The 107,797-nt window shown below is 45.1% G+C and overlaps 9 protein-coding genes, 6 non-coding genes and 3 pseudogenes across 17 annotated transcripts in view; 10 read left to right on the top strand and 8 right to left on the bottom strand.

The window, feature by feature from the left end:
* The window catches only part of LOC134082617 (death-associated protein kinase 2-like), a 15,857-nt gene extending 10,330 nt beyond the window's left edge, over positions 1 to 5,527 (bottom strand). The window contains exons 1-2 of one of the 3 annotated variants that reach the window (XM_062538452.1): positions 5,510 to 5,527; positions 1,077 to 1,198 (exon numbers count right to left, since the gene is read on the bottom strand). The gene's annotated coding sequence lies outside the window, so the exon portion shown is untranslated. Of the gene's footprint in view, positions 1 to 1,072; positions 1,280 to 1,869; positions 1,981 to 5,509 lie in introns of those variants that run through there. The other 2 variants (XM_062538451.1, XM_062538453.1) reach the window with 2 other exon arrangements.
* Positions 5,528 to 6,196: 669 nt separating this feature from the next.
* On the top strand, positions 6,197 to 10,722 carry tmem79b (transmembrane protein 79b). Its single transcript, XM_062538450.1, has 5 exons — positions 6,197 to 6,346; positions 7,122 to 7,934; positions 8,202 to 8,396; positions 8,707 to 8,923; positions 9,845 to 10,722. Exons 2-5 carry the CDS (start codon positions 7,265 to 7,267, stop codon positions 10,044 to 10,046), a joined length of 1,284 nt encoding a protein of 427 aa, XP_062394434.1. The 5' UTR covers positions 6,197 to 6,346; positions 7,122 to 7,264; the 3' UTR covers positions 10,047 to 10,722.
* Positions 10,723 to 16,960: 6,238 nt separating this feature from the next.
* LOC134082615 (T-complex protein 1 subunit gamma) lies at positions 16,961 to 27,822 on the bottom strand. The gene is made up of 14 exons (XM_062538449.1): positions 27,699 to 27,822; positions 26,736 to 26,797; positions 26,569 to 26,619; positions 26,400 to 26,462; positions 26,069 to 26,165; positions 24,173 to 24,290; positions 23,414 to 23,600; positions 22,910 to 23,059; positions 22,243 to 22,375; positions 21,889 to 21,970; positions 21,311 to 21,491; positions 19,258 to 19,503; positions 18,592 to 18,723; positions 16,961 to 17,429 (listed from the first exon to the last, which is right to left on the bottom strand). Exons 1-14 carry the CDS (start codon positions 27,724 to 27,726, stop codon positions 17,343 to 17,345), a joined length of 1,617 nt encoding a protein of 538 aa, XP_062394433.1. The 5' UTR covers positions 27,727 to 27,822; the 3' UTR covers positions 16,961 to 17,342.
* An 11,305-nt stretch (positions 27,823 to 39,127) lies between these two features.
* On the top strand, positions 39,128 to 39,279 carry LOC134083486 (U1 spliceosomal RNA; annotated as a pseudogene).
* Positions 39,280 to 40,336: 1,057 nt separating this feature from the next.
* Positions 40,337 to 44,553, bottom strand: LOC134082321 (uncharacterized). The gene is made up of 6 exons (XM_062537969.1): positions 44,502 to 44,553; positions 44,180 to 44,254; positions 43,526 to 44,082; positions 43,269 to 43,438; positions 42,962 to 43,128; positions 40,337 to 42,850 (listed from the first exon to the last, which is right to left on the bottom strand). The coding sequence occupies exons 2-6, from the start codon at positions 44,237 to 44,239 to the stop codon at positions 40,337 to 40,339; spliced, it is 3,468 nt and encodes a 1,155-aa protein (XP_062393953.1). The 5' UTR covers positions 44,240 to 44,254; positions 44,502 to 44,553.
* A 236-nt stretch (positions 44,554 to 44,789) lies between these two features.
* Positions 44,790 to 52,800, bottom strand: LOC134082320 (uncharacterized). Its single transcript, XM_062537968.1, has 10 exons — positions 52,749 to 52,800; positions 52,427 to 52,501; positions 51,773 to 52,329; positions 51,516 to 51,685; positions 51,209 to 51,375; positions 48,661 to 51,097; positions 46,191 to 46,355; positions 45,964 to 46,099; positions 45,520 to 45,883; positions 44,790 to 45,428 (listed from the first exon to the last, which is right to left on the bottom strand). Exons 2-10 carry the CDS (start codon positions 52,484 to 52,486, stop codon positions 44,790 to 44,792), a joined length of 4,695 nt encoding a protein of 1,564 aa, XP_062393952.1. The 5' UTR covers positions 52,487 to 52,501; positions 52,749 to 52,800.
* Positions 52,801 to 53,036: 236 nt separating this feature from the next.
* Positions 53,037 to 62,158, bottom strand: LOC134082319 (uncharacterized). The gene is made up of 5 exons (XM_062537967.1): positions 62,140 to 62,158; positions 54,438 to 54,602; positions 54,211 to 54,346; positions 53,767 to 54,130; positions 53,037 to 53,675 (listed from the first exon to the last, which is right to left on the bottom strand). The coding sequence occupies exons 1-5, from the start codon at positions 62,156 to 62,158 to the stop codon at positions 53,037 to 53,039; spliced, it is 1,323 nt and encodes a 440-aa protein (XP_062393951.1).
* Positions 60,344 to 60,534, top strand: LOC134083490 (U2 spliceosomal RNA). The gene has a single exon (XR_009939734.1). It is a non-coding gene; the product is annotated as a U2 spliceosomal RNA (small nuclear RNA).
* LOC134083488 (U1 spliceosomal RNA) lies at positions 62,132 to 62,284 on the top strand (annotated as a pseudogene).
* A 1,057-nt stretch (positions 62,285 to 63,341) lies between these two features.
* On the bottom strand, positions 63,342 to 67,558 carry LOC134082318 (uncharacterized). The gene is made up of 6 exons (XM_062537965.1): positions 67,507 to 67,558; positions 67,185 to 67,259; positions 66,531 to 67,087; positions 66,274 to 66,443; positions 65,967 to 66,133; positions 63,342 to 65,855 (listed from the first exon to the last, which is right to left on the bottom strand). The coding sequence occupies exons 2-6, from the start codon at positions 67,242 to 67,244 to the stop codon at positions 63,342 to 63,344; spliced, it is 3,468 nt and encodes a 1,155-aa protein (XP_062393949.1). The 5' UTR covers positions 67,245 to 67,259; positions 67,507 to 67,558.
* A 236-nt stretch (positions 67,559 to 67,794) lies between these two features.
* Positions 67,795 to 75,805, bottom strand: LOC134082317 (uncharacterized). The gene is made up of 10 exons (XM_062537964.1): positions 75,754 to 75,805; positions 75,432 to 75,506; positions 74,778 to 75,334; positions 74,521 to 74,690; positions 74,214 to 74,380; positions 71,666 to 74,102; positions 69,196 to 69,360; positions 68,969 to 69,104; positions 68,525 to 68,888; positions 67,795 to 68,433 (listed from the first exon to the last, which is right to left on the bottom strand). Exons 2-10 carry the CDS (start codon positions 75,489 to 75,491, stop codon positions 67,795 to 67,797), a joined length of 4,695 nt encoding a protein of 1,564 aa, XP_062393948.1. The 5' UTR covers positions 75,492 to 75,506; positions 75,754 to 75,805.
* Positions 75,806 to 83,126: 7,321 nt separating this feature from the next.
* LOC134083493 (U2 spliceosomal RNA) lies at positions 83,127 to 83,317 on the top strand. Its single transcript, XR_009939737.1, has one exon. It is a non-coding gene; the product is annotated as a U2 spliceosomal RNA (small nuclear RNA).
* Positions 83,318 to 85,126: 1,809 nt separating this feature from the next.
* On the top strand, positions 85,127 to 85,291 carry LOC134083503 (U1 spliceosomal RNA). The gene has a single exon (XR_009939746.1). It is a non-coding gene; the product is annotated as a U1 spliceosomal RNA (small nuclear RNA).
* Positions 85,292 to 87,245: 1,954 nt separating this feature from the next.
* On the top strand, positions 87,246 to 87,408 carry LOC134083504 (U1 spliceosomal RNA). Its single transcript, XR_009939747.1, has one exon. It is a non-coding gene; the product is annotated as a U1 spliceosomal RNA (small nuclear RNA).
* Positions 87,409 to 93,020: 5,612 nt separating this feature from the next.
* On the top strand, positions 93,021 to 93,211 carry LOC134083492 (U2 spliceosomal RNA). The gene has a single exon (XR_009939736.1). It is a non-coding gene; the product is annotated as a U2 spliceosomal RNA (small nuclear RNA).
* Positions 93,212 to 94,984: 1,773 nt separating this feature from the next.
* Positions 94,985 to 95,137, top strand: LOC134083487 (U1 spliceosomal RNA; annotated as a pseudogene).
* Positions 95,138 to 96,194: 1,057 nt separating this feature from the next.
* On the bottom strand, positions 96,195 to 100,411 carry LOC134082316 (uncharacterized). The gene is made up of 6 exons (XM_062537963.1): positions 100,360 to 100,411; positions 100,038 to 100,112; positions 99,384 to 99,940; positions 99,127 to 99,296; positions 98,820 to 98,986; positions 96,195 to 98,708 (listed from the first exon to the last, which is right to left on the bottom strand). The coding sequence occupies exons 2-6, from the start codon at positions 100,095 to 100,097 to the stop codon at positions 96,195 to 96,197; spliced, it is 3,468 nt and encodes a 1,155-aa protein (XP_062393947.1). The 5' UTR covers positions 100,098 to 100,112; positions 100,360 to 100,411.
* A 4,952-nt stretch (positions 100,412 to 105,363) lies between these two features.
* Positions 105,364 to 105,526, top strand: LOC134083505 (U1 spliceosomal RNA). The gene has a single exon (XR_009939748.1). It is a non-coding gene; the product is annotated as a U1 spliceosomal RNA (small nuclear RNA).
* The last annotated feature ends 2,271 nt before the right edge of the window (positions 105,527 to 107,797 follow it).

The raw sequence follows: 107,797 nt of genomic DNA, 5'->3' as shown, positions 1-107,797 counted from the left end.
GAGCAGGAAGAATCCCCGTTTATCAGCAAACACCCCAACATGGCTGTCAGCTGAGCAGGGAAGCACACCACTCGCACACTCACACACACACACACACACACACACAAAAGATGCCAAACACTAGCACCACAGACAGCTGAATGTCCCAGAACAAAAACAGTTGCAGGAGAGAGAGACAGAGAGAGAGAGGGAGGAGAAGAATAAGAAGGGCTTATTAGCAGGCAGTGGTGAGCATCCGTACTCTGTAGAATGTCTAGAAAAAATATATTCATAACTTGAAACGAGGGGAGGGGGTCAAGTATAAATAGGGGTGGGGGGGGGGGCAAATTCAAGAATTCTTGTCTTGTGATTCAGACTTTCATCAAAACTACAATCAGTAAACTGTACAGACACATGCTACATCACTGGGCTGCGTACAATTCTCATTGTCTTGTCAATCATAACCACACTGAATGGATGTCGGGCTCTGTCTCTTTCTCTCCCACTCCCACTCCCTCTCTCTTTCTCTCTCTCGCTCGCTCTCTCTCTGTGTGTGTGTGTGTGTGTGTGTGTATGTGTGTGTGTGTGTGTGTGTGTACAAGATTTTTGCATGCAAAGTGGCAGAGTAGTGGCAGAGTATAGTGGCAAAGTTTGCCTTGTGGTGAAGTAGCCCGGCTTAAGATGCCATTTGTGTCAAGGACATGAAGACAAATGGGATAGGATGTCATGCAACAGATTAGCAGTGGAGAATTGCTGATGATGATCGACTACGGTGGCAATGTAGAGGCCCAGAGAGACAGAATGAGAAAGAAAAAGAGAGAGAGAGAGAGAAAGAGAGAGAGAGAGAGAGAGAGAGAGAGAGAAAGAAAGAGAGAGAGAGAGCAGTGACCACCTGCGATTTCTGCAAAATATAAGTTCCGTAAAGGGGTTGTGCGAAGAGAAAATATCAAATTAGGCTACACAGGCTACATTGACTTTATGACTAACCAGTGGTCTGATCTACAGATTCTGCTATTTCTGAGAGTGAAAATTGACGGAACAAAACAGATAGAAACTGTAGCATAGGGTTTGACATATAGCCTAAACAACTCACCCACCGTAATTCACTTGTAACTGGTGATTGCTGAAATGCAGTAAATGTATCCGATGTTGTTTGTAACAGCTTCTTCATGGATCGGATTCCATAATCTATCACTTTCCTGTTAATCCTTGGTGAAATCTAAACGCAAGAAGAAATCATGTTCGTTTACAAACACCCATTTCCCGGTCTCTTTACGGTTACAGGACCGGTCTAACCTCTCCCTTCACAGACTGCGCAGGCAAAGCATCTACAGGGGGCTTGTAGCCTACAAATTCCACAGCAGAGAACACACACCCTTTGCACGCCAGAACTTCGCGTCATAGGAATGCATGAGGCGATGTCCTTTTAGAAATCGTTTGTTACTAATCCCAAGAGGTAGTGGCTCATACAATGTCAATGGAGTTAATGTGTTAGATGTATTCAAGTCACTTGAGTGGTATAATAGTAATTAGCCTATTCCACGTGCGTGCGCGCGCGCGTCTGTGTATGTGTGGGCGGTGTAGAGGGACCGTGCACTCATAACAGGGGAGACATTTCCACTTGTATTTAATGCATCTCAGACACCACTACCAAAACCACGATTAATGTCACTATACATTTAAACGTTAAAGGTGTGAAAGGAACTTTTGCTGTTTCTTCATAGCAACCATGGAGCGCCTTATTTCAGCACCACGCAGTTCCATTACAAATCTGAAAAATAGTGAGGTTTGACTCAATCTGTGAAATATTCGATAAAGGCACTGCCACTGGCAACCAAATATGTGCCCAATTTGAAAACTATGCTGCAGTTAGTGTAGGTATACGCCTACCTGTGAGGTTACTGTGCTGAGAGATCTCCATGGCAGCTGATCCGAGAACGGTAAAATGTATGACGCGCAGACCTATGGCGTTTGTCATCAATCCGGTGGCACTGTTATCGCATGTAAGCCGGTGCTGCTTTGGACTTGAGAATAGGTGTTGTCTGATTTAAAAAGTTTGTCACTGCTGGTAACTATTATGGAAGCATATGAGTTCCATAATTCAAATGAGAATGCATTCTGCAATATGCAATTCTAAAAGACATTACATTAGGCAATTGCTAATTCATTATGCAATTTAATATTACAATTTGCAATACTTTCTTTCAAAATGCATTTTAATATACAAAGTGACAATGCAATCATCAAATCAATTTGATTTATTTTGGTTAAAAATTTGAATAAACATGGATTGAATTGCATTCCATTTTGCCATGGTACTTTAGTCTCAAAATTCAAATGGCAATTCATTTTGCATTTCAATTTTCAATATTCAGTTTCATCTTTTAATTGTCAATTACTTTTGCAATGTAATGTTCAAAATTCAATGTAGAATTGAATTATTTTTTAATTTTTTAATGTATTTAATTTTTTTTTGAAAATGTTTTTAAAACAAATATTGAAAACATTTTTTATATTTTTTGGCAAAAAGTTTTGCCCGGTTTGCAGAAATAGCGCCCCGTTATTGCATAGCACTTTGTCACGCTCTTTGTGTCTCAAAATTCAAATGGCAATGGCAAACGCGATTCCAAAACACATTGCAATCTGTCAGTCTTCCATCACCCATGGCGGGAACTACGTCACGTCCGTGTTTATCTCGCATTGGTCAGTTTTCTCTTTAAGGCGGGTCTTAGGCAGGGCGGCTGACGGCCTCCAGCCTCCAGGTAGAGAAGACAACGTAAGAGAAATTGTCGCTGACACAGTAGCCTACTGTTGAAGGTGATGGGCAAAAACAGTCGCTCAGCTACTGAGGGAGGCAGGCGTGTGTGTGTGTGTGCGTGCGGAGACCTTGATCCGACCGTACGCCACCCCCTCCAGGAGCGTGTATCAGGGTGAAGCGTTAAAAACAGCACACAGGTAGCCAGGGGAGCTGAGGGAGCTGGCAGCCCAGGGCCCGGAGCTCATATCTGGGTGGAGCGTTTGCCCCTCTCAGCCCGGAGGACTGCTCCAGATTAACGACCATAGACAGTAAGATAGGCTACTGACAGGGCTAACACAGGGCTACTAACAGGGCAGGGCTGTTAATTACAGGGCTACATCGTTTCATTCACACTCAGGCACTCCTGGTCTGACCACGACCGCCGGTCCAGCTGCAGCCTGCACTGTCAGGAAGTCAAGGAAGCGTATAGCCACGTCCTGAGATATCGGTGGCTTTGCCCCAAACGAGGAACGTGCATCGTTCTTTTCACAAATACACCATATTTTTAAGCAAATAAAGTTGTTTACTTAAGATTACAGCGTTTTATCAACGTTTGGTCCGCGAAAATATTCTCGCTGCACCGGTAGGGAAACCGCCGTCATGTCATCCGGCACAAGCTTCCATGGTACACTGCTATCATAAGCATTACGGTTCCCCATTGACTCCCATTGATTCTGACTGACCATTTCGAAGGAAAACCTACATTTTTGTCCGACATAATACAGCAAGAATTTCGAAATTTTATCGACGAAATGGTTACTATCATATGTCAGCGGCGTTTGTTTCAGTACATAATTGACGTTTTCCTTCGAAATGGTCAGTCAGAATCAATGGGAGTCAATGGGGAACCGTAATGCTTATGACAGCAGTGTACCAAGGAAGCTTGTGCCGGATGACATGACGGCGGTGGTAGGGAATCGGTTGCGAGACTCGGTGAGACGTGATCCCATCCCACTGGATTGTTGTTTGTACAAACATTCAACATCCAAAACTATAACTGAAAAACGTCGACATTGACGAATGTAATACATTTGTGCTACGTTATAAAAATAAAACGTAGACACTGATTAAAAGATGCACTTGCTAATTTGTGCTACATTCTTATCAACGATCAGTGAAAAACTACTTCCTCGTTTAGGGCAAAGCCATCGATATCTCAGCAAGTGACTACGCTTGCTTTCCGGTCCTGACCAAACGTTGATAGAACGCTGAGTAATCTTAAGTAAACAACTTTATTTGCTTAAAAATATGGTGTATTTGAGAAAAGAACGATGCACGTTCCTCGTTTGGGGCAAAGCCATCGATATCTCAGGACGTGGCTATAAGCTTCCTTGACTTCCTGACAGTGCAGGCTGCAGCTGGACCGGCGGTCGTGGTCAGACCAGGAGTGCCTGAGTGTGAATGAAACGATGTAGCCCTGTAATTAACAGCCCTGCCCTGTTAGTAGCCCTGTGTTAGCCCTGTCAGTAGCCTATCTTACTGTCTATGGTCGTTAATCTGGAGCAGTCCTCCGGGCTGAGAGGGGCAAACGCTCCACCCAGATATGAGCTCCAGGGCCCTGGGCTGCCAGCTCCCTCAGCTCCCCTGGCTACCTGTGTGCTGTTTTTAACGCTTCACCCTGATACACGCTCCTGGAGGGGGTGGCGTACGGTCGGATCAAGGTCTCCGCACGCACACACACACACGCCTGCCTCCCTCAGTAGCTGAGCGACTGTTTTTGCCCATCACCTTCAACAGTAGGCTACTGTGTCAGCGACAATTTCTCTTTTACGTTCTCTTCTCTACCTGGAGGCCGTCAGCCGCCCTGCCTAAGACCCGCCTTAAAGAGAAAACTGACCAATGTGAGATAAACACGGACGTGACGTAGTTCCCGCCATGGGTGATGGAAGACTGACAGATTGCAATGTGTTTTGGAATCGCGTTTGCCATTGCCATTTGAATTTTGGGACACAAAGAGCGTGACAAAGTGCTATGCAATAACGGGGGCGCTATTTCTGCAAACCGGGCAAAACTTTTTGCCAAAAAATATAAAAAATGTTTTCAATATTTGTTTTAAAAACATTTTCAAAAAAAAATTAAATACATTAAAAAATTAAAAAATAATTCAATTCTACATTGAATTTTGAACATTACATTGCAAAAGTAATTGACAATTAAAAGATGAAACTGAATATTGAAAATTGAAATGCAAAATGAATTGCCATTTGAATTTTGAGACTAAAGTACCATGGCAAAATGGAATGCAATTCAATCCATGTTTATTCCAATTTTTAACCAAAATAAATCAAATTGATTTGATGATTGCATTGTCACTTTGTATATTAAAATGCATTTTGAAAGAAAGTATTGCAAATTGTAATATTAAATTGCATAATGAATTAGCAATTGCCTAATGTAATGTCTTTTAGAATTGCATATTGCAGAATGCATTCTCATTTGAATTATGGAACTCATATGCTTCCATAGGTAACTTTAAACGCAACTTTGCGAACCCCAGTGGTCGTACAGGGTCACTGCAGGCCGAATCAAAATCAAGGAATTTGGCATTTGCGCAATTTCTTACAATGGCCATTAGTTAATTTTTAAAAATAACTTTGTTAATAACAGTTCCTTAAGTAAGCTAGTATGCCCCTTGCAGCCTATATTGTAGGCCTACTTCACCTGCTTGCCTGAGAAGGGGAACTTATATAAATTGATTTGTGACTGTGGGAGAACAGCGATGGAATACCTTACCTTACGAGCGCAGTAGCCGAGGCTTCCCAGATAACACGCTTCAGCCAACATGTTGCCTTGTATAGTATTCTTTCCCCACAGCATAAGAGGTGGGCGGCAGGCTGAATTTGCAGTATAGTCTTGACCAAAAGATGTTTGCCGTTTGTCCAAAAACTTAGCTCGCCGAAGACTTATTTACAAAGCATTTTACAGCGCAAAGTAGCCTCAACATTTGTAATGTAGAGCTAAAAAGGATCAATTTCCTGAAGACCGTACAAAGTGCTCCAGCAATCAAAAAGCTGAAATGTTCCTGTTTAAAGGGTGTCTCTGTCATACCATAGCATGGAAATCAGATAAAGCAACACTAACGCAACAAATATTTAAAGATTACATTTAAAGATTTAAAGATTACATTTTGAGAATGAGTGTTTGTGAGCTACAAAGCCACCTTTGGTATAGGCCTAATTAATCTTCCTCCAATGATGGAGTGGCCTATGTCGTCAACAGGAAAATCACGAGGAAATGAAGAAAGAAAAAAAAACAGACCAAACCTCCATAATGCCTCTTATTGACAGTGGGAAATTAAACGCTGAACGTAGGGGAAAGCTATGAAGTAATCCAGTGTAAATTTGCTGAAGTAGTTCAATTAGGATAGCCTGTCCCTGGCCTTTTCAAGTAGTGCGTACTGTAATAATGGCACAATGGATGCCCCTAGTGTGCGGCTGATGGCATTGCACAGAAACCATCCCCTTTAAGAACCACAGCCCTTTAACAATGATTTACCTGGCCACACCTGTCTTGTCCACCCACAGGTTCCGATAACAACAGCGTCAAACTCGGCGTTGTAAGGACAATTTGGTAAGAAACTTTTACAATGTCTACGTTCTTATTAAGTTCTATCTAAATGATCTATTTCGGATGATATCCAGCAGATCATTTTTACACTTAGTCAAAATGGCTGATATTTCACTTCCGTGCTACCAAAGTTTGGAACAGCGGCCAGGGAGAGGCCGAAGGCTAAGTTCAGGAATTCCGTAAAAACATAGTTAGACTACATAGGCTACCAACACGAAATGGCAGAATTTCAAGGCTTTATTTGCCATTGTCTATGGTTATTTGTTATGATTATGGTATTTAGGAGACGATTTTGTCCAAAGCAACATACAAACAATTCAAAAGTTAGTGGATAGCCTAATACATTAAGGAGAATATCAATTATAAGCAACAATGTCAATTCAATCAATAGCCTAATGAAATAACTAAATAGGCTACCAAATACAACTATTGAATTGTTTTATTTGTAAGTCACTTTGGACATGAGCTTATACCAAATCACATAACCATAACATAGCCTGTCTAACAAGTCGTTTTGATTTGACGGGGATCATCAAGTTCTAGGGTAGGCCTATTAATTGCAGGAAATGTTCAGTTTAGGACAGGCTAAACTATGTGATCTGGGTGGACTGTGGAGACGGATAATGTACATTCCAAAAAACATGGGTGGCAGACTTGGATTATAGGGGAGTATAATGAATAATTTGAGAGGATGTTGGACTTTAATGTTTAATCCACATTAATATAAATCTCTCTCTCTCTCTCTACCATACCTCTATCAATCATTCTATATTTCCAGGAACGCAAAGATTCTCATCTACTAATAACAACAAAAAGCAGTCACAATCAAGGAGATCTAAATGTGATCAGAAATGCAAAGTGTGCAACTGAGGTTTCAATTAATTCATTTGTGTTATACTTCAACTGCCTGAATTACTGGATATGACAGATGTCCTACAAACAAATCTGGGGCTTGTTGAGAAAGAGTCCCCAGAAGCAACAGCAGTACCCCAAACGCCAGGAGTCCAAGCAGAAGGAAATGAGAAGCTGAAGGAGGCCGAGAAAGGCCCGGATACGTCTCCCGAAGGCGAGGTCATGAGTTTTGCAAGCATGGAGCCCAGCACCTTACAGTGGCCTGCTGGGAAGGATGCCCTCAACAAGGCTGGGAGGCCACTGTCCCAGGAGAGCCAGCGGGTGGGCGGAGAAGGGAAGGAGATGGATGGAGAGCGAGCGAGCATGCAGTCCGATTGCCTGTCGCTCAGGGGAGCGGAGAGCACGACGGAGAGCGAGCGGGAGCTCAGGATGCGAGAGAAGATGAAGTCCGAGGACGGGTGGCTGGAGAAGGAGAAGGAGAAGGAGAAAGAGAGGGAGGTGGAATTGGAGTTGAGGGCACGACCGAAAGGATCTCACATGGAGATCGAGATGGACGAGGTGAACTCCATGCCAGAGGAGGCAGCGCGGGTTTTCAGGCCAAACATGCACCACTCTTCTATTGTACCTGATTCCCCCAGAGACTGGGATGATGAGGATAGGAGACCTTTCCTAGGATCTCATGGCGCTCCAGTGAATGGATATTACCATGACTGGGAACAACAAGAGACTCCACCAAAATGTAAAGAATAACATATAAAACCTTACGTATTTTTGTAAAGATGCATTTAGTGTCACATCTTGACATATTAATTCATTAATTTGGCACTACAATGGTCCATAGACTTATAACTCTGATTTAGTATTTGACATGCAAACAGTCTTCCTAAATAATGATTTACTTAAAACTTAATATGTCAACGATTCAGAGGCTTGAAATTGTTTACTGCAGCTAACCCTATTTCAGTGTAAAGGCCCACTGTAAGTGAAATGTTGGTGTCTTCCACAGCGGGATGTGCTGGCAGTGGTCGTGATTTACTGAAAGCCGGCATCTCCTTGTTCGCGGGCGCTGTGATCTTCCCTTTCCTGATTTGGGGGGGATACGTCTTCCTTCCATTCGATGCCCCTTACCTGGAAACGGCACCCTTAAGGCTGGTCTACACACTGCGATGCTCTGTTTTTGGTGTGGTGCCCATTGTGCTGGGTGAGCAGCTTTAGATTACTGGTTCAACCAGCTCATTCACTAGAGTGGTTTCCTTTTCCTGGATTTCTGGGATAGTCTGGGATGGATGTGACCACGGTTCTTTCTGATTAAGAGATAATGTCTTAATTTAAGATTACTTCTTGGACAATGTTTTGGATTCTTTTATGTTTGTGAATTCAGCTTAGCTGCCATACTCACAAAGGACATCATTGCATTTTGGTTAATGACACTTTTCCCCCCCTGCTCTCTCTCTCTTCCCATCTCCCTCATTCCCTCTGTGTCTCTCTCTCTCACTCTCTGACTCTTTCAGGACTGTTGGTGTTAGGGATATCCCGTATACGTTTTGGTGCTTTACGTCCCCAGTTTGAGACAGAAGTGAAGGAAGTGGCCGTTCACCGCCGTTTTGTGGATGAATCTGTCTCCTTGTTTGTGCTGTACTTTGTCCAGCTGGCTGTGTTGGCTGCTTATCTAAACCATGACTTACTCAAGCTAGTGCCTCTGTTGACCATCGTTTTTGCCATTGGCAGGTAATCTCACTTGTTTCATGACTACACCCACAACTATTTGCCAAAGACTAAGAGTGTGTATGGCAACAGACATATTTTACTGGTTGAAACATGCACTGTGTTGACATAGTCACGAGCCAAATTACACAAATGAGGGCTAATTGTGAAGAACTGCTCTTGAATGAAACCGTAATATTAGTATTCATAGTATTAATGCGTAATTATTCTGTAATAATGGGGCAGTGGTAGCGGTTAAGGAGCTGGGCTAGCGTGCAGTGGCCTGAAAGTCAGTTCAATTTCCGGCAAGGTGCCCCCGGGGACAATGTAATCCCTTGTAATATATATAGTTGACATATGTAAGGCACTTTGAACAAAAAAGTGTCTGCTAAATGTAATGTAATAGTATTACGATTGGGTGCTTTGCTGGTTGGGATAGTCTATTCTATTACTCTCTCCCAGTCGCTGCAGTTACTCTCTGAATTTTCATCAACAAAATATCTGGATATGACTGAGGAAGGATACCAGAACAACACAGAAGTTTTTAATTATTAAGCTCTTGAAAGTTTAGAAGATTTTATGTAGAATCTCTTCCTTTACAGAGTGTATTTTACATTACTACTGTATGTGTCTGATTAATGCTATTTACAGGGCTTGAAGTTCTCAGGCACTGCGCCTGAATTTAGGCGTGGGCCATTCCACTGAAGATTACAGTAGAGATAATGTTATATCGACATAGTAGTGTCGAAACGTCAGTCTAGTTCGTTTGCACCAATAAAAGACTGCAAGTGAGATCAGTGTGCTCCAGTCTCCTTCCTACTTGAGATAATGTTATATAACAGATTAACCTGATAAACTCAGGCTCAGTTAGTTGTCCTACTTTATGTGCCTGTGTTAATCCCACAAGTTTGCTCACTTTTCTCTTTTCTTTCCCCCATTTGACAGGCTTTGCTACTGGGTTGCTGCCACCATGGGCAGTAGCCTCAGAGGATTTGGCTTCGCCCTGTCTTTCCTGCCCATGATGACTATGCTGGTGGCCAACATGTATTTCATCTTTGTGCTTGACGCTGAAGGGAATCTGTTTGCCCAAGAGGCCCGCTCCTCCCATGACTCTCCTTCCACCTATCGGCAGAGATTCTGGGGTTGATCTTTTACTCCAGGCTTTCGGTCGCCAAATTAGGGTCCTTTTCATTTAGATTACAATGATCAAGGTTTTTCTGTGCGAGCCATTGAGAGTATGTTTAATAAATGAGCGATTGAATGCCTCGCTGACTTACTGGCCGATCACTGTCAGTGAAGTATGGCACTGAAAATGTACATTACATGATAAACAAGGCAAAATAAATAAACATGATTTACATGATGTTTTAATGACTTGTTAGATGGACTTTTAGGGAAGAGTGCGCTTGTCTTCCAGATTATTTGATAGTCAGGGGTTATTAGCATTCTTATGGAGGTAACGGTTAGGCTAGTATTTAAGTTGCTTTTTATGTGAAAACTGAAGTAGTCCCTGTAGTCCAAGTCCAGTTTCTGCAGTAACTTGTAGATTTGTTTACTTTCCTCCTCTGCAGGACACTAAGAGATGTTGATTTTTGTCTAACATTGATAATGTTTACATTTACATTAAATGCACAATCATAGCTCTTCATTTTCTTAGTTTTATTTCTGTGGTAGACATAGGCTACATACAAATTCACAAAAAAACCTAACAATCTCTACCAGTTATGTATTATTTTGATCATTAATGTAAAATTCTGCTATGTCCCTGTGCAATGTAAAGTTCATCTTTTTAAAATAAATGTCTTTTCATACACTATAACAAATGTAGTGTTGTGTCATACTCTTATTATTCTTAGGCAGGGATGTCAAAGATAGCCTACAGCCCAAGGGCCACATATACAGTAGCCTGCCAGCCGATTCCACGTGGCCCTCCAGATGTTTTGGGTAGAAAGGGAAATAATAAAAAAAAAAAAAAGTGGGATTAGTTATAGAGTAAACGACCAAACAACAATCTGATACTCATGCGGAAAAAGTAAAATGACCATGAGAATGATTGGGAATGTACGTCCCCGTAACGGCCCACTGCTTAATGACACCCGTGCATTCTGCCATGAACAATGTCGTCCCCCAAATGATCCCTGAAAGCCCCACAATAACGATTCGATTAAACACGCTCGGCAACATGAATCCTCACTTCACCATAGCGTTGAATAAATGAAGAAGTAGGAGTGGAACCTGACACCTCAATTCAGACGAGATAAACCTGTTCTCTCATTCTGTCGGAGGGGACAAAATAGCACGAGCCACCTGCGTGACGCAAAACATCAGCAGGCCTTGCGTTCCTGCTGCAAGACGACCGTGTGCGCACAGTGGCCAACTGACAACGGTGGCCACCCAGGAATTACACATTTTTTGGACTATTTTGACTACAGAATGGCGACTAGTACACAGGGTAGACGGAAGCACAATGCGTGTTTGTTTCGATTACGCGAAAACTGCCCCCTTCGAAAATTCAGGAAGAATAAAACTGACGGTGAGTTGAGTTAACTAGCTGATTGTAGACGTAGACGTAACTTGGTCCGTGGATAGCCTAGTCATTAATTGCAAACCGTTTAATAAGAGCCTGTATGACTTCAAATTTACTTGACTTGACTTGGATATCGCATAGGCTATTAAAGGGTCAGTTGTTTTGATTAATTTGTTGAAATATCGCTGGAATAAGTTCGACAGTATTTCCTGTGCGCTCTGTAACCGATACCTTGTTGTGCCATCAGTGTTATGCATTTGAAGAAAACGTTTGTGAGCCTTGACGCCTATATATAAGCTCAGACAGAGAAAATGTATTTAGTGTAAACAATGCAGTTGTGTGACACTGTTTATTTAGTCTGCTTTTTTCTTAAAATGCCTTGCATTGTGGTTTAAAATCGAAAAGTACATTTATAATGGTGTCTGATTTAGTGAAAAAGGCAAGAGCGCGTATCTTCATTTTATGCTTATGAAATAAACACAGGGGAAGCATGGGCTGTGAATTGTGCAACCTTTATAAACACTGTCGTATAACAAGTGAAGTCACGTGAGAATACTTACAGACTGTTTGCATACTGTTTAGTGTATCTAGCCGCTCCCTGTATTCAGCCGTCCTACACATTTTCTTGTGCTGTGATTGAACCGGGCAGCCTCACACAAGCAGTTAAAAATGACTATAAAGTTGTTCGCTGGTCATGGCTACAATCACTTGATTTCACAGATGAACACACCCACCCTCCAACTCCTATTGGGAGACATTGGACTGGACGACCCAGTGTTTCGCCAACAGATGATGGCGCAATCAGTGTTATCTGTGAACAGCTATCGACTGCTCAATCCAGCTGTGGGACTCAGAGACTGGAGGTGAACTCAGGTGAACTCAATGATTAAAGGATTTTCTATTTTTATTTGTCACAAACATAGAGATAGGCTACCGACATGAAACAGTGAAATGGCATTTAGCTGCTCAACTTTCCCGTACAGAGGTGTAAAGGTTAAAGTCGATTAGAGGCCAAATAGATGTAAAATAGATGAGAGAGAATGGGTAAAATATAGGCCTAGTATGGCAAGTCCAGGTCCATGTGCAAATTCCATTTGTATTTTCAGTAATTAGGCCTATTCATAACGGCACAGTGCTGAATGTTTTTCTCAGCTCAGTGGTGTAACGATCTCGAGGCAGTGTTTCTTCTCATTCACATTTCTCTCTGAATGCTACAGATCCCATGGACACAGACCCTGTGGGCCAGGCAGGACCTAGCTTCCTCATTCCGTCTGCAGCACCATGCTCTGCTGTGGGCCACGCTGCTGTCAGCGACGCCTGTGTCCGCCAGCGCAACCCTTCTGAGGGCTCTTCTGATGTCAGTATGGGTAAGTCATTTAGGATGTACTCAAAATTCCCTCTGAGAATGCAGCAGCCGGTTTCAGTCGGAAACAACACAGAATCAAATGTTGTTTAACAATGGAACAATGGCCAATGGAAGCTGTGCCCATGTTACCACAATAATGAAATGAGAAAGGAAAAAAGGACATCTTTGAGCACACTAAAGCCCAACGCCCACCAGAAGGAAGGTGCTAAGCCGAAACGCATCTGTGCAATATTAATAAAAAAAACACGTTTAAATGCAAAGTGCGACCTTTTTTCCTTTCTTAGTAAACATATAGATTTGGTCTAGCACTCTCAAAAACAAACCAAGAGACTGAGTGAAGCCTGCTCCTACCATACAAATTACAATAATGAAATAACCCATTTCTCCTCTCACTTACAGAACTTGACAGTGGTGTGGATCCTGAGACAGGGGAAAGGGCTATGGGATGACCAAAGCTGTCGGGTACATCTGGAAGATCTCCAGAAATGGACCTTGCAGACAGATGTTTATGTTCCAATGCACTTATATTTACTGCCTACATTTGGACATCAGTCAAGTACTGTACTTTTTACTATGTGGAGTGTTCATGTACATAGATGGCATTTTTGCTATTGGTTGAAGACACAAGGCAGCTGAGATGTCACCTTGAGACACATTTGCAATATGGGAAGCTGGCGTATGTAGCTTAACGCTAATGTGGTGGTCATCAAACCTATAGATCTGGTCTTGGAATTTGTGGTTACAGCTGTTCTGTTAAGATAGGCTTATAAATGCTTATATTGTGAGTTAAAAACTCTGCCTGTTGTGATTGCTGCTAACTGTATCAAAATGATAAAGCCTCAATGAGTGACATGAGTAACAGCCATCAGCGTTTTGTATTAGGCACTTTTTTCAGTCACACCAAGCAACACATTTTCATTCATTCGTTTTGAAGTTCACTAGACCACATACATTTTCAGATTTTCCTTTTTATTAAGGATAAAGTGGAAAATATGGAGAGAACATCGAAACATCAGTCAAGTCTTTCACAACTGAATGTGTACATACTACAGCAGAATATGGCTCCTCTGGTGTGCTATGTGTGTACAAAACAATGTGTCCTCAGGGAGGAAATCATATTTTTTCATCTCCCATGCAGATCACTGAATGGAAGTCCGAAATGTGTAGTGTCCTCTTAGAATTGCAGTGAAATGGGGGCGCTACCATTACCGGGGGAGCTAGCTACTATAATATACCTATCACTCTCACCGCTGTCCTGTCTAATTGAAGGCATAAAAGCCCCCCCTCCCCACCCCCAAAATATGATTTAAATGTCCGAGACTGACTCAAACTATCCATAGAAATGTGAGAATTGTTCCCGTATACTAAGTTGCATCAAGCTTAATTCTTACAATGTATTTTTGCAAACATCGTGCTCTCCGGTTTGTTTTCTTTTTTTTGCTCTGATTTATTTTCACTGGAGTGCGACCAATCTTTTATTTTCCAAACAGTGTAGTTTTACAATTGTATATCTTGAAATGGTTGGTATTTTAATATTTTAATAAATGTGGTTTTTGAATGAATTCAGGATGTCTAGGGCTCTTTTTTGGTTCAAAAATGCATTTTTTGGGGGGTTATCTGCTTATTGGTAAACCTTCTCAAATTACATTTTTGTTTATTATGGAACATTCAAACATATTTTGTCCCTCACCATTTACTTTCATGTTTAGTAATTGTATCAAAGTGCCAAATATTTAGATCTAACAATCAAGAGATGGTTATTAACTTACAGTTGGAGCCTCTCTTGTAAGTTAAATTACCAGAGGTATGGTCACTTCCTGTTCTCCCCGTCACTATGGGGAAGTGTTCTGCTCACTGGGTATTTTAAGTCTGAAGCCGTCTACCGTGAGATTTTAATCTCCATGATCAAGGTGGTTTTATTCAGACACCATATTACTGACGTGGTTGGACTGGTAGCCATGGGAACATGGTTAGGCATGGGCACCTAACTCATAAATAACTCCAAACACTGATAGAACCCAAGATACAGCAGATAAGTTAAAGCACAAATCTAGTGGGCGACCACACAAACAGAAACTGAGTATTCAGGTTCTGCAAGATGGTCCACAATGGACATTAAGTATTCTTTAAAAATTAGAATGACGTATGTTCTCCACAAATACAGTTGCCTATCTGCGAGTCAGCACACGCTTTATTATTTTAGCTTTGGAAATAGTGATTGTACTTATTACAGTACATTTCCGTAGCTCAAGAGCATGAATTCCTTCTCCTTTGAATTTGTTGGCTTTCACTTCAGTTTTTCACCTGTCATGTTACAGATTTATCATATCATAGCCTTCCCTCTTTCATTAACTGTGAAAACCAGATAAATGTTCATGCAAATTCCCATCCTAATCCAACCTGCTAACTTCTTCCGTTTTGTATGAACATAGTAAAACATAGCCTATTTGCATACAGCACAAAAGTCAAAGGTTTGGATGCACTGACTCGTTTGATTTAAAAGCAAATGTGTTCACGTAGTTCACTGTTGGAATGGATTTTCAACAGTCTTGATATTTCCCATACATTTTGGATGCTTGTCTTTCACTGATTTTAATTGAAAAGAACGAAGCTGGCTTTAGTGATATCAATTGTGTGCAACATTGAAGAATTTGGAATGAATGTATTTGGATGGATGTAAGTAATATATTTTTAGAGACCTTTGTCTTGTGTCATACTTTGGATGTTGTAGGGTATTGTTGTACAATGTAGGACAAAAGGAAATCAAAGAAACTACAATGTGTCCAAATGTGTGACTGGTACTAAGTGGTGAAAAGCTGGCTAAATGAAATCACACCACCTAGCAGTAATTCTCAAGCGTTTTGCTCCCAAGGCCCTCTTGTGTTCAAGGAGACTCTAGGGCTCCCCCACAATAATAACAAAAAAAACATACAAACATCCCCCCCCAACCCCATCCCATCCCATCCCATCCCGCACACGCACACGCACACACGCGCACACACACACAAAACACACCAGGTGCCTCTCATTCGTATTTTATACATCCTCCCTTCTTTCCTGTCATCGTCCTCACTGATCTACATAAAGAATGATGGGGCGGCAACAATGGGATAGTCTATCCAGTGTTACTGTAGTTACAGATCAGTGGGAACGAGCCTGGAGGACCGGGCATTGAGGATCGAGGAGAGATGTTGAGAGGCACTTTGTCAGCACCATCATTGTGTCTGGTCGCAGATTTCAGTGGTCAGCAGAATTTAAACCTGTTAACAGAACTGCAGCTCTTTATGTCATGTTATTGCATTCCACTGCGCAGTGGCTTCAAAGGAAAAGGCAAATTGTCTAAAAGTTGTGAGGCAAAAAGGTATGTTGCAGTCATTAGGTGCTTCAACATGCCTCCTCGATCCTCGAGGGGCGTTCCCACTGATCTATAACTAACACTGGATAGACTATACCATTGTTGCCGCCCCGTCATTCTTTATGTAGATCAGTGAGGATCGAGGCCCGAGGGAGGACGTATAAAAGCCCAATTGAGAGGCACCCATAGATAGAAGCTAATCTAGTAGATCTTATGGGAATAGCAAGGTAATGGCAAACAAGCTAGTAAGCATACCTTCTGACTGTAGCTGTACACACTCCAAAAGTCCAATGCAGTTAGTCAAGCTTCATTAGACCTCTTAAAAATACCTCTTTTGCCACTTCAGCAACCCTGAAGCAACACAGGGTCTGTTTGGCAGCCTAGGTACCTCAATTCTATTCAAATAAAAGAACGAAATTAATACCAAATACACCACAAGAACTCAGGGATATTCCGCTTTCGGGTGAGCTTTGTTGGCCTTTGTTCCAAAAAATTGATTGAGATGAGAATCGCCATTGCATGTTTCAACTTAAATCCCCTACACTTTCGTGATACAATACCACAGTACCTTGAATTTTTACACTTTCTTTATATTTCACCCGAAAGCCAGATATCCCTAACTTTTCGATAATTTCCGATCATATCAAGGCTGCCTTTGCACCTCCGAGGTTGCCTTCAGGGTCTCATTGTTGGCCTGTCATTTCAGCTAAGGTTATCGGTTCGTTTCGGTTTCACAAAACTTGAACACGTTAGATTTAAAATTCTTATGAACCACCCTATAGTGCATATATGAGGAAAGAATGCCAGAAAACATTTGTTTTTGTTCATGAAACTTTATCAATGGTAGCAAATAAAAGCAACAGTGCCATTAACCAGCCATGGAGTGAAGTCAGGGTGAATAGGACAGGCATGTTTATTCACAAAGTCCAAGCCAAAGGTCTGGAGAGTCACCAACAGCCCTTCTTACCACGTCAGGCATAAATGACGAAGACTAATTCAGGGAGACACTGATCGGTTTATCAAAAGAAAGCAAAACATGAGGAACCAACACGCAAATGAGACGACAACATCTTTTTTTTTTTACACGCTAAGTGCGGTCTATGCTTCACCCACTATTCCCGGTCTTCTTGGCCCAATCCTCCTATTCCAACCACAGCTTTGCGTAACCCTTGTACCCCCTGTACCCCTTGTTCCTCTACTCCGGGCCTCCCATCTCATCCCCGTCCTTCTTCTTCTTGTGCCCTGACACGATGTCATCGATACGCAGCAGCAAGATGGCCGTCTGAAACAAAGGAAGAGAGGAATGTAGGGTCATATCAGGGTTGACTTTGCCCTGGCCCTGTAGCTCCACTCAAGATCACTTTCAGTAAAGTTAAAGATCAGAATACAGTGAAGTAAGCTTTAGCATCAGTAAAGAAATTGTCAGTCCCACAAGAACAGAACGTACCAGCAATGTTGTTTTCCTGATACTTGCTCAAAAGTGGCACCAACAGGAACTGACAGGTATCCACTGGTGGTTCCAGCAGCATAGCTCGAAGGCTTAAAGCTCAGGCACAGTGCCTAAATTCTGATGTAGGCCAGGCCATTCAAGATTTGAAAATAGATACTTAGATATTTCCTTGCTTGCTAAGCCCTGTAACTCGTTAGTTAGTTACTCATTTGCCACGTTTAGAACACCCAATTAGAAATGGAAAAACGGCTCAATTGGAATTCAAATTCTTACATAAACACCTCAATCGGAATGAAAATGCCAGGATCAGAAATTTAAATCAGGTTAAAAGAGGTGGTGTAGGCCGTTCCTATTCCAATTGAACAGCCATGTGTCCAGTCAATCGGATTGCTTGGTGTATCTTCTCACGGAAAAGTACCCCTGCAGAAATCTCTGTTATCTGGCAAACAGTTGTGGTTAACTTTTGGCAATGTTGCACCAAATCTGCAGCAATGTAATGTGCAAATTAAAAGGCCACCAGAAGTTCACTGGAAGTTTGACATGATTGGCCAAGTGTGATTCTGCGGTTCTGGAGCATAAAAAACGTTTCCTGTACGTGCCCACTCACATCTTGTGTAGCGGTAGCCAGGTTCATTAATTACAGTGGAAGCTAACTGTAGCAGCAGGTGCTCGGTGAACAGAACACTTCAGTTGCACGCCTGGCGTAGTAGCTTGCCTGTTAGCGCACGAGATAAGTGCTGTGGACACCGACGCCGAGACATTAGTGTGGCGCACTCCGCTTTTAGAGATTTGATTACCAAGACAATACCGTTCTCAACACAGCCGCATCAAACTCTGCTGCCACCTGTGCTGGTGTGTGGGCTTGTATTCAAAACAATGTTGACTTAGTAATCGAATGTCGACAGTGGAGTGCGCCGCACTCTCGTCGGCGCTGGTGTCCGAGGCGTTTCAGGATCGCTCATTTTAGTGTGGCTACACAGACAACTGGGCTCACCTCCACAGCGGTTTTGTAGACCTGAGCCTTCACTGCCAGTGGTTCCAAGATGCCCAGCTCGTTCATTTCGGCGAGGACGCCCGTCTCGCCGTTCACTCCCCATGATGCACAGCCCTCCTGGGTGTGCTTCGCCTGTGGGGCACAAATGAACAGTTGGACTTAAACAGTCGCCCAAAGTCCGTTATGTAAAGTACTCTGTAATGACATGCTGTGCAGGCAGCCAAATGAAGCTATCCACTGAAGGGCTTTTTAAATTGAGTTTTAAAAGGCAGCTGCACTCTAAAAAAATAACAATAAAAGAAATGGAAATAAAAACAAAAAATGACAAGTGGTACAAGACTGATGTAATAAATTGGGAACAAGAGTGAAATCACTTAAACTGTGTTTACACTGTTATTAGTCAAGATCAGGTTTGAGCAGAGTGGCCTTCCAACAGTGCGCAAAGAGCACAAGATATTCTTAAAATGTGCTAAATTGACTGGCACAAGACCTTACACATTTTGCACTCCATAGAATCTTGTCAAATAGTCACATGAGAATACACCACACACACACACCAAGGCTGAATGGGACTGAAATTCTATGTTGTTTAAACCTGATACATGAATGGGTTAAGAGTATAAGAGAACAAGTTGAGAGGCTCATGACTGCCGGGCCCCTTCTTACCCTGAGTGAGGTGAGCACTCGGATGGTGCTGGCTCCGCAGTTCTGGATGAGTGTACGGGGGATGACCTCGAGGGCCTGAGCCACAGCGCGGTACGGCCACTGCTCTATCCCGGTCATGGCCCGCGAGCGCTCAGTCAGCCGGTTGGACACGGCCATCTCCACAGCGCCCCCACCTGGCAGCAGGTAGGGCTCCAGCAGCACGTTCCTGCACACCTGCATGGCATCCTGCAGGTTCCGCTCCACTTCCTGAACGCAGCAGTCACAGACAGCAGTCAGTCAGTCAGTCAGTCAGTCACAGACAGCAGTCAGTGCCATCAACACATTTAGTTAAATTGTGCTACTTTGTATCTTGCCATCTTGCTACGCGATCTGGCAATTTTCAACTTACAGGCCACACACACAGCATTTCTACATGCAGCAATGCACTGCTGGAGTGGATTAGGCTACCTTTTTCATGCACATGACATGACCTTAAATAGGCCTATCAAATTACACTAAATAGACTAGTTTAAAAAATGAAACCAGTAAGACCAGTGTTTCTGCATGTTATCATGCAAATATTGTCTCACATTGATCTTGATACTGTAACCTCTCTATTTAAAAAAAAAGAAAGAAAAGAAAAAGCTCTACAGACCTGGAGACATCTTCAAAAACATTGGTTAACAAAACCAACTGTCTAACCATGCGATTAACTGGCATGCTCAAATTAAGTAATCTTAACCGCACGAATGTGGGGAATATTGAAAAACTGAATCCTCTGCACTGGTCTCAACTTGACCAAGCACTCAACTTTAGCCTTTAGATAATAATAAACTTTCAAAAAGACACCAAATACTTTAAGTTACACACCAACAGACTTCTCAGAACTACTACAATTGCATGACAAATTGTCAGACATTAGACCATTATTTAATAAGCCTGTTAAAGCCAGCCAAGCTAGATGCAACACAATGACCCAAAAGTCACAGAAGCTCGTATAGGCGTGTTTCCACTATCGGAACTATCGGGCCGTTTTTCAGGGACTTCGCCGTGTGCGCGTGTCTCCACTGACCGGGCCGTTCCGACAGGGCCGTCTTCAGGGCCATTTACAGGAACTAAAGGAGTACCTGATGGAGGGTAGGTACTAAAAATGGCCCGGTAGTCTCGCTGGGCGGTACTAGTGGCTACCTCGCGCAGATTGGTTGTCGCAGTGACATCAGCAGATCACGACAAACAACCTCGAAATTTGAAGTGAGGAGTTGCTAGAGGATTTTTTCACAACATGAGAAGCAGAAGACGATCTACTTGACTCTACTCGTCAAAAGAACTCTTCTAGTCCTTCCAGTCTCCTAGTCAGAGCTAGCTAGCACAGTACATAGAAAGTCAATGGCAAGGGCTAGTAAGGTTTGCTGGCTAGGAAGCTAAGGACTGTGGTTAAACGTGTATTGTTGTTACAAACTAACCTCATTGCTTGTGTGTGATACCAATAAGACACACTTTCGGACACAATAAACCATTTAATTTAGCCTGTTAACCGACCTGGCTAGCTAACTTTTGCACCGTAGCCTAATGAGTGATGTTCGCTAGCTAGCTAGCGGTTTCGTACACGCAACCTAAGCCTACAAGCTGTTTACAGCTCCTCTAGTCACGATAACATTTCATGTTTGGTATATAGTTAATCTAGATACACTTATGATGTGGGTGCTTGCGTTTCTTTACGAATCTGCAGTCTTAGTTGGTATAGAAATGACTTAAGTGACAGCTATATCGAACCGAGTAAACGGACGTGATTTGATGACGGTGTCGCGAGGTCCATACAGGGCCATCACTGTAATGGAGACACAACGTCTGAGAGGACCAGGCCAGTCGCGGCACGGTCAAAAGTACCTTCCCCCAAAAAAGTCCCAGAGCCAGGGTAAAGGAAACACGCCTTATGTCTAGGGCTATTTATTACAAAAAATATAATAATACAAATAAGGAATTTTAAGGAAAAATGGGGGAAAAAGGCAATAAATAAGCAAAGTAGCAGCAACGGCGAAGCCTAATGGCGCAGAAAACCGCAAGGATTTCTTACCGCAAGGATTTCTTTGCTGGCTCCTCTGAGCAGGATGGTGCAGGCTTTGGGGTCTTTGCACTCAGTGACGAAGGTGAAGTACTCGTCTCCGATCTTCTTCACCTCAAAGAGCCCAGCTCCCGTTCCCAAATCCTCATCCTTGATTTCATCTGTTCGGCTAGCGATGCGAGCTCCACACGCTCTAAGGATGGGAGGAGACAAGCACTTGGTTTCATATTTGAGTATTTTTCCCCTACACTGTCACAATTAATTAAAGGTGCTCAAAGCGATGTTGGCTAATGTCACTTCTGTTGACGTTCAAACAGAGCTAGCACCCTAGTACCACCCCCTCCCTTCAGAGCAATTGAAACTCTGCTCAACAATCATCTCATTTGTACATCATCCTTACCATGCAACTGAAGTCGCACACACTTCCGTTACACATTCTCTTCTTGTTGCTCCATTTGGGCAAAACTATGCTCTAGTCTAAAGGGTAGGCTACATAGCATTCTACCCAGTCTTGCTGTAATGCATTGTGTCATTGTGTCTTCTCATAAATATACAAGTCTTGTTGAGGATAAATGCATAACGTTGCTCACCTGGCAATACGGTGGTTGTCGGTCTTCCTCACACGGCGGATAGCTGTGATGTTTGCCTTCACCAGGTAGTGCTGAGCCAAGTCTAATGGGTAGAGGACAGTGATGAAGCCAAGACGAACGGCAAGAGATCGATTTGAATTATAAAATGGAATAGGATGACGATAATCAAATAGAAATATTTTGCACACGTTTCAAGTTAGTCTACTGTGAGACTTCACAGTGTATAAACAAGAGTATATGTATATAGGTATAAAAAAAGGAGTGCTTTTTTATACAAATGACAAATGACAAAAATGGTAACCAATGGAGTCCTGTATAGAGTGTTTCTTTTTCCAAAAAAAAAAAAAGCCCTACCAGAAATGCCTTTCTCTGTAAAGACCAGGTCGGGTTTAAGACGAATGATGTCTTCGCAGATCTGCTGGATGTACTCTTCCTCCATCTGCAGAATGCGGGCGAAGTCCTCCTCACGTGTGATTTCAATATCAGTCTGGATGGACAAGAAGGATGAGAAAGCATTAAGGATGCTATACTTTCCTATACCTTTTGTATATACTTTCCTATACTTTCCTATACCTTTTGTAATTTTATAATGTTATTATGACCCATAAAGAGGTTTCCCTTTTTCTAACAAAACTAGACACTCAATGAAACACTCTTGTCCCAATGAAAACAACATGTCAGTTCAGAGTTTATCTTTCCATTTGCATTCTTAATAGAACATCCAAAATTTTTTGGTGGATGGAAAGACATGATATTGAGCATTCTCTAACCATTGCCATTTTGATTGGTGCTTGTAATCTTTTCATGGAGAGCACTGCTCCATGCTGATCTATGAAGCCTTTTGCCCCATAGCTGAAAAGCTGTTTTTGTGATGCTGCATTGAAATTCATGTATAAACAGTCATGATGGGAGGTCGTCAAATACATCACATTCTCTCGATTCAACCATGAATTGGGCATCCTGAGCGGCACCTACTGGCCAAATCGATTTCTACACTTCCTTCCAAAAGGGATTCACTCACCTGGCTCTCTCCCTTTTTGTACTCCAAAGAACAGTCGAGAAGAAGGATGCGGGGGTTTTTGATGAGGCGACGCATGCGAGGGTGTGTGACGTCCTTGTTCACCATCACGCCTCTCAGCACACAGGATTCCTCGATAAATCCTCCCGGGACCTGATGACATTACACACACACACACACACACAGAGAACATAGCACAGATCACATCACAAGTTAATATTTTAGGGAGAAGAGAGAAAAAAAACATTCATCCAAACCAGCAACCATAAAACAGCTGAAACTAATTATGCATGTAAACCCATATTTCAATAAATATTTCGGGTACAAATACATGCTACCATGGCAACAGTAAACAAGCCTATCATTGTCCGAAACTCCACAAATACCATAGGGTTAGATAGTGGAAATCCTTGTCTACTGATATCATTCACTACATGGGTAATTTGAAATGAACAGAAAAGCCAATGTTGAAAACTTGCATATAGCAGGTAATACTGTAAGTCATACCTTCTCCACTTTGGCGTACTTCTTGATGTCAATTTCTTTGCGGCCCCCGTCCTCAAGCTCAACCGTGCGCACGGCGTCCAAGGCGATGTTGCAGGCCATATCAGACCAGCGGCTCAGTGCTTTTGTGTTGATGGCAGAGTTGATGATCTTAAGCATCATTTCCCGGTTGTTCACATCCACTGGTGTGCTGTTTCAGACAATACAGGGAGAATGTGACCTCAAATCCCTAAAAACAAAATACACATCCTAGCAACGAACATGCATGACAGATAGTCATCATGAGACACTAAGCATGAGGCTGTATCAGCCAGACAGCCTAAGGCCCGATTCACATCAAAGCACTGCAACGAGACGAAACTGTTGCAGAAAGAATTGCAGCCGTGTGAATTAAATGCTGCACACAGTTACCAGCAGTTGCAAGCCGTCGCAAAGCATTTACCAAGTTCTAGTCGCAGTTGCAAGGTTTCAGAACATTGCAGTTCATCTAATCACAAATCTTAGGTTTGAACCCCCCTTAAGAAACATCTGATGAAAACACGGATTGTAAAAAGACTGAACGCGATGTTCACCAAGTCAGGCAGATAAATAAAGCCACTGTCAGACTGACGAAACTGGACAGACAAACACATAACTTTATTCTTCCTGAAGGACATTTAAGGTTAACTTGGAATTTTATTTGTATATGTATTAAGAAATACCAAAAAATAAAAGTTATATATATTTAAAAAAAAAAAAAAAGGACATTTATGACAATGATACCTGATGTCTTTGAGCATGTTGAGCATGTCGTCCAGGGCTTGTCTGTAGGCACTGATCACTATTGTGGGATGCATCTGCTGCTGCAGGAACGCCTCAGCAACAGCGAGCATCTCACCAGCTACAGTTGCAGAAGACAGAAAGCACACACCATTAAAGCAACACTAAATAGTTTTTTGTACCCTAGAATAATGTTTCATAATCATTTCAGTGGTTCATCAACTTGTAACAGGGTGAACGTCACTTCGGCATTCACTTTGCGGCCCTCTATCGTCTATAACCGCACTATGTAACTTTACCAGATCATGTAACGTACCTGTAGTTCGATGAAATGAGACATAAGAAACTACAAATTTGACTTGCTTCGTTATCGCAATACATCATACTGTCATAAAATCATGCAACATACTCTACATTGTCTGTGGACATTGTTATTTGCTGGATAAACAAATAGCATCAGAGGACAGAGGAAAGGTGCTTTAGTGCTGCTTCAAGATCATCAACAGCAATAACAGGAGCCAAGATGCAGTGTTCAGTAGCTGCGTTTCCATTGACCATTAAATTGCGCAAATTAAGAGTTGCGAAAAGAGATGTGCTTAATGGGAAACACACACATTTCGAAAAAACTCACATTTTTCGATAAAAAGTTTTTGCGCTCAGGTGAGGTGGTATTTCGAGCGTATCGAAATTTGTATATTTCGCAAAACTGCAATGGAAACACTTTTTTCGCATCTGACGAGTCACGTGATCCAACAACCGGATGTTAGGAGGAACGAAACAGACGAAGAAGACTGTCGACAGGAAGTGGCACCGGGAGAATAATGTAAAAAAATTATATATTTTTTCATTAAAAGTGGCTCGTGTCATTCTAAAATGTTGAATCCACAGCTCCTCTGTGAACTCCATAGATATATATATTGACAATATAAATATATATATATATATATATATATATATATATATATATATATATATATATATATATATATATATATATGTGTGAACTCGCCGACAACACTTTCTCAAAAACGCTCAACTAGTTTTGTTTACCCATGGCAACAACGTTGCTATGCTTTGCTGGTTTAACGTGATGAGAACGGTGCTGAAAGAAATCTAGATTCTAGATTCTAGTTCTAGAAACTAATCAACTGGGCTGATCTACGAAATATTCCACGGACATGGCTGTGACATGATTTAAGCATAGGCCTACAACAAACTCCTGTGAAATATGTCATTTTTAATTTTATGTTTCTGCCCCACCAAAACGTAGGCCTCCTCCGCTGATGGCTTATAGCCTAATGACTGATAATCGGCGTTAGTGCCGTGGTGGCAATTTGAATGCATTTAGTGTAAATCTGGGTTATGTTGATAACCGCCATGTCTCCTAATGACTTACAGCACGCGAGAATACACAAGATTTTAATTTAGTTAGCCGAATGTAATGGAAACACCGCAATTGCGAAAATTATGATTTTCGACATTAAGACAATATCGACAAAGTTTTTGCGCATATTTGTAATGGAAACGCAGCTAGTGAGTGCTCGATGACACAGATTATTTGAGAAAGTGCGGTCACACCCAACAACACCCAAAATCACAGTGAAAACAGATTTGTCAGAGGGTTTGAAGTCTGTCAGTTTAAAGCAGTCAATACACTGGATGCCATGCCATGAATAGAGACGTACATCCCAGTTCTAGAAAGTAAAAGTGTCGTCATATATTCTTTCTACATGTGCACTTAAGACAGGTGATATCACTAATTATCTGATCTGCCTGGCTGCTAAGTAGAATGAGCTGGTTTACTAAATGGTTGGATCGAATACTTGGCAGGAGTTTTACTTTCTGAACCAGTGATGTCCGCCTCTGGCCACGTACACCGGAAAGCCCTGGGAAACTTACCGAGAATGATTACAGAGGTGGTGCCATCTCCCACCTCCTCGTCCTGGGTACGACTGATCTCAATCATAGACTTGGCTGCTGGGTGCTGTACTTGGATCTAGATGGAGGAAATGTTGGCCTACAACTTAATCTTCTTTCTAACAATCGGCAATGATTTCATGAATTCATGTGTATCGGTACCATAGCTGACAGGCAAACACACACAACTTTACAACTTTTGAATCTTAGATGCAGACAAACTATCTCTAAACCATTACATATCAAGCTGTTTGGACTGAGGCATGTGCCAACCAATAGCAAATAGATCAGCTTAATTTGAAAGACTGCATACCTCTCTGAGAATAGCATTTCCATCATTGGTCATGACGATGCCACCCATGGGATCCAAAAGCATCTGCCAAAACATGGAATAAAATAAGAGACTACACACTAAATATACAAATGTATAACTACAGTTTTATCTTAAAAATGCTGGCAATACAGATGAACTTGACACAAACCTTCATCATAGCTCTTGGACCTAGACAAGTCCTGATGACGTCAGCTATTGTCTAAATATAAGCACAAAGATATGTTAGAATAAAAAATATAACTTTGATCACACAGTACATCAACACAGGTCTCATAACTACACGTCACATGATAGAGGACTACAATCTCATCTCACCTTAGCTGCGTTGATGTTTCCTGTCTGGACTTTCCGTCCAGACTCTCTTTTCATATTCTGACCTGTACAGAAAAATAAAGAATTTATTAATCCCTTTAATACGGATACATTTAGTTGACATTGACAATGCTAACGTTATAATAAAATCCACTAAGAAGCCAAATGTCAAACCTTTCAAACTCAACCCCAGTGGACTTCATCTTACTGCTCGCCACAAAATCACTGATTTTCACTTACTTATTGATAGTCCCGTTAACTCACAGGCCTGAGTGCATTTCAGTCAAGTAAGAGTCACTGTATGTAGGTGAATAATTTCATATTCACACAGGCAATACAATAGCCATAATCGGCATCTCCAGTCAATCATGTAGGTTACGGATAGCGTCGGCTACCTACTTAAGCGTGTTAGCTTACGAGCTTAGCCGTCAAGGTACTCTATAGCAAGCTAAGAAAACAGTCCACTTGCAAATTAGCTGTCAAAACACTTGTTATAACTCTAGGGCAGACAAAAAAGTTATCGCTAGCTACTTCACTCATACCAACAGACGGCTTTCTTCTGACTTCTTATCACTGGAATAAGTTGGCTTGCAATGCACTTTCAAATGTAACCTTACTTGAATACTCATTTTGAACGTTGCAGTTCACTAAAAAGCCATCAGCTCGCACAACCATTATATCCAAGAGCTGCTAGGATGACACACAATATTTTTTCCCCCATCTTTGCCTTTAGCGTAGGGACTCTTCCATGCTCATAACTAGCTTACGTTAGCTTCCCTTGCTAGCTTTTGTGACTGCGTGTTGGGATGCTACAGGGAGGCAGCTAGCAAGTTAGCTAGCAAGTTAGCTGATGTTCCGCGTGCAAAGTACGACACACACAAGGTAGAGGAGATAATTTCACAAAACGCTACAACTTCATGGATAACTAAAGGGATTATCTGGAAATACAACATCATTGATACTCACTTAACACGAGAACCGGTCGTCCCATCATTTTTGCAGTGAGCAAACTAACCGGCAACCAAAATCAACCACGGGGAAAGAAGAACCAGCAGGGTCGGTACGATTGTCTAGAAACTAGGCAGTGGCTTAAGCGACGTACCAATTAGAGCGTAGGAAACTTTGATGTACAACAAAGCAAGCCAATCGCAAATACGAAATAGGAATCCGCCACGTTCGCCACGCCCCAGGCGTGACACAGCACGAGCGCACAAATGAATGAGATGTTCTCGTCGTTTCCTCAGTTTCAGCAGCTTTCCTTCACCGTCAACCATCTGCCGCCCCAATAGGTTTAAGAAGCATAACATAAATGCTAGTGGCTATATTGTTAATGATGTAAATCTTTTCAAAGCAGGTGAGCTCAATCATTGGCTGATAAGAGTTGCACATCAGCACAACATGTGTCAGTTATTTTGTTTTTGATTTAAACATTTCCAAATTCCAACCTGCTGCATCTGAGCTGTAGAACAGCTTCATGGGACAGACAGTGAGGCACACAGGTGCCACACAGGTGCCCCACAATTGGCCCTCTTATCTGTAAATGTCATGTCATCTGACAAGACCTGACAACACCTCCCTGCATCCAGAAGCCAATGTGGCCAATTTGATGTGTCTTCTTCTTGCATGGGCCTTTGTTGTGGAGTCATTGGGGGGCACAAGCCAAAGTGTCCAGTGGCAGACTGCTGATATGACCCATAGGATACAAGATGGGCACACACATCCATCCCATATTCTGCATACCTAACAGGCCAAACATTTCACCTCTCTAAGAATTCAATCTATTAAACAGAATTACTTTGATTGGAATCCGAATAATCAATCAGAAATGCATCTGGGTGGTTGACGTTTTAGGCCGAAAAAAAGTTTTTGAAAAAAAATTCAGATATTATGCATGGAAATCACTTAGTTATGTTGTACTGACTCTCCCATTCCCAAAATATGTATGATCTTTTAGAATTTGTATTGTAATTCATATTTATTCACTAATGTCTTGTGTTAGTGACTAAAATTATCATATGGTGTGACATGAAAGTTATTGTGTGTAAAACTATGATGGGGTATATATTTTTTATGTGAGTCAGTGTATCATAATCTTCTATCTTTACTTCATCAAGATCTAGCATTTCCTTGTGGAAATGTATTATATTTTACAGTATATTTATTCATCAATACACAAAGTAAGGCATTTGTCCCTAATCTTTCAATAAACTTCATATTAATTTGGACATATCTTGATACAAAAGAAATGAAATGCATACAATGTTTGCTGACCCTATTTCCTATCTGTTACATTCAGATTTGTATGATTTAGACTCCGAAAGCCTTCTTATTTTCATAATTTCTTGATGTTTCTTGATGTCACACCAACTGATATGGTGTCACACCATATGATAAATTACACCAAATAACAATCTGTTAACGCAAAAATGTGAATATATGCATTTCACAAACAATAAATCACAGTTTAAGACAAATATATCACATAAAGGATCACTGTTAAAAACTCAGAACTTTGTAAAACAGAATTCCACCAGATATTGTATAGCACTTGGGTATAGGTGCCACATATCAAGATCAGACCTTATCTGACACAAGATTCCACTCAGCTTCTTGTACAGGCAATGGTTATCTCCAAGCTGGACTACTGTAATTCTCTGTTAGCTGGCCTACCTGCTTGTGTTTTAAGACCACTACAGATGATTCAGAATGCTGCAGCACGACTGGTCTTCAATCAGCCAAAGAGGACACATGTAACCCCTCTCCTAGTTACTCTCCACTGGCTCCCTATAGTAGCCAGAATTAAATTTAAATCTCTCACTCTGGCCTATAGGACACTGACTGGATCTGCTCCCAGCTACTTCAGTTCTTTAATCACGATGTACATTCCCAACCGCCCATTGCGATCTTCTGAGGAGCGTCTGTTATGTCGACCAACCATACATGCTAGGTCAAATTGTAGATCCTATTCTTCAGTGGTTCCGTGTTGGTGGAATGAGTTGCCCAGTGCTCTCCGTTCCAGCAACAGCTTTGGATCTTTTAAGAGGGGTCTTAAGGCATATTTATTTAATATGCACTTAGTCCTTTGAGTTTGTGATGTGTTATGGTTTGTATAATAGTATTGTTTTGTTATAATTTGTCTATTGATAGAATTTGACATTTATTTTGCTATTGTCCTTAAATTTAGCCATACCATGCTTTAGTTATTATTATTATTACATATAATTAACTGAGTGACTTATTTGATTGCTATTCTCATTTCACTGTTTTATTTCTCATTAGGTTAGTGCTTAAAATTATTGTTTTACTGATAATATTACTATTCTCCCTAGTTTGTAATTGTTCACTGTTAATTTAATTTGTATTGTTATTTATTTGTATGTCGCTTTGGACAAAGGCGTCTGCTAAATAACCATAGCCATAGCCATAGCCATAGCCATAGCCATAGCCATAGCCATAGCCATATTAAATAATAAATGTTAACAACATGTTAAATATGTTAAAATATGTATAACACTAAACTATTAATTAAACATATGTTTGAAAAAAACATTATTTATGTAGGAAAATACAGATTATATCATATAGTGTGACAAATAAATCATATGGTGTGACAGCAAAACCCCATCACACCATATGATATGGGGTCACTCCATATGAGGTTTCATGCACTTAGCAGAACAATGAGTATTGAGGCTACATGCTAGGACCAAAATCATATGCTCACTTTAACATGGTAACATAGATGTAAAGGTAATTTTGACCAAAAACTATTTACTTTTGAAATTTTCCTGAAAAATGGGTCACACCAAAAGACAGCGAAAAGTGGAACTGAGATAGGAGTGCTGGAAATGCTTGATTTATTGAAAGAAATATGAGAGATAACTCAACACGTAAACTTTCAATGTCCTTCTGAGAAGTTATTATACTTCCTGAATGAGGAAGGACCCCCTATCCCTAAAGGTCTCCACACAATTGCACATTTAAAAAACATAATTTAGGGTCACACCATATGATATTGATTTTTGGGACAAAATGTTTTTGTTTATGGCTTGTTCAAAAATATTATGCCTGGACTTTAAACACTACAGACTTACAAGTAGACATCTTTAGTATTCATTGTATTTAAGTAATGGGAAAATATATTAATTTGATTTTTTTTTATTCAAAATCAAACTTTATGAAATGGGCTCGGGACAGTCACGCCATATGAGCTTTTCCTGGTTTGGCTGAACATTTTGAGAAATAGGAATATGACTGGCATGAATGGTCCATATGTTCATATAAAGCAGGTTTTTCTGAACAATATAATCACATTTATTTGCAGATTAGACATTTCTTTACTTCAGTTTGACACTCTGGACCAAAAAAAGGCCATGTCATGTCAACCACCCATCTGTGTTATGGATTACTCACAAATAAACAAATCTTAATACTGATGATGCTATAGCAGAGGATGCACATCTGTACAATGGAACAACAGCAGAAAACCTTCTGCCAGTGCCTTCCAGCATGCATAGGCTACTGACAGGATGTGATGCATTAAGCAGTTTCTTCAAAATAGGAAATGAGAATGGGAATGAGTACATCACACTCACCGAGCCACGCTACTTCCACATCTGACATGCCTTTCATTCACAACCAACAGAAGATGCATTTAGTCAACACGTCCATCACCTAAATGCCTCATGAACTTCAGACTACCTCAACAGCTGCTAAAGAACTTTTACACAACAACCATATCTAGGAAAAAAATCTCTGCACACTTGGATCCATGCAAAAAAGAATGTGTATTTATTTACTACCAAGCTTTCGGTCCTTAGACCTTCATCAGGGCCATAGAAAAACCAAATGTTCACATAGGGAGTAACAGCCTAGTTTGGGAACAGTACACAGCAACACCGTAAAGCCCTGCAGAGAGTGGTGAAATCAGCAAAGAACACAAGGAGTACACTCAAGAATGTGGATGTGGTCACAAATTATAAGTATTTGGGAACCATTATCGTCGACAACAAATTGTCATTTGAGAGCAACACTGATGCCATGTGTAAAAAGGCACAACAACGCCTTTTCTTTTTAAGGAAGATGAGATCATTCAATGTGTGTAGGACCCTAATGACTTAATTTTTTTTAAGTTTTATTGAATCTGTTTTGTCTTTTTGTATTGTTGTGTGGTATATATGGTGGTCTGCCACTGAGCAGTAAGGGTAGGCTATCAAGGGTGGTTAATGTGGCAGCAAAGGTGGTTGGGGTTCATCTTACTCAGCTACATGTAGTGTATGCAAAACGGGTCATGAGTAAGGCCAAACAAATTTTGAAATACCCTGATCATCCACTTTTTAAGGATTTCAGTCTGCTCCCGTCAGGCTGACGCTTCAGAGCCCCTGCTGTAAGGACAAGGCGTGCCAGAGACTCCTTTATCCCAGTGGCCATCAGGAGCCTCAACTCATAGTGACATGTAGTAATTGCCATTTTTAATTATTTATTACTTATTTATCTATTTATTGGTACTGTCACAGGCAGTGGCTTACCAAGTTACTACAATAGCCCTCTCTTTAGTGGCTGTCATGTGTTTGGGGAGTAGGGGGTGTGTCCACTTGAGTATGTGCCCTGCGTGCAAATATTGTCATTAATGTGTTTGTTTGGTCCATGTCTACGTCTTGTCCTTTAAGCCTTTAATGTTCTTTGAATGCCTGCTGCACACCAAATTTCCTTTTTTAAAGGATAAATAAAGTAAACTTGAACTTGAACTTGAACACCGTCCGTCCTACCATCAGTCCAGAGCGAAGAAAATAATCAGAGACCCCGAGAGAAATGATGTACTTGCATCACAGCTGGCTTGCCATGCATCAAGTTCTGTGTATGTGACTCAGACTGCCAATATCCTTTCAGCTAAGCATAAGCATAATCTTCAAATGTCAGACAATTCAAAACGGCCTATTACTAATCACTTACTAATTGATACCATTGTTTATTGCTATTTCGTATTTGAGTATTGGGTGAAAATAAGGACACGAAACATATCTGAACTCACATGTATACAGTGCCTAAAAAAATCACCCCCTTGGACATTTCCCCCTATTATTGCTTTTATAAATACTTTTATAAACTTATCCACACAAACGCCATGCTTAAATTGTTTGGCCAATGGTGAATTAATGCTGACTTGAAGGGGGTGAATATTTTTGCATCCACTTTACATTATATTTCATTCATTAACATTACTTGGTAGAAATCGGCTTACATCCACATGTAAAAGGAACAAGGGAAAATATCCGACGGGGTGATTACTTTTTAGGCACTAGACATATGAGTTCAGATATGTTATGTGTCCTTATTTATAGTATAAACACAGTTCATCCACGTCTGAAATTTCAGAAATAGATTTTACCTCTCAAAAGAGTGAATTCTCCATTTGCAACTTTTAACATTGAACAGTCACACTATTATCCACATTCACATAGACTACACTCATCAACACTCAAGGAACAATTTAACATCACTGGAAATGGTCAATAACCTCCATCCTCATGATCAAACATCCAATACCGCATGGCGCAGTCCACCATACCGTAATCACAGAATTCATAGTTTGCATCTCTTGTTCTAGATTACAAGACTACACCCTTGGCCACATTATAATTTTAATTGAGCAGTGTTGTTGGCACTGGGGTGCTTATTGGGGCCTATGACACCAGAGGGTCAGTGAATTGTCAAACAACAAGGTATATAAGTTATTTAAAAAAGTCTGGTACAGTTTTCAGACAATACTGCAATTGTGGGATGTATCAGGGATGGGCAGGAGGAGGAATACAGGAGCCTGGTGGAGGACTTTGTGCAATGGTGCAGACTCAACCACCTACAACTCAACACGGCCAAGACCAAGGAGATGGTGGTAGATTTCAGGAGGTCTAGGCCTGCTCTGCTGCCAGTCACCATTGAGGAGGTCAATGTGGAGGTGGTGAACACATACAAGTACCTGGGCGTACATCTGGACAATAAACTGGACTGGTCAGTCAACACTGAAGCAATATACAAGAAAGGGCAGAGCAGGCTGTACTTCCTGAGGAGGCTGCAGTCCTTCAATGTCTGCAGCAAGCTCCTCTGGATGTTTTACCAGTCTGTTGTTGCCAGCGTCCTCTTCTATGCTGTAGCATGCTGGGGAGGAAGCACTAAGAAGAGGGATGCTGGGCGACTAGACAGGCTGGTAAGGAAGGCTGGCTCTGTTGTGGGAGCTGATCTGGAGTGCATCACTTCAGTATCAGACAAAAGGACCTTAAGCTACACAGCATCCTGGACAATGACTGTCATCCACTCTACAGCACTATCATACAGCGGAAGAGCTTGATCAGCTGGAGACTACGCTCCATGACATGCACAACAGACAGACTGAGGAAGTCATTTGTACCCAGGGCCTAACAATACAATGCTTCACTGAAGGGAAAAGGAGAGTTGGACTTCTATGCATAGTATATCTGCACCTCCACTCTCTTATACACTTACATGGCATGGCTTACATGTCTACCCTCTCTTTGTCCATATATTTGACCAAGGACTAATGTCTGCACCCATATCTAACTATCCTTGCACTGCTGCTATAATTCTTATATTACTATGTTAGGTTTATTTTAATTGTCCATATATTTATACTATACTGTTATTAGTATTACTATGCTACATTTTGTACTGTACATATTTATTGCTGGTCACTAGAATTTAATCTTGCACTGTTGGACTTACTATGCTTACATTTTGTACTGTACATATTTATTGCTGGTCACTAGAATTTAATCTTGTTGCACTGTTGGACTTATTTGCACTACCAACTTGACACACACCTCATACTGGATCACAGTACCAATCCTCAGTACATTCATGCACATCTTATCTATAGTATTTTACTGCTCCTTTAGTCATGTTGATTTGTTGATTTGCTTTGTATTTTCCTGTTTACGTTGTATTGTATGTTGTGTGTGGTGTCTTAAGCTGCTGGGACCTTGAATTTTCCCTTGGGGATCAATAAAGTATCTATCTATCTATCTATCTATCTATCTATCTATCTACATTGGAAGTAACACACCGTCACAGTAAATTAGACATTGCTGTCAAGCCAAAGAGAAGGCCTACAGGAGTGGGGATCAGGACCTGTATAAACAGGCCAGGAACAAGCTGACAAAGGATCAAGGTTGAAAGAGATCAAGCTAAAAGAAGCTACAGTGAGAAGCAAACGACCCTGTATCAGTTTGGAAAGGCCTGCAACAGGTCACAAACTACAAGAGACCATCCCCCCGCCCTACAGAAAGTCCCAGGCTGGCTGATGACCTGAACGACTTTTCCTGCAGGTTTGAAAAGCACCCATTATCACGACACAGTGCCCAATGTGGATTCCTTTAGGTTCATGGGATCAACCACCTCACAGGGCCTAAAATGGTCTCCCCACACTGACACTATCCAGAAGGCCCAGCAGAGGTAATACTTTCTGAGACAGTTAAGGAAGTTTAATATGCCTATAGGGAGCTGCTGACCACTTTCTTCTCAGCGATCATTCATCTGCACCCCCATCACCGTCTGGTTTGGGTCAGCCACCAAACGAGACAGAGCCAGACTGCAACGGACAATAAGGGCTACAGAGAGGATTATTGGAACTGACCTTCTTTCCCTCCAGGACCTTTACCGGTCCAGGGTCAGGGAAAGGGCAGCAAAAATCTCTACAGACCCCTCACATCCTGGTCACAAACTGTTCAACCTCCTTCCCTCTGGGCGATGATACAGGGCACTGTTTGCCAAAACCAGACGCCACAAAGATAGCTTCTTCCCTCAAGCTGTCACTCTGTTGAACATTCAGACACAGCACCCACCCTCATAACAAGTCAATCAACTGTTCTGCTCATCTACCTCATATCATGTGCACATCAGTTGTTATGAATACATGATAATTGCACTGAACTGCCTTGCACTATATTTATATTTAATCTTAAACCTCAGTCTATACTGATACTGCACTATTCCCACCCTCTTTCAATTGCATCCTGCGTCTTGCTTGTGCCTGTTGTGTCCACGACCATGGCAACCTTGACAGGGACAACAAGGCCACACTCCCCCTCCGGACAATTGCATTACCCTATCCCACCCATAGCATCTATTTATTTGTAAATGTAGTACCTACTGTATTTATTTTTATACATAGCCTTACTGACCTTATTATATTCTTACTGTTTTTCTATGTTATTGTTGAGTGTTGTACTTGAGAGCAAAGATTAACTGCAGTCAAATAAATTCCTTGTTTGTTTATGCAAGCCAAGATGATTCTGATTCTGATTACACTGAATAGTGGTTGTTGTCTTTATTTCTTAAAAATTACAAACCTAGAGAATTATTAAATTGTATTATCGCAACATGGAGAGAACAAAAACATTACATCCGTGATCTCCTGTTTTGACCCGGCGTCACCAAAAACGGCAGACGTTATTTCTTAAATGTCAGAGTAATGACATTCAAAAGGGTACCTTAATAATACACCACTATTCATAAAGGAACGAAGTATAAAAGTAAAAACACTTTATTACATGGATCACCCAAAGGACTTCTTGCCGATTTTCAATAGCGCGGCTTTTACAATCATAATAATGGGTGTTAAATATTCCGTAACCACTAGATGGCAGCATGACACAGCAAAGAGTTTGCTATCAGCGCAATTTGCATGACACGGCAAGTGAAGTGCGCTGTGTCATGCTGCCATCTAGTGGTTATTATTTTTTTAAAAAATGGGTGTTATATATTCCATAACCACTAGGTGGCAGCATGACACAGCGCACTTCACTTGCCGTGTCATGCAAATTGTGCTGTCTCATGGGAAGTTTACATGTGTGCGTGTGCGGTTCCGAGAGTGACGTTGGACATAGAGTTAGGTGCGGTGGATTGCACTGATATAAGCGTGAGTTGTGGCTGTAACAGCAACTCGGTTGCTATTTGCTTAATAAATAAAGCTCTGACGTTTCCCTCAAGCAGAGACACTTTGCCTCAAGTGTCTGGAGTATCACAGTATTATTCATCATACTGCAAGGTCAAAGACTGCGCGGGACTAGGCTACATGTGCGCTTCGTGTGACCTGTTGGATCCTGTGTGGAATAGGCCTATACGTAGGCTAGTAAAATGAATGGCTATAGTACAAGGAATACTTTAAGGTAAGGGCTGTAGCCTAATGTTTCTTGCATTGCTTTTATTGCCTACATTCATTTGTTAAATTACACGCAAAGCCTAGCCTACATTTTGTCCTAAAGGAGTAGCCTAGCATACGGTTCCGAATCAACTTGGGTTAGCAGTTAGCCTACGTTAGACAATGTTTTCGCACTCGACAGCACTCCAGCAATTTGCCCGTCTTTTTTTGCTGTTTGGTTTTGCGGGTGTAATCTTTGGTGTACTTGTGTCCTCTTGTCAAACACTAATGGTACGTGACAGTGCCAGTCGCAAAGATGAAATGTGTGACTTTATAAGTAGGCTAGCTAGTTGCTTTGTAGGCTAATACCATTAGTAGCTACGTGGTGTTCAGTAGTCATAACCAAGCCAAGTAACTTCATCCTGTTCGGATGGTTGTGCGTGGCCAAACATCGGTGGCCTGCATACGGGCTGGGGTTTTCTTTGCAGTTCTTTGACTGATTAATCTATGCTTGTCCGCTGAGCATTGTTTTAACTAGTAGTGGTTCTCAAAGTGGGGTCCGGGGACCCCTTGGGGTCCGTGAACCATAGGCAAGGGGTCCGCGAAATCATTTGCTTGAAATGATAAAGTTAACATTTTAAAAAGATGATACTCTTTTCACCCATAAAACAAGCAAATTATGTCTATTTGGTCCTACCCACATCAACTTGGGATAGTGGACCCAGCCACAACTTCAGAGAATACGAATGGTTAACTGTTAAGGTTATAAGGGGGTCCTCGGAAAATGTTATCACCTAAAAGGGGTCCTTGGAACCAAAAACATTGAGAACCCCTACCAGTACCATATTTTAAATCTATCGTGTTTGACTGTTAGCACCACCCATCATAGGCTGTTCAGGTAACTCAGGTGTGTGTGAATGTGTCTACCCGGTTGGGTGTTGCACCTAGTTAATCACTAAAGTTACGTTGCGATAAAGGAATATTTATGCGTGTGTATTGGGCAAACAAGATATTCAGTGTCGGAGTGAAGATGTCAGAAGCAGAATAAAACAGACGATGCCGCTGCAACACTTTCAGCGCTCCACCGGGAAAGCCTTTCGTAACCTCGTTATTATTTTGGAAAAGTGAACTCAACAGCATTTGAAATTAGTGTAACAAATGAATGGAAGAATCAGGCTTACAACTACGCTATTAGCTTGTAATTTATTTGGAATTTCGCTACGAATCGCCGTTGAGATTAATTCATCATACAACATGTTAAAGCCTGCCGCATGTCTAGTTAGAACACATTTTTCTCCTCTCTGTAGCCTATAACGGGCTAGGTTGGCTTCAAGGGCCACTGACATATTATTGGGTTACCTTACTAATACAGAAAATGATCCGTTCATTTGTTGTTTTATATATTTATTTGTCTGTCTCCTTTTTTGTAAGTTTTACATTATGTAGTGCAACACAGTATTTTAGACCTGTAGCTTTTAACAACCAGTTATAAAAACCGTAGGTGCGTGACAGGTCGGAACCATCGTTAAGCTGGTTGCGAAGGCTAGTCGGACCGTTTAAGAGATGGACCACCCCATTTCCGGTTGTAATAGTTTGAAAACATTCCATTATATTTCAGCATGTAGAAATACGTGTATTTATTCACCTGTGGCACAATATAAACGTTTACATTCATATTATTATTAGAAGTGCCCCATCCTTTCATAGGCTGATGTATTATTACAATAACACAATGTCTGAATATGAACAATAGGCTATGCATGCTGCTAGCTTGACTGCTATCTGACACACAAAGTTCAGTGATCTAATCCTCCTGACCATTTCTAAAACAAAACAAAACAAAACAAAAAACCCATAATGGCGGAATGTGTGTGCTGGTAGTGCGCTGGAGGTGCCTTGTGTTGCCTCGTGTTGTATAAAGGTGTATACCAATCGTACAGTTCAGGACAGGACAATTTACTTTGTCTGCTGTTTCCTCAAGATGATCACATGGGTTGCTTTGCGTAGGCTGTGGACTACGTCATGATGGCTGGTGCATCATGGTAAAACCAGAATGGAATTTTTGTTTTCTGTTTTATTTCAAACACCACCACATACTTTTTGTTTGATACATTCACCAGACATCTAGTGTCTGTGAATGTATTATTGTTCTGTGTGTTTTGTTGTAACCAGATCTATAGCATAACGCATATGTGAATTGTATGTCACTTAGTCTAGTACCCTCGCTTGCCAGTAGCAACTCATACTTACCTGGCAGGGGAGATACCATGATCAAGAAGGTGGTTCACCCAGGGCGAGGCTCAGCCATTGCACTCCGGTTGTGCTGACCCCTGCGAACGGCGATGGGGCCATACGAAGTGCAAATTTTGATTTAGACTGTAAGACAAATACAAGACTTGATTGGACAAGGGTGAAAAGGTTGAAAAAAGGTCCCTGGTGATGTAATAGCTAATTTGCATTTGTTTCCTATAGGTTCCTGGGCTGTCAACAGAGTGGAACTGGCTGTCAGGTGACCTGCATGGTGTATCATGGGTACCACACGTTTTCTGACCCTTTTAAAACTTTTTTGATATAATTTTTCATAATTAGTGATGCTGAATATCAAATTCTACATTGATAAACCAAAAGCTGCACTGTGATGAAACATTTGAGCAAAAAATGATTTGTTAAAAATGACGTCATTTGTGTCATTGAGTAGTGGTGCTGATGCTGCGGATTATGAGCTATAACTATGTAATACGCTTATTTTCATTAGTTTTATCTAAATAAAGGCCCAATAGGCCCAATCTGAACGTTCCACCCTACTGTATGCTGCAAAAAATGGTTTGTTGAAAAATAAAATCAGTTAAAAGCATGCAATATTGTATTCATTGACTAATTAAAGTACCACAACACACTGTTACTGTAAATCAGGTCTTTTTATTGACCCAAGTGCACAATATAGCCAGGGAAAACACTACAGTGCAGTGAAATGGTTTGTTGAACAATAAAATCAGGTAAAAACATGCCATATTGTATTTATTGGCTTATGACAGTACCACAACACACTGTTATTGTAAATCAGGTCTCTTTATTGACCCAAGTGCATAATATAGCCAAGGAAAACACTATAGTGCAGTGCCTTAGCACTAGTGTCTTTGGAAAGACATCAATAGGTAACCATTGACAGAGAACGGAAACAAAAGAACTGGCTGACCACTTCAGTGCATGGTCAAAGCAGTAAAGTACACTGCAGCTTTAGGACAGAAACTGTGTATATCTGTTTGTGTGTGTGTGTCCCTGAGTGCTTGAGATAGGTGCGTGTGTCCGTCCCTGGTTCCCAAGTGTTACAGGAGTGCGTGAAAGGGCTTGAAAGGGCTTGACTGCCCGCTGGGCCCCACACAACACACACACTCAATGGTAAAGTAAAATACAAAACTATTTACAGTAACACATACACAGTATGTACACTTCACTCAGAGGCCTGTGACTGACCCAAAAGACTGTCAACTGCCTTCTGAAAGTCCCCAAATGTCTGAAATGTCTGACCAGAAAAGTCCTTTGATGGGGAGGACTTTGAAGCTTCACAGAAGGTCTTCTTCCTGTACTTTCTGTGGCCTTGTGTGAGCTGGCCGCAGAGGGCACAGGCGTAAGCTTTCATCTGGCGTGGCGGTCCAGACCCTGCGCGCTCATCTTGTCTTCTTTTATAGATCGTTGATCTAGATAACGCCTGTGACGAGGATGAGGCAGCAGCAGTTGCCGTGGGAGCCTGGGACCACGAGGACGAGGCAGCGGATGGCGTGGGATCCTGCACCGTGGACAAGGTAAGTATCACTGATGCGGGCATCACTCCCTGACTGGACTGGGTGGCTTGGAGACTGGTTTGGCTTAATGGCGTTACTGCTGCTGGTTTAGGAAGGATGGGGCAGGGGACGGGGCGGGGGACTCTGGCTTTGAGCAGTCGCGTTCCAGCCAAAGATGGCGTGACCTCATACTCCACCTGAGGTCGGCTGGTGTGGGGCCTCTCCACTGGCAACTCTGGTGCAGGGGTTTGAGTGGCGGTGTCATCATCACCCGCTACGCTCTGGTGGCGACGGAGGACATCCAACCCCTGGTCCGTGACGTTCTTCGCAGACAAGGCCTCTTGTCTGCGGATGAACTCGGACACACACTTGCTGTTAACTTTTAGGATTGGAATCCCCAGCCTGCTGAGCTCGGCGTCATCCACAGTCACCCTCTGCTGCACCCGCTGGTACATGGAGGTGATCTGCTGTTTCTGTGGTGACCCTCGAGCCTTGCCGCCACAGCTGGGATGGAGCCAGAGCTGCTTGATGATGCAGTACATCAGCCTGTTCTTCCTGGAATCCAGCAGATGTGCGGCGGAGTACCTCTTGCTGAATTTCAGCTTCTGTACTAACGCCGACTCTGCTGGATCGCCACTTGTGCGGCTGAAGAGGGCATTTCCCCAGCGAGCAGAGTACAGGGAGTCAAACTGCTGGATGCTTCTGTCGTGGAGGTCCAGCTTGTTCCATGCAGCGATGACTCTCTGCCTGGTGGAGTTGGTGATGGCAAGCTTCCCCTCCTCCAAGGCAATGCCAACCAGGACACGGCTCAGCTCCTCGACATGCTCGTACCCCGGCAGATGGCTGGGCCCGCACACGTCCTCCACACAGGGGTCGAGCTCGGCAGCCACGGCCTGGTCGGTGAGGGAGATGTTCTTTCTGAGCGGTGTTAGTGTGTCACCCTCACCGTCAGAGGTGTAGCCTGCATCGCCGTCCTCCTCCTCCTCCACCACCACCTCCTCCACCTCCTCCGCATCCACTGGGGATTCCTCCACCTCATCATCTCCTTCGTCCTCTGCCTGCTGGAGCGCCTCACGGGCCTGAACGTAGTGGTCAGGGGCGCTGAATGGCTCGGCAGCAGACTGAGCAAACAGGTACTCCAGTCCTATCCGCTCATCACCAGCTGGAACAGGAGGCCTGTAGTTCACCTCCTCCACCTCCCCAAACAGCTCCTGACACCGCTGGTTCAGGCGGTGGACAAGAGGAGACCGGTAGACCATGTGCCTCCTTCCCTTTTGCCCTCTCACACTCGCCGACTCCCTGTCAGAGTTCCAGCGAGCGATGCCGGCCAGGAGGTACACCTGAAAGGGTACGGCAGCACAGTGAGGGCCCGGGATCATGCGGGGCAAGAAGGAGTGGAAGCCCTCCAGGCTGTTGCTCCCCCTCACGGTGGTGTAGTGCGGAAGCCTCACACCGTTGCGGATGACGTACCTCTTCACGGTGTACATGTTCCGCCCCGGTGGATCCTGGATGCACTCCAGGTGCTTCTGCTGGTTGGCCCACACGTGATCCACTGCTGCGGCGTCTTTGAAGAGATGGACCTGGTTTTCGTCCATCCCAGCGCCGCCCTTCAGGATGTCGATGGCACTCTGGACGCGCGCAAACGTCTCCTGGGCCCCAACAGTGATCCTCCTGACGTAGTGGCTCAGGTCGCGCTTGGTGACATGCGTCTCCATGAGCTCACCGTCGGTCAGGGAGGCATACCTGGTTGTGTGCCCGGCACGAATCGCGTGCAGGAGAAGTGCCATGTCGTCCTTGTTGTATGCAAAGACCGCAGCAGACAACGCCGACTTAAAGAGGGCGTACTTGGGGTGGTGGTCGGTCCTGAGGGCGGCGTCAAAGCGGTGAATCCAGTGGAACACGTCCAGACGAACGAGCATCCCTGCCTCTGCCCATCCACTGAACAGCTGCTCCACCGAGGAAACACCCAGGACACGACAGCAGCCACGGTCCACGTACAACAGTTCAGGCGGTGCCTCTCCTGCCCTCTCATACCTTGCCATGAGCCCCTCAGCCATCGGCCTCATCTTGTCCAACGACTCCTCGCAGGTCAGGACGGAGATGAGGATCTGCCCCCGCTCGTTGGCCACGTTGGTGCACCACTCCGCAGTGCCCTTGCCGTCACCCGACAACTTCTTGCAGATCTAATAATGATAATAATTTTTTTTAAAAAAGCAAAGTAATGTGTAAATGTGTTATTTGTACATTTTTTTGATGATTCAGTTGAACAGTAAATTGTGTGTAACAAAAAATACCTTCTTTGTGGAGTCGTACTTGAGGACCTTGCCGAACGTGGACATGATCTGCGTGCGGTAGTCCTCAATGTTTTCCGCCTCAGCAATGAGGAACGCTTTCCGCAGCAGCTTAGGCGAGGGTAGCTCTCTCCTCTGTGGGGGTCGCTGGAACTGGGGAGTCAGGAGGCCTGAAAGTGGATAGAAAATGTGTAAATAATACACTGTGTGTAACATTTCTCTTTTTTTGTTTTGTTACAGGGCCCATTGGAGACAGCAGGAAGATGGATGGAGTTTGTGTGTGCTGTTGTATGATGACAATCTGACTTACTTGTTATCGTTCCAGGTTGCGTGTACTGGGTGAGGAGTGTGGTGTAAAGGTCCTTCCTTTGCAGGTACTCCTCACAATGACCCTCCATCACCTGCCTCCACACCTTGGTCATGGTGTTCCCCTCGGTGCGGTCCCTCAGGAGGCGGATCACCGCCTTGTCCACACCACGCCTGAAATCACAACACATTGGCTGTCAATCTTAGATGTGTTATTGTACAGTCAATAAAGTATTCAAATCACTGTGAAATAATGCTCACCGTAATGTTAACACGGCCGGAAATACGGCTCTGTGCGCTGGAGTCAGTTGTCGCAAGACACCCTCCTCCCACGACAGGAACCGGCCGATGGCGTGCTCCTCCGAGTCTTTGGCGGCTTTCCGGCAGGCGTTGCAGGCCAGAACCTCCGTCAGCATGGAGTACCAGCCCCCCACGTCACAGATCTGACGGACGGTCTTCGAGTACCCACACCTGTAGAGGAACACGTTGGTCTTGTCCCTCGCAGGACACTCAGGCCTAGGGCAACGAAGACCGTACCGCCACACCCCCACTGGTCTCCAAAAAAACACCCGGCTCTTAAAAAAGCCGTCAGCCGAGGGCACTCTCCCCCCTACCACGCCAGGGGTCTCGGGTGGGAAAAACCACATGCGGTCATCCTTGAGGATTCTCCTCCACCGCGTTCTCCCGTTTTTGTCCACGTAAGACATGGGCTTTTGGAAGAGCCCCCGCTCCTCGTCCTCCTTCAGCCACTGTTGATCCGGTGTGGGCAGACCGTAGCTACCAGACTCCCACATCTTGTGCCATCCCTCATACTTCATCTGAAAGTACAGAAAACAAACAAATAAAGTGAAACCCACTTGGCACACACTAAAAATAATCATTTTCTGTCTTGTTTTTGTCAGGTCCAAGCATTACCTCAGAGAGTGCACCCTCTCCTTCAGCCGGCGGGGTGGCCTGGATGGCATGAGGGGGCATGGATGATGTGGGAACCTTTAAAAATGACCAGTGTGTTAGTATAAACATTTACTGATTGATTGACTCTGCTTTGATTTTTAACTGTAACCCTTTCACAGAGAGTACGGAGAGACGTGGGGTGACACAGTTGCGTTCCCTAGCTCTTCTGTCCATCCCTTTATCTGTGCCTTCCTTACTGCATTGCACAGCATTTACCCTTGACTTAAATACATTCATTTAGCCGAGCATAGTCTTTGTGGTCCATGATGCCACATGACCTTACCGCTACTGGTGACAGGGTTTCTGCGTGTGTCTTCCGTGAAGTCTCTGCCTGCCTGGACACCTCTTCTTCTCCTCTGTCTCTATCCCTAGCATCCTCTGACAACATCAAAGACTTTTGTTGACACCTGTTTTATGTTAACTTATTGCATACAGGTTCTGCATTAATACATGATATGTGTAGTAGTGACATTAACTCAAGACTTTATGGGAAAGCACAGCCTGAAATAGTCCCTTTCAGTCTCAACTGTTGATAGATATGGTTAAGATATTGTTAAGGGAGATAATGAACTCAAATACCTTGTCTTTCAATAGTGGCCAGAGCTTCCACCATCAGAGCATCATCATCATCATCATCCGATGACAAGGAGGAGGCGTGGACAGAGGCGAACACAGCTGGAGCAGATGTTGGCTTGGAGGAGATGGCAGACACAGCGGCAGAGCCCTTGCCTTTGGAGGTGGTGGCAGAGGCTTTGGAAGAGCCCTTGCCCTTGGAGGTGGTGGCAGAGGCTTTGGCAGAGCCCTTGCCCTTGGAGGTGGTGAAAAGCGCAGCAGCAGAGGCCTTGGCGGCAGTGGTGGACACAGCAGCAGCGGGCCTGAATGCTGAGGCGAAGACAGCTGCAGGGGCCTTGAAAGCTGAGGCGGAGACAGCTGCGGGGGCTGGATGGACCATGGCAGTGGTGGACACAGCTGCGGGGGCTGGATGGACCATGGCAGTGGTGGACACAGCTGCGGGGGCTGGATGGACCATGGCAGTGGTGGACACAGCTGCGGGGGCTGGATGGACCATGGCAGTGGTGGACACAGCTGCGGGGGCTGGATGGACCATGGCAGTGGTGGACACAGCTGCGGGGGCTGTGGAGATGGAGGCAGACGCAGCAGCAGAGGCCTTGGGGGCGCTGGAAGAGGCAGCCGTATCCTGTTGATGTTTCTGTAATATACAGTTGAATTCAAGCTTTGAAGTTTATTTTGATAATGCACTGTACTTTTTTTTATATATATACAAACAGGGCCTAACTTACCTCCTTGTCAAGGATATACTGCCTGAACCTCTTCAAGGACTTGGCGCTGATGTCCTCCTCCTTCATGGCCAGCCACTGTTTCACGGAGGTGTGTGCCTCCAGGGCCATCCGCCGCTCATGATCGCTGCCAGCTTGGGGGTCGGCGTGCAGGCGTTTGTGCAGACTGTGCCACTGCCACATCTCCTGGAAGGTAAAGGACCTAAAGCGGCCCTGTCCGTAGATCGCCCGGTCTACATTTACCTCCAGGTGGCAGGAAATGGCAGGGAACAGCTGCACATACTGCACAAGATGGTCTTTGACCCACTGGTCATTAATGGGACCCCTTTCAGGATGGCGGCACTCCTTGATATGGCGATCAAGGACACTAAAGCATTAAATCACAGTGTTATTTTGCGGAATACACAGCCATAGACACTGTAATACTAATTACTGTGACATACTTACTATTTAATGTACCCCACATCATTTTCTGCCAGCCACCTGAAACTCTTCCCACTGTATTTCCCAAAGGTCAGCACCAGCTGGCCCAGGCACTGCACCTCGGTGGGGTCTGGAGTGACCATCCGGCACCTCCTCTTAGCTGAAGACGAGGTAAGCACAAATGGTTCTAGTGCCCTGCTTTTAATTACCATGGCTGGATGTAAACACATCTATGACTCATAACTATTTACCTTCTTCCAAAGCTGTTTTGGGATCTCTTAACCCATCGTCCCCTTGTGTCAGATGGGGCTGCCTAATAGCTTTGGCCTCCTTAGATGCCCTTAGGAGGCATTGTTGCCTATCTTTCGGCACTGTCTTGTCCAAAATGGACAGGACAGGCATCAGAGGGTCCATTGCTGTGAAGACAAGCAGTAAACTCAGAGTGCTTCGTGTGACAAATCCTCCCCTCCCCCATTATCCCTTGACCCAGGTTAAGTAAGGTTAAATGTCATTGACCTGTAATTACGCAGTAGGTAATACTTTAATAATTTTTAATCTGCCCTAAAAGGAAAATAAAATCAGAAGTAAATAGTGCAGCGATAGCCTACAACGCCAAAAATAGCCTGCAGAGTTAATAGTACAGCTATAAATAACCTACAGCGCCGAAAATAGCCTACAGCGTCAGCGAGGGGTGAGGGGGACAGCCGACAACCAATCAGCGAAGACTCGCCACTGTGAACTCTAGACACTAATCCAATCAGCAATCAGAAGTCTAGACTCTAGCTCGCAGTTCACGGCCAAGTACTACGGCATCTAATGAACATAATGTTGATTTTTTAAATCGTAAGTTGGTGGATAAAACAGGTTGCGGCATGCTGACACTACAAATACAGTCCTTAGAGTAACATTTTCCCACTCTAGGCTATTTTCGGACCGGGAGAAACGATAGTTTACACCGCTAGCTGCTACCGGCCAAAGTGTCATTTTAATCAATGGCAGTGTACGGAAACCGGTCATGTACGGTATCCGTGGGAAAGAACACCCAAGTGGCACATGAAATATGACAATTAAAGTCATTTATCTGGTCTGAGATTGCATAGAGAGGCACGGACGCTATCACTAACCTCGACTGGCCAGCCACCGCTATAGGCGATGCCGGTTTAAATGGCCGAAAACCGGCGATCGCGTTACGTTCGTGCCTTGGCATGACAGATTTTATTATTTCTCCACCAACGGAGGTACAACCCAAGCGTGTTATGACGATCACTCACCTTAAATACGAAAAAACACTTCACGGAAGTAGCGATCTTCACCGGCTCTCGATGGCAGCTGTCGAAGCCGGCTTTTCCACAGTCTAGAGTTCCGAGCCGGCCGCCGCGCTCCGATTGGCCAGAGAGCCTGGCCGAACGCTGCCGATTGGCCAAACTCTAGACACACCACCGCCTCCGGTCCAATCGCAGCGCCCGAAAGCCCGTCTACAGTCTACAGTCTAGAGTTTGATTGCACACCGTTGGCGCCGACTTCTGCGAACGGCGATGGGGCCATACGAAGTGCAAATTTTGATTTAGACTGTAAGACAAATACAAGACTTGATTGGACAAGGGTGAAAAGGTTGAAAAAAGGTCCCTGGTGATGTAATAGCTAATTTGCATTTGTTTCCTATAGGTTCCTGGGCTGTCAACAGAGTGGAACTGGCTGTCAGGTGACCTGCATGGTGTATCATGGGTACCACACGTTTTCTGACCCTTTTAAAACTTTTTTGATATAATTTTTCATAATTAGTGATGCTGAATATCAAATTCTACATTGATAAACCAAAAGCTGCACTGTGATGAAACATTTGAGCAAAAAATGATTTGTTAAAAATGACGTCATTTGTGTCATTGAGTAGTGGTGCTGATGCTGCGGATTATGAGCTATAACTATGTAATACGCTTATTTTCATTAGTTTTATCTAAATAAAGGCCCAATAGGCCCAATCTGAACGTTCCACCCTACTGTATGCTGCAAAAAATGGTTTGTTGAAAAATAAAATCAGTTAAAAGCATGCAATATTGTATTCATTGACTAATTAAAGTACCACAACACACTGTTACTGTAAATCAGGTCTTTTTATTGACCCAAGTGCACAATATAGCCAGGGAAAACACTACAGTGCAGTGAAATGGTTTGTTGAACAATAAAATCAGGTAAAAACATGCCATATTGTATTTATTGGCTTATGACAGTACCACAACACACTGTTATTGTAAATCAGGTCTCTTTATTGACCCAAGTGCATAATATAGCCAAGGAAAACACTATAGTGCAGTGCCTTAGCACTAGTGTCTTTGGAAAGACATCAATAGGTAACCATTGACAGAGAACGGAAACAAAAGAACTGGCTGACCACTTCAGTGCATGGTCAAAGCAGTAAAGTACACTGCAGCTTTAGGACAGAAACTGTGTATATCTGTTTGTGTGTGTGTGTCCCTGAGTGCTTGAGATAGGTGCGTGTGTCCGTCCCTGGTTCCCAAGTGTTACAGGAGTGCGTGAAAGGGCTTGAAAGGGCTTGACTGCCCGCTGGGCCCCACACAACACACACACTCAATGGTAAAGTAAAATACAAAACTATTTACAGTAACACATACACAGTATGTACACTTCACTCAGAGGCCTGTGACTGACCCAAAAGACTGTCAACTGCCTTCTGAAAGTCCCCAAATGTCTGAAATGTCTGACCAGAAAAGTCCTTTGATGGGGAGGACTTTGAAGCTTCACAGAAGGTCTTCTTCCTGTACTTTCTGTGGCCTTGTGTGAGCTGGCCGCAGAGGGCACAGGCGTAAGCTTTCATCTGGCGTGGCGGTCCAGACCCTGCGCGCTCATCTTGTCTTCTTTTATAGATCGTTGATCTAGATAACGCCTGTGACGAGGATGAGGCAGCAGCAGTTGCCGTGGGAGCCTGGGACCACGAGGACGAGGCAGCGGATGGCGTGGGATCCTGCACCGTGGACAAGGTAAGTATCACTGATGCGGGCATCACTCCCTGACTGGACTGGGTGGCTTGGAGACTGGTTTGGCTTAATGGCGTTACTGCTGCTGGTTTAGGAAGGATGGGGCAGGGGACGGGGCGGGGGACTCTGGCTTTGAGCAGTCGCGTTCCAGCCAAAGATGGCGTGACCTCATACTCCACCTGAGGTCGGCTGGTGTGGGGCCTCTCCACTGGCAACTCTGGTGCAGGGGTTTGAGTGGCGGTGTCATCATCACCCGCTACGCTCTGGTGGCGACGGAGGACATCCAACCCCTGGTCCGTGACGTTCTTCGCAGACAAGGCCTCTTGTCTGCGGATGAACTCGGACACACACTTGCTGTTAACTTTTAGGATTGGAATCCCCAGCCTGCTGAGCTCGGCGTCATCCACAGTCACCCTCTGCTGCACCCGCTGGTACATGGAGGTGATCTGCTGTTTCTGTGGTGACCCTCGAGCCTTGCCGCCACAGCTGGGATGGAGCCAGAGCTGCTTGATGATGCAGTACATCAGCCTGTTCTTCCTGGAATCCAGCAGATGTGCGGCGGAGTACCTCTTGCTGAATTTCAGCTTCTGTACTAACGCCGACTCTGCTGGATCGCCACTTGTGCGGCTGAAGAGGGCATTTCCCCAGCGAGCAGAGTACAGGGAGTCAAACTGCTGGATGCTTCTGTCGTGGAGGTCCAGCTTGTTCCATGCAGCGATGACTCTCTGCCTGGTGGAGTTGGTGATGGCAAGCTTCCCCTCCTCCAAGGCAATGCCAACCAGGACACGGCTCAGCTCCTCGACATGCTCGTACCCCGGCAGATGGCTGGGCCCGCACACGTCCTCCACACAGGGGTCGAGCTCGGCAGCCACGGCCTGGTCGGTGAGGGAGATGTTCTTTCTGAGCGGTGTTAGTGTGTCACCCTCACCGTCAGAGGTGTAGCCTGCATCGCCGTCCTCCTCCTCCTCCACCACCACCTCCTCCACCTCCTCCGCATCCACTGGGGATTCCTCCACCTCATCATCTCCTTCGTCCTCTGCCTGCTGGAGCGCCTCACGGGCCTGAACGTAGTGGTCAGGGGCGCTGAATGGCTCGGCAGCAGACTGAGCAAACAGGTACTCCAGTCCTATCCGCTCATCACCAGCTGGAACAGGAGGCCTGTAGTTCACCTCCTCCACCTCCCCAAACAGCTCCTGACACCGCTGGTTCAGGCGGTGGACAAGAGGAGACCGGTAGACCATGTGCCTCCTTCCCTTTTGCCCTCTCACACTCGCCGACTCCCTGTCAGAGTTCCAGCGAGCGATGCCGGCCAGGAGGTACACCTGAAAGGGTACGGCAGCACAGTGAGGGCCCGGGATCATGCGGGGCAAGAAGGAGTGGAAGCCCTCCAGGCTGTTGCTCCCCCTCACGGTGGTGTAGTGCGGAAGCCTCACACCGTTGCGGATGACGTACCTCTTCACGGTGTACATGTTCCGCCCCGGTGGATCCTGGATGCACTCCAGGTGCTTCTGCTGGTTGGCCCACACGTGATCCACTGCTGCGGCGTCTTTGAAGAGATGGACCTGGTTTTCGTCCATCCCAGCGCCGCCCTTCAGGATGTCGATGGCACTCTGGACGCGCGCAAACGTCTCCTGGGCCCCAACAGTGATCCTCCTGACGTAGTGGCTCAGGTCGCGCTTGGTGACATGCGTCTCCATGAGCTCACCGTCGGTCAGGGAGGCATACCTGGTTGTGTGCCCGGCACGAATCGCGTGCAGGAGAAGTGCCATGTCGTCCTTGTTGTATGCAAAGACCGCAGCAGACAACGCCGACTTAAAGAGGGCGTACTTGGGGTGGTGGTCGGTCCTGAGGGCGGCGTCAAAGCGGTGAATCCAGTGGAACACGTCCAGACGAACGAGCATCCCTGCCTCTGCCCATCCACTGAACAGCTGCTCCACCGAGGAAACACCCAGGACACGACAGCAGCCACGGTCCACGTACAACAGTTCAGGCGGTGCCTCTCCTGCCCTCTCATACCTTGCCATGAGCCCCTCAGCCATCGGCCTCATCTTGTCCAACGACTCCTCGCAGGTCAGGACGGAGATGAGGATCTGCCCCCGCTCGTTGGCCACGTTGGTGCACCACTCCGCAGTGCCCTTGCCGTCACCCGACAACTTCTTGCAGATCTAATAATGATAATAATTTTTTTTAAAAAAGCAAAGTAATGTGTAAATGTGTTATTTGTACATTTTTTTGATGATTCAGTTGAACAGTAAATTGTGTGTAACAAAAAATACCTTCTTTGTGGAGTCGTACTTGAGGACCTTGCCGAACGTGGACATGATCTGCGTGCGGTAGTCCTCAATGTTTTCCGCCTCAGCAATGAGGAACGCTTTCCGCAGCAGCTTAGGCGAGGGTAGCTCTCTCCTCTGTGGGGGTCGCTGGAACTGGGGAGTCAGGAGGCCTGAAAGTGGATAGAAAATGTGTAAATAATACACTGTGTGTAACATTTCTCTTTTTTTGTTTTGTTACAGGGCCCATTGGAGACAGCAGGAAGATGGATGGAGTTTGTGTGTGCTGTTGTATGATGACAATCTGACTTACTTGTTATCGTTCCAGGTTGCGTGTACTGGGTGAGGAGTGTGGTGTAAAGGTCCTTCCTTTGCAGGTACTCCTCACAATGACCCTCCATCACCTGCCTCCACACCTTGGTCATGGTGTTCCCCTCGGTGCGGTCCCTCAGGAGGCGGATCACCGCCTTGTCCACACCACGCCTGAAATCACAACACATTGGCTGTCAATCTTAGATGTGTTATTGTACAGTCAATAAAGTATTCAAATCACTGTGAAATAATGCTCACCGTAATGTTAACACGGCCGGAAATACGGCTCTGTGCGCTGGAGTCAGTTGTCGCAAGACACCCTCCTCCCACGACAGGAACCGGCCGATGGCGTGCTCCTCCGAGTCTTTGGCGGCTTTCCGGCAGGCGTTGCAGGCCAGAACCTCCGTCAGCATGGAGTACCAGCCCCCCACGTCACAGATCTGACGGACGGTCTTCGAGTACCCACACCTGTAGAGGAACACGTTGGTCTTGTCCCTCGCAGGACACTCAGGCCTAGGGCAACGAAGACCGTACCGCCACACCCCCACTGGTCTCCAAAAAAACACCCGGCTCTTAAAAAAGCCGTCAGCCGAGGGCACTCTCCCCCCTACCACGCCAGGGGTCTCGGGTGGGAAAAACCACATGCGGTCATCCTTGAGGATTCTCCTCCACCGCGTTCTCCCGTTTTTGTCCACGTAAGACATGGGCTTTTGGAAGAGCCCCCGCTCCTCGTCCTCCTTCAGCCACTGTTGATCCGGTGTGGGCAGACCGTAGCTACCAGACTCCCACATCTTGTGCCATCCCTCATACTTCATCTGAAAGTACAGAAAACAAACAAATAAAGTGAAACCCACTTGGCACACACTAAAAATAATCATTTTCTGTCTTGTTTTTGTCAGGTCCAAGCATTACCTCAGAGAGTGCACCCTCTCCTTCAGCCGGCGGGGTGGCCTGGATGGCATGAGGGGGCATGGATGATGTGGGAACCTTTAAAAATGACCAGTGTGTTAGTATAAACATTTACTGATTGATTGACTCTGCTTTGATTTTTAACTGTAACCCTTTCACAGAGAGTACGGAGAGACGTGGGGTGACACAGTTGCGTTCCCTAGCTCTTCTGTCCATCCCTTTATCTGTGCCTTCCTTACTGCATTGCACAGCATTTACCCTTGACTTAAATACATTCATTTAGCCGAGCATAGTCTTTGTGGTCCATGATGCCACATGACCTTACCGCTACTGGTGACAGGGTTTCTGCGTGTGTCTTCCGTGAAGTCTCTGCCTGCCTGGACACCTCTTCTTCTCCTCTGTCTCTATCCCTAGCATCCTCTGACAACATCAAAGACTTTTGTTGACACCTGTTTTATGTTAACTTATTGCATACAGGTTCTGCATTAATACATGATATGTGTAGTAGTGACATTAACTCAAGACTTTATGGGAAAGCACAGCCTGAAATAGTCCCTTTCAGTCTCAACTGTTGATAGATATGGTTAAGATATTGTTAAGGGAGATAATGAACTCAAATACCTTGTCTTTCAATAGTGGCCAGAGCTTCCACCATCAGAGCATCATCATCATCATCATCCGATGACAAGGAGGAGGCGTGGACAGAGGCGAACACAGCTGGAGCAGATGTTGGCTTGGAGGAGATGGCAGACACAGCGGCAGAGCCCTTGCCTTTGGAGGTGGTGGCAGAGGCTTTGGAAGAGCCCTTGCCCTTGGAGGTGGTGGCAGAGGCTTTGGCAGAGCCCTTGCCCTTGGAGGTGGTGAAAAGCGCAGCAGCAGAGGCCTTGGCGGCAGTGGTGGACACAGCAGCAGCGGGCCTGAATGCTGAGGCGAAGACAGCTGCAGGGGCCTTGAAAGCTGAGGCGGAGACAGCTGCGGGGGCTGGATGGACCATGGCAGTGGTGGACACAGCTGCGGGGGCTGGATGGACCATGGCAGTGGTGGACACAGCTGCGGGGGCTGGATGGACCATGGCAGTGGTGGACACAGCTGCGGGGGCTGGATGGACCATGGCAGTGGTGGACACAGCTGCGGGGGCTGGATGGACCATGGCAGTGGTGGACACAGCTGCGGGGGCTGTGGAGATGGAGGCAGACGCAGCAGCAGAGGCCTTGGGGGCGCTGGAAGAGGCAGCCGTATCCTGTTGATGTTTCTGTAATATACAGTTGAATTCAAGCTTTGAAGTTTATTTTGATAATGCACTGTACTTTTTTTTATATATATACAAACAGGGCCTAACTTACCTCCTTGTCAAGGATATACTGCCTGAACCTCTTCAAGGACTTGGCGCTGATGTCCTCCTCCTTCATGGCCAGCCACTGTTTCACGGAGGTGTGTGCCTCCAGGGCCATCCGCCGCTCATGATCGCTGCCAGCTTGGGGGTCGGCGTGCAGGCGTTTGTGCAGACTGTGCCACTGCCACATCTCCTGGAAGGTAAAGGACCTAAAGCGGCCCTGTCCGTAGATCGCCCGGTCTACATTTACCTCCAGGTGGCAGGAAATGGCAGGGAACAGCTGCACATACTGCACAAGATGGTCTTTGACCCACTGGTCATTAATGGGACCCCTTTCAGGATGGCGGCACTCCTTGATATGGCGATCAAGGACACTAAAGCATTAAATCACAGTGTTATTTTGCGGAATACACAGCCATAGACACTGTAATACTAATTACTGTGACATACTTACTATTTAATGTACCCCACATCATTTTCTGCCAGCCACCTGAAACTCTTCCCACTGTATTTCCCAAAGGTCAGCACCAGCTGGCCCAGGCACTGCACCTCGGTGGGGTCTGGAGTGACCATCCGGCACCTCCTCTTAGCTGAAGACGAGGTAAGCACAAATGGTTCTAGTGCCCTGCTTTTAATTACCATGGCTGGATGTAAACACATCTATGACTCATAACTATTTACCTTCTTCCAAAGCTGTTTTGGGATCTCTTAACCCATCGTCCCCTTGTGTCAGATGGGGCTGCCTAATAGCTTTGGCCTCCTTAGATGCCCTTAGGAGGCATTGTTGCCTATCTTTCGGCACTGTCTTGTCCAAAATGGACAGGACAGGCATCAGAGGGTCCATTGCTGTGAAGACAAGCAGTAAACTCAGAGTGCTTCGTGTGACAAATCCTCCCCTCCCCCATTATCCCTTGACCCAGGTTAAGTAAGGTTAAATGTCATTGACCTGTAATTACGCAGTAGGTAATACTTTAATAATTTTTAATCTGCCCTAAAAGGAAAATAAAATCAGAAGTAAATAGTGCAGCGATAGCCTACAACGCCAAAAATAGCCTGCAGAGTTAATAGTACAGCTATAAATAACCTACAGCGCCGAAAATAGCCTACAGCGTCAGCGAGGGGTGAGGGGGACAGCCGACAACCAATCAGCGAAGACTCGCCACTGTGAACTCTAGACACTAATCCAATCAGCAATCAGAAGTCTAGACTCTAGCTCGCAGTTCACGGCCAAGTACTACGGCATCTAATGAACATAATGTTGATTTTTTAAATCGTAAGTTGGTGGATAAAACAGGTTGCGGCATGCTGACACTACAAATACAGTCCTTAGAGTAACATTTTCCCACTCTAGGCTATTTTCGGACCGGGAGAAACGATAGTTTACACCGCTAGCTGCTACCGGCCAAAGTGTCATTTTAATCAATGGCAGTGTACGGAAACCGGTCATGTACGGTATCCGTGGGAAAGAACACCCAAGTGGCACATGAAATATGACAATTAAAGTCATTTATCTGGTCTGAGATTGCATAGAGAGGCACGGACGCTATCACTAACCTCGACTGGCCAGCCACCGCTATAGGCGATGCCGGTTTAAATGGCCGAAAACCGGCGATCGCGTTACGTTCGTGCCTTGGCATGACAGATTTTATTATTTCTCCACCAACGGAGGTACAACCCAAGCGTGTTATGACGATCACTCACCTTAAATACGAAAAAACACTTCACGGAAGTAGCGATCTTCACCGGCTCTCGATGGCAGCTGTCGAAGCCGGCTTTTCCACAGTCTAGAGTTCCGAGCCGGCCGCCGCGCTCCGATTGGCCAGAGAGCCTGGCCGAACGCTGCCGATTGGCCAAACTCTAGACACACCACCGCCTCCGGTCCAATCGCAGCGCCCGAAAGCCCGTCTACAGTCTACAGTCTAGAGTTTGATTGCACACCGTTGGCGCCGACTTCTGCGAACTCCCCAAATGTGGGAATCTCGACTGCATAATTTCTGGTAGTGGGGGACTGCGTTCGCGCTCTCCCCTGATATGATGTAAAAAAATAAATGTGTCTGCAGCAGGAGTAGTGGTCATAGTTTCAGCAGTCGGGGGATGTAAATATGATAACAATTTGGGTTGACTTGCTTAAGATGGGAATGGCATTAAAGTTTTATTGATAAGCATGCTTGGAGGCCATCTTTAGTCTCTGAGAATAATAGCTCCATTTCACAAACGCAAGAGGAAAAACTTTAGCATTATAGCAACTTTTTATGTACCATCATTGTGATCCAGAAATTCAGATTCTACGCGATATGACCTACTGTTATAACTAGTGATGGGATGTAAACCTGGTTAACTTCATAACTGCAAAATGGAAAATAATGTAAATGAAATGCACAATGCACTTAAAAAAAGAGAAAAAAATAATAATTAATTTCAATGGGACCGAAAACGGGAATACCGGGAAAATGGCAACTGGCAGCCACCCAACATCAACAAGCAAGCTACACCCGATCGGGCCTGATTTTTTAGTGTTGGAACCGCGTCGATAGCTCAAACGCTCTAGGAGAAGTGGTGTCTTGAAAAAGTGGGTGAACAGGAAAAAAACTAGAAATGTGCATGTCTGAGGACCTGCAAGAGTGGGCTGCAAAAATGCTAACTTTGTTAACAATGCTAACTAGGCTAACAATGCTAGCCAGGTTGATTAGCTAACTTAGCTGATGATTTCTAGCATTTATGCTAAAAATGCTAACCATGCTAACTATGCTAACAATGCCAACCTAGCTAATGACTTCTATTATGTCAACAATGCTTAAAAAACACAGGCTGCAAAAAAAAATACCCCCATTCATTTTAATGGGACCAAAAAACGGGAATACCGGAAAAACGACAACCGGCAGCCATCCGACATTAACAAGCAAGCTACACCGGATCGGGCCTGATTTTTTAGTGTTAGAACCGCGTCGATAGCTCAAACGCTCTAGAAGAGGCGTCTTAAAAAAGTGGGTGAACGGGAATAATAAAGTATAATGTGCTTGCTTTGGAAGAACAATAGATGGGCTTGCCTTGCAGCAAGCCCACTAATAATATTATTGTTGAATAAAAATGTTTGAAATGTGCTTGCTTTGGAAGAACAATAGATGGGCTTGCCTAGCTATGTTAACAATGCTAACCAGGTTATGCTAAAAATGTTAATTATGTCAACAAAGCTTAATTTTTTTTTTTAATAAAAGTGGTTACTTTGCTTAAAGTGGTTGCTAGGGAAATCACATCGGTTGCTAAGCTGGTTGCCATTATCGAAGTGGTTACTAGGTCGTTGCCAGGGAATGGAGGTGGTTGCTAGGTTATTGCTAGGTAATAATAGTGGTTGCTTTGCTATAAAAAGTGTTTTAGATATAGTTTAAAAAGAGAGATAGAGAAAGTGAAAGGAAGTGAAAGAAAAGAAGCGAAAGAAAGTGGGAATGACAAGTGAGCTGTCCAGTTCAATGGAGTGACACACAGAGAAGAGGGTCCATTGAAGTTGCTGCAGTCAGTCAGTGGGTTTACATGAGAGAGCACAGGCGCAGTTGATTCCATTCTATTGAGTCCATTCTATTTCTTTAAAAGCCTATTATGATGTCACAATGCCAATGTTAAATAAAGTTTCGTTTTTATTTAATATCTCAAAAAGCAAAGGCGGGCGCCCGCCAGACACGTACGGTGTGCCGCGACAAGAAATAAATTAGAACTCCATTGTTTTTAACGGAGCAAAGCCCACTAGAAACGTCTGTCGCTCAGCAGCTGCACAGGGATAGAAAACAGTTCTAAAATCCTGCGCGTCAAGCCCACACCGCTGAACAGCTTAAAAGTCATAAAAATATGAAAAGTAATTGAACGAACGAAGATGCAAGAGCTATGTGTCAACGTTTGAACCAAGTTCCTACGATGAGTTGGATTGGAGATTATTTAATAATAATAAAAAGAAAAAGCCTAGGAATAACAATACAGTGCATTTCTATGCACTGTAAAAAGGAAAAGCCTAGGAATAACAATATAGTGCCATTAATAATAATGTAATAATAGTGGTTGCTTTGCTATAAAATGATACAATAAGATTAATATAAGATTAAATAAGTCTTAGATTATAGAAAATATGAAAATGTATTGAGCCCCCGAAGGACCACGGTGCAAGTTCTTTTTAGAGGTAGGCATTTATTTTATGAGCCCCTTTTATGTTCCTTCGTAACACATTTGACTCTCTGTTCAATATGAAAACCACACAAAACATGTCGGACCTCTTCTCTCTCCTCCTTTCCTGTCCTCTTAAGGCCCTTATCTCTGTCCTCGCAACCTCTCTTGCAGGATAACGTGCGGCCTGTTGAGTTGCTTGTTGAATTGTCTGATTTAAATTTGGTAATTTCAAGCAACTAGTGCACACATCGTAGGTTGTATGAGTGTGTCTTCTAAATTACTTGAACAAAATTCACAGATCCGGTCATCAGCTCAAGTCTTACAGTGGAGGACGCACAGACTGAAAGTAAAAAGATAAGAAAAGGCGCGATTGTCATAAGATTGTGTGAGATCTGTCAGTTGGAATCACATTATCTCGTGGTGCGTGAGTGTTGAGACCTACTTTGCTTATGACTTGTTCTTTATTAACTTGACTGCGTTTGCCTCATGTTTGAAATGTTTCCCAACAACGGATCATCCAGTTTGAGGGATAGCCCCTTCACCTTCAGCTTGCCATTCTTTGATACAAACTTACGTCACAGACCTCTTGGAGGTGCAAACAATATCGTATGTGCTATGTGTTAGAAGTTTTTAATTTAATGCTACTCATCTCCAAGGCATCTAGGAAATGTCAGGCTGCACAGTGCAGGGAACAGCTGTGATTGATTGGCACATGCAGGCACTGTCAGACAGGTTTAGGAAACACTTAACATGATTAATTGTGCAGCCCTATTATACATTGCTTGTCAAGAAATGATAGAAATATGAGATTGGGCTTGCCTTTGAATTATGCCTTTGAATTATGGTCATTGACGACGTTTGGCAACTACTTTGGGAAATATAGCCCTTGTATGGTTAATATCCACACCATAACTACCAGTATCCGTTTTTGTAGAGTTACTCCAGACACCAGGTTTGTTTAGTTGCTTTTCTATATCACTCATACAGACCTATAACAAGTATTAAAGGGATATTCTGCCATTTTTGGAATTAAGATTTATTAATTTTCCACCTCCCCTCAAGCAAAACAGTTGATGTTTACCTTTTTCCCATTCATCCAGCCATTCTGTGAGTCTGGCGATATAACTTTTAGCTTCAGCCTGTGAGCTTAATTCCAAAAATGGGGGAATATCCCTTTAAATGACTATAGACACTTACTAGACCTCTCATCCCCATTGTTGCAAACACTTCAGTGGAATAAATGTTTTGAAGGCACTGAAGTCCACATAGGTTTTGCTTTCGCAACTGTGTGTGCAGTGAGCTTTGTTTTGACACTTGCTGCCCAAAATATGATGCCGAACGTCTTGACACTGCTCGCCAACAGTTAAAACATCAGACACCAGAGGGGTATTTCACTAAAGCAGAATTAAGACATCCAAGATAAGTGATAAAGCCAGGTTTGACATAGCGCTGTCTGGTCATCCTTGCTCAACTCGTTTCACTAATGACAATCCAGGATGAGTAGGAGTGAATATATTAAGCCAGGTGTATTCAGGACACGTGCGCGTTCTCGTTTCTCCCCCAAAGAACTCACAGTTAGAATAAAAAAACATTTTGTAACATAGCGGGAGTAGCTCTGCAAGGCGACTCAAGTTTGTTTCCTTCTGGTTGGGAGTGGGAGACTGAAAAAGAATGTGTTGATATGATGCACATTAACTCAATCTAGTTTTTTAAGCATGTGTTTTAGAGAAGCCATTGTAAATATTATAGGACATGTATGTATTATTTACAGAGTGGTTTGTAGTTCTACAATAAGCCAGAATAGTTCTTGCCAATTTCCTCTTTTTTCCTTGTGGTGTTTGTAGTGTTCATCACTAACAGAAGTTTTAAGTAAATATACATGTATCATGCTTGTTCAGTGGTTACTTTATTAAGCTGGTGAGTTAAATGGATTTAAGTTGAAGGCAAGTTCCTGCAGTCAGATGGAAATGTGCTAAGACTGACTAGTGCTGTATTTACATTGTCATATCACATTTATCCACTAGGTGGAGGGATCCCCCTTTTTATACGACGATTAAACCTTAAACTTGGAACCACAGTCTTTTCTAGCAACCACATTTTGTGGTGATTGTTTTAGGGTCTTTAATTCATAGACCCTATTGGTACACTTTCCCTTAAATCGTATTAATATTATCTCTACGTCTTATATTTTATGTACTCGTTTCTGATTGGTTGTGATTGCCTCGCCTAAGCCATTATTCAAAACAGTTGTTCTAAAGTCCGAAATATAAAGCGATTAAATTATTTTAAAACGTTAAGTAGGTAATGACATGGTAATGACATGGGAATGCGCAAATATTCTGGCGTCTCGGTAAAAATGTACCAGTTACTATGAACGCCGCAATCGTGAAAATTGGGACAGAGAATGCAGTCCCTCATTAGTGGTTGACATCAGTATCGCTTCTCGGCCTTTTGGCTAAGATCAAGTGTAGTATCTGTTCTTATCAGTTTAATATCTGATACGTCCCCTACCCGGGGACCATATATTAAATTGATTTTTGGAACTGGGAGATGGAATAGGGGCTTGCTCCGTCCACTCCACGCATCGACCTGGTATTGCAGTACCTCCAGGAACGGTGCACCCCCCTCTACATGTTAAAAAAATGCCCACATTTAGCAAACATATTAACGCTTAAGTTGTTATTCTCGTGTTTGTAAGTGCAGAATCATTGATAAAAAGTTCTAATAGTCGTCTTTGACCTCATTTTGCTAGTTAGTGTTGTAGGTTACACACGAGTCTCCTTGTGAGGCTAGCGTTGTATTACACGATGCACAGCAGACCAACCTATTATTGTTCAAATGTTAGTGTTGGACGTGATATGTTTGGTATGATATTTGTAACAAAATCAAAGATCCTGCAAAGCTTTGCTTCAGCATCAGTACGTTCTCAACGTTGTTTACGTTGTAGACGGAACATTTGCGCATGTGTACGTGCTCTTTTCCCCCCTCGCCGGACCTTTATAAAGGGTACACAGTGGCGCGGGTTACGTTTTCCTGTCTATGGTTACGATATGATGAACTTTTGGAAAGTAGAAATGAGACTCCCAATGAAACACATTTATTTTCCTCATGCCGTTGACTGCGAATAATCAACAGTACGCCGATGTCTGTCATATCGAATCGCAGCTGCTGATTGTTTGATGGCCATTGTTTTTGTTAACAGGCTATTTGCTGTGTAGTAGTGTGCTAATAGCACTGTGATAACAGAACATCGACGATGCATTTGGCTTTGTCATTTTGTTTGTAGTTACAGGAATGTAATGTTTTAAACTTTGGTCTATGTTGAGTGCATTTCAGCATTTTGCTTTTCATACTTAATAATAATAATTTAAAAGCGCGTTAGAGATACTGCTCGAACGTAGGCTATGTTCAAGCAGCAATGTGGGATTTTGGCATGACCAGAGAATGTCATAGACATAGACACAAACACAGCGGAGGTAATGGAAAATACATTGGGGTTTATTGAGATCCCCATCATCAACACATGATGCAGCCTCACATCAGATACTAGGTACATCAGTTCATAGGCAGAGCATGCACAACCAGATGTATGTTCTGCCATCATGGTCACCATGTGTATCATGCATCTCATATTTCATTGTATGTTTTAATGTTTTGATTCAAGCACAGTATGATTTCTGTGTGGTACAGTTGAAAACCCAAGTGTTTATTTTGTGTACCAATGTTGATTGAAGCATTCTACCCTTTCTCAGGCTGATCTTTTAAGATTGCTGCTGAATAGAAACAATAGGCTAAGCAATTGCTAGCTAGACAGCCATCAGTAGTGATCATAGTTTAGACAGAATTATGGAATACACACACGGCTGTAGCACAAGATGGTGTACTGTTGGTGCCTTTTAGTTTTACAAATGAAGTTATATCCCTACTTCTGGGCTATTGATGACCCCATGTCCCAACAGATCACATGGGTTGCTTTGTCTATTATAGCCTTCCCTACGTCATGGCTACTGGTGGGTCATGGTATAGCCAGAATAGCATTCATTGTCTGTTTTATGTCTTATTTCAAGCACCGCATGATTTTAGTTTGAGTCAGTCACCAGGCATAAAGTTTTGTGTGAATGTGTTATTGTTCTGTGTGTTTTATTATAAGAACATCTATAGCATAACGTATATGTGAATTGTATGTCACTTAGTCTAGTACCCTCGCTTGCCAGTAGCAACTCATACTTACCTGGCAGGGGAGATACCATGATCAAGAAGGTGGTTCACCCAGGGCGAGGCTCAGCCATTGCACTCCGTGCTGTGCTGACCCCTGCGAACGGCGATGGGGCCATACGAAGTGCAAATTTTGATTTAGACTGTAAGACAAATACAAGACTTGATTGGACAAGGGTGAAAAGGTTGAAAAAAGGTCCCTGGTGATGTAATAGCTAATTTGCATTTGTTTCCTATAGGTTCCTGGGCTGTCAACAGAGTGGAACTGGCTGTCAGGTGACCTGCATGGTGTATCATGGGTACCACACGTTTTCTGACCCTTTTAAAACTTTTTTGATATAATTTTTCATAATTAGTGATGCTGAATATCAAATTCTACATTGATAAACCAAAAGCTGCACTGTGATGAAACATTTGAGCAAAAAATGATTTGTTAAAAATGACGTCATTTGTGTCATTGAGTAGTGGTGCTGATGCTGCGGATTATGAGCTATAACTATGTAATACGCTTATTTTCATTAGTTTTATCTAAATAAAGGCCCAATAGGCCCAATCTGAACGTTCCACCCTACTGTATGCTGCAAAAAATGGTTTGTTGAAAAATAAAATCAGTTAAAAGCATGCAATATTGTATTCATTGACTAATTAAAGTACCACAACACACTGTTACTGTAAATCAGGTCTTTTTATTGACCCAAGTGCACAATATAGCCAGGGAAAACACTACAGTGCAGTGAAATGGTTTGTTGAACAATAAAATCAGGTAAAAACATGCCATATTGTATTTATTGGCTTATGACAGTACCACAACACACTGTTATTGTAAATCAGGTCTCTTTATTGACCCAAGTGCATAATATAGCCAAGGAAAACACTATAGTGCAGTGCCTTAGCACTAGTGTCTTTGGAAAGACATCAATAGGTAACCATTGACAGAGAACGGAAACAAAAGAACTGGCTGACCACTTCAGTGCATGGTCAAAGCAGTAAAGTACACTGCAGCTTTAGGACAGAAACTGTGTATATCTGTTTGTGTGTGTGTGTCCCTGAGTGCTTGAGATAGGTGCGTGTGTCCGTCCCTGGTTCCCAAGTGTTACAGGAGTGCGTGAAAGGGCTTGAAAGGGCTTGACTGCCCGCTGGGCCCCACACAACACACACACTCAATGGTAAAGTAAAATACAAAACTATTTACAGTAACACATACACAGTATGTACACTTCACTCAGAGGCCTGTGACTGACCCAAAAGACTGTCAACTGCCTTCTGAAAGTCCCCAAATGTCTGAAATGTCTGACCAGAAAAGTCCTTTGATGGGGAGGACTTTGAAGCTTCACAGAAGGTCTTCTTCCTGTACTTTCTGTGGCCTTGTGTGAGCTGGCCGCAGAGGGCACAGGCGTAAGCTTTCATCTGGCGTGGCGGTCCAGACCCTGCGCGCTCATCTTGTCTTCTTTTATAGATCGTTGATCTAGATAACGCCTGTGACGAGGATGAGGCAGCAGCAGTTGCCGTGGGAGCCTGGGACCACGAGGACGAGGCAGCGGATGGCGTGGGATCCTGCACCGTGGACAAGGTAAGTATCACTGATGCGGGCATCACTCCCTGACTGGACTGGGTGGCTTGGAGACTGGTTTGGCTTAATGGCGTTACTGCTGCTGGTTTAGGAAGGATGGGGCAGGGGACGGGGCGGGGGACTCTGGCTTTGAGCAGTCGCGTTCCAGCCAAAGATGGCGTGACCTCATACTCCACCTGAGGTCGGCTGGTGTGGGGCCTCTCCACTGGCAACTCTGGTGCAGGGGTTTGAGTGGCGGTGTCATCATCACCCGCTACGCTCTGGTGGCGACGGAGGACATCCAACCCCTGGTCCGTGACGTTCTTCGCAGACAAGGCCTCTTGTCTGCGGATGAACTCGGACACACACTTGCTGTTAACTTTTAGGATTGGAATCCCCAGCCTGCTGAGCTCGGCGTCATCCACAGTCACCCTCTGCTGCACCCGCTGGTACATGGAGGTGATCTGCTGTTTCTGTGGTGACCCTCGAGCCTTGCCGCCACAGCTGGGATGGAGCCAGAGCTGCTTGATGATGCAGTACATCAGCCTGTTCTTCCTGGAATCCAGCAGATGTGCGGCGGAGTACCTCTTGCTGAATTTCAGCTTCTGTACTAACGCCGACTCTGCTGGATCGCCACTTGTGCGGCTGAAGAGGGCATTTCCCCAGCGAGCAGAGTACAGGGAGTCAAACTGCTGGATGCTTCTGTCGTGGAGGTCCAGCTTGTTCCATGCAGCGATGACTCTCTGCCTGGTGGAGTTGGTGATGGCAAGCTTCCCCTCCTCCAAGGCAATGCCAACCAGGACACGGCTCAGCTCCTCGACATGCTCGTACCCCGGCAGATGGCTGGGCCCGCACACGTCCTCCACACAGGGGTCGAGCTCGGCAGCCACGGCCTGGTCGGTGAGGGAGATGTTCTTTCTGAGCGGTGTTAGTGTGTCACCCTCACCGTCAGAGGTGTAGCCTGCATCGCCGTCCTCCTCCTCCTCCACCACCACCTCCTCCACCTCCTCCGCATCCACTGGGGATTCCTCCACCTCATCATCTCCTTCGTCCTCTGCCTGCTGGAGCGCCTCACGGGCCTGAACGTAGTGGTCAGGGGCGCTGAATGGCTCGGCAGCAGACTGAGCAAACAGGTACTCCAGTCCTATCCGCTCATCACCAGCTGGAACAGGAGGCCTGTAGTTCACCTCCTCCACCTCCCCAAACAGCTCCTGACACCGCTGGTTCAGGCGGTGGACAAGAGGAGACCGGTAGACCATGTGCCTCCTTCCCTTTTGCCCTCTCACACTCGCCGACTCCCTGTCAGAGTTCCAGCGAGCGATGCCGGCCAGGAGGTACACCTGAAAGGGTACGGCAGCACAGTGAGGGCCCGGGATCATGCGGGGCAAGAAGGAGTGGAAGCCCTCCAGGCTGTTGCTCCCCCTCACGGTGGTGTAGTGCGGAAGCCTCACACCGTTGCGGATGACGTACCTCTTCACGGTGTACATGTTCCGCCCCGGTGGATCCTGGATGCACTCCAGGTGCTTCTGCTGGTTGGCCCACACGTGATCCACTGCTGCGGCGTCTTTGAAGAGATGGACCTGGTTTTCGTCCATCCCAGCGCCGCCCTTCAGGATGTCGATGGCACTCTGGACGCGCGCAAACGTCTCCTGGGCCCCAACAGTGATCCTCCTGACGTAGTGGCTCAGGTCGCGCTTGGTGACATGCGTCTCCATGAGCTCACCGTCGGTCAGGGAGGCATACCTGGTTGTGTGCCCGGCACGAATCGCGTGCAGGAGAAGTGCCATGTCGTCCTTGTTGTATGCAAAGACCGCAGCAGACAACGCCGACTTAAAGAGGGCGTACTTGGGGTGGTGGTCGGTCCTGAGGGCGGCGTCAAAGCGGTGAATCCAGTGGAACACGTCCAGACGAACGAGCATCCCTGCCTCTGCCCATCCACTGAACAGCTGCTCCACCGAGGAAACACCCAGGACACGACAGCAGCCACGGTCCACGTACAACAGTTCAGGCGGTGCCTCTCCTGCCCTCTCATACCTTGCCATGAGCCCCTCAGCCATCGGCCTCATCTTGTCCAACGACTCCTCGCAGGTCAGGACGGAGATGAGGATCTGCCCCCGCTCGTTGGCCACGTTGGTGCACCACTCCGCAGTGCCCTTGCCGTCACCCGACAACTTCTTGCAGATCTAATAATGATAATAATTTTTTTTAAAAAAGCAAAGTAATGTGTAAATGTGTTATTTGTACATTTTTTTGATGATTCAGTTGAACAGTAAATTGTGTGTAACAAAAAATACCTTCTTTGTGGAGTCGTACTTGAGGACCTTGCCGAACGTGGACATGATCTGCGTGCGGTAGTCCTCAATGTTTTCCGCCTCAGCAATGAGGAACGCTTTCCGCAGCAGCTTAGGCGAGGGTAGCTCTCTCCTCTGTGGGGGTCGCTGGAACTGGGGAGTCAGGAGGCCTGAAAGTGGATAGAAAATGTGTAAATAATACACTGTGTGTAACATTTCTCTTTTTTTGTTTTGTTACAGGGCCCATTGGAGACAGCAGGAAGATGGATGGAGTTTGTGTGTGCTGTTGTATGATGACAATCTGACTTACTTGTTATCGTTCCAGGTTGCGTGTACTGGGTGAGGAGTGTGGTGTAAAGGTCCTTCCTTTGCAGGTACTCCTCACAATGACCCTCCATCACCTGCCTCCACACCTTGGTCATGGTGTTCCCCTCGGTGCGGTCCCTCAGGAGGCGGATCACCGCCTTGTCCACACCACGCCTGAAATCACAACACATTGGCTGTCAATCTTAGATGTGTTATTGTACAGTCAATAAAGTATTCAAATCACTGTGAAATAATGCTCACCGTAATGTTAACACGGCCGGAAATACGGCTCTGTGCGCTGGAGTCAGTTGTCGCAAGACACCCTCCTCCCACGACAGGAACCGGCCGATGGCGTGCTCCTCCGAGTCTTTGGCGGCTTTCCGGCAGGCGTTGCAGGCCAGAACCTCCGTCAGCATGGAGTACCAGCCCCCCACGTCACAGATCTGACGGACGGTCTTCGAGTACCCACACCTGTAGAGGAACACGTTGGTCTTGTCCCTCGCAGGACACTCAGGCCTAGGGCAACGAAGACCGTACCGCCACACCCCCACTGGTCTCCAAAAAAACACCCGGCTCTTAAAAAAGCCGTCAGCCGAGGGCACTCTCCCCCCTACCACGCCAGGGGTCTCGGGTGGGAAAAACCACATGCGGTCATCCTTGAGGATTCTCCTCCACCGCGTTCTCCCGTTTTTGTCCACGTAAGACATGGGCTTTTGGAAGAGCCCCCGCTCCTCGTCCTCCTTCAGCCACTGTTGATCCGGTGTGGGCAGACCGTAGCTACCAGACTCCCACATCTTGTGCCATCCCTCATACTTCATCTGAAAGTACAGAAAACAAACAAATAAAGTGAAACCCACTTGGCACACACTAAAAATAATCATTTTCTGTCTTGTTTTTGTCAGGTCCAAGCATTACCTCAGAGAGTGCACCCTCTCCTTCAGCCGGCGGGGTGGCCTGGATGGCATGAGGGGGCATGGATGATGTGGGAACCTTTAAAAATGACCAGTGTGTTAGTATAAACATTTACTGATTGATTGACTCTGCTTTGATTTTTAACTGTAACCCTTTCACAGAGAGTACGGAGAGACGTGGGGTGACACAGTTGCGTTCCCTAGCTCTTCTGTCCATCCCTTTATCTGTGCCTTCCTTACTGCATTGCACAGCATTTACCCTTGACTTAAATACATTCATTTAGCCGAGCATAGTCTTTGTGGTCCATGATGCCACATGACCTTACCGCTACTGGTGACAGGGTTTCTGCGTGTGTCTTCCGTGAAGTCTCTGCCTGCCTGGACACCTCTTCTTCTCCTCTGTCTCTATCCCTAGCATCCTCTGACAACATCAAAGACTTTTGTTGACACCTGTTTTATGTTAACTTATTGCATACAGGTTCTGCATTAATACATGATATGTGTAGTAGTGACATTAACTCAAGACTTTATGGGAAAGCACAGCCTGAAATAGTCCCTTTCAGTCTCAACTGTTGATAGATATGGTTAAGATATTGTTAAGGGAGATAATGAACTCAAATACCTTGTCTTTCAATAGTGGCCAGAGCTTCCACCATCAGAGCATCATCATCATCATCATCCGATGACAAGGAGGAGGCGTGGACAGAGGCGAACACAGCTGGAGCAGATGTTGGCTTGGAGGAGATGGCAGACACAGCGGCAGAGCCCTTGCCTTTGGAGGTGGTGGCAGAGGCTTTGGAAGAGCCCTTGCCCTTGGAGGTGGTGGCAGAGGCTTTGGCAGAGCCCTTGCCCTTGGAGGTGGTGAAAAGCGCAGCAGCAGAGGCCTTGGCGGCAGTGGTGGACACAGCAGCAGCGGGCCTGAATGCTGAGGCGAAGACAGCTGCAGGGGCCTTGAAAGCTGAGGCGGAGACAGCTGCGGGGGCTGGATGGACCATGGCAGTGGTGGACACAGCTGCGGGGGCTGGATGGACCATGGCAGTGGTGGACACAGCTGCGGGGGCTGGATGGACCATGGCAGTGGTGGACACAGCTGCGGGGGCTGGATGGACCATGGCAGTGGTGGACACAGCTGCGGGGGCTGGATGGACCATGGCAGTGGTGGACACAGCTGCGGGGGCTGTGGAGATGGAGGCAGACGCAGCAGCAGAGGCCTTGGGGGCGCTGGAAGAGGCAGCCGTATCCTGTTGATGTTTCTGTAATATACAGTTGAATTCAAGCTTTGAAGTTTATTTTGATAATGCACTGTACTTTTTTTTATATATATACAAACAGGGCCTAACTTACCTCCTTGTCAAGGATATACTGCCTGAACCTCTTCAAGGACTTGGCGCTGATGTCCTCCTCCTTCATGGCCAGCCACTGTTTCACGGAGGTGTGTGCCTCCAGGGCCATCCGCCGCTCATGATCGCTGCCAGCTTGGGGGTCGGCGTGCAGGCGTTTGTGCAGACTGTGCCACTGCCACATCTCCTGGAAGGTAAAGGACCTAAAGCGGCCCTGTCCGTAGATCGCCCGGTCTACATTTACCTCCAGGTGGCAGGAAATGGCAGGGAACAGCTGCACATACTGCACAAGATGGTCTTTGACCCACTGGTCATTAATGGGACCCCTTTCAGGATGGCGGCACTCCTTGATATGGCGATCAAGGACACTAAAGCATTAAATCACAGTGTTATTTTGCGGAATACACAGCCATAGACACTGTAATACTAATTACTGTGACATACTTACTATTTAATGTACCCCACATCATTTTCTGCCAGCCACCTGAAACTCTTCCCACTGTATTTCCCAAAGGTCAGCACCAGCTGGCCCAGGCACTGCACCTCGGTGGGGTCTGGAGTGACCATCCGGCACCTCCTCTTAGCTGAAGACGAGGTAAGCACAAATGGTTCTAGTGCCCTGCTTTTAATTACCATGGCTGGATGTAAACACATCTATGACTCATAACTATTTACCTTCTTCCAAAGCTGTTTTGGGATCTCTTAACCCATCGTCCCCTTGTGTCAGATGGGGCTGCCTAATAGCTTTGGCCTCCTTAGATGCCCTTAGGAGGCATTGTTGCCTATCTTTCGGCACTGTCTTGTCCAAAATGGACAGGACAGGCATCAGAGGGTCCATTGCTGTGAAGACAAGCAGTAAACTCAGAGTGCTTCGTGTGACAAATCCTCCCCTCCCCCATTATCCCTTGACCCAGGTTAAGTAAGGTTAAATGTCATTGACCTGTAATTACGCAGTAGGTAATACTTTAATAATTTTTAATCTGCCCTAAAAGGAAAATAAAATCAGAAGTAAATAGTGCAGCGATAGCCTACAACGCCAAAAATAGCCTGCAGAGTTAATAGTACAGCTATAAATAACCTACAGCGCCGAAAATAGCCTACAGCGTCAGCGAGGGGTGAGGGGGACAGCCGACAACCAATCAGCGAAGACTCGCCACTGTGAACTCTAGACACTAATCCAATCAGCAATCAGAAGTCTAGACTCTAGCTCGCAGTTCACGGCCAAGTACTACGGCATCTAATGAACATAATGTTGATTTTTTAAATCGTAAGTTGGTGGATAAAACAGGTTGCGGCATGCTGACACTACAAATACAGTCCTTAGAGTAACATTTTCCCACTCTAGGCTATTTTCGGACCGGGAGAAACGATAGTTTACACCGCTAGCTGCTACCGGCCAAAGTGTCATTTTAATCAATGGCAGTGTACGGAAACCGGTCATGTACGGTATCCGTGGGAAAGAACACCCAAGTGGCACATGAAATATGACAATTAAAGTCATTTATCTGGTCTGAGATTGCATAGAGAGGCACGGACGCTATCACTAACCTCGACTGGCCAGCCACCGCTATAGGCGATGCCGGTTTAAATGGCCGAAAACCGGCGATCGCGTTACGTTCGTGCCTTGGCATGACAGATTTTATTATTTCTCCACCAACGGAGGTACAACCCAAGCGTGTTATGACGATCACTCACCTTAAATACGAAAAAACACTTCACGGAAGTAGCGATCTTCACCGGCTCTCGATGGCAGCTGTCGAAGCCGGCTTTTCCACAGTCTAGAGTTCCGAGCCGGCCGCCGCGCTCCGATTGGCCAGAGAGCCTGGCCGAACGCTGCCGATTGGCCAAACTCTAGACACACCACCGCCTCCGGTCCAATCGCAGCGCCCGAAAGCCCGTCTACAGTCTACAGTCTAGAGTTTGATTGCACACCGTTGGCGCCGACTTCTGCGAACGGCGATGGGGCCATACGAAGTGCAAATTTTGATTTAGACTGTAAGACAAATACAAGACTTGATTGGACAAGGGTGAAAAGGTTGAAAAAAGGTCCCTGGTGATGTAATAGCTAATTTGCATTTGTTTCCTATAGGTTCCTGGGCTGTCAACAGAGTGGAACTGGCTGTCAGGTGACCTGCATGGTGTATCATGGGTACCACACGTTTTCTGACCCTTTTAAAACTTTTTTGATATAATTTTTCATAATTAGTGATGCTGAATATCAAATTCTACATTGATAAACCAAAAGCTGCACTGTGATGAAACATTTGAGCAAAAAATGATTTGTTAAAAATGACGTCATTTGTGTCATTGAGTAGTGGTGCTGATGCTGCGGATTATGAGCTATAACTATGTAATACGCTTATTTTCATTAGTTTTATCTAAATAAAGGCCCAATAGGCCCAATCTGAACGTTCCACCCTACTGTATGCTGCAAAAAATGGTTTGTTGAAAAATAAAATCAGTTAAAAGCATGCAATATTGTATTCATTGACTAATTAAAGTACCACAACACACTGTTACTGTAAATCAGGTCTTTTTATTGACCCAAGTGCACAATATAGCCAGGGAAAACACTACAGTGCAGTGAAATGGTTTGTTGAACAATAAAATCAGGTAAAAACATGCCATATTGTATTTATTGGCTTATGACAGTACCACAACACACTGTTATTGTAAATCAGGTCTCTTTATTGACCCAAGTGCATAATATAGCCAAGGAAAACACTATAGTGCAGTGCCTTAGCACTAGTGTCTTTGGAAAGACATCAATAGGTAACCATTGACAGAGAACGGAAACAAAAGAACTGGCTGACCACTTCAGTGCATGGTCAAAGCAGTAAAGTACACTGCAGCTTTAGGACAGAAACTGTGTATATCTGTTTGTGTGTGTGTGTCCCTGAGTGCTTGAGATAGGTGCGTGTGTCCGTCCCTGGTTCCCAAGTGTTACAGGAGTGCGTGAAAGGGCTTGAAAGGGCTTGACTGCCCGCTGGGCCCCACACAACACACACACTCAATGGTAAAGTAAAATACAAAACTATTTACAGTAACACATACACAGTATGTACACTTCACTCAGAGGCCTGTGACTGACCCAAAAGACTGTCAACTGCCTTCTGAAAGTCCCCAAATGTCTGAAATGTCTGACCAGAAAAGTCCTTTGATGGGGAGGACTTTGAAGCTTCACAGAAGGTCTTCTTCCTGTACTTTCTGTGGCCTTGTGTGAGCTGGCCGCAGAGGGCACAGGCGTAAGCTTTCATCTGGCGTGGCGGTCCAGACCCTGCGCGCTCATCTTGTCTTCTTTTATAGATCGTTGATCTAGATAACGCCTGTGACGAGGATGAGGCAGCAGCAGTTGCCGTGGGAGCCTGGGACCACGAGGACGAGGCAGCGGATGGCGTGGGATCCTGCACCGTGGACAAGGTAAGTATCACTGATGCGGGCATCACTCCCTGACTGGACTGGGTGGCTTGGAGACTGGTTTGGCTTAATGGCGTTACTGCTGCTGGTTTAGGAAGGATGGGGCAGGGGACGGGGCGGGGGACTCTGGCTTTGAGCAGTCGCGTTCCAGCCAAAGATGGCGTGACCTCATACTCCACCTGAGGTCGGCTGGTGTGGGGCCTCTCCACTGGCAACTCTGGTGCAGGGGTTTGAGTGGCGGTGTCATCATCACCCGCTACGCTCTGGTGGCGACGGAGGACATCCAACCCCTGGTCCGTGACGTTCTTCGCAGACAAGGCCTCTTGTCTGCGGATGAACTCGGACACACACTTGCTGTTAACTTTTAGGATTGGAATCCCCAGCCTGCTGAGCTCGGCGTCATCCACAGTCACCCTCTGCTGCACCCGCTGGTACATGGAGGTGATCTGCTGTTTCTGTGGTGACCCTCGAGCCTTGCCGCCACAGCTGGGATGGAGCCAGAGCTGCTTGATGATGCAGTACATCAGCCTGTTCTTCCTGGAATCCAGCAGATGTGCGGCGGAGTACCTCTTGCTGAATTTCAGCTTCTGTACTAACGCCGACTCTGCTGGATCGCCACTTGTGCGGCTGAAGAGGGCATTTCCCCAGCGAGCAGAGTACAGGGAGTCAAACTGCTGGATGCTTCTGTCGTGGAGGTCCAGCTTGTTCCATGCAGCGATGACTCTCTGCCTGGTGGAGTTGGTGATGGCAAGCTTCCCCTCCTCCAAGGCAATGCCAACCAGGACACGGCTCAGCTCCTCGACATGCTCGTACCCCGGCAGATGGCTGGGCCCGCACACGTCCTCCACACAGGGGTCGAGCTCGGCAGCCACGGCCTGGTCGGTGAGGGAGATGTTCTTTCTGAGCGGTGTTAGTGTGTCACCCTCACCGTCAGAGGTGTAGCCTGCATCGCCGTCCTCCTCCTCCTCCACCACCACCTCCTCCACCTCCTCCGCATCCACTGGGGATTCCTCCACCTCATCATCTCCTTCGTCCTCTGCCTGCTGGAGCGCCTCACGGGCCTGAACGTAGTGGTCAGGGGCGCTGAATGGCTCGGCAGCAGACTGAGCAAACAGGTACTCCAGTCCTATCCGCTCATCACCAGCTGGAACAGGAGGCCTGTAGTTCACCTCCTCCACCTCCCCAAACAGCTCCTGACACCGCTGGTTCAGGCGGTGGACAAGAGGAGACCGGTAGACCATGTGCCTCCTTCCCTTTTGCCCTCTCACACTCGCCGACTCCCTGTCAGAGTTCCAGCGAGCGATGCCGGCCAGGAGGTACACCTGAAAGGGTACGGCAGCACAGTGAGGGCCCGGGATCATGCGGGGCAAGAAGGAGTGGAAGCCCTCCAGGCTGTTGCTCCCCCTCACGGTGGTGTAGTGCGGAAGCCTCACACCGTTGCGGATGACGTACCTCTTCACGGTGTACATGTTCCGCCCCGGTGGATCCTGGATGCACTCCAGGTGCTTCTGCTGGTTGGCCCACACGTGATCCACTGCTGCGGCGTCTTTGAAGAGATGGACCTGGTTTTCGTCCATCCCAGCGCCGCCCTTCAGGATGTCGATGGCACTCTGGACGCGCGCAAACGTCTCCTGGGCCCCAACAGTGATCCTCCTGACGTAGTGGCTCAGGTCGCGCTTGGTGACATGCGTCTCCATGAGCTCACCGTCGGTCAGGGAGGCATACCTGGTTGTGTGCCCGGCACGAATCGCGTGCAGGAGAAGTGCCATGTCGTCCTTGTTGTATGCAAAGACCGCAGCAGACAACGCCGACTTAAAGAGGGCGTACTTGGGGTGGTGGTCGGTCCTGAGGGCGGCGTCAAAGCGGTGAATCCAGTGGAACACGTCCAGACGAACGAGCATCCCTGCCTCTGCCCATCCACTGAACAGCTGCTCCACCGAGGAAACACCCAGGACACGACAGCAGCCACGGTCCACGTACAACAGTTCAGGCGGTGCCTCTCCTGCCCTCTCATACCTTGCCATGAGCCCCTCAGCCATCGGCCTCATCTTGTCCAACGACTCCTCGCAGGTCAGGACGGAGATGAGGATCTGCCCCCGCTCGTTGGCCACGTTGGTGCACCACTCCGCAGTGCCCTTGCCGTCACCCGACAACTTCTTGCAGATCTAATAATGATAATAATTTTTTTTAAAAAAGCAAAGTAATGTGTAAATGTGTTATTTGTACATTTTTTTGATGATTCAGTTGAACAGTAAATTGTGTGTAACAAAAAATACCTTCTTTGTGGAGTCGTACTTGAGGACCTTGCCGAACGTGGACATGATCTGCGTGCGGTAGTCCTCAATGTTTTCCGCCTCAGCAATGAGGAACGCTTTCCGCAGCAGCTTAGGCGAGGGTAGCTCTCTCCTCTGTGGGGGTCGCTGGAACTGGGGAGTCAGGAGGCCTGAAAGTGGATAGAAAATGTGTAAATAATACACTGTGTGTAACATTTCTCTTTTTTTGTTTTGTTACAGGGCCCATTGGAGACAGCAGGAAGATGGATGGAGTTTGTGTGTGCTGTTGTATGATGACAATCTGACTTACTTGTTATCGTTCCAGGTTGCGTGTACTGGGTGAGGAGTGTGGTGTAAAGGTCCTTCCTTTGCAGGTACTCCTCACAATGACCCTCCATCACCTGCCTCCACACCTTGGTCATGGTGTTCCCCTCGGTGCGGTCCCTCAGGAGGCGGATCACCGCCTTGTCCACACCACGCCTGAAATCACAACACATTGGCTGTCAATCTTAGATGTGTTATTGTACAGTCAATAAAGTATTCAAATCACTGTGAAATAATGCTCACCGTAATGTTAACACGGCCGGAAATACGGCTCTGTGCGCTGGAGTCAGTTGTCGCAAGACACCCTCCTCCCACGACAGGAACCGGCCGATGGCGTGCTCCTCCGAGTCTTTGGCGGCTTTCCGGCAGGCGTTGCAGGCCAGAACCTCCGTCAGCATGGAGTACCAGCCCCCCACGTCACAGATCTGACGGACGGTCTTCGAGTACCCACACCTGTAGAGGAACACGTTGGTCTTGTCCCTCGCAGGACACTCAGGCCTAGGGCAACGAAGACCGTACCGCCACACCCCCACTGGTCTCCAAAAAAACACCCGGCTCTTAAAAAAGCCGTCAGCCGAGGGCACTCTCCCCCCTACCACGCCAGGGGTCTCGGGTGGGAAAAACCACATGCGGTCATCCTTGAGGATTCTCCTCCACCGCGTTCTCCCGTTTTTGTCCACGTAAGACATGGGCTTTTGGAAGAGCCCCCGCTCCTCGTCCTCCTTCAGCCACTGTTGATCCGGTGTGGGCAGACCGTAGCTACCAGACTCCCACATCTTGTGCCATCCCTCATACTTCATCTGAAAGTACAGAAAACAAACAAATAAAGTGAAACCCACTTGGCACACACTAAAAATAATCATTTTCTGTCTTGTTTTTGTCAGGTCCAAGCATTACCTCAGAGAGTGCACCCTCTCCTTCAGCCGGCGGGGTGGCCTGGATGGCATGAGGGGGCATGGATGATGTGGGAACCTTTAAAAATGACCAGTGTGTTAGTATAAACATTTACTGATTGATTGACTCTGCTTTGATTTTTAACTGTAACCCTTTCACAGAGAGTACGGAGAGACGTGGGGTGACACAGTTGCGTTCCCTAGCTCTTCTGTCCATCCCTTTATCTGTGCCTTCCTTACTGCATTGCACAGCATTTACCCTTGACTTAAATACATTCATTTAGCCGAGCATAGTCTTTGTGGTCCATGATGCCACATGACCTTACCGCTACTGGTGACAGGGTTTCTGCGTGTGTCTTCCGTGAAGTCTCTGCCTGCCTGGACACCTCTTCTTCTCCTCTGTCTCTATCCCTAGCATCCTCTGACAACATCAAAGACTTTTGTTGACACCTGTTTTATGTTAACTTATTGCATACAGGTTCTGCATTAATACATGATATGTGTAGTAGTGACATTAACTCAAGACTTTATGGGAAAGCACAGCCTGAAATAGTCCCTTTCAGTCTCAACTGTTGATAGATATGGTTAAGATATTGTTAAGGGAGATAATGAACTCAAATACCTTGTCTTTCAATAGTGGCCAGAGCTTCCACCATCAGAGCATCATCATCATCATCATCCGATGACAAGGAGGAGGCGTGGACAGAGGCGAACACAGCTGGAGCAGATGTTGGCTTGGAGGAGATGGCAGACACAGCGGCAGAGCCCTTGCCTTTGGAGGTGGTGGCAGAGGCTTTGGAAGAGCCCTTGCCCTTGGAGGTGGTGGCAGAGGCTTTGGCAGAGCCCTTGCCCTTGGAGGTGGTGAAAAGCGCAGCAGCAGAGGCCTTGGCGGCAGTGGTGGACACAGCAGCAGCGGGCCTGAATGCTGAGGCGAAGACAGCTGCAGGGGCCTTGAAAGCTGAGGCGGAGACAGCTGCGGGGGCTGGATGGACCATGGCAGTGGTGGACACAGCTGCGGGGGCTGGATGGACCATGGCAGTGGTGGACACAGCTGCGGGGGCTGGATGGACCATGGCAGTGGTGGACACAGCTGCGGGGGCTGGATGGACCATGGCAGTGGTGGACACAGCTGCGGGGGCTGGATGGACCATGGCAGTGGTGGACACAGCTGCGGGGGCTGTGGAGATGGAGGCAGACGCAGCAGCAGAGGCCTTGGGGGCGCTGGAAGAGGCAGCCGTATCCTGTTGATGTTTCTGTAATATACAGTTGAATTCAAGCTTTGAAGTTTATTTTGATAATGCACTGTACTTTTTTTTATATATATACAAACAGGGCCTAACTTACCTCCTTGTCAAGGATATACTGCCTGAACCTCTTCAAGGACTTGGCGCTGATGTCCTCCTCCTTCATGGCCAGCCACTGTTTCACGGAGGTGTGTGCCTCCAGGGCCATCCGCCGCTCATGATCGCTGCCAGCTTGGGGGTCGGCGTGCAGGCGTTTGTGCAGACTGTGCCACTGCCACATCTCCTGGAAGGTAAAGGACCTAAAGCGGCCCTGTCCGTAGATCGCCCGGTCTACATTTACCTCCAGGTGGCAGGAAATGGCAGGGAACAGCTGCACATACTGCACAAGATGGTCTTTGACCCACTGGTCATTAATGGGACCCCTTTCAGGATGGCGGCACTCCTTGATATGGCGATCAAGGACACTAAAGCATTAAATCACAGTGTTATTTTGCGGAATACACAGCCATAGACACTGTAATACTAATTACTGTGACATACTTACTATTTAATGTACCCCACATCATTTTCTGCCAGCCACCTGAAACTCTTCCCACTGTATTTCCCAAAGGTCAGCACCAGCTGGCCCAGGCACTGCACCTCGGTGGGGTCTGGAGTGACCATCCGGCACCTCCTCTTAGCTGAAGACGAGGTAAGCACAAATGGTTCTAGTGCCCTGCTTTTAATTACCATGGCTGGATGTAAACACATCTATGACTCATAACTATTTACCTTCTTCCAAAGCTGTTTTGGGATCTCTTAACCCATCGTCCCCTTGTGTCAGATGGGGCTGCCTAATAGCTTTGGCCTCCTTAGATGCCCTTAGGAGGCATTGTTGCCTATCTTTCGGCACTGTCTTGTCCAAAATGGACAGGACAGGCATCAGAGGGTCCATTGCTGTGAAGACAAGCAGTAAACTCAGAGTGCTTCGTGTGACAAATCCTCCCCTCCCCCATTATCCCTTGACCCAGGTTAAGTAAGGTTAAATGTCATTGACCTGTAATTACGCAGTAGGTAATACTTTAATAATTTTTAATCTGCCCTAAAAGGAAAATAAAATCAGAAGTAAATAGTGCAGCGATAGCCTACAACGCCAAAAATAGCCTGCAGAGTTAATAGTACAGCTATAAATAACCTACAGCGCCGAAAATAGCCTACAGCGTCAGCGAGGGGTGAGGGGGACAGCCGACAACCAATCAGCGAAGACTCGCCACTGTGAACTCTAGACACTAATCCAATCAGCAATCAGAAGTCTAGACTCTAGCTCGCAGTTCACGGCCAAGTACTACGGCATCTAATGAACATAATGTTGATTTTTTAAATCGTAAGTTGGTGGATAAAACAGGTTGCGGCATGCTGACACTACAAATACAGTCCTTAGAGTAACATTTTCCCACTCTAGGCTATTTTCGGACCGGGAGAAACGATAGTTTACACCGCTAGCTGCTACCGGCCAAAGTGTCATTTTAATCAATGGCAGTGTACGGAAACCGGTCATGTACGGTATCCGTGGGAAAGAACACCCAAGTGGCACATGAAATATGACAATTAAAGTCATTTATCTGGTCTGAGATTGCATAGAGAGGCACGGACGCTATCACTAACCTCGACTGGCCAGCCACCGCTATAGGCGATGCCGGTTTAAATGGCCGAAAACCGGCGATCGCGTTACGTTCGTGCCTTGGCATGACAGATTTTATTATTTCTCCACCAACGGAGGTACAACCCAAGCGTGTTATGACGATCACTCACCTTAAATACGAAAAAACACTTCACGGAAGTAGCGATCTTCACCGGCTCTCGATGGCAGCTGTCGAAGCCGGCTTTTCCACAGTCTAGAGTTCCGAGCCGGCCGCCGCGCTCCGATTGGCCAGAGAGCCTGGCCGAACGCTGCCGATTGGCCAAACTCTAGACACACCACCGCCTCCGGTCCAATCGCAGCGCCCGAAAGCCCGTCTACAGTCTACAGTCTAGAGTTTGATTGCACACCGTTGGCGCCGACTTCTGCGAACTCCTCAAATGTGGGAATCTCGACTGCATAATTTCTGGTAGTGGGGGACTGCGTTCGCGCTCTCCCCTGATATGATGTTAAAAAATAGTGTGTCTGTAGCATCAGTAGTGGCCAACCCTTTTGGGTTCACTTGCTTAAGATGGGAATGGCATTAGAGTTTTATTGCTAAGCCTGCTGGTCTCTAAACATATTAGCTCCATTCCACAAGCATGAGGGGAAAAAGCATTATAGCAGCTTTTTATGTACCATCATTATGATCCAGAAATTCAGACTCGAGATTTGTGACATACTGTTATAACAGTGCACAACTAGTAATGGAATGTAAACCTGGTTAACTTCATGACTGTAAAAAGGAAAATGATATAAATGAAATGCATACAAGAATGATATTAGTTAAGAATTACTAAATTAAATAATACAGTAAGATTAATATAAGATTAAATTAGTATTAGATTATAGAAAATCTGAAAAAGTATGGCTTGAGCCCCCGAATATGGTGGGAATTATTTTTAGAGATAGGCATTGATTTTTAGAGCCCCTTTGCGTTCCCTCGTAAAGAGGGGGCGCACACATCAAGATAATCGGGCTGATTTTGCACCGATTTTCCCCCTTCCGACCAAAGACAAGACAAATGGGCCTTTTGTGTATATTTCGATAGATCTTAGATCTTTGAGTTTAGCTCATGGTAAATGGGGACAAAAGCAAAAGGGTTGCATTTATAATTTTGTTCAGTATATAAGATTAAATAAGTATTAGATTATATAAAATATGAAAATGTATGTAAGCCCCGAAGGACTTTTTTTGACTTCAATCAGTTAATAAAATCATGCAAGTAGATTTGAAGTAACTAGTCCATTAGTGTTCTTTCATATTTAGCATTTATGCATAGACAAGCAATTAGTTTGAAATGTAAGTTATCAGCCGTTCCTCCTTTGTGTAGCTTTAGGCCAGTTGGTCTGTGATTTCCTGATTGGCTGTTTGAATTTTAGAGTATTATTCTTTCTCTCTCTCTCTCTCGCGCTCTCTCTCTCTCTCTATCTCTCTCCCTCCCTCACACTTGCTTTGAGTTCTCTGTCTAGTGTTGTGTTCCCTTTGTTCTGTCTGTTCATGATTTTAGATGGTCGATTGTTCATTGATAACCAACGCACACAGCATGCTTTTGCTCAGAGGACACGACACATTATGCCCAGCTAAACTGTTTTCTGTTGTTTGCTTGTTTTTGTTGTAGGTGCTGAAAAAAATGTCTGGGTAGGGCAAGGGCTCGGCCGCATCAGCAACACGCTCTCTCAGCTAGTCACCTTCCTGCTCACCTGCGAGGAGTCTGTGGAGAAGCTGGAGCCCACGTGCTGCGGAGTGATGCCTCGCCAACCAGCCCGTCCCCCAGATCCTCTGCATCGACCGGGGCTGCTGCAGGGCCCAGGGTCTGACCACGATGGAGACGCTCTTCTAAAAAGAACCACATGTGGGTAGAACCACATGCGGTCATCTTTATCAAGGTGGTGTTGTTGTTGTTAATGAATTACCTTTTTGGTGGAGTCGTACTTCTCCAGCACTTCCAAATGTGGACATGATTTGAGTGTGGTAGTCCTCTATGTTGTCTGCCTCTGCAATTAGGAAGGCCTGCCGCAGCAGTTTAGGAGATGGCAGCTCTGCCATTGGGGATGAAAACCCTCGCTTATTTGATACAAATACTGCATTAAAGGGACACTTCACCGATTAGCATTAAGCTTTGTATCTTTAGAAAACCAGTCATGTTTTTGAATGGTCGTGCATCATTCCCTCAGTTTGCCTTGAGATGGGAGAAGTACGGATTTCAATGTAAAATTATGATTTTTATAATACAGGGTTTGTGCTGTATTTTGTCTTTCAAAGGAAGCAAGTGCTTCAACCAGCAGAGCATCCATCCCAAGAGCCATCGCCTATGGACCCTAATGAGCCGGAGGTGAAAGGTGTAGCAGGAGGGACGACATCCTGTCAAGGTGTCTGTAAAATACAGGTGAGTTTCAGCTTTGTGCAATGCCCAATACAAACTTCAGTGGTTGTTACTAAAGTCAACTGAAAGGAACACTTTAAGTAACACCGTTTTTTCATATTAAACTACGTTATTCCCTTAACTAAGACGAGTTGATAAATACCTCTCACATTTCAATGCGTGCAATCACTGGCTCTGGCGTGTGGCACAACTTTGATAGCACTTAGCTAGCCCAATGCATTCATTAGGATCCAAGCAGAGATGAAGTTAGAAGCGACCAAACACCTCCATGTTCTCCCTACTAAAATACAGTTACACGAGTAGTCACATGACCAAGTATGGTGAGACAAAATAAAACGTGCATTTGTAAGCAGGTAAGAGGGATAACTATATATATGCTGCATATCCATTTATAAGATAGATAAATATATATAAAGATAGATAGATAGATAGATTTATTGATCCCCAAGGGGAAATTCAAGGTCCCAGCAGCTTAAGACACTACACACAACATACACTACAGTATAAACAGCATAATACAAAGCAAATCAACAAATCAACATGACTAAAGAGCAGTAAAAAAACCGAAATACTAAAGACTAAAGATAAAGATGTGCATGAGTGTAAAGAGGATTGGTACTGTGATCCAGTATGAGGTGTGTGTTGGTAGTCCAAATAAGTCCAACAGTCTAGTGACCAGCAATAAATGTGTACAGTAAAAAAGTTAGCATAGTAATATAACAGTACTAATATAGATATATGGACAAATAAGATAAACATAACATAGTAATATAAGAATTACAGCAGCAGTGCAAGGATAAGTTAGATCATACCTGCCAACATTTAGCTTTCAAGAACCGGGAGGGTTTTTTTTAGGGGGGCTGGGGGGCGGGCATCAGTTTTTGGATATTTAACATGTGTCATACAATGGTTTCCACGCTGCATTTCGGTCGTTGTTTTTACCTTACCATAAACCTATGCATTCTTTGCCAGTTATGTATCCAACTACTGTCTGCAGCCTTCTTCCAAAACTCCAAAGCTGCTGTCAGATTTTGTTCCGAGGACACAAGTTACCAAAACTCAATAACATGTTATGTGATGTGCTAATCAATTAAATTCCCAAAAATATCACAACAGCAAGTACTAGACTATCCAACTGGCCCGCTTTCTTGCGAGACATCGGCTGCACGGGCTGAAGTTTGATAGCCAAGCAAATTCGCTACTTGTGTAGCTGACTCACTAGGTGCAACACCCAACCAGGTCCGTGTTGACACTAATTACATTAGCAATAGCGGCAGGTGCAAACACACCTGGCTCCGCCGAGAGCCTTTAGTGCAAGTAGCGAATTAAGGGAGTTTTCCGGGAGAAACAACAAAACGGGAGGGTGGCGGGAGATGACCTTAAAATACCGGAGAGTCCCGGGGAAAACGGGAGTGTTGGCAGCTATGAGTAAGATATGGGTAGAGGCATCAGTTAATGGTCAGATATATGGACAAAATAAGAGAAGGTAGACATAGTAATATTTTACTATGAGAGTTGTAGCAGCAGTTGTAGCAGCAGTGCAAGGATAAGTTTGATAGGATGAAGGTATCCGCCACAGTCCAGTCAAGGGTATGGAGGGAGGGGTTGTGCATGTGGGCTAATGTAGCCAGTAAAGTAATCAGTGTCAACAGTACACAGTGTTGTGCAGAAATTCCATGTAAGGCCATGTAAGGTGTATAGGAGGGTGAGGTAGGGTGAGATAAGGAGGTGCAGATATACTATGCATAGAAGTCCAACTCTCCTTTTCCCTTCAGTGAAGCATTGTAGAGTTGTATGGCCCTGGGTACAAATGACTTCCTCATAATGCTTGTATCAAGGAGATTATCCATGTATATCATGCTTGTTCAGTGGTTACTTTATGAAGCTAGTGAGTTAGGGGATTTAATTCTCATTTTGGTCTATGTTCAGCATTTTTTAGTTCTTGCAGATGTAAGTGCTGTATGACCAGTGCTGTATTTACATTGTCCTATCACATTTATCCACTAGGTGGCGGTAACCCCATTATTATATGTCGATTAAACGTAAATCTGTGAACCACAGTCTTTTCCTGCAACCGCCTATGATGTGATTAGTGTTGCAGGAGCTTTAATTCATAGACCCTATCGGTACAATTTCCCTTAAGTCGTATTCATATATTATTTGTACATCTTTATGTCCGCGAACTCGTTTCTGATTGGTTGTGATTGCCTCGCCTAAGCCATTATTCAAAACAGTTGTTCTAAAGTCCGAAATATGAAGCGATTAAATTATTTTAAAACGTTAAGTAGGTAATGACAGGGGAATGCGCAAATATTCTGGCGTCTCGGTAAAAAATGTACCAGTTACTATGAACGCCGCAATCGTGAAAATTGGGACGGAGAATGCAGTCCCTCATTAGTGGTTGATATCGGTATCGCTTCTCGGCCTTTTGGCTAAGATCAAGTGTAGTATCTGTTCTTATCAGTTTAATATCTGATACGTCCCCTACCCGGGGACCATATATTAAATTGATTTTTGGAACTGGGAGATGGAATAGGGGCTTGCTCCGTCCACTCCACGCATCGACCTGGTATTGCAGTACCTCCAGGAACGGTGCACTCCCCTGTACGTGTGAAATAAATGTCGATGAATGTCTGAAACATTCAAATTGCTCACATCTTGGAATAAACCATTGCTCTTATGTGTGTTAGTGCTGAGCCTCGTTTTATAATTGCTTGGCAGGTTTCTTAATCGTCTTTGACTTCATGTTGCTACTGAATGTTGTATTGTTCAAGTAATGAGCATTGCGATTTTGGTCGAATTAAAACCAGCTGACGCATGGCAGACCCTATTACTAATGTGAATGGTATATATGAGAGAGTTGCAGGATGCTGTTTTTAAATAGATGGTTGTGGTCTCTGTTAAACCATGCAGTGGTACAACCCTCGTGTATGTTTCAAATATTGGGGAATTGCGAGTAAACGTTGAAGTAGTTGTAGGCTACACACGAGTTTTTTGTAGCAAAAGCAAAGATCCCGCAAAGCTTTGAAGTAGTTCGTAACATTTATTTCAGCATACCGTACGTTCTCATCGTTGCACACGTTGTAGACGGAACCTCTGTGCAAACGTGCTCTTTTTCCCGTCGCCGGACCTTTATAAATGGTACACAGCTGCGCGGGTTACGTTCACTGATCTATAAAGAATACTTCTTTATAGATCAGTGCCCTGTTAACAAAACTTGCATACATCAAGCAATGAGCAGCTGCGATTCAATATGACAGGTATCGAAGTATTGTTGATTATATGCAGTCAACGGCATGAGGAAAATAAATATTTGTCTCATTGGGAGTCTCATTTCCTCTTTCCAAAAGTTCATAACAACGTAACCGAACGTAACATCTGCTGTGTGTAGAAGTATTCTGAAAACACTGGTAATAACAGAACTCCGACGATGCATTTGGCCATATCATTTCGTTTGTAGTGACAGGAATGTCATGTTTTTAACTTTGGTATAGCCTATATTTAACGCATTGCAGCATTTTGCTTTTCATACTTTATAAACAGTTAAAGATATTGCTCGCACGTAGTAGGCTATGTTCGAGCAGTAGGCTATGTACAACATCTTCAAGTTTTATGTGGGATATAAAGTGGGATTTTGGCATGACACAAACACAGGGGGGTTAATGGCAAATACATTGAGTTGTATTGAGATCCCCATCAATACATGATGCAGCCTCACATCAGATACTATTAATAGGCAAAGCGTGTGCAAACAGATGTATGTTCTGCCATCATGATCACCATGTGTGTCATGCATCACATATGTTATTGTCTGTTTCAAGATTCAGTTTCAAGCAATCTGTTTGGTACAGTTAACAACTGAAATAGTTTTTTTTTTAAATGAAAGTCCAAAGTTCATTTTGTGTACAATGTTGATTGAAGCATTCTACCCTTTCTCAGGCTGATCTGTTAAGATTGCTGCTGAATAGAAACAATAGGCTAAGCAACTGCTAGCTAGACACAGCCATCAGTAGTGTTTATAGTTTAGACAGAATGGTGGAATACACACACTGCTGCAGAACAAGATGGTGTACTGTTGGTGCCTTTTAGTTTTACAAATGAAGTTATATACCTACTTCTGGGCTATTGAAGACTCCGTGTCCCAACAGATCACATGGGTTGCTTTGTCTATTATAGCCTTCCCTACGTCATGGCTACTGGTGGGTCATGGTATAGCCAGAATAGCATTCATTGTCTGTTTTATGTCTTATTTCAAGGGCCGCATTATTTTAGTTTGAGTCAGTCACCAGGTATAAAGTTTTGTGTGAATGTGTTATTGTTCTGTGCGATTTATTATAAGAACATCTATAGCATAACGTATATGTGAATTGTATGTCACTTAGTCTAGTGCCCTCGCTTGCCAGTAGCAACTCATACTTACCTGGCAGGGGAGATACCATGATCAAGAAGGTGGTTCACCCAGGGCGAGGCTCAGCCATTGCACTCCGTGCTGTGCTGACCCCTGCGAATTCCTCAAATGTGGGAATCTCGACTGCATAATTTCTGGTAGTGGGGGACTGCGTTCGCGCTCTCCCCTGATTTGATGTTAAAAAATAGTGTTTCTGTAGCGTCAGTAGTAGTGGTTGTACTTTCAGCAGTTGTGGGATATGCATGTGGCCAACATTTTGGGTTCGCTTGCTTAAGATGGGAATGGCATTAGAGTTTTATTGCTAAGCCTGCTGGTCTCTAAAACTATGAGCTCCATTCCACAAGCATGAGGGGAAAAACTTAAGCATTATAGCAACTTTTAATGTATCATCATTATGATCCAGAAATTCAGACTCGAGATTTGTGACATACAGTTATAACAGTACACAACTGGTAATGGAATGTAAACCTTGTTAACTTCATGGCTGTAAAAAGGAAAATGATATAAATGAAATGCATACAAGAATGATATTAGTTAATAATTACTAAATTAAATAATACAGTAAGATTAAGATTAAATAGTAAAAAGTATTAGATTATAGAAAATCTGAAAATGTATGGCTTGAGCCCCCGATTATGGTGGGAATTATTTTTAGAGGTAGGCATTTATTTTTAGAGCCCCTTTGCGTTCCCTTGAAAAGGGGGGGTGCACACATCAAGATAATCGGGCTGATTTTGCCCCTATTTCCCCCCTTCCGACCAAAGACAAAACAGACAGAAATCGTCCGACTATCTCAAACTCTTAAAATTGTGTTATGAGATTTTCTTGTAGTGTGTGGTGTGTATGTCTTTCCCTCCATATTTGAGAGGACCACTGTTTTGATATTTGTATATTGAATAAATCATATAAAGTAAAAAAAAGAGTCAAAATTATCCCGACAATTGCCTTGGAAAACGTTCGGTGGCGATAATCGTAAATATTAAACATGTTCAATATTTGCGACTGGAAATCCTGTAGTGTGTGGGGTGTTCCGAGGGCAGTGAGCACGATTATCTCGGCAAAGGAAAAGTTCTTAGTAACACAGATAATAGACAAATTTGTGAACAATATTTGAGAGAAATGGGCCTTTTGTGTATATTGCGATAGATCTTAGATCTTTGAGTTTAGCGCATGGTAAATGGGGACAAAAACAAAAGTGTTGCATTTATAATTTTGTTCTGTGTGTAAGACTAAATAAGTATTAGAATAGATAAAACATGAAAATGTATGTAAGCCCCCAAAGGACTTTTTTGACTTCAATCAGTCAATCAATCAGTAAATAAAATCATGCAAGTAGATTTTAAGTAACTAGTCCATTATTGTTCTTTCATATTTAGCATTTATGCATAGATATGCAATTAATTTGAAATGTAAGTTATCAGCCGATCCCCTTCTTCACAATTCCTCCTTTGTGTAGCTTTAGGCCAGTTGGTGTCTGATTTGAATTTTAGAGTATTATTCTTTCTTTCTTTCTTTTCACAGCATGCTAGTGCTCAGAGGACACTACACATTATGCCCAGCTAAACTGTTTTCTGTTGTTTGCTTGTTTTTGTTGTAGGTGGTGAAGTAACTGTCTGAGGAGGGCAAGGGCTCGGCCGCATCAGCAACACGCTCTCTCAGATAGTCACCTTCCTGCACACCTGCGAGGAGTCTGCAGAGAAGCTTGAGCCCATGTGCTGCTGAGTGATGGAGAGATTCCGCCTCGCCAATGGTGGAATACACACGCTGCTGCAAAACAAGATGGTGTACTGTTGGTGCCTTTTAGTTTTACAAATGAAGTTATATACCTACTTCTGGGCTATTGAAGACACCATGTCCCAACAGATCACATGGGTTCTTTGTCTATAGCCTTCCCTGCGTCATGGCTACTGGTGGGTCATGGTATAGCCAGAATAGCATTCATTGTCTGTTTTATGTCTTATTTCAAGCACCGCATGATTTTAGTTTGAGTCAGTCACCAGGTATAAAGTTGTGTGTGAATGTGTTTTTGTTCTGTGTGTTTTATTATAAGAACATCTATAGCATAACGTATATGTGAATTGTATGTCACTTAGTCTAGTACCCTCGCTTGCCAGTAGCAACTCATACTTACCTGGCAGGGGAGATACCATTCAAGAAGGTGGTTCACCCAGGGCGAGGCTCAGCCATTGCACTCCGTGCTGTGCTGACCCCTGCGAATTCCTCAAATGTGGGAATCTCGACTGCATAATTTCTGGTAGTGGGGGACTGCGTTCGCGCTCTCCCCTGATATGATGTTAAAAAATAGTGTGTCTGTAGTGGCCAACCCTTTTGGGTTCACTTACTTAAGATGGGAATGGCATTAGAGTTTTATTGATAAGCATGCTGGTCTCTAAACATATTAGCTCCATTCCACAAGCATGAGGGGAAAAACTTCAGCATTATAGCAACTTTTTATGTATCATTGTGATCTAGAGATTCAAATTGTGCGAGATCTCTGTCCTCTCAACCTCTCTTGCAGGATAATGTGCTGCCTGTTGAATTGTCAAAGTTAAAATGGTAATTTTGAGTAACTAGTCCATTAGTGCTCTTTCATATTTAGTATATTTATGCATAGATATGAATATATAGAATTTATGAGGTCAGTTGAAATGTAAGTTATCAGCCCTTCTTCGTAATTCTTCCTTTATTAAGCATTAAGCCACTTTGTTTCACTTTGAGTTCCCTTTCTAGTGTTGTGTTCCCTTTGTTCTGTGTGTTCATGAGTTTAGATGGTCAATTATTCATTGATAACCAACGCACACAGCATGCTAGCACTCAGAGGACACGACACATTATGCCCAGCTAATCTGTTTTCTGTTTTTTGTTTGTTTTTGTTGTAGGTGGTGAAGAAACTGTCTGGGGAGGGCAAGGGCTCGGCCACACCAGCAACACGCTCTCTCAGCTAGTCACCTATTGGGTGGTTAAAAGTTGAGGACAGAGTATCTCAAATTCACCTGTGCATGGTACATAAAATTGTGCATGTGGCTGTCCCCAGGTATTTAATCAATTATTTTGAGAGAGTGAAAGATGTACATAGATACTCTACCAGGGGCAGATCTACTGATTTTGTACCCCCTAGAGTTAAAGGGATAATCCGGAGTGAAATGCACTTTAGATCAATTTTTCGGACTATTGGGAGTACATACGTTGAGTTGACACCAAAATCATGTCATTCGGATGTATTTTGAGAATGTTCGAGTTCACCGTTTTTAGCCAAAACTCGTTAGCCTGGAAGTGACCGGGGCAAGTCCTTTCGCCGCTACAAAACGCTATTTTTATACCTCTTCTACTGTTCCAACCAACACTACACTTACGTGGTAGTGAGTAAAGGGTCCCTAAAGCCAAACCGAAGTATCCCCACGTCTTTATGTGGTCGGATAGAGAGTCCAGAATGAATTTAATCGAGTCAGTACCTTTCCGGAAATGTCACTGCTGCAGCTAGCAACGCGTTAACAACATTTTAATAACATTTCCGGAAAGGTATGGACTCGATTGAATTCATTCTGGACTCTCTATCCGACCACATAAAGACGTGGGGATACTTCGGTTTGGCTTTAGGGACCCCCTACTCACTACCACGTAAGTGTAGTGTTGGTTGGAACAGTAGAAGAGGTATAAAAATAGCGTTTTGTAGTGGCGAAAGGACTTGCCCCGGTCAATTCCAGGCTAACGAGTTTTGGCTAAAAACGGTGAACTCGAACTTTCTCAAAATACATCCGAATGACATGATTTTGGTGTCAACTCAACGTATGTACTCCCAATAGTCCGAAAAATTGATCTAAAGTGCATTTCACTCCGGATTATCCCTTTAAGAGTAATCTAGGTAAGGAGTCGTTTTTGTATGTAGCCACAAGCTTGTGGAACAGGTTGCCGGGTGATCTAAAGCTGGTTAGAAGTGTAGCAGGTTTTAAGCAGGCTCTGAAAAAATGGTTCAGATGCCAATAGTATATTGTTTTTCTTATTTATTGTATTGCTGGATGATTGTATTTAATATATGTATGGATGTGATGATTGATGCTTGATCTGCTGCCACTTGCTCTGCCCCCTCCCCCCCTCCCCCTTAAGGGACCACAATGGAAATAAGCCCTTGGGCTTTATTGTGTTATCCTGACTTTGTTTGTTTTGTTTTTCTTAATGTATGGTGCAAAACCTGTATCATATTTTATAGCAAAAAAAAAAAAGAGTCAAATAAAATCAATCAATCAATCACCTTCCTGCTCACCTGCGAGGAGTCTGCGGAGAAGCTGGAGCACACGTGCTGCGGAGTGATGGAGAGATTCCGCCTCGCCAACCAGCCCGTCCCCCAGATCCTCCACATCAACCGGGGCTGCTGCAGGGCCCAGGGTCTGACCGCGGTGGAGACGCTCTTCTAGCCCTGGATGGACAATGGGGTGGTGGTGAGGCTACTGACCGCAGCTGATTCCCGATCGCTGTGTCAGCGTGCAATCTCAGCCAGCAGATACACCAAGAAGGGGACAGCAGCACAGTGGGCAGCACATGTCGTCCTTGTTGTATGAGAAGACGGCAGCAGAGAGTGCAGACTTGAACAGGACGTACTTCGGATGGTGATCTGTTCTGACGGCGGCGTCAAAACGATGTATCCAGTAGAAAATGTCTAGCCGCACCAGCATGCCAGCCTCTGCCCAGCTGCTGAACAGCTGCTCCAAGGACGAGACCCTTATGGACACGACAGCAGCCGTGGACGACATACATCAGTTCGGGAGGTGCCTCTCCCACTCTAGTGTACCTGTCCATGAGGCCTTTAGCCATCGGGCGCAGCTTCTCCAGGGACTCCTCGCACGTCAAGACAGACATGAGGATCTGCTCACTGGCCAGGTTGGTGCACCATTCTGCAGTGCCTTTCCCATCCCCAGACAATTTCTTTCAGATCTGAGAACATATTAACATTGATCAAATTATTACCGATATGGTAACACTTTATTTTAATGTGTCGCTGTTACAGTGTACCTACCTAATTAGGTACAGTGGTACAACCTGTGTAACATGTACTAGCATGTACTAGCATTGTACTTGCATTATGTATTTGTGGGTGCCTACATATAGTTGTTACATTGTAATACTGAGTGCTTTTAGAAACCTTTGCCAATTTGCCTACATTTTTCATTAGAGGCAAAGGGTGACCAGATTTACCCCATCCAGCAGGTCTCAGGGCAGCCCTTTGCCTTCGATGAAAAATGTAGGCAAATTAGCAAAGTTTTGTAAAAGCACTCAGTATTACAATGTAACGACTATATGTAGGTACCCACAAATACATAATGCAAGTACAATTTTAGTACATGCTAGTACATGTTGCTACACAGGTTGTACCACTGTGCCTAATTAGGTAGGTACACTGTAACAGCGACACATTAAAATAAAGTGTTACCCAATGGAACCCATGAATAGGACTTCCTGCTTTCAATGATGTAAAATGATGATTTTTATAATACAGGGTTTGTGCTGTATTTTGTCTTTCAAAGGAAGCAAGTGCTTCAACCAGCAGAGCATCCATCCCAAGAGCCATCGCCTATGGACCCTGATGAGCCGGAGGTGACAGGTGTAGCAGGAGGGACCACGTCCTGTAGAGGTGTCTGTAAAATACAGGTGAGTTTCAGCTTTGTGCAATGCCCAATACAAACTTCAGTGGTTGTTACTAAAGTCAACTTAAAGGAACACTTTAAGTAACACCGTTTTTTCATATTAAACTACGTTATTCCCTTAACTAAAACGAGTTGATACATACCTCTCACGTTTCAATGCTTGCACTCACTGGCTCTGGCGCGCGGCGCAGCTTTGATAGCACTTAACTAGCCCAATGCATTCATTAGGATCCAAACAGAGATGAAGTTAGAAGCGACCAAACACCTCCATGTTCTCCCTACTAAAATACAGTTACACGAGTAGTCACATGACCATTCCAAGTATGGTGAGACAAAATAAAACGTGGTGCATTTGTAAGCAGGTAAGAGGGATAACTATATATATGCTGCATATCCATGTATAAGATAGATAGATAGATAGATAGATACTTCATTGATCCCCAAGGGGAAATTCAAGGTCCCAGCAGCTTAAGACACTACACACAACATACACACTACAGTATAAACAGCATAATACAAAGCAAATCAACAAATCAACATGACTAAAGAGCAGTAAAAAAACGAAATACTAAAGACTAAAGATAAAGATGTGCATGAGTGTAAAGAGGATTGGTACTGTGGTCCAGTATGAGGTGTGTGTTGGTAGTGCAAATAAGTCAGTCTAGTGACCAGCACAGTCTAGTGACCAGCAATAAATATGTACAGTAAAAAAAGTTAGCATAGTAATATAACAGTACTAGTATAGATATATGGACAAATAAGATAAACATAACATAGTAATATAAGAATTACAGCAGCAGTGCAAGGAGTGCATTCTTTGCCAGTTATGTATCCAACTACTGTCTGCAGCCTACTCCCAAAACTCCAAAGCTGCTGTCAGATTTTGTTCCGAGGGCACAAGTTACCAAAACTCAATAACATGTTATGTGATGTGCTAATCAATTCAATTCCCAACAATATCACAACAGCTAGTACTGGACTATCCAACTGGCCCGCTTGCTTGCGAGACATCGGCTGCACGGGCTGAAGTTTGATAGCCAAGCAAATTCGCTACTTGTGTAGCTGACTCACTAGGTGCAACACCCAACCAGGTCCGTGTTGACACTAATTACATTAGCAATAGCGGCAGGTGCAAACACACCTGGCTCCGCCGAAATGAGCGTATTAGAGCCTTTAGTGCAAGTAGCGAATTAAGGGAGTTTTCCGGGAGAAACAACAAAAACGGGAGGGTGGCGGGAGATGACCTTAAAATATCGGAGAGTCCCGGGGAAAACGGGAGTGTTGGCAGCTATGAGTAAGATATGGGTAGAGGCATCAGTCATTGGTCAAATATATGGACAAAATAAGAGAAGGTAGACATAGTAATATAAGAGTTGTAGCAGCAGTGCAAGGATAAGTTTGATAGGATGAAGGTATCCGCCACAGTCCAGTCAAGGGTATGGAGGGAAGGGTTGTGCATGTGGGCTAATGTAGCCAGTAAAGTAAACAGTGTCAACAGTACACAGTGTTGTGCAGACATTCCATGTAAGGCCATGTAAGGTGTATAGGAGGGTGAGGTAGGGTGAGATAAGGAGGTGCAGATATACTATGCATAGAAGTCCAACTCTCCTTTTCGCTTCAGTGAAGCATTGTAGAGTTGTATGGCCCTGAGTACAAATGACTTCCTCATAATGCTTGTATCAAGGCGAAGATCCTGTATGTATATCATGCTTGTTCAGTGGTAACTTTATGAAGCTAGTGAGTTAGGGGATTTAATTCTCATGTTGGTCTATGTTCAGCATTTTTTAGTTCTTGCAGATGGAAGTGCTGTATGACCAGTGCTGCATTTACATTTACATATCACATTTATCCACTAGGTGGCGGGATCCCCATTATTATACGTCGATTAAACGTAAATCTTGGAACCACAGTCTTTTCCTGCAACCGCCTATGATGTGATTAGTGTTGCAGGAGCTTTAATTCATACACCCTGTCGGTACAATTTCCCTTAAGTCGTATTCATATTATTTGTACATCTTTAATTCCGTGAACTCGTTTCTGATTGGTTGTGATTGCCTCGCCTAAGCCATTATTCAAAACAGTTGTTCTAAAGTCCGAAATATAAAACGATTAAATTATTTTAAAACGTTAAGTGGGTAATGACAGGGGAATGCGCAAATATTCTGGCGTCTCGGTAAAAAATGTACCAGTTACTATGAACGCCGCAATCGTGAAAATTGGGACGGAGAATGCAGTTCCTCATTAGTGGTTGACATCGGTATCGCTTCTCGGCCTTTTGGCTAAGATCAAGTGTAGTATCTGTTCTTATCAGTTTAATATCTGATACGTCCCCTACCCGGGGACCATATATTAAATTGATTTTTGGAACTGGGAGATGGAATAGGGGCTTGCTCCGTCCACTCCACGCATCGACCTGGTATTGCAGTACCTCCAGGAACGGTGCACTCCCCTTTACATGTGAAATTATAGTTGATGGATGTTTGAAACATTCAAATTGCTCACAATTGGAGTAAGCCATTTCTCTCAAGTGTGTTAGTGCTGAGTCTCGTCTTATAATTGTTTGGTAGGTTTATTAACAGTTTTTGACCTCATGTTGCTAGTGAATGTTGTATTGTTCAAGTAATGAGCATTGCGATTTTGGTCAAGTTAAAACCAGCTGACGCATGGCAGACCCTATTACTAATGTGAATGGAATACGAGAGAATTGCGGGATGCTGTTTTTAAATAAATGGTTGTGGTCTCTGTTAAACCATGCTGTGGTACAACCCTCGTGTATGTTTCAAATATTAGGGAATTGCGAGTAAACGTTGAAGGAGTTGTAGGCTACACACGAGTTTTTTTGTAGCAAAAGCAAAGATCCCGCAAAGCTCTGAAGCAGTTAGTAAAACATTTTCAGCATGCCGTAAGTACGTTCTCATCGTTGCTCACGTTGTAGACGGAACCTCTGTGCAAACGTGCTCTTTTTCCCCTCGCCGGACCTTTATAAATGGTACACAGCTGCGCGGGTTACGTTCGGTTACGTTGTTATGAACTTCTGGAAAGTAGAAATGAGACTCCCAATGAGACAAATATTTATTGTCCTCATGCCGTTGACTGCATATAATCAACAATACTTCGTTGCCTGTCATATCGAATCGCAGCTGCTTATTGCTTGATGTATGCACGTTTTGTTAACAGGCTATCTTCTGTGTGTAGAAGTATTCTGAAAACACTGTGATAATAACAGAACTCCGACGATGCATTTGGCCTTATCATTTCGTTTGTAGTGACAGGAATGTCATGTTTTTAACTTTGGTATATATTTAACGCATTGCAGCATTTTGCTTTTCATACTTTATAAACAGTTAAAGATATTGCTCGGACGTAGTAGGCTATGTTTGAGCAGTAGGCTATGTAGCTACAACATCTTCAAGTTTCATGTGGGATACAAAGTGGGATTTTGGCATGACACAAACGCAAATACAAGGCAAATACATTAAAGGCAAATACATTGAGTTTTATTGAGATCCCCATCAATACATGATGCAGCCTCACATCAGATACTATTAATAGGCAAAGCATGTGCAAACAGATGTATGTTCTGCCATCATGATCACCATGTGTATCATGCATCACATATTTTATTATTGTCTGTTTTAAGATTTAGTTTCAAGCAATCTGTTTGGTACAGTTAACAACTGAAGTCGTTTTTTAATGAAAGTCCAAAGTTCATTTTGTGTACAATGTTGATTGAAGCATTCTACCCTTTCTCAGGCTGATCTGTTAAGATTGCTGCTGAATAGAAACAATAGGCTAAGCAACTGCTAGCTAGACACAGCCATCAGTAGTGCTTATAGTTTAGACAGAATGGTGGAATACACACGCTGCTGCAAAACAAGATGGAGTACTGTTGGTGCCTTTTAGTTTTACAAATGAAGTTATATACCTACTACTGGGCTATTGATGACCCCATGTCCCAACTGATCACATGGGTTGCTTTGTCTATAGCCTTCCCTACGTCATGGCTACTGGTGGGTCATGGTATAGCCAGAATGGCATTCCTTGTCTGTTTTATGTCTTATTTCAAGGGCCGCATTATTTTAGTTTGAGTCAGTCACCAGGTATAAAGTTTTGTGTGAATGTGTTATTGTTCTGTGCGATTTATTATAAGAACATCTATAGCATAACGTACATGTGAATTGTATGTCACTTAGTCTAGTACCCTCGCTTGCCAGTAGCAACTCATACTTACCTGGCAGGGGAGATACCATGATCAAGAAGGTGGTTCACCCAGGGCGAGGCTCAGCCATTGCACTCCGTGCTGTGCTGACCCCTGCGAACGGCGATGGGGCCATACGAAGTGCAAATTTTGATTTAGACTGTAAGACAAATACAAGACTTGATTGGACAAGGGTGAAAAGGTTGAAAAAAGGTCCCTGGTGATGTAATAGCTAATTTGCATTTGTTTCCTATAGGTTCCTGGGCTGTCAACAGAGTGGAACTGGCTGTCAGGTGACCTGCATGGTGTATCATGGGTACCACACGTTTTCTGACCCTTTTAAAACTTTTTTGATATAATTTTTCATAATTAGTGATGCTGAATATCAAATTCTACATTGATAAACCAAAAGCTGCACTGTGATGAAACATTTGAGCAAAAAATGATTTGTTAAAAATGACGTCATTTGTGTCATTGAGTAGTGGTGCTGATGCTGCGGATTATGAGCTATAACTATGTAATACGCTTATTTTCATTAGTTTTATCTAAATAAAGGCCCAATAGGCCCAATCTGAACGTTCCACCCTACTGTATGCTGCAAAAAATGGTTTGTTGAAAAATAAAATCAGTTAAAAGCATGCAATATTGTATTCATTGACTAATTAAAGTACCACAACACACTGTTACTGTAAATCAGGTCTTTTTATTGACCCAAGTGCACAATATAGCCAGGGAAAACACTACAGTGCAGTGAAATGGTTTGTTGAACAATAAAATCAGGTAAAAACATGCCATATTGTATTTATTGGCTTATGACAGTACCACAACACACTGTTATTGTAAATCAGGTCTCTTTATTGACCCAAGTGCATAATATAGCCAAGGAAAACACTATAGTGCAGTGCCTTAGCACTAGTGTCTTTGGAAAGACATCAATAGGTAACCATTGACAGAGAACGGAAACAAAAGAACTGGCTGACCACTTCAGTGCATGGTCAAAGCAGTAAAGTACACTGCAGCTTTAGGACAGAAACTGTGTATATCTGTTTGTGTGTGTGTGTCCCTGAGTGCTTGAGATAGGTGCGTGTGTCCGTCCCTGGTTCCCAAGTGTTACAGGAGTGCGTGAAAGGGCTTGAAAGGGCTTGACTGCCCGCTGGGCCCCACACAACACACACACTCAATGGTAAAGTAAAATACAAAACTATTTACAGTAACACATACACAGTATGTACACTTCACTCAGAGGCCTGTGACTGACCCAAAAGACTGTCAACTGCCTTCTGAAAGTCCCCAAATGTCTGAAATGTCTGACCAGAAAAGTCCTTTGATGGGGAGGACTTTGAAGCTTCACAGAAGGTCTTCTTCCTGTACTTTCTGTGGCCTTGTGTGAGCTGGCCGCAGAGGGCACAGGCGTAAGCTTTCATCTGGCGTGGCGGTCCAGACCCTGCGCGCTCATCTTGTCTTCTTTTATAGATCGTTGATCTAGATAACGCCTGTGACGAGGATGAGGCAGCAGCAGTTGCCGTGGGAGCCTGGGACCACGAGGACGAGGCAGCGGATGGCGTGGGATCCTGCACCGTGGACAAGGTAAGTATCACTGATGCGGGCATCACTCCCTGACTGGACTGGGTGGCTTGGAGACTGGTTTGGCTTAATGGCGTTACTGCTGCTGGTTTAGGAAGGATGGGGCAGGGGACGGGGCGGGGGACTCTGGCTTTGAGCAGTCGCGTTCCAGCCAAAGATGGCGTGACCTCATACTCCACCTGAGGTCGGCTGGTGTGGGGCCTCTCCACTGGCAACTCTGGTGCAGGGGTTTGAGTGGCGGTGTCATCATCACCCGCTACGCTCTGGTGGCGACGGAGGACATCCAACCCCTGGTCCGTGACGTTCTTCGCAGACAAGGCCTCTTGTCTGCGGATGAACTCGGACACACACTTGCTGTTAACTTTTAGGATTGGAATCCCCAGCCTGCTGAGCTCGGCGTCATCCACAGTCACCCTCTGCTGCACCCGCTGGTACATGGAGGTGATCTGCTGTTTCTGTGGTGACCCTCGAGCCTTGCCGCCACAGCTGGGATGGAGCCAGAGCTGCTTGATGATGCAGTACATCAGCCTGTTCTTCCTGGAATCCAGCAGATGTGCGGCGGAGTACCTCTTGCTGAATTTCAGCTTCTGTACTAACGCCGACTCTGCTGGATCGCCACTTGTGCGGCTGAAGAGGGCATTTCCCCAGCGAGCAGAGTACAGGGAGTCAAACTGCTGGATGCTTCTGTCGTGGAGGTCCAGCTTGTTCCATGCAGCGATGACTCTCTGCCTGGTGGAGTTGGTGATGGCAAGCTTCCCCTCCTCCAAGGCAATGCCAACCAGGACACGGCTCAGCTCCTCGACATGCTCGTACCCCGGCAGATGGCTGGGCCCGCACACGTCCTCCACACAGGGGTCGAGCTCGGCAGCCACGGCCTGGTCGGTGAGGGAGATGTTCTTTCTGAGCGGTGTTAGTGTGTCACCCTCACCGTCAGAGGTGTAGCCTGCATCGCCGTCCTCCTCCTCCTCCACCACCACCTCCTCCACCTCCTCCGCATCCACTGGGGATTCCTCCACCTCATCATCTCCTTCGTCCTCTGCCTGCTGGAGCGCCTCACGGGCCTGAACGTAGTGGTCAGGGGCGCTGAATGGCTCGGCAGCAGACTGAGCAAACAGGTACTCCAGTCCTATCCGCTCATCACCAGCTGGAACAGGAGGCCTGTAGTTCACCTCCTCCACCTCCCCAAACAGCTCCTGACACCGCTGGTTCAGGCGGTGGACAAGAGGAGACCGGTAGACCATGTGCCTCCTTCCCTTTTGCCCTCTCACACTCGCCGACTCCCTGTCAGAGTTCCAGCGAGCGATGCCGGCCAGGAGGTACACCTGAAAGGGTACGGCAGCACAGTGAGGGCCCGGGATCATGCGGGGCAAGAAGGAGTGGAAGCCCTCCAGGCTGTTGCTCCCCCTCACGGTGGTGTAGTGCGGAAGCCTCACACCGTTGCGGATGACGTACCTCTTCACGGTGTACATGTTCCGCCCCGGTGGATCCTGGATGCACTCCAGGTGCTTCTGCTGGTTGGCCCACACGTGATCCACTGCTGCGGCGTCTTTGAAGAGATGGACCTGGTTTTCGTCCATCCCAGCGCCGCCCTTCAGGATGTCGATGGCACTCTGGACGCGCGCAAACGTCTCCTGGGCCCCAACAGTGATCCTCCTGACGTAGTGGCTCAGGTCGCGCTTGGTGACATGCGTCTCCATGAGCTCACCGTCGGTCAGGGAGGCATACCTGGTTGTGTGCCCGGCACGAATCGCGTGCAGGAGAAGTGCCATGTCGTCCTTGTTGTATGCAAAGACCGCAGCAGACAACGCCGACTTAAAGAGGGCGTACTTGGGGTGGTGGTCGGTCCTGAGGGCGGCGTCAAAGCGGTGAATCCAGTGGAACACGTCCAGACGAACGAGCATCCCTGCCTCTGCCCATCCACTGAACAGCTGCTCCACCGAGGAAACACCCAGGACACGACAGCAGCCACGGTCCACGTACAACAGTTCAGGCGGTGCCTCTCCTGCCCTCTCATACCTTGCCATGAGCCCCTCAGCCATCGGCCTCATCTTGTCCAACGACTCCTCGCAGGTCAGGACGGAGATGAGGATCTGCCCCCGCTCGTTGGCCACGTTGGTGCACCACTCCGCAGTGCCCTTGCCGTCACCCGACAACTTCTTGCAGATCTAATAATGATAATAATTTTTTTTAAAAAAGCAAAGTAATGTGTAAATGTGTTATTTGTACATTTTTTTGATGATTCAGTTGAACAGTAAATTGTGTGTAACAAAAAATACCTTCTTTGTGGAGTCGTACTTGAGGACCTTGCCGAACGTGGACATGATCTGCGTGCGGTAGTCCTCAATGTTTTCCGCCTCAGCAATGAGGAACGCTTTCCGCAGCAGCTTAGGCGAGGGTAGCTCTCTCCTCTGTGGGGGTCGCTGGAACTGGGGAGTCAGGAGGCCTGAAAGTGGATAGAAAATGTGTAAATAATACACTGTGTGTAACATTTCTCTTTTTTTGTTTTGTTACAGGGCCCATTGGAGACAGCAGGAAGATGGATGGAGTTTGTGTGTGCTGTTGTATGATGACAATCTGACTTACTTGTTATCGTTCCAGGTTGCGTGTACTGGGTGAGGAGTGTGGTGTAAAGGTCCTTCCTTTGCAGGTACTCCTCACAATGACCCTCCATCACCTGCCTCCACACCTTGGTCATGGTGTTCCCCTCGGTGCGGTCCCTCAGGAGGCGGATCACCGCCTTGTCCACACCACGCCTGAAATCACAACACATTGGCTGTCAATCTTAGATGTGTTATTGTACAGTCAATAAAGTATTCAAATCACTGTGAAATAATGCTCACCGTAATGTTAACACGGCCGGAAATACGGCTCTGTGCGCTGGAGTCAGTTGTCGCAAGACACCCTCCTCCCACGACAGGAACCGGCCGATGGCGTGCTCCTCCGAGTCTTTGGCGGCTTTCCGGCAGGCGTTGCAGGCCAGAACCTCCGTCAGCATGGAGTACCAGCCCCCCACGTCACAGATCTGACGGACGGTCTTCGAGTACCCACACCTGTAGAGGAACACGTTGGTCTTGTCCCTCGCAGGACACTCAGGCCTAGGGCAACGAAGACCGTACCGCCACACCCCCACTGGTCTCCAAAAAAACACCCGGCTCTTAAAAAAGCCGTCAGCCGAGGGCACTCTCCCCCCTACCACGCCAGGGGTCTCGGGTGGGAAAAACCACATGCGGTCATCCTTGAGGATTCTCCTCCACCGCGTTCTCCCGTTTTTGTCCACGTAAGACATGGGCTTTTGGAAGAGCCCCCGCTCCTCGTCCTCCTTCAGCCACTGTTGATCCGGTGTGGGCAGACCGTAGCTACCAGACTCCCACATCTTGTGCCATCCCTCATACTTCATCTGAAAGTACAGAAAACAAACAAATAAAGTGAAACCCACTTGGCACACACTAAAAATAATCATTTTCTGTCTTGTTTTTGTCAGGTCCAAGCATTACCTCAGAGAGTGCACCCTCTCCTTCAGCCGGCGGGGTGGCCTGGATGGCATGAGGGGGCATGGATGATGTGGGAACCTTTAAAAATGACCAGTGTGTTAGTATAAACATTTACTGATTGATTGACTCTGCTTTGATTTTTAACTGTAACCCTTTCACAGAGAGTACGGAGAGACGTGGGGTGACACAGTTGCGTTCCCTAGCTCTTCTGTCCATCCCTTTATCTGTGCCTTCCTTACTGCATTGCACAGCATTTACCCTTGACTTAAATACATTCATTTAGCCGAGCATAGTCTTTGTGGTCCATGATGCCACATGACCTTACCGCTACTGGTGACAGGGTTTCTGCGTGTGTCTTCCGTGAAGTCTCTGCCTGCCTGGACACCTCTTCTTCTCCTCTGTCTCTATCCCTAGCATCCTCTGACAACATCAAAGACTTTTGTTGACACCTGTTTTATGTTAACTTATTGCATACAGGTTCTGCATTAATACATGATATGTGTAGTAGTGACATTAACTCAAGACTTTATGGGAAAGCACAGCCTGAAATAGTCCCTTTCAGTCTCAACTGTTGATAGATATGGTTAAGATATTGTTAAGGGAGATAATGAACTCAAATACCTTGTCTTTCAATAGTGGCCAGAGCTTCCACCATCAGAGCATCATCATCATCATCATCCGATGACAAGGAGGAGGCGTGGACAGAGGCGAACACAGCTGGAGCAGATGTTGGCTTGGAGGAGATGGCAGACACAGCGGCAGAGCCCTTGCCTTTGGAGGTGGTGGCAGAGGCTTTGGAAGAGCCCTTGCCCTTGGAGGTGGTGGCAGAGGCTTTGGCAGAGCCCTTGCCCTTGGAGGTGGTGAAAAGCGCAGCAGCAGAGGCCTTGGCGGCAGTGGTGGACACAGCAGCAGCGGGCCTGAATGCTGAGGCGAAGACAGCTGCAGGGGCCTTGAAAGCTGAGGCGGAGACAGCTGCGGGGGCTGGATGGACCATGGCAGTGGTGGACACAGCTGCGGGGGCTGGATGGACCATGGCAGTGGTGGACACAGCTGCGGGGGCTGGATGGACCATGGCAGTGGTGGACACAGCTGCGGGGGCTGGATGGACCATGGCAGTGGTGGACACAGCTGCGGGGGCTGGATGGACCATGGCAGTGGTGGACACAGCTGCGGGGGCTGTGGAGATGGAGGCAGACGCAGCAGCAGAGGCCTTGGGGGCGCTGGAAGAGGCAGCCGTATCCTGTTGATGTTTCTGTAATATACAGTTGAATTCAAGCTTTGAAGTTTATTTTGATAATGCACTGTACTTTTTTTTATATATATACAAACAGGGCCTAACTTACCTCCTTGTCAAGGATATACTGCCTGAACCTCTTCAAGGACTTGGCGCTGATGTCCTCCTCCTTCATGGCCAGCCACTGTTTCACGGAGGTGTGTGCCTCCAGGGCCATCCGCCGCTCATGATCGCTGCCAGCTTGGGGGTCGGCGTGCAGGCGTTTGTGCAGACTGTGCCACTGCCACATCTCCTGGAAGGTAAAGGACCTAAAGCGGCCCTGTCCGTAGATCGCCCGGTCTACATTTACCTCCAGGTGGCAGGAAATGGCAGGGAACAGCTGCACATACTGCACAAGATGGTCTTTGACCCACTGGTCATTAATGGGACCCCTTTCAGGATGGCGGCACTCCTTGATATGGCGATCAAGGACACTAAAGCATTAAATCACAGTGTTATTTTGCGGAATACACAGCCATAGACACTGTAATACTAATTACTGTGACATACTTACTATTTAATGTACCCCACATCATTTTCTGCCAGCCACCTGAAACTCTTCCCACTGTATTTCCCAAAGGTCAGCACCAGCTGGCCCAGGCACTGCACCTCGGTGGGGTCTGGAGTGACCATCCGGCACCTCCTCTTAGCTGAAGACGAGGTAAGCACAAATGGTTCTAGTGCCCTGCTTTTAATTACCATGGCTGGATGTAAACACATCTATGACTCATAACTATTTACCTTCTTCCAAAGCTGTTTTGGGATCTCTTAACCCATCGTCCCCTTGTGTCAGATGGGGCTGCCTAATAGCTTTGGCCTCCTTAGATGCCCTTAGGAGGCATTGTTGCCTATCTTTCGGCACTGTCTTGTCCAAAATGGACAGGACAGGCATCAGAGGGTCCATTGCTGTGAAGACAAGCAGTAAACTCAGAGTGCTTCGTGTGACAAATCCTCCCCTCCCCCATTATCCCTTGACCCAGGTTAAGTAAGGTTAAATGTCATTGACCTGTAATTACGCAGTAGGTAATACTTTAATAATTTTTAATCTGCCCTAAAAGGAAAATAAAATCAGAAGTAAATAGTGCAGCGATAGCCTACAACGCCAAAAATAGCCTGCAGAGTTAATAGTACAGCTATAAATAACCTACAGCGCCGAAAATAGCCTACAGCGTCAGCGAGGGGTGAGGGGGACAGCCGACAACCAATCAGCGAAGACTCGCCACTGTGAACTCTAGACACTAATCCAATCAGCAATCAGAAGTCTAGACTCTAGCTCGCAGTTCACGGCCAAGTACTACGGCATCTAATGAACATAATGTTGATTTTTTAAATCGTAAGTTGGTGGATAAAACAGGTTGCGGCATGCTGACACTACAAATACAGTCCTTAGAGTAACATTTTCCCACTCTAGGCTATTTTCGGACCGGGAGAAACGATAGTTTACACCGCTAGCTGCTACCGGCCAAAGTGTCATTTTAATCAATGGCAGTGTACGGAAACCGGTCATGTACGGTATCCGTGGGAAAGAACACCCAAGTGGCACATGAAATATGACAATTAAAGTCATTTATCTGGTCTGAGATTGCATAGAGAGGCACGGACGCTATCACTAACCTCGACTGGCCAGCCACCGCTATAGGCGATGCCGGTTTAAATGGCCGAAAACCGGCGATCGCGTTACGTTCGTGCCTTGGCATGACAGATTTTATTATTTCTCCACCAACGGAGGTACAACCCAAGCGTGTTATGACGATCACTCACCTTAAATACGAAAAAACACTTCACGGAAGTAGCGATCTTCACCGGCTCTCGATGGCAGCTGTCGAAGCCGGCTTTTCCACAGTCTAGAGTTCCGAGCCGGCCGCCGCGCTCCGATTGGCCAGAGAGCCTGGCCGAACGCTGCCGATTGGCCAAACTCTAGACACACCACCGCCTCCGGTCCAATCGCAGCGCCCGAAAGCCCGTCTACAGTCTACAGTCTAGAGTTTGATTGCACACCGTTGGCGCCGACTTCTGCGAACTCCTCAAATGTGGGAATCTCGACTGCATAATTTCTGGTAGTGGGGGACTGCGTTCGCGCTCTCCCCTGATATGATGTTAAAGAATAGTGTGTCTGTAGCGTCAGTAGTAGTGGTTGTACTTTCAGCAGTTGTGGGATATGCATGTGGCCAACATTTTGGGTTCGCTTGCTTAAGATGGGAATGGCATTAGAGTTTTATTGCTAAGCCTGCTGGTCTCTAAAACTATGAGCTCCATTACACAAGGGTGAGGGGGAAAAGCATTATAGCAACTTCATTATCATCATTCAGTATCATCATTATGATCCAGAAATTCAGACTCGAGATTTGTGACATACAGTTCTAACAGTACACAACTGGTAATGGAATGTAAACCTTGTTAACTTCATGACTGTAAAAAGGAAAATGATATAAATGAAATGCATACAAGAATGATATTAGTTAATAATTACTAAATTAAAGAATACAGTAAGATTAAGATTAAATAGTAAAAAGTATTAGATTATAGAAAATCTGAAAATGTATGGCTTGAGCCCCCGATTATGGTGGGAATTATTTTTAGAGGTAGGCATTTATTTTTAGAGCCCCTTTGCGTTCCCTTGTAAAGGGGGGGTGCACACATCAAGATAATCGGGCTGATTTTGCCCCTATTTCCCCCCTTCCGACCAAAGACAAAACAGACAGAAATCGTCCGACTATCTTAAACTCTTAAGATTGTGTTATGAGATTTTCTTGTAGTGTGTGGTGTGTATGTCTTTCCCTCCATATTTGAGAGGACAACTGTTTTGATATTTGTATATTGAATAAATCATATAAAGTAAAAAAAAGAGTCAAAATTATCCCGACAATTGCCTTGGAAAACGTTCGGTGGCGATAATCGTAAATATTAAACATGTTCAATATTTGTGACTGGAAATCCTGTAGTGTGTGGGGTGTTCCGAGGCCAGTGAGCACGATTATCTCGGCAAAGGAAAAGTTCTTAGTAACACAGATAATAGACAAATTTGTGAACAATATTTGAGAGTAATGGGCCTTTTGTGTATATTGCGATAGATCTTAGATCTTTGAGTTTAGCGCATGGTAAATGGGGACAAAAACAAAAGTGTTGCATTTATAATTTTGTTCAGTGTGTAAGACTAAATAAGTATTAGAATAGATAAAACATGAAAATGTATGTAAGCCCCCAAAGGACTTTTTTGACTTCAATCAGTCAATCAATCAGTAAATAAAATCATGCAAGTAGATTTTAAGTAACTAGTCCATTATTGTTCTTTCATATTTAGCATTTATGCATAGATATGCAATTAATTTGAAATGTAAGTTATCAGCCGATCCCCTTCTTCACAATTCCTCCTTTGTGTAGCTTTAGGCCAGTTGGTGTCTGATTTGAATTTTAGAGTATTATTCTTTCTTTCTTTCTTTCTTTCTTTTCACAGCATGCTAGTGCTCAGAGGACACGACACATTATGCCAAGCTAAACTGTTTTCTGTTGTTTGCTTGTTTTTGTTGTAGGTGGTGAAGTAACTGTCTGAGGAGGGCAAGGGCTCGGCCGCATCAGCAACGAGCTCTCTCAGTTAGTCACCTTCCTGCTCACCTGCGAGGAGTCTGCGGAGAAGCTTGAGCCCATGTGCTGCGGAGTGATGGAGAGATTCCGCCTCGCCAATGGTGGAATACACACGCTGCTGCAAAACAAGATGGAGTACTGTTGGTGCCTTTTAGTTTTACAAATGAAGTTATATACCTACTTCAGGGCTATTGAAGACACCATGTCCCAACAGATCACATGGGTTCTTTGTCTATAGCCTTCCCTGCGTCATGGCTACTGGTGGGTCATGGTATAGCCAGAATAGCATTCATTGTCTGTTTTATGTCTTATTTCAAGCACCGCATGATTTTAGTTTGAGTCAGTCACCAGGTATAAAGTTGTGTGTGAATGTGTTATTGTTCTGTGTGTTTTATTATAAGAACATCTATAGCATAACGTATATGTGAATTGTATGTCACTTAGTCTAGTACCCTCGCTTGCCAGTAGCAACTCATACTTACCTGGCAGGGGAGATACCATTCAAGAAGGTGGTTCACCCAGGGCGAGGCTCAGCTATTGCACTCCGTGCTGTGCTGACCCCTGCGAATTCCTCAAATGTGGGAATCTCGACTGCATAATTTCTGGTAGTGGGGGACTGCGTTCGCGCTCTCCCCTGATATGATGTTAAAGAATAGTGTGTCAGTAGTGGCCAACCCTTTTGGGTTCACTTGCTTAAGATGGGAATGGCATTAGAGTTTTATTGATAAGCATGCTGGTCTCTAAACATATTAGCTCCATTCCACAAGCATGAGGGGAAAACTTCAGCATTATAGCAACTTTTTATGTACCATTATTGTGATCTAGAGATTCAGATTGTGCGAGATCTCTGTCCTCTCAACCTCTCTTGCAGGATAATGTGCTGCCTGTTGAATTGTCAAAGTTAAAATGGTAATTTTGAGTAACTAGTCCATTAGTGCTCTTTCATATTTAGGATATTTATGCATAGATATGAATATATAGAATTTGTGAGGTCAGTTGAAATGTAAGTTATCAGCCCTTCTTCGTAATTCTTCCTTTATGTAGCATTAAGCCACTTTGTTTCACTTTGAGTTCCCTTTCTAGTGTTGTGTTCCCTTTGTTCTGTGTGTTCATGAGTTTAGATGGTCAATTATTCATTGATAACCAACGCACACAGCATGCTAGCACTCAGAGGACACGACACATTATGCCCAGCTAATCTGTTTTCTGTTTTTTTTTTTTTGTTGTTGTAGGTGGTGAAGAAACTGTCTGGGGAGGGCAAGGGCTCGGCCACACCAGCAACACGCTCTCTCAGCTAGTCACCTTCCTGCTCACCTGCGAGGAGTCTGCGGAGAAGCTGGAGCCCATGTGCTGCGGAGTGATGGAGAGATTCCGTCTCGACAACCAGCCCGTCCCCCAGATCCTCCACATCAACCGGGGCTGCTGCAGGGCCCAGGGTCTGACCGCGGTGGAGACGCTCTTCTAGCCCTGGGTGGACAATGGGGTGGTGGTGAGGCTACTGACCGCAGCTGACTCCCGATCGCTGTTCCAGCGTGCAATCTCAGCCAGCAGATACACCTGGAAGGGGACAGCAGCACAGTGGCCAGCACATGTCGTCCTTGTTGTACGAGGAGACGGCAGCAGAGAGTGCAGACTTGAACAGGGCGTACTTCGGATGGTGATCTGTTCTGACGGCGGCGTCAAAACGATGTATCCAGTAGAAAATGTCTAGTAGCCGCACCAGCATGCCAGCCTCTGCCCAGCTGCTGAACAGCTGCTCCAAGGACGAGACCCTTATGGACACGACAGGAGGACATACATCAGTTGGGGAGGCGCCTCTCCCACTGGTGTACCTGTTCATGAGGCCTTCAGCCATCGGGCGCAGCTCCTCCAGGGACTCCTCGCACGTCAAGACAGACATGAGGATCTGCCCCTGCTCACTGGCCAGGTTGGTGCACCATTCTGCAGTGCCTTTCCCATCCCCAGACAATGTCTTGCCGATCTGAGAACAGATTAATATTGATAAAAAGTTAGATATGGTAACACTTTATTTTAATATGTTGCTGTTACAGTGTACCTACCTAATTAGGTACAGTGGTACAACCTGTGTAACACCATGTACTAGCATTGTACTTGCATTATGTATTTGTGGGTACCTACATATAGTTGTTACATTGTAATACTGAGTGCTTTTACAAAACTTTGCCAATTTGCCTACATTTTTCATTAGAGGCAAAGGTTGACCAGATTTACCCCATCCAGCAGGTCTCAGGTCAGCCCTTTGCCTTCGATGACAAGTTTTGTAAAAGCACTCAGTGTTACAATGTAACAACTATATGTAGGTACCCACAAATACATAATGCAAGTACAATGTTAGTACATGCTAGTACATGTTGTTACACAGGTTGTACCACTGTGCCTAATTAGGTAGGTACACTGTAACAGCGACACATTAAAATAAAGTGTTACCTTAGATATTTTTGTGGGTACACTGTTGACTTTTGTTTTATCAAGGTGGTGGTGTTGTTGTTAATGAATTACCTTTTTGGTGGAGTCAGCACTTTCAAATGTGGTCATAATTTGAGTGTGGTAGTCCTCTATGTTGTATTCCTCTGCAATTAGGAAGGCCTTCCGCAGCAGTTTGGGAGATGGCAGCTCTGCCCTTGGGGATGAAAACCCTCGCTTATTTGATACAAATACTGCATTAAAGGGACACTTCACTGATTAGCATTAAGCTTTGTATCTTTAGAAAACCAGTCATGTTTTTGAATGGTCGTGCATCATTCCCTCAGTTTGCCTTGAGATGGGAGCCATATGGATTTCAATGAAACCCATGAGTAGGACTTCCTGCTTTCAATGATGTAAAATGATGATTTTTATAATACAGGGTTTGTGCTCTATTTTGTCTTTCAAAGGAAGCAAGTGCTTC

The sequence above is a fragment of the Sardina pilchardus genome, chromosome 6 (assembly GCF_963854185.1).
Source record: "Sardina pilchardus chromosome 6, fSarPil1.1, whole genome shotgun sequence".
NCBI classification, from domain to species: Eukaryota; Metazoa; Chordata; class Actinopteri; order Clupeiformes; family Clupeidae; genus Sardina; species Sardina pilchardus.
This window is presented reverse-complemented; position numbering and strand designations above follow the sequence as displayed.

Bases quoted from the DNA above. Each gene is read 5' to 3' on its own strand.
- LOC134082321 (XM_062537969.1), bottom strand. From the start codon at position 44,239: ATGCCCCCTCATGCCATCCAGGCCACCCCGCCGGCTGAAGGAGAGGGT. The intron at 44,083-44,179 runs GTAATGCTTGGA...CTGTACTTTCAG, and splicing joins GAGAGGGTGCACTCTCTGAG to ATGAAGTATGAGGGATGGCA. The intron at 42,851-42,961 runs GTATTTTTTGTT...TATCATTATTAG, and splicing joins AGTACGACTCCACAAAGAAG to ATCTGCAAGAAGTTGTCGGG.
- LOC134082316 (XM_062537963.1), bottom strand. From the start codon at position 100,097: ATGCCCCCTCATGCCATCCAGGCCACCCCGCCGGCTGAAGGAGAGGGT. The intron at 98,987-99,126 runs GTAAGTCAGATT...ATCCACTTTCAG, and splicing joins GCAACCTGGAACGATAACAA to GCCTCCTGACTCCCCAGTTC. The intron at 98,709-98,819 runs GTATTTTTTGTT...TATCATTATTAG, and splicing joins AGTACGACTCCACAAAGAAG to ATCTGCAAGAAGTTGTCGGG.
- tmem79b (XM_062538450.1), top strand. From the start codon at position 7,265: ATGACAGATGTCCTACAAACAAATCTGGGGCTTGTTGAGAAAGAGTCC. The intron at 7,935-8,201 runs GTAAAGAATAAC...TGTCTTCCACAG, and splicing joins ACAAGAGACTCCACCAAAAT to CGGGATGTGCTGGCAGTGGT. The intron at 8,397-8,706 runs GTGAGCAGCTTT...TGACTCTTTCAG, and splicing joins TGTGGTGCCCATTGTGCTGG to GACTGTTGGTGTTAGGGATA.
- LOC134082319 (XM_062537967.1), bottom strand. The intron at 54,131-54,210 runs GTAAGTATGTCA...TTAATGCTTTAG, and splicing joins GATGTGGGGTACATTAAATA to TGTCCTTGATCGCCATATCA. The intron at 53,676-53,766 runs GTAAGTTAGGCC...TGTATATTACAG, and splicing joins AGTATATCCTTGACAAGGAG to AAACATCAACAGGATACGGC.
- LOC134082320 (XM_062537968.1), bottom strand. From the start codon at position 52,486: ATGCCCCCTCATGCCATCCAGGCCACCCCGCCGGCTGAAGGAGAGGGT. The intron at 52,330-52,426 runs GTAATGCTTGGA...CTGTACTTTCAG, and splicing joins GAGAGGGTGCACTCTCTGAG to ATGAAGTATGAGGGATGGCA. The intron at 45,429-45,519 runs GTAAGTTAGGCC...TGTATATTACAG, and splicing joins AGTATATCCTTGACAAGGAG to AAACATCAACAGGATACGGC.
- LOC134082317 (XM_062537964.1), bottom strand. From the start codon at position 75,491: ATGCCCCCTCATGCCATCCAGGCCACCCCGCCGGCTGAAGGAGAGGGT. The intron at 68,889-68,968 runs GTAAGTATGTCA...TTAATGCTTTAG, and splicing joins GATGTGGGGTACATTAAATA to TGTCCTTGATCGCCATATCA. The intron at 68,434-68,524 runs GTAAGTTAGGCC...TGTATATTACAG, and splicing joins AGTATATCCTTGACAAGGAG to AAACATCAACAGGATACGGC.
- LOC134082615 (XM_062538449.1), bottom strand. From the start codon at position 27,726: ATGATGGGACGACCGGTTCTCGTGTTAA. The intron at 23,601-24,172 runs GTATCATTGTCA...TGTCTGAAACAG, and splicing joins AACATGCTCAAAGACATCAG to CACACCAGTGGATGTGAACA. The intron at 21,971-22,242 runs GTAGGGCTTTTT...TCTACCCATTAG, and splicing joins TACAGAGAAAGGCATTTCTG to ACTTGGCTCAGCACTACCTG.
- LOC134082318 (XM_062537965.1), bottom strand. From the start codon at position 67,244: ATGCCCCCTCATGCCATCCAGGCCACCCCGCCGGCTGAAGGAGAGGGT. The intron at 66,134-66,273 runs GTAAGTCAGATT...ATCCACTTTCAG, and splicing joins GCAACCTGGAACGATAACAA to GCCTCCTGACTCCCCAGTTC. The intron at 65,856-65,966 runs GTATTTTTTGTT...TATCATTATTAG, and splicing joins AGTACGACTCCACAAAGAAG to ATCTGCAAGAAGTTGTCGGG.